Here is a 101,424-nt window from a genome sequence, read left to right on the forward strand (position 1 = left end):
AAATAAACAAATCGTTCCTAAAATTGAAATGTGCGACCCATATAATCTTATTTTGCAAGGAAAGGAAGCAAAATGTCATATTTATTTCAATAAATATTAATTAAAAAATATAAATATTTGACATATTTCGAATGCAAACAAAATTTTGATTATTTATTTTCGCACGTGTGAAGTTCGTTTTTATTTGGGAAGAGAATCAATAAGTAAATTGTGCAGCAAAAAAGGGTCAATCCAAGAAATACAGTGCACATAACTACAATAATCCGTTATGCATTTTAACAGATAGAATGCTGATTAAGTTTCATCAGCATTCTGCCTTTTTATTAAGTCAAAGGGATTTTGAGTATATTTGCGAAAAGATATATTCAACATAGCTTAGTCAGTTTTGTTGTAAAAAGTGCCTCATTTGAAGAAATATTAGCGGCATAATAATAAAATAGCAAAATTCATATTGCTCAGAGTTACTTGATAATGTTGGTAATACCAAAACAAGATGAGACAGATCTGTAGAAATCTATTATTATTATTATTATTATTATGAGAGTCCTTTTAATTATGAACTCTATAAAGATATACTTAATAAATTTGTATTTTTATGTTTTTAAATAAATAATCTACTTTCATTTTGTCACAGATGGTTTTTGCTGGACTTTTAGACTGTTGTTCTTATCAATTTTGTAAAAACTCGATTGTAGCTTAAATATTCCAAAGCACATTACATTGCTTTTTTACTTAGGTCAAGTCCCATAAGAATGTTGTAAAAAATAACCTTTTTTGTCTCTATATATTTTGTATTATTAGGTATTTTTGTAAATAGCCTTTTGGAAATTAACTGTATATACTTCTTTAATAAGAATATGTTAGAGTGTTAAAAACAAAGGCAACGTTTATTGCGGAGCTGTATGTAATAGATCTACACGGCGGCATTAGAAAGGTTGTTTATTAAATTTTGTGTATGAGAAAGGCTTACAAGCTCTGCACATAAACACCTCCGAAGTCAGTCAGAAAGGTTCAAACAACTTCCGATGGTCGGCAACTTGCAATCAAAAGAAGGCACAGAAGAGAACAAAGAGCGGGCCGAACTTGAAACTTAGATGAAAGAATCATGCCAAATTCTTCGGGGATTACAAACTTCGTGCGAGGTCTCAGAGAAGGCATAATAAAAGGGGACAGAGCCAAGCATATAGGGCTTCCCAGATCCAGAAGTTGCCAGAGAGTTGTCCCTCTCTGGCAATGTCTCCAGACATTGCCAGCTTCCTGGTTCGAGTCTTAAGAGAAGGCTTAGAGTTGCCGAAAGGAGATGTTCCAATCGCCAGAGAAAAGGCTTCCAGTCAAGAGAGGAATCCCAGTTGACAGTTGGCAGATTCGAGTTAGTCGAGGCAGCAGAAAAAGGAGGCAGTCGTGCAGGCATTTTTGGTGAGCCCAAGCAGATGAGAAAAGGTGAGACAAATTACCTGAAGTACCTTGGCTCGGAAGTTTTTCTTTTCGCCGGAGCTATATGAGTACCACAGGTCGCAGTTCACAGTCCGCTATTTTCCCGATGAGATATTTCTGAAGCCAGATTTCCTGAAGGAAGCTCAAGATCTGAAATGAGAGAATTGCCTTAGAACGTTTTGTGCAAGACCTTTGACTGAATGTGCGATACAGAGCTTTTGCAAGTTATATACCTTTGTACAATTCCTCTTATAATGTGTTTTAGTTGGACAATTAAGATTTAGAATAACAGTAACAAAAAGTGTCATTAAGAGAATCTATTGGCATATTTGAAGTTGATTTACAGTTTGTAAAAGTAACTTAATAAAGAGTTAGCTAACCTCTTGGCAAGTATACTAGAAGTTTAATAAGTGGAAATTGTAAACAGAGTAAATAAGATTTTGAGTTAAAGAAAGTTTTTGCGATCATTTTGAAACACGTTCCAGAGACAACAGAGTTTTTTTTGTGTGCTGATGCTATTTGTATTAATTAATTGGGTAAGAGCAGTTTCTATATCACATAAATAGTGCATTTGGATTTCAAGTTTATTATTATTTAAAAATTAAATTGATTTTTCAGTTCATTTTTTTGTGCATCAAGATTCTAGTCATTTCAGGTTAAAATGTCGAGTAAAAAAGTGGATGTTAGCGAGCATAGCAGGTTATCTTTACTATTTATTGCCTCTACGTTTTAACTAGAGGGAATTATTATGCTTATTACTGCAACTTAAAAAAAATCAAAACTGGAGTTGAATAAATCTTGTAATAAATAAATGTTGTAATTCCATAAATATGATGATTTTCGCTATAATTTTATTAACGTAAATTCAACATTTTTATTTTTAGTGTGAATAACTGAACTGTACAGTTCATGAAGTTCCAATTTTTATCTTGATTAGCAAGCTTAATTTGATTGCATTCAAATTCTTTTTTTTAAAAAAAAAAAACAAATTTATCCTTATACTAAATTATTATTATATCCTTTATTTTTTCGGTATTCAGAATTTTTGTAGCAACTATGATGCTTGTCAAACAAAATCAACGTTCTCAAAATCAATAATCAACACTGCAATTGAAATATTTCACAGAAAGATTTTAATTACATCTTTCTTTAAATTAATAATCATTCAATTACATGGAATATTTAAAAGTGTAAATAATATATTTAGAATTACATTAAAAGATTTTAAACTATTTAGAAAATTTAATATTAAATATAAAGTATCGTAGAAGTTGCATAATTATTTATAATCCATCGATATAAGTTAGTCATTTATTTTATTATTATTATTCCTGATACCTCCAAGGAGTCCGAAGACTCATCGCGGGAGGACATCTTCAACTATCTCTACACCTTACCTCTACTACGAATCAACGCCATCTACCGCCCACCTCCAACACCACCACAACTAGTAATTTTTTTTGTCTGTAAATTGCGTGTGTTCTGAAGGGCCGATTTGTATGTATGCGGGATGAAAAACCCTGCTACCTCCGCATGAGATCGGCTAACTCACCATCGATTGAAATCGACCAGATAAAGATTCCTCCCGTCGCGACGAGAATCGAACTTAGGCCTATTCCAATCGAAGGGCGCAATGTACCGTCGTTCTTCCAATTGCGCTACGGAGGCGCTTTATTTATATAAAATGATTTACAAGGTTGCTAGTTTAATATTGCCAAGATTTTTTTAATATTAATATATATTGTATATGTGAAATTCGTTTATATTTTTGGGAAGAGACACAATAAATAAATTGTGCACTAAAAAGGGTCAAATATCGTAGAACAGTGAAGGAAATTCCAAAAAACGGTAATTAAACTGATAGTTTAGTTATCGTTATTTGGCTAGTACTTGTAAAGCAGTATACCGTATACAAGTGTATATACCTAATTATATGGTTAAAGTAGTTGTCGCAATCGATAAGAATATATTATTCAATTAATTGTTATTCTTATTTTACTGTTACTCATTTATTTTAACAAAACTGAGATATTACTGTTTCTATTTTTGTATTTTTTAAGCTTATAACGTAATATTTATTTGATTTATATGTTTATTTTGGATTTAATAAATATTTATTTCGCTTTTGATAGATTAATACACATAATGGTACAAGAAAATTTGAATCCGGAGATAGTAAAAGAAAACGACTGAAAAACAGCTAAATAGTCAGAAGAGGGCAATTTTGTGTTTCATGCGTTCTGAAAATGAAGAATTTCGTAGAACTGAAGTTGTACTTCACAGTTCTCGGAATGAAAACGAAACATTAGTATCATTATCAGGAGTAGATGAAAGTGAAATGATGTGGAAAACATAGAAGGAGAGAAAGAAGTAAATGAAACAAATCAAGAGGATTCTGAAGAAATTTTTCAAAAGGAGTCTGTACTTACCAGCAAGCAAGCAATCTCTTATCCTACCGATATAGCAGTGTGGCCACTTACTATCAATGAACAGTTTATCGAGCATATTTTTACTGTAAAAAGGCGAATAGAACAAAGGAGAAACGAGAGTGGCTAATTTTTTCAGAAACCAGCAAAGCAATTTACTGCTTTGTTAGTATATTGTTTTCTAAGTCAAATAATTGCTTAATGAAGAGTTTTAATAACTGGAGAAATATAACACGAACCTTATGTGATCAAGAGCATTCTACTGAGCATATACGAGCGATGTGCACATATCGCAAAAGAAAATCAAGTTCTGTAAATAGTCGAATTGATTCTGAATTGATCAAACAAATACAATCTGAAGAAAATTATTGGAGAGAGGTTTTAAAAAGAATAAAAGCTACCATTAAGTTACTGAGTAAACTAGGGCTAGCATTTAGAGGAAATACAAATGATATATTTTCTGATTCTTGCGGAAATTATTTATCGTGCTTACCTTATTTAAGTGAATTTGATGATTTCAGATCAAATTATCTTTCTTACCATACTTGTGATGTGATGAATTCATAGCGTTAATAGCTAAAAAAACAAGAGAAATATTAATATTAGAAATTAAGGAAGCTGCTTATTTTGCAATAATACTCGATTCAACGCCATACATTGCCCACAATGACCAACTAGCTATGATTAGGTATGTTTCCGCAAATTCTTAAGAAACATTTATCGGGTTCATCAGAATTACACAACATAATTCCTTATATTTAGAAGAGATAGTATTAAAAAATTAGAAGAATTATCTTTGGATATAAAAAAATGTGCAGAGGGCAAAGCTATGATAACGCTGCCAATATGAAAGGTATCTATACAGGTTTACAAGCTAGGCTGAAAAAACGTAGTCCCTCTGCACATTATATACCGTGCTCTAGTCATTCCTTAAATTTAATTGGCAACTATGCCGCGGAATCTTGTCAGGAAGCAGCGCAACATTTTTGTTTTATTCAAAATGTATATATTTACTTTTCATCTTCAACAAGAAGATGGGGTATACTCCTTAAACATTTAGAAAAAATCTTTAACAGTTAAAAGACTAAGTGAAACGAGATAGTCCGCAAGAGCTGACGCTATATTGGCTTTGAAACGTGGATATAAACAAATTAAAGAGTACTTGAACTATCCATTTCTCCTCGTAAAAAAACCTATTTCTAAATTAGAGAGCTCATCGTTGGCTGAACATTTTGACAAACCAGAAACAGCAATTTTAACAGTTATGTGGGACAAAATTTTAATAAATTTTGTCCCACAACGAATAAATGCTACTAATAAATCTCTACAAGATCCCTATATGGATTTGTTTTTAGCTAATAATTTGTTACACTCTTTAGTTGGTTTTATTTTAGATATAAGAAATAGTTTTGCTGCTGTAAATGAAGAAGTGAATTTATTAACAGATGAGACAAAATTTAAAGATGAAAAGGAAAAAGTTAAAAAAAGGAAAAAAAAAATGAGTGACGAAGTTTCACAATCTAACAATGAGATTATTTTACACGGAAAAGAAAATTTCGCTGTGAACACTTTTAATGTCATTTGCGATAAACTAATTTTGGAAATTAATGAAAGAACAAAAAGCTATTTCGACATATTAGATATGTTTGACATTTTTTTGAAGGAAGATATAGACCAAGACAAGTACAAGACTAGTATTGATAAAATTTTACAAACTTATGGGACTGATATTGATCCAGAAAAATGTATTGGTGAAGTTAAGCAATTTTTAATAATGATAAAGGAAGAAAATTCTTCAATTAAAAATATGTACAAATTTATAAACGATGGGTTAAGGTCTACTCTTCCGAACGTAGAAACAATTTTAAAAATATTTTTGACGATGCCTATTTCAAATGCAAGTGCTGAACGCTCATTTTCAGTGTTGAAACGAATAAAAAATTATTTAAGAAGCAACTTGCAACTTGCAAAATAAAACAAGTGACCTATCGTTATTATGCATTGAATCAGATGTAATGGACTTGATCAATTATGATGACATTATAGATATATTTGCTAAAACCAAAGCCAGAAAAAACTTTTAGTTATTAATTTTTTTATTTAAATTTGAACTGATTTATTTCTATACTTTTTTAAAATGCAAATATATGTATACCAATGTTGTATTGTGTTATTAAAATGAGTTATTATGGAAATGTTGACTTTTATTTGCAATAAACTAAGAAAATGCTTATTTTTGAGGACCTCATAATGATGTTGCGCCTCGGGCCTCCAAAAGCATAAATGCGGCCCTGTCCCTTTGTTCATGCCTTCTGAACCATGCAGTGCAGCCACTGCAAGATTTTTATACCCACATACTTGGGAATTTCTGATTAAATATCTACTCCAGCTGCCTTTCCACATATCAGGCTTTTACCACTTCAAGTATGGATATGTATTGCATGCCTGTTAGGCGTTTTTTTTTTTTTTTTAACCACTGTGCTGTATCTGCTTGTTTCGTTTAGCAATTTTTCAAAGTAATTGCTCTATACATCAAGAATATCGTTTTTTTCTCTAGTTTTCATGTCACCTTTATCATCTCTAACTCCTTTTACAGCACACTTTCCTCCATTTCTAAGCTTCTTCAACAACCTTCAGAATATTTTGCCACCTTCTTGATATATACTTTCTATATTCTTGCCAAAGTCCTCCCATGACTTTTATTTAGCTAGTTTTACACAGTGTTTAGCTTTCTAACATTTGTCTCTGTATTCTCTAAGAGCACAAGCTGACTTATTTGCCAGGAACTTTTGATGTGCTTTCTTGTTTTTTTCTTTTCCTGTGTCCACCATGGAGTTCTGATTTTTCTATCCTTGCAGGCAACCTCCCCACATGCCTTTTTGGCCAAATCAATGAATGTTTTCTTCAGGATTTGTCATTGAATTTCCAAAGTTTAGTTTCTGTTCTCAAATTCTTTCATTTTTTTTTTTTCTGGAATAATGTTCAAGAAAAAAAATATAGCAATTTTTTAGTCTACAGTTCAGATGCGAACTGTAGACTAAAATATTAGTCTACAGTTCACATCTGAGAGCTGCTCAACTTTTATTAGCTTTAAAACTTTCTTACATGTTATTCTTTTCAATAATATGAAGATAATGTCTTCATATCATCAGAAGATATTATCCTTCTCAAGACTAAATGGTGGTCACTTCCAATTTCAAACCCTCTGTACACTCTAATGCAGAAGTTGGAAACCTTTTTAATATGAAGAGTGCAATATAAAATTTGAAAATTATAGAGGGCTCATGACACAGGCATTTTTTTCTCTCATTTCAGGCTTAAAGATTCATGATTAGTTATTTTTAAGAAAAAATAAGATTTCAAATGTTAACATTTCATTTTAACTCGCTTTTACAACATATTTTTGTCATACGTAAATGAATATAAAATACAATAAAAAATAAAATAAATGAATACAAAAAATATAAATTCAAGAGGATTTAATGAGAAACCTGGCCTTGTACGTCATCTGCTATTTTTTTTAATAATCAAGCATATAGTTTGAAGTAGCTGCTCTTAAACAATTATCCAAATGTGAGTGTAAGTTGAGATCGATATTTTGATTTCAAATATGCCATAATTGTAAACAGGGTCTCGCAGTTGTATGTAGTTGCGCAATATGAATACATTTTTATCGAGTATTTTCTCAGAATACGAAAAGTATTTCTGTCTACTAACTTCTAGAACATTTTGTCATCATGATGAGCTTTAAAATTATGTTGTTTTGTAAAATAATTATTTCCGTTTCCAAGTCTTCTGTATTATTTAGCTCGAAGTAATTGGGAGTTTTTGCAGGTATATCATCTTCAGTAACGTTAAACGGATTTAGGAAAAATCTAACAACAGATTCTAAAGTCGCAAAATCTTGAAAGAGGGAAGAAAACTCTTCTAATAGTGTGTCTATGATTTTTATATACGATGTAGCGCTAAATGTTTCATTATTCAAACTTTCATTGATATGTTTTACATTTGGAAAATGTGACAACGAATTTTTCATCACATAGGATTTCAATAATTCCAACTTACACTTGAAAGCATTGACTGCACTAATCCTATCAGCAATATGGGAATTTCCCCTTTTTAATTGTAGATTTAAATAATTAAACTTTGCCATTATATCTGTTAGAAATCCAAGATCTATTAACCAATTTTTATTTTCTAATTCTTCGTAAAAATCGCCTCTTGATGTAATAAATTATTTTATATGCGGAAAAAGAATAATAAGTCGCTCAAGTATTTTACCTCTGCTCAACACCTCACTTCAGTATGTAATAATAGGTCGTCATTTTCAACGATTTCATCTTTCAAAAGTAATTTAAGTAACCTGTGTCGAGTTGCTTTTTGATTTTATCGAATTATAACATTTCCTGATGAATAAGATAATGATATGCAATAAATTTAGGAAATAAAGAGTCCTGTCTGCACAAGACAATAAATCCATTTTCCTTACCAGTCATTGCTCGTGCGCCGTCAGTAGTAATTGAAGTTAATTTGTAAATTGGTAATTTTTTATAGTACAAAATCTTAAAAAAAGAAAAACGGAAAATATATGCTCTCCTCTAGTGTGCCCCTTCAATGGAAGAATTTCAGAAATTTTTTTGTAAAAAATCATCAAATATCATTTTCACTGAAATTGCTAATTGTGACTTATCTGTTATGTCTATCGATTCATCCAGCTGTAGCGAAAAGAAAACATTTTTCCATATCATTTGATAATTCTGTTTCTAAATAAACTGCAATTGATTCAATGCGAAATTTTAAAAGATGCGACTGTTGCAACGGTTTAGTAAAAAAAAAACAACTTTGCTGTTTAGTAATAAATAAAATCTTTTTTTTTTTCTTTTTCGGGTTTCACTGGATAGTCAAAATTAAAATTGGCATGAATGGTTTTGAAATGTCTTTCTATATTACTCTTTTTTTTTTTTTTTTTTTTGAAATAGCCGCACTATTATTGCATACATTTGCCATTAAGATTGATGAAGCTCTTCCTCCCAATCATCATTAAAATACAGTAATAAGTTCTTTTCCTTTGACGTTTATCCATTATAAAGAGTTAAAAACATTTTTGTAAACAAAGTAATTTATATTTACACTGAGAACGGGAGTGATTCAACGAACACACATACTAAAAAACAAAGGGTTCTAACAACGTTCAAAAGTTGTGTGAAGGTAGTGAGAACGGTCGCATTGATAACTAGTTCAGAGCTGCTTAAACTGCGGGTCGCATTCCCAAATGGGGTCGCAAAAAATTTGCCAACAGTAAAAGGTTTCTGAACGCGCAACGACCAATAATTAATTCAAATTCGAGGCTATTCTTTGTACTTCTTTATATAAATGGTAAATTATATGAATATCAAAGAATTGTTTTAAAATATATTTCTTTATGATTTATTATCAGTAAATGTTTGGTTTGTATACCGGGTCGCGTAAATATTTCTCGGGTGAAAAGGAGTCGCGAGAGGAAAAAGTTTAAGAAGCGTTGAACTAGATCACGTCAACAACTCAAACTACTTATGATCAGTAGTCTCTCGTCTTAATAGGCACAAATAAAGAAGTTACAATAATTTCTCTGAGGGCGCACTAAAACCACACTGCGGGCGCTACGTTGTCAACTCCTGCTCTAGTGTCCTGCACCAAGGAGAAAACATCACTATCAACAATAACAGTCAATGAGACTTTTCTTATTCCTTGCCTCTTCTTTCCATGTGAATTTGTGCACATTTCTATGTTGAAACATATTGTTAGTAATAACCAGTCCATGTCCTGAGCAGAAATCCAACAGGTATTTGCCATCATTATTAGCTTTGCTCTTTTCTCCAAATTTTCCCAAAATATTTTTCTGACAATCATTTCCCACTTTGCTATTTAGATCCCCAAAGGACCAACTTTTCCTTTTTCATTGTGTCAGTTGCTTTTTTCTAAAGCATCAAAAAATTCCTCCACTTCTACCTTAGTAGAACCTTCTGTGGGACCATAGGCACAAATAAGTCTCATTGTCCAGTTCCCCATTCTCATATTTGCCCACATCACTCTACTTGAGACTGTCTGCCATTCAAGAAGATTAGCCTCGTATTTTGTGTTGAATACTATGGCTACCCCTTCTTTTCCTTGATTGTCATTTCCTGAATATAACATTTTGTATTTATTGCTCAGAAAGATCTCACCAGTTTTTGTCATTTTTGTTTCAGTCACCCCTATTATGTCGATCTGGTACTTATCTAATTCCTCAGCTAGCTCCATTTCTTTGCCATTCAGGCTTCTTATGCTGATAGTACTGATCTTGAACTCTGTTACTGCAATGTTTTAGGATTTGTTCCAGTAGCTGACTTTTCGCTGTTCGCCCTGGTTCCCTGGCGAAAAGAACGGGGGCCCTGTTTAACCGCGATGTCCCAGCCGGTGAAATTCTTTCATGTTGTATCATTTTTTTGAGAGTCTCCATCACTCAGTCGGTACAGATGAAGCCCTTTGGTTGGAAATACCTGGGTTCGATTCCCGTTAGTGACGCGAGGAATCTTTATCAGGTCTCTTTTGACAAAAGGTGAGTTAGCCAGTCTCATATGGAGGTTTTTTTTTTCACCTGAAAACTCGGTTTTGTCCTTCCCCCAGAACAGGCAAACTGGCTCCATGAACACACACTTCTACAGACATTGGACACCTCCAGGAATAAGGAGTAACCAACCTATTCCGTAAGATTTACGTTCCAAATGCCTACATGGTAAAATAAGTCTACGCGTGAGCATAAATTAGGACCATCATTTCATATTGTGGTTTAAGCCAATAAGAATACAATTTGGTTGAGTAAATCCCAAATTGTCATCCTTGTTCATTCAGTATCCAGGTAGATATCTAATAGGCTGTGCCACGAGAACTGAGGATTGAACATTACTTTAGAAACCCTGGTCGGTTCTCTGCATTCCTTTAAAGGCTATGTGAAGGTCTCCTCTCAGTTATACAGCTTTGACGCTCAAGCTATAAAAATAAATAACTGATTCAATTTGATAAGAACCTAAGATTTATAATCTAGTCTTGGTTCCTACGGATTGATTAGCACAACTGTTGGGATATGCCTTAAGCAATACATGCTGTATATTGATGTTAATGTTCAGTTTTGTGAAAACTGGTACCCAGTTGTAGTTAATATCCCCTTTTTATGAAACTAGTTGGCAAGTCTAGTATTTGATCTGATGTTTTACTGTCTATCTTCTCTATAATTTCAAACAGTCATCATTGTTTGATCATGTTAAAATTTCGGTTCCAATATTCAGTCTTATTGAGTAAGCAATTGCTGATCCAGTTGATTTTGTATTATGTAAGGTGAGCCTCCAGTAATCCCGATTGCTGTAATGTAGCAATCTTTCTGGCTCTTCCTACTCATTTAACATCAAGGCTACCATTAAACAACAAAATTACATATTTTGTACTGAAAATAACAATACATCATCAGTGTGTAGAAACAACAAGCAAATCAAAGAACAGGAATATAAGGTATATACAATAAACAGTTTGCTAATTAAAAATGGTTGCTGTGTGATAAAAATTAATATTAATACTCATTTTGATGTTTACATAAAATGAGAATCTCCCAAACTTTTGTGAGAGAGAATTGTTCCAATTCAGGTTAGGCCAACGTAATATATTATTATTATTATTCGTGACATCTCCAAGGAGTCCAAAGACTCATCGCGGGAGGACACCTACTGTATAACTCTCCGTCTCCACCACTACCGAACTTCTACTACCACTCCACTATATCAGCGCCATCTACTGCCCACCACCACAAGTATTTTTTGTCTGTAAATTGCGCATGTTCTGAAGGGCCGATTTGTCTGTATGTGGGATGAAAAACCAGAGTTTCTGAGAGAAAAAAACTGCTACCTCCGTATGAGATCGGCTAACTCACCTTCAATTGAAAAAGTCCATATAAAGATTCCTCCCGTCATAACGGGAATCGAACTCAGGCTTTTTACAATTGAAGGGTGCAATGCACTGTCGTTCTTTATAATCATGCCACAGGTAACTTTAACGATCAGTTTTAAAAGAGGTATACAATGAGTAGACATATCGATACAAAATTAATAACGGAAAAAAAACACGTACAAAGATTATTTACTAGTATATTCTTGTAGACAGGCTTATACGTTGGTTATGCATTATTGAAACACTAAGGAATTGAACAACATAGTTAAGGATATAAATTAAATTATGCTTTAATAAATACTTTCCGATATTTCGGCAACGTCACGTTGCCATCTTCTAAAGGAACTTACAAAAAAAGGTACGTGCACGTAGGCACTACAACACAGTAACTGGAAATAAAGCTATTGTTCTCCTAAAAGTCCTGATGGTGCCCTCTAGCGGGCTAAGTAGGTGTTCTTGGCCGTTGGGCTGAAGGTCTGCTGATGTAAGCCTCCCAAATTTGGGGCAGTCGCATACAACCAAATTTGCTGAGGTTTGGAGAAATTCTTAGGGCTGAGGCTGATTCCATAAATAGTCTTTCTAATTTGTATTTGCTACGGTGTATTACTGTAGCTTTCTTCCACCGTATTCTGTGGCATGTATCCAGAGCATGGACAGCAAGCACAGAATGGCTGTACTTGTGAAAACGGATGTAGTCCTTGTGTTCAGAAATTCTGATATTCGCTGTCCTGCCTGTTTGGCCAAAGTAAGACAGTTTACAACTGCAAGGGACCTGGTATACACCAGGTAGGTCTAGGGGAAGTGGTTGGTCTTTAGTGGAGCGGATAAGGGATGCCAATTTTCTGTAAGGTTTGTAACAGGAGGTCAGGTCATGTTTTTTTAAGATTTTGGTAATCTTTTCCGACGTGCCTCGGATGTAGGGAATGGTGATGGATTTAGAGTAATCTTTGTTGTGGAGGGGATCTGTGGTTTGTAGGTTCTAATATTTTTTGGATTTTTTTGGGGTGGGTAGCCATTGGCTGAGAAAGTGTTGAGGATGTGATTTAGTTCAGTGTTTTAGGCTGGCGGGTGACTAGTGTGTCTAGGAAAGGGAGACTGTTGTTTTCCTCTTTTTTCAGGGTGAATTTGATTCTGGGGTGTTGGTTGTTTAAGTGTGTTAAGAAGGAGAGAAGTATTTCAGAGCCATGCGGCCAAATAGCGAATACATCATCAACGTAGCAAAGCCATATGGTTGGTTTTTGTGGGGCAGAGGCTAAGGCTTTTTCTTCAAAGGTCTCCATAAAAAAATTGGCCAAGGGTGGGGAGAGTGGTGAACCCGTGGCTGTCCCCTCTATTTGTTTGTAGAATTTTCCCTGCCAAACGAAATAGCCCGAGTTCATTGTGAACTGAAATAAGCCTGAGATATCGGGAGAAAATTTAGCTTGGATTAGCTCTAAAGTTTCCTTGAGTGGGACATTTGTAAATAAAGAGGAGACGTCAAAGCTGACCATTATGTCAGTACGTTGGAGTGTAAGGTTTTCTATGCTGGCTTTGAAATGGGCTGAGTTTTTTATGTGATGGTGTGTTGCCAGTATAGTGTGTGAGCTCTTTGGCCAAATGTTTAGCTAATTTGTATGTGGGGAAATCAAATTTTGTAAGTTCCTTTAGAAGATGGCAACGTGACATTGCCAAAATATCGGAAAGTATTTATTAAAGCATAATTTAATTTATATGCTTAACTACGTTGTTCAATTCCTTAAGTGTTTTAATAATTTAATAGTATAATTTTCACCTGTGTGTCACAGGCATCTTCAGTACATTAAGCTCAAATTAAAATTATTGTTTAATTTGAGCTTAATGTACTGAAAATGCCTGTGACACACAGGCAAAAATTATACTATTAAATAATCTTTGTATGTGAGTTTTTTCTGTTATTAATTTTGTATTTAAAGATCAGGGCCACCTAACCTCTTGGGTTTGCAGAAAACTTGGCTACATACATGTTGATTCACATCACCACCTTTCCAAACATTAGAAATCAACTTTAAAAAAGATACCAATTAAAAAGTTCTCATGAAGACTAACAGCCAAAAGACATTTAAAGCCATTATATACCATGACCAAATTTAAAATAACCCACAACTTGAAACTTTTGCAAATGCAAGAATAAAAACATCTAGTATAATTTATTAATGTAATTTAGCATATTTTGGCTAAATAAGTCATGCAACATGTAAACATATACCAGAACGTGAAGATGATATCAGGTTCCTACATTACAATGATTCATATTATCAGAAGACATTATATACTAACTATAAGATCACTATTGAAATAGTACCTACACCAGCCAAATCTTAACAAGAATGACCATCTGAATGATCTAGACAGCACTAGTCCATCACATCTAACCTAACAACTGATCCACCTCAAAAAAGTAGCTATTGGATAAGACTAATACAAATTTGCAGGAAAACAAACTGTTAAGCTGTTCAGCTAATATATAAATATCTGATGGCAACTTACATGAACCCACAAAAATATTACTACCTGTACCCCTCCCAGATGCACAGATTCCACTACTTGCACCACAACCCCAGATGCAGTAATTTTCATCCAATGTGGGATGAAACATGAATGTTTTCATCACATCAGATAAAATTTGATCAATGGTTCTTTCATTTTTTCAAAGCTATCCATAGTTTATTAAGGAAGGCTGACAACTTGTTAGTTCATTAGCTCAGTATCATAACTTATCTTCTTTTAGTTGTTCGATATTTGCTGCTCTTTCCTTCACCCTTTTATGCATCTGGCATTAATGAAGTTCACATGGTTGGTTGGTTTGATTATGTCAAACCAAGTGTGGCAAGAAGAAGAATGTAGCATATCTGTAAATTGCATGTGTTTTTAGATTGGCCTTGTCTGTTCTGAGGAAAGAAGGGAAAAAAAGTTACTGGAAGGAAAAGTCCACACACTGATGGAGTTGGTTAATTCTTTCCAACACACATGTGGCTCAACTGCAGTGGCGTATATGAGCAAAAAGTTTACCTTTTTAAAAGTTAAAAGGTAAAGTTAAATTAACTTTATAAAGAATTTAAAAATCGAAATTAACATTACATGAAAGATTTTCTCTCATAAAAATTCTTATAATAATTCAGAGTGAAAACCAACTTAAAATGAAACTGTACATTTCTTTGTAATAAAAGATGTTTCAAATAACTTAAAACTGCTCATTATGGCTGACAGGATGAAACACAAATTCAAATATGGCATCTAAGGATGTCATATGAATATGACATAATTAGGTGTCATGTTCAAATGACATGAATAAGGATGACACCAACACAAGTCCTGTATAAAGTCTCAAATTAATCAAAAGAAATTCCATCATTTTACCTTCAATCTACAGAACACTTTTTTTTTTTGTGAGTTCTCTGAATAGTTTGAAATTACTCCTAGCTTGCCTACAAATAAACAATCACAATAAAATATACAATAACAGCATATAGAAGAAAAGGAGACTGCAAACACTATAAAATAAATTAATCTACAACAAAAATGTAGCACTTCCCCTGAGAAACATTTGTCAACACTAATTTCAAACAACAGTGGCTATCTTGGAAGCACATAAAATCACTATTTCTTCTTAGAATGAGTTCTTATGCTCCCAAGACATCCAATTAAATAACTATAAACAAAGTTTCTCAGAAACCAGTAGTTGTTAAGATCTTGGAGAAATTAGTGAGGGACCATATACAGCATTGGACAGATGAGGGTAATGTTATCTGTGAGAGTCAACATGGATTTATGAAAGGGCACTCTTGTTTTAGCAATATGCTAGCCTTTTATAATAAAGTTACAAGAGCAGTAGATGAGGGAAAGGTGTATACTGCCATTTTCTTAGATTTAGCAAAGGCATTTGACAGGGTGCCACATGATAAGCTGATATTTAAGTTGCAGCACATGGATTTGGATCTCAGGTTGGTCGACTGGATTCAGGATTGGCTGTCCGATAGGTATCCGAGAGTTGTGTATGGTGGGGCCATTTCAAAGAGGCAGAAGGTTACAGTGTGGTCCCACAGGGCTCAGTACTGTGACCTATATTGTTTAACCTTTATATCAATGACATTGTCAGTAGATTGCAGGGGGATATTCAGTTGTCTGTGGATGATGTTAAGCTGGGAAGTATTATTATAATAGTGCAGATGTGGTAGCCCTGCAAGAGGATTTGAATAAACTAGATAGATGGGCAAATGAATGGGGAGTGTCGGTTTAATGCAGCAAAATATAAGGTCTCGAGGTTTGGGAAACATCGATGGGACACTTCATATTCTATTGGATGAGCTATACTGGAGGAGTAGGGGAGACAAGAGATCTGGGATTGATGATTGATAGAAACCTGAAATTCAGGGGACATATTGCAAAGGTCGTGAAGCTAACACAGAGGATTGTTGCAATTATGAGAAGGATGCTATTAATAGAATGCTATCGTATGATGCTTAAGAAAAATAAATAGAACAAGTTGGATAGAAAAGAAAACAAACATCACAGTCAGACAAGAACTCTTGAGCAGGATCTTCCAGTCTTCTCTATTCCTTCCTTATATGTTCTACATCCTGAGATGTTCTTTATTAATTTCAGCCAGGTAATTCTTGGTCTTCCAGGTCTTCTTTTTTCAGTTGGAAAAGTATTGATTAGGACATTAGGAAGTCTGTCTGCATCCATGCGTATAGTGTGTCCAAACCATCTCAGTTGTTGTTTTCTAATTTTTTCTATTATTGTCTTTTTATACAATAGTTCTTGTCTGACTGTGATGTTTGTTTTCTTTTCTATCCAACTTGTTCTATTTATTTTTCTTAAGCATTTCATTTCAAATGCCAGCAGTTTTTTCTCCTCTCTTTTTTTAACTGTCCACGCTTCTGCTCCATAGATGACTGTTGGTATAATTATTGCTTCATATAATTTGATTTTGGCTTGTTTAGATATCTTGTTTGTTTTCCAGATTTTCTGTAATTTTCCCATGGTGGTCCATCCTATCGCTATTCTGTGTTTGATTGTTTTGAGTTTATCTATTGTTTCTGTTAGTTTTGATCCAAGGTATATGAAGTTGTCTACTTGTTCTATTTGTTCTCCATTTAGGGTGGCTGAGATGGTAGTTTTGTTCCTCCCTATTTTCATCACTTTTGTCTTTTGTTTATTTATTGTCATGTCATATGTTTTACAGGTTTCGTTTAGCTTGTTGATCAGCTTTTGTAGTTCATTTGGGGTTCTTGCAAGAAGGACGAGATCATCTGCATATTTGATATTATTTATGTTTAAAACATTGACATTGATTCCAGGCTCATTGTCTATTGCTTTCTTTACAACTTCTTCTAGATATATGTTGAATAGGCATGGAGATAATGGGCATCCTTGCATTACTCCTTTTTGGATCTCTATGGGTTCTGTTGTGAGTGTGTCCTTTTTAATTATTGCATTTGTCTTAGAGTAATATTTTATCAGAAACTGTATTATATATTTGTCTATTGCTTTTTCTAGTAGAATTTTAAGAAAGATTTCTCTGTTGATGTTATCAAAAGCTTGTTTAAAGTCCACAAAACAACAATATAGTTCTTTATGGTCTTCCCAGCTGAGCTCTGCTAGTTGGTGCAATGTGAAAATTTGGTCTATTGTTGAATAGTTTCCTCGGAAATCAGCTTGTTCTATGCCTATCATTTCTTCGTAGGTGTTTTTTAATCTATTTTGTATAATTCTTATGAATATTTTATAGGTGTGAGGGAGTAAATTGATTGGTCTGTAATTTCTGCAGTCTCTTTTGTCTCCTTTCTTGTATATTGGGATGATTTTTCCAGTTCTCCAGTCATCTGGGATCTCTCCTGTTTGCAGTATTTTATTGAATAGGGTTGTTAAATATTCTATTGATATGCTGCCTCCATATGACCACAGTTCAGTAGGGATAGTATCAATGCCTGGTGCTTAATTGTTTTTCATCTGTTTTATTGCGTATCTAACTTCTTCTTGTAAAATTTTTGGGTGATCATTATTTTCTTCTATTGTTGGTATTGTAGTTTTGTTTCCTTGGTGGAAGATAGTCTTAAAATGGTTGGACCAGATTTTTCTTATATGTTCAATATTCCCAGTTTCAGTCATCTTGTTGTTTATCAATGTTACTGCTTTTGCTGAGAATTCCTTTGTAATTTCTCTTACAGTATCATGGAAGACTTTTAGGTTGTTTTGTTGGTATGCTTCTTGGCATTTCTTAGCTTTTGGCAATATGTCCTCTAAAATTTTAGATCCTTATCCACCCTATCACCTCAAGATCTATTATTTTGTCCACCTCCAAAAATATATCCCCAACAAGAGTCAAGTCTACATCCCATTTTTGTTTTACAAATTTTAAAACATTACATTTCATAACATTGAACTGGCATCCCCACTCATGTGCCTATTCACATCTTCTTCTATGAGCATCTGCTCTTCTCCTCATAGTTCATCCCCATTGCCTATCATCTACAAACAGCTGTATACCCCCATTCAAATCTTCCATAATATCATTAACATACAGGTTAAACAGCAATGGCCCTAAAACAGACATCTGAGGCATACCACTAGTGACTTTCTTCTTCTGGGATATTACTGCCCCATACACAACTTGTTGATACCTATTGGACAGCCAATCTGCAATCCAATGCATTAGTCTAATATCCAATCCCATTTGCTCTAGTTTGATTATCAACTTATAATGTAGTAATCTATCAAAAACATTTACAAAGTCTAAGTATACTACTGAGTATCCATCTCCAATGTCTAATGCTGCTGTCGCCTTAATGTAAATAAGTAAGTCGATTATCAAAACATGATCGCCCTTTAGCAAATCTGTGCTGTTCACCACAGATAGCACAATTAATGTGAAATTATCAACCTCTCTAACACTTTAATCACAACACCTCACAGTGGTACACCCAGAGGGGGAGAGGGGGCATGGTCCCCCTAAAGAAAAAGGAAAAACAACAGTAGAAAATTTTCCAAAAACCTTTTCCTAATTAAAATTAATTTATTTTATTTATGTTGTGTCGTGTCTTCTATTTCTATACTACTTATTAATTCGCGATCATTGCAGATTGATCACGAATTTACAGCATTATACATGTCCACAAGGAGATGTGTTTTGCATTATGGGAAAGTGATGAGAACTTAGTTCACCTTTGCCATGAGTTGCCCCAGTCCTGAAGATACTTCAGGTGCAAACTTTGTTTGCTTACACTTGGATAAAGGATTAAATTAATTAATGAAATAAAGAGCCAAAAGGCTTCACTTCGGCAATGTAAAAATTATTTAAATTAAGGGGATATTTAATCCCACATTATTTTAAAGCCAAATAAGAAACTCTAAGATAGAAATCAAAGAGTTTCATGCCGAATATAGCAAATTATAAAAGTTCAGCGAGCCCAAGCATAAGCAAACACCTGGTAATCCGGACTCGGAGTAAAAGTGGATAAAGCTACAATCACTGTTCTTAGTATTAGCCCTAATGTAAAACACATCCCCTAGGAGACGTATTTTGTTTACATTAAGGGATAGGTCACAAATCAGACCAGTTTCAACCTTTATTGAAGTCTCATCAGTAAGTAGGTAGACCAATAATACTAAGGTTGTAGTGATAATAGCTTTAATACTTTACAGAATGAATTGTTCGAAAGGTGCCCAAATAAATTAATGAAATAAAGAGCCAAAAGACCCTTAATGTTTTACATTAAGGGATAGGTCACAAATCAGACCAGTTTCAACCTTTATTGAAGTCTCATCAGTAAGTAGGTAGACCAATAATACTAAGGTTGTAGTGATAATAGCTTTAATACTTTACAGAATGAATTGTTCGAAAGGTGCCCAAATAAATTAATGAAATAAAGAGCCAAAAGGCTTCACTTCGGTGATGTAAAAATTATTTAAATTAAGAGGATATTTAATCCCACATTATTTCAAAGCCGAATAAGAAACTCTAAGATAGAAATCAAAGAGTTTCATGCCGAATATAGCAAACTATAAAAGTTCGGCGAGTCCAAGCGTAAGCAAACACCTGGTAATCCAATTTATTTGGGCACCTTTCAGACAACTCATTCTGTAAAGTATTAAAGCTATTATCACTACAATCTTGGTATTATTGGTCTACCTACTCACTGATGAGACCTCAATAAAGGTTGAAACTGGTCTGAGTAGTGACCTATCCCTTAATGTAAAACAACATACGTCTCCTAGGGGATGTGTTTTACATTAGGGCTAATACTAAGAACAGTGATTGTAGCTTTATCCACCTTTACTCCGAGTTGCCCAGTATTGGATTACCAGGTGTTTGCTTATGCTTGGACTCGCCGAACTTTTATAGTTTGCTATATTCGGCATGAAACTCTTTTGATTTCTATCTTAGAGTTTCTTATTCAGCTTTGAAATAATGTGGGATTAAACTAAATATATAATTTATAGTCTAACCAAGCGAAGAAAAAAAAAAAATCCCCAAATGCTTATTCCACTTTTCATGTCAATTTTTCGAATGATGCTGCCCAGAGTAGATGTGAAGAGATTAAGTGATAAGAAATCACCCTGACATACTCCTCTACTTAAGTTAATTTTAATTAGGTGATTGAAAAGAGTGATATTTGTTGTGCCTTCTTTGTAAATATCTTTTATGAGCTGGATATATGCTATTTTTACTCCTTGTTCTATTAAAGCTTGGAATACTGCGTTATGTTCAACAGTGTCAAATGCCTTTTTAAAATCTATAAAAAGAAAACAAAGCGGTGTCTGGTATTCTCTGCATCTTTCTGTTAGATTGAGTAATAGTTTGAATGTGGTCTACTATCGAAAAGATTTTTTTGAACCTGGCCTGTTCTTTTCAGCTATTTTCCTTGATGGAGGTTTGTATTCTGTTTAGAATGACTCTGGTGAATATTTTATATGTATGTAATAATAGACAGATGGGTCTGTAATTACTGATGTCATCTTTATTACCTTTTTTTAAAGCAGAATTATAGTCTTTGATGTTTTCCATTCAGTAGGTACTTTCCTTAATTGTATACACTGAGTACATCTTTCTGCTAGAGCTTCAAAGAGTACTTGTACACCCATTTTTAATTCATCAGATTTTATATCGTCAATTCCTGGTGATTGGTCAGTTTTCATATGGTGGATAGCCATATTTACTTCTTCAGGTAGCATAGATGGTTTTTCCAAATTTTCATCTAGTACTGGAGCCGTGACTACTTGTTTAGATGAATATAGGTACTCATAAAACAATTTTATTATTTTTTCCATTTTACCTCAGTTTATGTGCCTTTTTCCTAGATTGTCTATGAAGGCTGATGTTAGTGGTCGCTTTAGACTTATTTCTATTTCTACTTTTTTTTTAAACTGCTGTGGAGCCTAACTGCTTCTGCCAATTTTGTCATTCTATATATAATATAGTCATCTTTGATATCTTGCCTCAGTTGTTTACAGATAATTTTATATTCTAAATAGTCTTTTCCTGTATCTTTCAGTTTTCTTCTTTTCTTCAATAGTTCTATCGTTCTTGCTGATAGGCATTCCCTGGTCTTAAGAGGAAGTTCACAGGAGGCTCTTTCTTTGCTATTCAATAAATGAATTAAAATTTGTTAAATCTTCGTCAATGTCATTTTTTAATTTCCAGTCAGTTTCTTCCACATTTTTTGTAAATTGTTCTGAATTTATCTTTTTGAGCATTTTTTATGGTTGAACTATGCTCATTTGCATTCTTCATTTTTTCTAGTATTTTGAGTGTGGCAACATTTTTTACTATTCTTTTGCAATTTGTTAGAAAGAAATCAATTGCATTTCTTGCCTCTTTATTTGGAGATTGCCAAATCCATCTTTTTCCAGTTCTCTTTTTAAAAAAACTATTCATAAGTAAAGCCTTTCTGCTTCAACAAATTCTGCTAGGAGTTTGCCTCATTCCTTTAATTTCCCTTCCCCCCCATGGTCCAATGTATTTTTCTTCACTAGATCCTGTACCAATCTTTGCATTGAAATCTCCTATAGTGTATGTTGTTTTCTTCTGTAATGTTTCTTGTAGGTTTTCATAGAAGTTTTCTATTTCTTTTTTGTCAGCTGTTGAAGTAGATGCATGGACTACTATAATTTTTATTGTTACTGTTTCTCCTATTTTTAATTTTGGTGTTCCTAGAAAGAAATGGATTGTGCAAGAAATAATATTTTTAGTTAGCTTTTCATTTATGATGAAACCAACTCCTCCAACCCTTGAGCATTATCTGAAGATCCCAGGAAGATTTGGTTGCCAATGTTCCATTTTGCTGTTAATTCAGAGCTTCTTCAGGTTTCACAAATAGCAATGACATCAAACTTTACATTTACATTTTGCAGTTCTCGAAACAGGAAATCAATATGGAAGTCTGAAGACAGAGTTTGAGTGTTGAAAGAACTCTGTCTTCAGAGTTCTGAATAAATAAGGGTCTAATTTCCAGATGGTAGTCTACCTTCTTCTGCAAGATTCCTAACACTCCCTACTCTTGCAGATTCTTCACCACAACCTTGGTGGGACTGCAAAGAATCCTGCAGGACTAGGGGCCTTATTCTTCTTCTACTTGATGGCATCTTTGCAGTGGTCTACAGCACTTCCCCTGACCATGGTTCTGAAGTGTGCCTTTGGTCCATGGCTCCTTATTCATTATTCAGAGTGGCCCCACTTGTGATTCCCTCATCCAGCACCTGAGGGATGCTCTTGGCAGGGGTGAAGTCCTCCCCAATAGCACGCTTAATCTCTTCATTCATCCATTTCACCCTATCCTATTTAACCTTCTGACCTTTGGAATACATTTGCTTTCTCCAGATATTCTTTGATTATCCCCCATGCATTGTGAACATCCTTCTCTTGCAGATCTTTATGCCACAGTATTGCTTCAAGCTGCCTCCTAAGTGTTACTCACCAACCAGCCCTGTGGTTTCACATATATCCTTACCTCATTGAATAACTTAAGGAATTCACAATGTACAAAGGATATAAATTAAATTAAACTTTAATCTATATTTCCAATATTTCGGCAACATCACATTGCCATCTTCACAGGAACTTAAAATAAAGACATGTGCATGCAGGCACTAAACGCAGTAAATGAGGACGAAGCAGTCCTGATGGTGTCCCCTAGCAGACTAAGTAGGTATTCGTGGCTGTTGGCCTGAAGGTCTTCTGATGTAAGTCTCCCAAATTTGGGGCAGTCTCATGCAACCAAATTTGTTGAGGTTTGGCATGTTTCTTAGTGCTGAGGCTGATTCCATGAATAGCCTTTCAAATTTGAATTTACTATGGTGTATTACCATGGCTTTCTTCCACCGTATTCTGTGGCATGTATCCAGAGCATGCTCTGCAAGACCAGAGTAGCTGTACTGGTGAAACCAGATGTAGTCCTTGTGTTCTGATATTCACTGTCCTGCCTGTTTAGCCAAAGTAGGACAGCTTACAGCTGCAAGGGACCTGGTATACACCAGGTAGGTCTAGGGGAAGAAGTGGTTGGTCTTTAGAAAATGCCAATTTTTTATATGGTCTGTAACAAGAGGTCAAGTCATGTTTTTTTTAAGATTTTGGTAATTTTTTCCGAGGTGCCTCGGATGTAGGGAATGGTGATTGTTTTAGAGTAATCCTTGTTGTGAAATGGAGGAAGGGGATTGTGGTTAACTGGGTTCAATATTTTTTGGATTTTTTTTTTTTTTTGGGGGGAGGGGTAGCCATAGGCTGAGAAAGTGTTGAGGATGTGGTTTAGTTCTGTGGTTAGGGCACTGTCATTTGAACAGATAAGTTGGACCCTGTTGTGTAGTGTCTTAATGGCTCCACATTGTTGTGAGGGGGAGGGATTGTTGGTGAATGTATCTGCCTGTATGGGTGGGTTTTCTATAAACTGAAAAAACCAAGGACTACACCGGTTTCACCAGTACAGCCACTCTGGTCTTGCAGACCATGCTCTGGATACATGCCACAGTAATACACCGTAGTAAATTCAAATTTGAAAGGCTATTCATGGAATCAGCTTCAGCATTAAGAAACGTGACAAACCTCAACAAATTTGGTTGCATGAGACTGCCCCAAATTTGGGAGACTTACATCAGAAGACCTTCAGCCCAACGGTCAAGAATACCTACTTAGCCTGCTAGGGGCACCATCAGGACTTTTAGGAGACACAATAGCTTCCTGCTTCATCTTCATTGACTGTGTTTAGTGTCGGCATGCATGTGTCTTTATTTTAAGTTCCTGTGAAGATGGCAACGTGATTTTGCCGAAATATTGAAAATATATAAATTAAATTTAAATTTAATTTATATCCTTTGTATGTTGTGAATTCCTTAAGTTATTTAATAACATGTTTAACTAATGTCTAAGCCTTTCTACGAGAATTACTATCATACATGGAAATTCCATCGCACGCAAGGCCCACAATTATGGTAAAATGAAGCTGAAGCTATCAAGACAACTCAATCGTCTGACCTTCCTAAAACACTGCCGGGATAATCAGGTAATCCCAAATTGTGTTAAATCAAGCACCATTTCTTTTAGAAAAAGGCTCTCCGAATTTATGACTGTGCCAGCCAAGCTCTGCTACAAGAACAAATTGCCGCCACTCACATTCTCCTAGCTGACGCTAACTTAGTTATTCAGGTGCTTGAAGAAGAGCTTTCCAGCACTTTAAACCACGAGCTTTGGTCAATTTTGTACGACATCTTGTGCACTGCTGCGAATAAAGAATTTTAAAAAATACGAGGTCGACATATCAAGGAGCAATTAAAAAAGAACTCGACCTCCAAACCAAAACTTCCCACTGACACTGTAGTCAGCCTTTCTTCAGTTAATTTGAAGCCTGAAGCACTCAATGCTCTCTCACATGGCCAAACTTCGCCATTGCTCCCAGAAAAATAACAGCCAAGGATATAATGATCCAAATTGAATGCGGATCCACCACCTTCCATACCACATCGCCAACAATATTATACTGGATGTAGCTTGTGTTCTCACCAAAGCAAGACCACCAAAAACCAACATATCAAATAGGGAATATAAAACTCTGTTGAAAATGAAGAAAAACAAAGAAATAGTAATCACCAAAGTGGATAAAGGTAACGCCACAGTAGTACTTAACCAAATGGATTACACAGGTAAGCTTAATGCTCTATTATTAGATCGGGCTACTTACCTTCCTACTGAATACAATCCCACCAACTCACAAATAAGAAAACTTCACAGGCTCCTTAAGAAGGTCACTTCTTGGCCTGTAGAAGTCACTAACAAATTAACACCGTTTAACTCCACCCCCCCCCCCCTGTATATATGGACTCCCAAAAATACATAGAGAAAATTTGCCATTACATTCCATAGTGGATGGCATTGATTCCCCCACATACAAATTAGCTAAACATTTGGCCAACGCGCTTACACACACCATCACACATAAAAAACTCAGTCCACTTCAAAGCCAGCATAGAAAACCTTACACTCCAACATATTGACAATGGTCAGTTTTGATGTCTCCTCCTTATTCACAAATGTCCCACTACAAATAGAGGGGACAGCCATGGGTTCACCACTCTTCCCACCCTTAGCCAACTTCTTTATGAAGACTTTTGAAGAGAAAGCCTTAAACTCTGTCCCACAAAAACCAACCATATGGCTTCACTATGTTGATGATGTGTTTGCTATTTGGCGACATGGCTCTGATACACTCCTCTCCTTCCTAACACACTTAAACAACCAACATCCCAGAATCAAATTCACCCTGGAAAAAGCCTCCCTTTCTTAGACACACTAGTCGCCCACCAGCCTGATGGAACCTTGGTTTTCTCAGTTTATAGAAAACCCACCCATACAGGCAGATACATTCACCAACAATTCCCCCCCCACACACACACACAACAATATGCAGTCATTAAGACACTACACAACAGGGCTAACCTTATCTGTTCAAATGACAATGCCCTTACCACAGAACTAAACACATCCTCAACACTTTCTCAGCCAATTGTTACCCCCCCCCCCAAAAAAATCCAAAAAATATTGAAACCAGTAACCCCCCCCCTCACAACAAGGATTACTATAAAACCATCACCATTCCCTACATCCAAGGCACCTCGGAAAAAATTACCAAAATCTTAAAAAAAAAATAACTTGACCTCTTGTTACAGCCTATATAAAAAACTGGCATCCCTTATCTGCTCCACTAAAGACCAACCACTTCCCCGAGACCTACCTGGTGTATACCAGGTCCCTTGCAGCTATAAGCTGTCCTACTTTGGCCAAACAGGCAGGATAGCGAATATCAGAATTTCAGAACACAAGGACTACATCCGGTTTCACTAGTACAACCGCTCTGGTCTTGCAGACCATGCTCTGGATACATGCCACAGAATACAGTGGAAGAAAGCCACGGTAATACACCATAATAAATTCAAATTTGAATGGCTATTCATGGAATCAGCCTCAGCACTAAGAAACATGCCAAATCTCAACAAATTTGGTTGCATGAGACTGCCCCAAATTTGGGAGACTTACATCTTGTGTAGAGGCTTAAGTGCTGTGAGGACATTATGTTGGAGGTTTAATGGATTTTTTACAACACTCAAAAAGAATTAAAATAGAATTTAATACTTCCTATATTTCGTCCTAGTCACTAGGACATCTACGGGGATTACAAAGACAATTAATGTAACATGCACACAAAAACTTACAATACTAAGCCCAACCACGTAGGTGACAATAAAGTCCTATCTAGGTGGAGCGCCCTCTAAGGGCAGTTGTAGGTGGCCTGGAATGTAAGGTGGGACCTCTGGTGATGACTGTTTCCCAAATCTTCGGAAGCTTAATGCAACCGTATTTGTTAAGATTTGGTTGGTTTTTGAGAGCTGCTGCTGCTTCTAAGAAAAGTCTCTCTTTCTTGAATTTGCTGTGGTGGAGAATGATGGTTTTCTTCCATGATACTCTGTGGGTAGTGTCCAAAACATGGTCAGCCAAGCCTGAATGGCCATAGTTGTGTTTAACGATGTACGACTTGTGTTCCTCTAGGCGGATGGATGCTGATCTGCCTGTCTGTCCAAAGTACGCAAGCTTACAGGAACAGGGTACTTTGTAAACTCCAGGCAGAGAGAGAGGAGGGAGCTGATCTTTCATAGAACGGATAAGGGTAGCCAGTTTGCGGTAGGGCTTATATTCTGTGTGTAGGTTATACTTTTTTAGTATCTTGGCTATTTTTTCCGAAGTGCCACGGATGTAGGGTATGGTGATGGCATTTTTAAATTCTTGTTGATGAGAGGGACGGGGAATGGAGGGGGAATTGATTATTTTTTTGATGCTGTGTTCGCTGTAGCCATTGGAGAGGAAAGTTCTGTGTATGTGGTTAATCTCAGTAGTGAGGGCGGTTCCACTGGAACAAAGATTGTGGGCTCTCTTGGTAAGGGTTTTAATGATGCCATATTGTTGTGAGGGGTGGTGGTGGGAGAGTTTGTGAATGTATCTGCCTGTGTGTGTGGGTTTTCTGTATACAGTGAAGGCAAGTGTATCATTAGGCAGGCGCGTGACTAAGGTGTCTAGGAAGGGTAAACAATTGTTCTTTTCCTTTTCCATAGTAAACTGGATTCTTGGATGTAGGCTATTGAGATGACCAAGGAAGGAATCTAATGTGTCTGGGCCATGAGGCCAAATAGAGAACACATCATCTACATATCTTAGCCAGATAGAAGGTTTGAGTGAGGCTGAGTCTATGGCTCGTTTTTCGAAATCTTCCATATAGAAATTGGCAGGGGGGGTGAGAGGGGGGAGCCCATGGCGGTTCCCTCTATCTGCTTGTAGATTTTGTTATTCCAAGTGAAATACCCAGAGTTGATGGCAAAGGAAAAGAGATCTAAGATGTCAGAGGGAAAAACGTTTTCTAAGAGAGATAGAGTGTCAGTTAAGGGAATATTGGTAAACAAGGAGGAGATATCAAAGCTTAACTAATATGTCTGTATTATTCAAGGTTAAATTTTCTGTGAGGGCTTTAAAGTGGGTTGAGTTTTTTATATAGGAAGCTGAATTTCCGGTGAGGGGGGGACAGAGAGTTGGCCAGCTGTTTAGACAGTCTGTAACAAGGTGCATTGGTGGCATCTACTATAGGCCTGAGTGGGGAATTAGGTTTGTGGATTTTTGGTAAACCGTATATTCGGGGGGGGGGAAGGGAGCGGAAAGGTTTAAGTTTTTTCGTGACGTCGGGGGGCCAGGAGGTTACTTTTTTAAGTAAGATTTTTAATTTCTTAACTTGCGTTTTTGTGGGGTCGTGTTCTAGCGGGATGTAGGTAGCGCGATCGCGGAGGATGATGTTCATTTTACGATTGTATTCGCTGGTATTAAGGACAACTGTGGCATTACCTTTATCCGCTCTGGTGATGACGATACTTTTTTCTTTGCGTAGTTTCTGGAGAGCCATGCGTTGGGAATAAGATAAGTTACTTTTTGGAGGCGAAGAGTGAACGAGGATGTTGGCTACGTCGAGTCTGATGTTGTTGGCTACCTCCGACGGTAAGCGACCGATCCCCCGTTCGACGTTAACCATTACATCGAGCACCGGCACTTCTTTCGGGGCGACGGCAAAATTACGGCCGAGTCAAAGTTCGCTGACGGCATCATCGTTGAGCCTTTTGGACGAGAGGTTTATTACTGTCTGGAGCGGTTGAATTTGTGGTTGTGGTTTGTCTTTAACCAGGTTGTTGTATTTCTTGACGTGTTTGTTTTTTATTTTCTGAAATTCTCTCTGTGCGGAAGTTTCCGAAATGTCAGAGAGAATCGCCCAAAGTTCAGGGTTAAGAACGGTGGAGAGCTCCGCTTGTAAGGAGCCAATGGCGGCGTTCGTCACTGCGATGGCGGCACGAGTAGAGGCGATTTGCTCGCGTAGTAATGCTAAGCTGGCACGTTTGTATATCCGGAGTGCTCTTTTGGAATGGACTTTGGAAATAAATCCTTACAAGCGGAGCTCTCCACCATTATTAATAGGTGACTATTAATGATGTGCTATCATTTTCCTCCATATTCTATTTTTTGGTGTCTATTCATCAGCCACCCATTTATCCATATCACTCGGCTCATGCCTATCCATATTTGTTGCAGTTTGCATAATAGAGTTCCATGTGATATGTCAAATGCCTTAGCAAAATTCAGCAACATCATTGTGTAGCCATTCCTTTTATCGAACTCAGCTGTCCCTTTATTATAAAAGAGTCAGTAGATGACTAAGGCATGGTGCATCCTTCACTAAGCTATGCTGTCCAGTGTAGAGTATCATATTCTAATTCATCCATTAAATCTATTAAATGAAAGAAATTTTAAAATAGCAGTAATCACTGAAACAAAAAAAAAAAAATTAAAAGGAACTATGAAAACTGAAAATTTTAATGTGATATACAGTGGAGTTGATAGAGACCAAAGAGCACAAGCAGTAGTCATGATTCGGATCCATAACTCCCTTTCAAAACAGTTAAAATATTATAAATTATGGAACGAAAGAATAATAGAAGCCAGAATAAAAATAGATAGAGGCTATTAACAATAACTGGTTTATATGCCCCAGAAGAAGGAAGAGAACAGGATAATATTGATTTTTATAATCAGCTATAAAACATATATTCTTCTTCTTATTGTGCTATCTTCTATCGAAGGTCAGCGACCATCTTGGCGAACAAACTGCGATCTTGTGTTAATCTGAGCAGTTGTGCACTGCTCTTTCCTGTCCACGTCTTGATGTTGTCAAACCATGATATTCTTTTTCTTCCTCTAGTTCCTTTGCCATCAATTCTTCCTACCAAAATAGTTTGTAGAAGTTGGTATTTGCTGTTTCTCATGATGTGTCCAAGATATGATGTTTTTCGTTTCTTGATTATTTGTAAAAGATGTTTAGCTTTGCCAATGGATTTTAAGACATCTTCATTGGTAATTTTTTCTGTCCATGATATCTTTAGCATTCTTCTGTATAGCCACATCTCAAAGGCTTCGATTTTCTTGATGGTTGTCGCCTTCAATGTCCATGTTTCAACTCCATAGAGCAGAATAGACCACACGTAGCATTTCAGCATTCGGCATCTGACTTCCATGTTTAGGTCTTTATTGCAGAATAGTGTTCTCATTTTCATGAAGGACTGCCGTGCAACTTCAATCCTTGTCTTTATATCTATTTCTGGATCCCACCGTTCGTTATGCCAGCAACCAAGATATTTATATCTTGACACTTGATCAATATTTTTCCCATTGAGTGTCAGTTTCATTGATGAGACTGGATGTTTGCTGATGATCATGTATTTTGTCTTGTTGATGTTTATATTTATTCCCATTCTTTGGCTTTCTATGTATACTCTGTCAACGAGTTTTTGGAGATCCATAATGTTATCTGCAATTAGCACGGTGTCATCTGCATATCGTAGGTTGTTAACAATTTTTCCATTTATTGTGATTCCCTCTGTACATTCTTCCAATGCTTCCCCCCCCCCCCCACCCCCCCCCCCCCCCACCCCCCCCCCCCCCCACCCCCCCCCCCCCCCACCCCCCCCCCCCCCCACCCCCCCCCCCCCCCACCCCCCCCCCCCCCCACCCCCCCCCCCCCCCACCCCCCCCCCCCCCCACCCCCCCCCCCCCCCACCCCCCCCCCCCCCCACCCCCCCCCCCCCCCACCCCCCCCCCCCCCCACCCCCCCCCCCCCCCACCCCCCCCCCCCCCCACCCCCCCCCCCCCCCACCCCCCCCCCCCCCCACCCCCCCCCCCCCCCACCCCCCCCCCCCCCCACCCCCCCCCCCCCCCACCCCCCCCCCCCCCCACCCCCCCCCCCCCCCACCCCCCCCCCCCCCCACCCCCCCCCCCCCCCACCCCCCCCCCCCCCCACCCCCCCCCCCCCCCACCCCCCCCCCCCCCCACCCCCCCCCCCCCCCACCCCCCCCCCCCCCCACCCCCCCCCCCCCCCACCCCCCCCCCCCCCCACCCCCACTGATTTTTGCTGTAAGCTAAATGATAGAAAGACACTGGGAATTTGGAAAAACCCGTTTATGGTATTTCTTGATTTTGCAGCAAATTCAAATATGAAAGACTATTCATGGAATCAGCATCAGCCATAAGAAACATGCCAAACCTCAACAAATTTGGGAGACCTACATCAGGAGAACTTCAGCCCAATGGCCAAGAATACCCAATATAGCCTGCTAGGGGGCACCATCACAACTTTAGGAAAAACTGTAGCTTCCTCGCTTCGTCCTCATTTACTGTTTTTAGTGCCTGTGTGCACGTGTCTTTTCTTAAGTTCCCATGAAGATGGCAACGTGACGTTGCTGAAATATTAGAAATATATATTAAAGTTTAAATTAATTTATATTCTAGTATATGTTGTGAATTCCTTAAGTTATTTAATAATCATTTCTTGATTTGTAAAAGTCTTTGATTGGGTTCAATGGGGAAAAAGTCTAGATAAGTTTCAAATAGGTATGCATAGAAGAAGAAAAAATAGTGATAAAGAATATGTATGTTAAGCCTAAGAGCTGTGTGAAGACTAAATTTGGTAATTCAGAGTGGTTTGCATCACTAGAAAGTATGCCTTCTAGTGATGGAAGTTAAGACCAGGAGATAATTAGGAAGATTGCACTAGGTCAGACTTTTTTAATAGTGTAAGTAGTCTACTTTGGGACAGTGAGGTCCCACCTAGGTGCAAGCTTTTGGTTAACAAAAGGAGGGTGTGAGCAAGGGATTGAGAAGAAGGTTTTTTGCAAGGAGAGTTGTGACTGATTAGAATGCCTTATCTATGAGCATGATGTCTGCAGAGAATTTGAATATGTTTAAGGCAGAGCATTATGAGCTGTGTGTGTATGACAAAGGACCTCCTAGATGAGTCTTTGACTCCATGGAGTCTTAGGATCATAATAATAATAATAAAATGGACTACAACACGGAAGTGTGTTATCTCCATTGTTGCTGTTCATTGTAGTGATGAACAGTATCCTAGATGTGGTTAATGACCAGAAAGGAGAAACAGCTGCGTCTGCAGATGATGTAGTGATTTGGGCACATTCAGAACTACAGAAGAAACTGGACAAATGGAAAGTGTGAGAGAGAATTATGCATTACGTATTAACAGTAGGAAGAGTGAAATCAGGGTTTCAAATCCTAGTGGAAATGTAAACATTAATGATGTTAGAATCAATGAGAAATATTTTAAGAGTAGTGAAAACTTCAAATATCTGGGAAGTATATTTTCTAGTGATGTAAGTCTAGACAAGGAGATAATGAGAAGGATTTCACTAGCTCAAACGTTTTTTTAACAATGTAAGTATTCTACTTGCACTTAAGTGAGGTCCCACTTAAGTGCAAGCTTTTGATTAACAAAAGTTACTTTTTGCCCATTTTGGCATATGTAGCAGAGACATGGAGACTAACAAAAAGAGACATGAATAGAATACAAGCAATGGGAATGAAAGTTTTAAGGACAATGTTTGGCAAAAACAAGGAAAGATAGAATAAGAAATGTAGGCATTAGGAATAGTTTAGGGCTAAAAAATGTTGAATAAATGCTCATGAACTCTCGAGGTGATTTGGACATCTAATGAGAATGAACTTAAAATACCAAAAAAGAATGCATGAAATAAAATTTGAGGGCAGGAAGATCACAGAAAGGTGGAGAGAGAGACCAGATAAGAGAAGATCTAGAAAAGAGAAACTTGAACTGGTACAGTGTTCATGAAGGAAGAATTTGGAACGATAGAAAGAAATGGGAAGATTTGATCTGCCTGACCTGACAGTTTCTGTCAGAACAGTTGTTGCTAAAGAAGAAATCAATTAAATTTCAAAAATATAACTGTGATTTTTTGTTTAAGGGGAACCTATCCATTAAGGTTGGTCAAACTATTATGCTATTACTGTAGATAGGCAAAAAAATAAACTTGTTCACATTTATCTTGAATAGGTGTGGATTGTATTCCATGGAAACACATAAGATGGCAGACTGTTACAGAGGGCAGCTTTTTTGTGGGAAACAAGACAAAGTTGTGTTTTGGTAGAACTGAAATTGACAAGATTATCCAAATCCCACTCATGAATGTTTTGAAGATCTGTATTTAAGGTGGTAGTGATTAAGGCCGGGGAGATTTGTGTGCATTGTTGAGTTTGTCACATGAAAAGGAGGAATGCAATATGCTATTGTCAATAAAATTATGTATTGGGTTGGTAGTCTGCTGGAATAAATCATTTATATATAGAAGGAATAGGGTGGGTGAGAGAAGAGCATCTTGTGGGATCCTGCATTGGTTGTATACTTAAAACAGGCCTGCACAACTTGATTGTCTTTGAGGGCCAAACCTAACTTGGATCACATGACCAAGGGCCAGATCACTTCAGACCTAGAATCTTAGACTAGTCCACTGCAGCTAAACTTAAGTAAATTTGTTAGTGGGTCTACAGTAAATACTAATCAATATGCATATTTAAATTTTTTAGAGAGTTACAATTAAAATTATAATCAAAATTATTTACAAACAGATATAGCTGCAAAATTTCTCAATAAAAACCACTTAAACATAAACACAAAGTTTACTAATAATTTCACTGTAAATATCACACTTATTCTCAGTGAAATATCAATGACTGAATGTCACATTGTGACATTCAGAATGTCACAATGTAACACATTGCACTTCTCTGTTGCCACTATTTTTATCAAAGTTTGGTGTCATGTTTGAAGTGGCCGTTCTTAATATGGCCTCTAAATTGATATCACTTAAGAACGCTGTTTGGTTTTGTTCAAGTTTATGACCGAAAATGTTTGTTCACAAGTATATGTGTGCTCCAAACATACAAAATACCTGGTAGGCAGTATCCAACAAACTTTTAAATTTATCCTGAACCAGAATAGAATAAAACTCTTGTAAAGTACTCTCCCTATGCTTGACCCGAGATAGTTTTCAGAACACTGGAGATCAATAACTTCCATCTGGAGTTCGACAGGTAGATTTCCTGCTTCGACAGAAAATGGATCCTCAATTACTTTTATGCGGACTTTGTCTTCATTACTCAATGGCATTCTTTTCTGAAACTCCTCACTTAGAAGTGATATGTGCTTCTTACATTTTCCACCCACCATTAAATAATATTCTGATGGAATATTCTGTCATCGACAAGTTAAGAAATGTGACATATCCGCCTTAGCAAGTTGATTTTCAAACAAACTTAATTTCATTTTGAATGCCTTTATAAGAGACATTAACTGAAAAACAAACTTATTTTTTCCTTGAAGTTGTAAGTTAAGGTCATTCAAGTGACCCAAAATATCACACAAGAAAATAAATCTTGATTCCATTCTTCATCCACTATTTCTGGAAATTTTTCCATATCCTCTTGAGATTCCAAAAATTCAACTAGTTCATTTTTTAGAGCAACAAAGAGTGACAAAACTTTACCGTGGCTCAACCCAACTCAGATCCCCGTACTCAGCATCATTTTCTTCTAGAAACGCCTGAAACATTCTGTGTTTCAAACCCCAAGCTTGAATATAGTTGACCAGAGCAAATACTACTTTAATCACATGATCAAACTGCAAAACCTTTGAACATAACACCTGCTGATGAATTAGGCAGTGAAATTTTGTCAATGGTTTACCTGCATACTGTTCAATAAATGTTACAGCACCAATACTTTTTCCACACATAGATGAGGCACCATCAGTGCAAACTGCTACTAAATTCTTGAAATTTAAGGATATGTTTTCAGTTACACACATCTTTAATTTTCTGTGATCTCCTTTCCTGTTGTTCTTCCTTTCATTGAACACAAACCAGCAAGCTCCTCTGTCACCTCAAAATTCTTATTAACACCTCTTACATATATTAAAAGCTGTGCAGTATCTTTCATGTCAGTACTTTCATCCATAGCAAGCGAATAATAGACAAATTCACCAGCCGATTTTTGCAGGTTATCTTTAAGATCCTCGGCAATATCAGCCACCCTGTGCTGAACAGTCACATTGGACAAACTGATATTTTCAAAATTATTTTTCTTATCAGGACACAATTCGGAAACGGTAATCATCAGATGCGTTTTATCAACTCTCCCTCAGTAAATGATTTGCTAACACAAACTATTTCTTGTGATATTTTTAAGCTTACCTTTGTGGCAACTTCACTTGCAGATGTCACTTTTTTAAAGGCTTGTTGCTCACCGCTAAGGACTTTCAATAACTTTGCTGCTTTTATTTGCTTTTCACTTGCATCCAACTTGCCAAGGTTAGGATGTTTCGATTCAAAATGACGTCTCAAATTGTATTCTTTCAGCACAGCGATAGATTCCCAGCAAACAATACACACTATTTTGTCCTTAAACAATGTAAAAAAATATTTGTTTGTCCTCTCAGGGTTAAATGTTCGATGTTCCGAATCTATTTTACACTTTTTACTTAAGCTCATTGTATCAAGATTGACAATATTAATTACAAAAAACTAATGATGAAAAACTCACAATATATAATGCAGGTTACGATAACAGTTATGTAATGTGCTGCTCCAGCTACAGCCAACCACTACACTGCCAAAGCCAGTCAAGGCATGCCCAACTTTGTGTAATGCGATTCGTTCTTGTTCGTAGACATCAAGTCGTTATCACGGAGATGTAACTTTGAATTTCCCTGCAGAGACACCAGCTGCAGGGAAATTCAACATCACCTGAAGTGAGTGTCCCGTCAGAAAGATGGCAGTCCAACTGCACAATTCAGGGGGCAGACCAAATGATGGGAGCTTACTTAATGGGTCTGGCACAAAGGCCTGTTCGGTGTTTGGGACTCACCAAACTTTGGTGAGTCCCAAAAGCCTTAGAGATATCAACCACTTGGGACTCACCAACTTTTCCATGGTATTTGTCTAGGTATGGGTGACATAACTAAGTGGATCACCTGTTGACAGACAGTGATGGAATCCATACTGACAGTCATTTATTAGCTGAGGGTCTTCAAGATAGCATAGCTGTTGAATGTTGATATCTCTTTCCATTACTTTGGAAAGAACTGGAGTAAGAAAAATTGGATGGTAGTATAAGGGTATAGATTTGTCATTATTTTTTAGGGATATTGAATAATAGCTTAATTTCTAGACTGCAGGATATATCCAGTGAAATAAAAGAGAGAGAGAGAGAGAGTGTAAAAAGATGACACAGAATTGGAATCGACTCAGGGGCACAGACCTTTAGGGCAATTGAAAGAATGCCATCAGATACCTGGAAACTTTTGGGCATCCAATTTGAGCAAAATTTTCCTGATCTATTTTTGCTGAAAGGCCACACTACACATTGGGTGTAGAGTGTGTGGAATGGTTGGGGGAACATTTACCAAATCAGCAGAGCAGGAACTGGAGGAGAAGTAGGAAGCCAGGAGATTGGTTTTTTTCTGTGAGTGGTGATGCAACAGTAGTGGGAGCAGTGAACAGAAGTTGCAACCAATGGTTTTGGCTAGAGATCAGAATGCACTGCTGCAATTTGAATAGGATGAAAGTTATCCACTTTTAGCTCTCTCTCTTTCTCTCTCAAAGTCAGAGTTTGATGTGTTGATAATTTTCTTGCAGCTCTGGGCTTTGGTGTAAACAGCATAAGAGGATGAAGTTTTGGATACAAGCCAGTTATGCTTGATATGCTTGATTCTTCTCTTGTACACCTGTGGGAGAACCAGGGTTTAGATAGGGAAGAAATTTAGGGTGGAATGAGGAATAAATGTTTCCATGTTGATAAGAATTATTTCAGTGATGCTGTAATATTTCGTTATCTGTGCCATTGTTAAAATATTGTTTATTTATTTGTATCTTTCTTTCACTCTTCCTTTAATATTTATTTATTTTACCTTACTTACTTTTCTTATATTTTCTTATTTTTTCTTTACTTTCTTCACTGATATAATATACTAATATACTTCCTTAAGAGTGTCTTACTCAACCCTACTCAGGAATGCTTCCTTTTCGGACACTGGCAAATTTTTTTTTATTGCTGCGCCAGCCAGAGTCCTATAATATGAGCTTATTCAAACTTCAGGGAATATTCCTAGGTTAATTGGTATTCATTCTAATATACACTAAATAGATATTGGTACTAATTGCAATCGTGGCCAATAATCTATTACTCAAACACTTTCATTAAGTTCCCTCCCGCTATGGTTCTAAATTTTTGCAAGTGGTAATTTGAATTCTCGAAATCAGGCATGAGTCAAGCATATACAACAAAACATGTTTATTGGAACAAATTACACTTTACAACTATAATTGGAATAGGATACTAAGCTTTTCAAAATCTCTTGTTAAGTTAGTTACTCAATGCTAATTTAACAAAACACTCACAGATCAAATTGCTAATCACACACAAACTATAAAACATTAAAACTAGCTAACTATGTTATTCTAAATCAAACTCTTATTGCATGCTACATTTAAAGACATTTCACAACCTGTCACTATTCTGGTGTAGATCATCTACAAAATTACAAATTCACATATAACCTCAGTCACATGCAGCTAAAATTTCACTCCTGACATTCCTTTGTTCAGCTGAATTACTCTATCTCAAAATACAAATCCTTATTATAGTCCACTATGAATTGTCCACTTAATATAATCTAACATTAAATTCTGTCTCATTCAAACATATAGTAAAGGTCTTTACGTTACCCAATCTTTTTCCGAAGGTCTGTTAACGGCCACGTGTTATTCGAGTCCTCCTTCGATCGGTTGCTTCTGCAATAGGCTTATGACTGCGCCGTCCATTTTACATTCTTCCGGACTCAAACTTCTCACTGCCTCGATACAGTGTTGTCTCTGCTCCTACTTCAGTGGGACGTCCAGTGACTAGCACAATTTCTGCGTAGGCCGATGATTCGCGTGCTGCTTGTCATGGAATCTTGTTCAGCTTACTCAGAATGCCTGTCTGCTATCCGGCATTATGGGACCCTCTCGCTCGTCCCTACTCCGTCTACTAGTCAGGAATCCTCGAGGTGAAGTCAGGAACAACCAGAAAAAAAGCCTTGTATTATCGCGCGCATTGCCTTATATTTCATCCCCTCTTTTCCACATGACCCTTAATTTTCATGCCCTCAAGATGATCCTCAAAGTCCTAGCTGCCGTTAGGTGCTGTATTCTAGGAAATACTGCTTGCGTCATCGTATGCAGTACCCTGCGGCATTACGGCCGACACGTGCGTATGTAACTCGACCTTTGCACTCGTACTCTTAACTTCTTTGGTGACTTATTAAGTTTAAGACAGCTTAATGGGACAAGATTATACTACTATTTCCTTATTACAAATTAATTAATCCGATAATCCTTCAGTTTAGTTTTCAACTACAAGATTTTTCTAGTGCGATTTACATGAGAACCAAGAATATGGGTTCACTCTTAAAAATATGCCAATTAAATATAGAAGGCATAAGTAGGTCTAATTGCGATGTTCTTACTAATCAGAAACCTACTAATAAGAGGGAAAATACTGGATATAACATGATTAATAGTATAACCCATTCCAAATATGGTGTGGCAACATATATAAAAAATGACATTTCCAATTATAAGATCTGTGAATCAAGCATCAGCAAGGACATATATAGTGTGTCCATTATGATATCTGGTTATGCTATAACCAATGTGTATAAACCTCCCTTAGTTAAATGACCTGATCAAGTACTGTCCCAGCAACAATATCCAAGCATAATCTTGGGAGATTTTAATAGTCATCACTCCCTTTGGGGTTATAGAGAGGATGACCTAAATGGCACCTTACTAGTGAACTGGATGGAAAATCAGAATCTCTATCTGTTCTCTGATGGCAAAGATAAACCAAGCTTTCTCTCCTCTAGATGGGAAAGAGGATATAACCCTGATTTGTGTTTCTGTGCTGTGGATGATAATGGTGGCCATATCCCCATCTCTAGGAAAGTATTAGACAATTTTCCAAATAGCCAACATCAACCCATAATCTAGTAAGTAGGCCTAAATATTTCAATTATAAGAACAGTATTAAAATCTAGGTGGAACTTTCTCAAAGCTGACTGGGAATCTTTTAAGAAACAGTTTGATACTGTTATAAGATTCATAAAGCCTACTGTAAACAATTACAATAGATTTGTTGGCATTATTATTGGTGCTGCCAAACGAACTATTCCAAGAGGTTTTAGGAGAGATTATATTCCAGGCTGGAATAGTGACAGTGAAAGACTGTACAAAGAATTCTCTACTAATAATAACCCTACAATAGCCACTGAGCTGCTGAAGTCTCTCGACAATGCCAGAAAATACAAATGGATTAAGACAATGAACAATTTTAATTTTACTCATTCCAGCCGAAAAGCTTTGTACCTGATTAGGAAGCTTGACACTAATACAAGAACTTCTGGTAAACTGCTTGCCATAGATCCAAAATACATCACAAAGCATATAGTTTCAATGATTAAATATCCTCAAGATAAAGTAGCTACAAGAGAGGTGAAACAAAAACTAAAAAAATCTTAAAACAGATCTCCTACCATCATCACTATCTCAGGCTTTCACTTCCCAGGAACTTATCCAGGCAGTTGACTCATTGAGGACTGGGAAGGCAGCTGTATTCAATAACATCTACCCCAAATTCATTAAGAACTGTGGCCCCAAAACTATTAAATGGCTTACTACTATGTATAATAATATCCTGGACTCTAGCATGCTTCCATCAATTTTTAAAAGATCTAAAATGGGGGCTCTCCCATCTTAAAACCTGGCAGAGCCCCAACAATTGTTTCCAACTACCGTCCTATCTATCACCTTGCTGAGCATCTGCCTTAAACTTTTGGAAAGAATGAGATACAACAGAATTTCTCCAAGTATAGTTCGCCCACCGATTACAGATCCTTCGACACTTCTGCGCATCTCAGAAAAAGGAGAATCCATTCCGATAATAGGGTAATCAGTCCGTATAGTGGGATGAGTTGTTTATTATTACCGGTCGGAAAATTAACTTCTCTTTTAAGATTATTGTAGTTAACTATGTTGCTTGTATAACAGTTGGAAATTTTTACCTATAAAGCATGTGATTTCGCGTGTTGGTGACCAATTCGGACGTCCTTCATTTCTTTCTCCCCTTCAGCATGAATCGACTATTCTTGGAAAGACGCGAAGCAGGGACCTACAAACGGTGGGCGAACTATACACATAACAGAACTCCTCAGGAACAGGCTGGCTTCAAACCTGACAGAAGCTGTTATGATCAAGTACTGGCCTTGACAACCTTCATAGAGAATGGCTTTGAAAAATAATTGAAAACAATAGCAGTATTCATGGACCTCTCTGCTGCCTATGACACAGTGTGGAGAGAGGGTCTCATTTCAAAATTCTTAGAAACTATCCCATCACCAAAACTAGCTAACCTACTTAATCAAATCTAGCAGACAGATGGATATAAATATCTCTCAATGAATCCAAAAGTAAATTCTTTAAGATTAAAAATGACCTACCTCACTCCATTGCTTTTTAACTTATATGTTAGTGATATCCCAGTGATAACATTACGGAGATTCATGTATGCTGACGATATTGCCACTGCAACTCAACATTCTACATTCCAAAAAGCTGAAACATCTTAACTGAAGATCTGGCATACTTGATAAATACTTTAGACAATGGTGATTACAACCCAACCTGAACAAAACCAAAGTCGCATCCTTTCATTTAAGTAATATCCAGGCTAATTATATCCCAAAGTTTACTTCAGAGATAAACAGGTGAAATTTAACAATCATCCAAAATACCTAGGAGTTACCCTAGACAGAAGTTTGACATTTAAATATCATCTAGAAAATACTGCTGAAAAATTAAAAACTGTAATAATATAACACATAAACTTGTTGGTACTTCTTGGAGTGCTGATGCTAACACACTGCGCACTACCACACTGTCTTTGGTTTATTCTACTAGAGCATTGTGCTCCTATATGGCTGAACAGCACAAATGCTTCTTTAGTCGATGTCCAGCTGAATCAAACTATGAGGATAATCACTGGTGCTCTAAGATCTACTCCTGGCTACTGGCTCCCAACTCTCAGCAATATAGCCCCTCCCTCGCTTTGCAGGACCCAAGCTTTAAGCAAATTATGGACAAAAATAATTGGAAACAGTTCCTTCCCTATCCACCAAGACATTTCCTTCTATACCTCACAAAAACTGAAATCCAGGCACCCTGCCTGGAGGAGTGCAATACAAATGAACAACCGAACTTTAACTTATGCGAGTCATGGGGAGAGTATTGGCTTCAACATACCTCCAATCTTCCAATTCCCATTTTAAATCCAACATCTCGTCTGGAGGGCTTCGATCTCCTTAGACCTGTATTCCAACTTTAAATCGGATCAGAACATGACATGGGAGATGTAAACATCTCTTGCATAAATGGAACTGGTCCGATACTCCAAACTGTAAATGCGGAAATGGGATTCAGACCATCAATCACATTGTGCTTCAGTGTCCTATGTAATTTTTAATCATTTCAACCTATTGTACCCCTTTTAATATGATTTTTACAATTGTTTTTATGTTGTTTTATGTAATATGTATGACATATGTCATATATGTCTCACCATCTTCTGAGACCTGTATACATCATACACTAAATAGTAATAAAAGTACTGTTACTATCAGCATTATTATTACAACATGGTCTACATAAAATCAACTGACTAATCACAGACGTTCTAAGTATAGCTGTGCATACTATCAAGTATTAATGCTAATACATAAAAATTCAAAACTTGAGTCCCTATACTGTCCTTTACTTTAGTAACATAAAGGCTGCCCATTCCTTTAGTAACAAAATGGCTTACTTACCCACCAGAAAGATGAGCACTTCTACCACAAGAAAGACATCTATGAAAGTATATAAAAATTAGCTCTGACTGACTACTTGTTAATTTCAGTTTAACAATACATATATGGCAATATACTATAAACCTATAGAACATCTGGAGAGGTAAAAATTTTTCTGTCATGCAATAAAGCATAAGCGCAATAATATAATTAATATATATACTCCATGGAGGTCCTTTATTATTATTATTATTATTATTATTATTAAAAGAACTTCATGGAGTCATGAGACTACAGGAGATTCTCTATTTTAGTTTTAGATGCAACAAATTGTAATATCATATCACCATTTGAACTCGTGCACTGTCTGTACTCATACTGATATCTCAGGCAATACATTCTATGTATCTAACCTCCAGGAAAAAAAAATCTACTTCTCGCTCTCTCTTACGGCTCCCTTGAGCAACTTCCACATACAACTGTCTCCACTCTCAAGCTTCTTTTTTCTTTTTTATCCCTTTCAAATCATAAGAGCAAATCTGTTCACACCATGAATATGTGCTCTAATCAGGACAAGATACAATGAAACTATCACAACCTTATCAATGCTAGTCGTGGTCCTTCTCCACCACGCAGCAATAGTAGCAATATGGGTTGTCTTCACCATCTTCTGTGCAATGTTTCCCATCAACTTCAGCTTTCTATCCACCACTCTGCCAAGATTTCTTGCCTCTTCTACTTCCATCTGTGATGTTCAAAACCTACACTTAGCTACTATTACCACTCATTATTCACTTTTCTCCTTTCTTCAAATCTTCCTCAAGTGCTGCCACATTAATTCATTATTCCTAATAATCCTCCTTATCTCAGCATCATCTTCAAACAACTCCAACTCGATATCTCCTTGTAATCCATTTACAGTACTGTTGACATATAAGTTGAATAGTAATAATCTCAGTACTGAGCCAATTGGAATGCTGCTTGTAATCATTTTCCTTGATACTTTCCTCCACAAACAGAACACTTTGATATATGTCATATGGCCAATTGCCAATGGCAATCCAGTCGACTAGCTTGATACCTAAACCCATTCATTACAACTTAAATATCAAATTATCATGAAGCAACCTATTAAATACTTTTAAAAAATCCAGAAAAATTATAATATGTACAATCTCCTGAAACTTGTGTTAAGTTATTTTAAAAGTGATGAAACTATTGAAACAGGCTCATGCTTACAAATCCATGCTGACTTTCATAAATAGCATTATCCTTATTTATCCTGTTTGGTATATGATACTTTACTAAGCTCTCCAGAGTCTTGAAAACCACAATCTACTTTGCCACGAGCAGCACCATTATGCAATGACACTTTCTTACTCTCCTTTTACTCCTTAGGAATTTTTTAGCTACAAGACTTTCATTAAACAGCCCAGTCAAAGGCATTAATTCCTTAGCACATTCCCTTAAAACACATAACAAAATCTCACTCAATCTTGTTGACATCCAGATACTTATATATTTTAAATGCATAAATTTCATTCATTTCTCTTCCTTCAAATATGTCCATCTCTCTCTCTCTCTCTCTGTAGAAATTCTTTAGCATCTCTAGAATTCAGGGAGGATAGAGAGAAAATAATGGGGGAGGAGATTCAGGGAAGTAGTCAAAGGATATAACCAAATTCTCAGTCTCAGAAGAATAAACTGAGCGGGAACTAAATGGATAAATAATACTTTAAAGCAAGAACTGCATTAAAAAAAAATGTTGTGGATCCAGTACCAGGAGAAGGGTGATGACCAGTCCTAGAAAGAGTATGAAAAGAAAACAAGCTAGAAGATGATAATCATGATGAGGAAGGCAAAATCAGACTATGAAAAGAAGTTAGTCAAACAGTCCAAGAAAAAATCGAAGATTTTTTTTCACTAAGAAGAATGATGATCATGAAAAAATAACCTTGGTGAATTATGGATGGCAGGAAATGGTCGCATGCAATCTAAATAGTTGAGTGATCATTTTAATCCTGAGAAAAGCTAGGAACGAATATAGGATGAGTTAGAGATACTGAAATTGTTGCAAGAACTTGATTTGAACGTAGCAGTGGAAATGGATGGGATATGAGCACGAGTGAGAAATTAGCAACTCACCTGTCCTGGTTGTTCAACTTGAGCCTCAGCATGAGCAAGATTCCTAATGGATGAAAGGAAGGCAGGATAATTCCATTATACAAGGGTAGGGCTAGGACAGAGGCAACCAGTTATAGATCAATCAGAATCTTATCTCTGGAGAGAGAGAGAGAGATCATTAAGATATTGGAGAGGTAGCTAAGAGCATGCATTCTGAAGTGGATAGATAGTACTTTGATTCTCTATACAGAAGTACAAGCATGTCTTTGTTAAAGATAGGTCTTGCTGAAGCAATATGCTCACATCCTATAATAGAATGATAGCAAAGTTGGATGGAGGGGAATGGATTTGCCAAGATACTTGACAGAATTCCACATGAGATATACAAACAAGTATCAGGAAGTGATGCATAGAGGTGTTAAACCTAATAGAAGAAATGTGAACAGTGGGGCACCTCAAAGTTGTGGACTTAAGTCACTGTTTTTTAACTTGTGTATTAATGATACTGAGAATTTGCTGATGACATAAAGTTGGGGAGAGTAATATAGACTCTCTGCAGGATGATTTGAAAAGAATGGCTCTATGGACAAATGATAATGAATGTCAATTCAATGTAGTCAAGCATAAAGTTATGCATTTTGGACTGAGGACACTGAAGAAGGTACAGTATTATATCAATGGGAATTTGCTGCAAGTGTTTAATGAAGCCAGAGACTTAGGGCTAATGGTGGACAGAGTATTGAAAGGTCACATTGCTAAGGCAATTAAGTCATTACATTGTATAATTGCAATGCTGAAGAGAATACTGATATGAAGGAATAAGGAAGCTCAATTTATGACTATGATAAGACCACACCTGGTCAGATGGGGTTATCTGAGTTCCATAGAGATGGAGAAATAGTCAAAAAGATCCGGTGGAAAGTAAACAAGATGACATCTGGGCTATGGAATTGTACATACTAAAAAAAAAAAAAAAAAGCCAGAAACATGATGTGGTCTTCAAAGTTTGAGAGAGGGAGAAGAGATATGATAGTGATGTAGTACAGGTTGGTAAAGGAATCCTATAAGTATAGATACAAGTGTGATTTTGCAGTGTGGGTGGAGGGGAAATTGGAATCATCCCTGAAAGTTGGGTAAAGGTTGATTAGGAAGCATGTAAAGTCCAGGTCCAAGTTCTTCACATGGCATGTAGTATGCAAACTGAGCTATCATTTGATGTTTTCAGTGCATCTTCAGAAAATGTAAATTAAAGATGCCAAGAGATTATATTCTTGGTTTAATCCTTTATCCAAGTGTAAGCAAACAAAGTTTGCACTTGAAGTAATTTCAGGACTGGGCAACTTGTATATACAGGCTAACGACTTCACATTATGAGAAGGGTCACTACCCAGATCGGTTTCGACCTTTATTGAGGTCTGAGACCTCGATAAAGTCCTCAATACCAACTTCAGTAAATGTGTTCAAGGGGAGACATGATAAGGGAGTGATAGAAATATAGACTTTGACACAGAAATAAATAGGGGACATAGAAGGAGCACTCCCTTGATGAGTTCTTACATTCTCTGATAATAATAATAAATATTTCTTAAAATAGCCTTTATTTTTTAATGTCACATTCACATCTAAAAAGAAAAGATGAAGCTGAGTGCTTAAGACAAACAAGAAGTGAAATGAGAATTCAATCTCTCTCTTTCTCTTATTATCAGTTTTCATACCATACTTTACAAGCAGATATCACATATCGATTTCATTGCTTTCAAAATTGGATTGCATTACTGTCTCCTTGCTCAAAAATTGGACATCATTAAAATCTTGACCAAATACCCATAGAATTAACTAAATAATTTCATGAATATTTCTATTACCAATGTCTAGTAATAACCTTTTGAGAGAAAAAACGCTTCCTCCTAGTTAATCATGGTTAGCCATACAATCCAATGAATCTGAACCTAATATCTGTGTCATGATCCCATATATCTAAGGGACACTTGAAACAACTGCAAGATTATTAATGTTTTCCATCACTGCTGCCTATAAACACATCAATTTCTTTTATTCAACTCCTACAAGGACAGATAATCTCCTTTTGCACATCCCTTACATTAGCAAATTCTGACTTGTTTCACATCTTAAAACAGCAAATGGGCCACAAAAATACAATACCTACATCTAATTCATCAAAAACTCTAAATCAGGCCCATCTGATTACACTCTGGAGAAAAACAAAGTACTGCATAGTTCTGATTTAAGTAAAAAAAAAATACTTTTCAACAAAGATATTTCAAAGAATCTGATGAAGTGAAAAAAGAAAACAAAAAAGCCTACCTGAAATCAAAATAATTGCAGGAGCTTAGTGATTTTGGAAACCTTTTTAAAATAAGAAAGTTAGCCAATGGTGCACTGTGTCGTAGCAACCATAACTTGAACTCAAAATGTATCTGCATATGTTTGATACTTGTCACTTTTTAATGTGACATTTTACATAATTAAGTTGTTACGTAACTCCATTTTATGTTAGCTCATCTATAAAGATGTCAAAGCAACACCAATGAAACATAAAAGTTTTATTAAAATATATTAAATATTTCAAATAATAATGCCTTTATCCATACATAACAACTATAATGAATAATATACAGGAACTAAATGTTTCATAATGTATCGATATAGAATATTTCTGACTTACTTTGTAATCATAAAAGCTACTGGATATAAACTCTTATTAACAATTTCCTTCAACTTCTTCAGATTTATCATACGTACTTGGATATGGTTCTTAATTGAGACCTGTAGAGTTTCAAATTCAAGACGAACCAATTTAGTCTCTAGTTCAGCTATTAGTTCTCTTACTGCTTTTTGTAATGCTCTTTCCTAAAAGATAAAAATATGCATACACATATACAATTCACAATATATATATTTACATTAATCCTACCGAAAAAGATTTTATAGCTATCAATATCAATAGCTATCAGACGGGAGGAATCTTTATCTGGTCGATTTCAATCGAAGGTGAGTTAGCCGATCTCATACGGAGAGGTAGCAGGGTTTTTTCTCCCGGAAACTCGGGTTTTTCATCCCGCATACATACAAATCGGCCTTTCAGAACACACGCAATTTACAGACAAAAATTACTAGTTGTAGTGGTGTTGGAGTTGGGCGGTAGATGGCGTAGATGGAGATGATTCATAGTAGAGGTTAGGTGTAGAGACAGTTGTAGATGTTCTCCCACGATGAGTCTTTGGACTCCTTGGAGGTATTAGGAATAATAATAATAATATTATTATTACCCCAAGACCTGCATGGAGTCAAAGACTCATTGCGGGAGGTCCCTCTGTCATACACTCATCATATCATGTCTTAAATATATTAAAATTCTCTGCAGACACCATGTTCTCAGGCATTCCAATCATTCACAACTCTACATGCAAAAAACCTACTTCTCAATTCCTTGCTCACATCTTCCTTATACAGCTTCCAGGGATGACCTTTTGTTCTGACCCCATCTCCCACCATTTTATGCAAAACTTCATTAATGTTAATTCCATAGCAATTTCTTACCAAATTGTACATCTCTATCATATCACCCTCTTCTTCCTATTCACTAGACTCTGCAAAAACTGCATAATCTCAACCTTTCTTCATATTCAACATTCCAGAGATCAGAAACTATTTTGGTCAATGATCTCTGGTCCCTCTCTAACATCTCTTCATCCTTTTGAAAACTAGTAATAAATATAATTTATTACTCCAATATATTTTGCTCAATACATGAGCTTCTTTCAGGAAGAAGACAGAAAAACTGGTAACAACATTTAAATTTTGAATACAAGAATGAGTCATATTATATTATGCTGTATGACTTGTATTCAGAACTTTTTGAAATCTTCAAAAAGTGAATCTGCAGCTTCTAATTAAATAATTAAATCTCCATCTATAAATGGCTTTTTCTTCTTGGAACAGTTTAGTAAAAAAAACTTTGCTGTTTAGTAATGGATGATTTCAAAGATAAAATCTATTTTTTTTTCTTATTTTGGATTTCACTGGATAGTCAAAATTAAAATTGGCATGAATAGTTTTGAAATGTCTTTCTATATTACTTTTTTTTTTTTTAGAAATAGCCACACTATTATTGCATCATTTGCCAGCAAAAGTTGGTAGAGACTCAGCTACTAATGGCTCAGCAAAACGTTAAGCAAGTTTGAGTGTGGTTAGTAGTTGTTGGAAGGGGTTTAATCGTTCGATGATGTTGGCACACTCTCCCTCGATGAGTCTTTGGACTTCCTGGAGGTGTCACATAATAATAATAACATACAAATACATTTGTCATTAAGATTGATAAAGCAATACTCTTCCTTCCAATCATCATTAAAATAGTATACGTTCTTTTCCTTTCACGTTTATCCATTATAAAGGGTTAAAAATATCTTTGTAAACAAAATATTTTATATTTGCACTGATAGCGGGAGTGAATCAACAAACACACGTACTAAAAAACAAAGGGTTCTAACAACGTTTAGAAGTGGTGCGAAGGGTAGTGAGAGCAGTCGCATTGATAACTAGATGACATCAACAACTCAAACTACTTATAATCAGTGGTCTCTCATCTTAATAGGCACAAATAAAGCAGTTTACAATAATTTCTCTGAGGACGCATTAAAAATTCACTGCAGGCACTATGATGCTTGCGTTGCTGACTCCTGCATTACAGTTTGCAACATTGAACTAGTATCTGAACTTCCGTGCCCATTCACTCAATTTATTTATGTCTTCTTGTAAGGCCACGACATCTGCTCTACTCCTCACAGTTAGTCCCAACTTTGCATTATCTACAATCAACTGAATATCCCCATCCAAATCTTCCCCAATTTCATTAACATACTGGCTAAACAGCAATGGTCCTAAAACAGACTCCTGAGGTATGCCACCAATGACTTTCCTCTTCTGGGATATTGCTTCCCCAATAAGCAACTTACTGATACCTACTCGTTAGACAATTTCCAATCCAATGCACTAGACTAATATCCAACCTCATCCTCTCTAGTTTGACTATCAACTTATCATGTGGTAATCTAACAAAAGACTGCAAAATCTAAGTATACTATGCATCCATCTCTTTTGTCCTTATTGTAATAAGTAAGTAGTTTGTAATTAAAATGAAAAACCAAAAGGCTAGTTTTCTGGCAATTTAATAGTTATTAAATGGATAAGAATCCTATATTTTTATATATATAGCCAGTAAGTGAAACTCAAGATCGAGAACTACGATCTAAGAGTTTCAATGCCGAAAAACTAGTTTTTCGGTATTGAAACTCTTAGATGGTATTATTAAATGGATAAGAATCCATTTAATAATAAGTAAGTAGTTTACTAAAACATGACCCTTTAGCAAATTCATGCTGTCCATCAAAGTAATACCACTGCTGTTAACCCAGTTCTGGATCCTGTTTCTCACAAGCCTCTCTAACACTTTCACCACAACAACTGACACACAGTTAGATGCTTCAGTTCTATCACCTCCCTTATGAAGCAGCACGATCTTGCCTTATTCAACTCCTTTGGAATGTGACCCAGTGCAAGACTCATATGTGAAGCCAGATGCCTACTCCCTGGCATATTCCTTCAAAATACATGGTCATATATTATCAAGTCCCACAGCCATATTAACATCAAGTTTCCTCAATTACCCATACTCATCTTATTCACTTACAATTAGTCTCTCCTCCTCATCATCAACTGCTCTCGAACTCTACATGATGTCACATTCACAAGAATTACAGACCTTTATAAATTACTCATTAAATAACTCAACTATATCCTCAGCAGCAGCAGCTATTCTTATACTATTTTCTCCAATCAATGCCATCAGTGGCATTGCTATAGCTTTTGCCGCCAGGGGCAGTCCCTGAGTTTGCCACCCTTCTCAATACACACCCAAAATACTATAAAAAGTCAAAACGATGTATAGGGTAAGGTTCAAAGTGCCAACCGGGGCAGACACACCCCCCAGCTATGCCACTGAATGCCATCCTTCCATAATAATCCATTTTTTGCTAGCTACATATCGAAAAAACTCCCTATGATTCGTTCTGGCTTCATTAGCCAACTAGTGCTCGTATTCTATGTAATCCTCATGGAATTGATTATTACCACTCCTTGTATGTTTCCTCCATAATACCATTTTCCTCCGTATTGCATGCTTAACTGTTCATTCATACATTTCACACCTACCTTACATAATCTTCTGACCTTTGGAATACATTTAGACATTGCTTCTACCAGATAGTTCTTCAATATCACCCAAGCAGCATTGATCTCCTTTCTAGCTAACTCCTCATTGTATGTTACACTCAAGTTGTCTCCTGAGTTTCTCATAATCACCAGACTGGTAGTTCTACATATACCCTTTCATCACAGATGTCCTCACACTGCTGACAACCACCCAGGTAATCACTTCATGGTCACTATCACCAACTGGAGGGTGATTTGACCTCATTTATAACATTCTCTGATGAGATGATCAAATCCAAAACGATCAATCCTCCTTTGCCATCTGTTACATACTGCCTGAGGTGGTTTTCCTTAAAAAATTGGAGAAACTCATTTTCTTTATTTCGAGTTTCTATCTCATCATCCCAGTCTATATTGGCATAATTAAAATTGCCCATAATGATCACCCCTTTTTCATTTGTTTGGTTAATTTGATTCTACATTTCATGGTCACTACCATTCACATTACCAGGTCTATAACAACATCTATATATCAACTAAGTATTGCATTCCATTCACCTCTCTCTCATACCATACTGCCTCAAAATTACTGCCACTATTTCCCTCTTGCATCTTTATCCTTTCAAGACATCTCTATTTTGAATTGATGATTCAATATCAATCCCCCACTCCCTTTTTGACCCTTTCTATCTTCGTAACTGGTGATATATATGCAGCAGTTTGCAAATAATGGAAAATTGGAGATAGCAATGCAGAGTCAAGCAGACGTTATCACCTTACAGGAGGACTTGAACAGACTGCATGAATGGGCAAGTAATTGGAACTGTCAGTTCAATGTTGCAAAGTGGAAGGTTTTTGAAATTTTGTAAACAACAATGGGATGTAGTTTCCCTGCTTTGTGAGGAAACTTTAAAGGAGGTAGAGGAGATGAGATATCTGGGAGCTGTGGGGGACAAGGACTGAAATTCAGGGGCCACATTGCACAAGTTATGATTATATGTCAAATCATATAATGACAATGATATGAAGCAACTTGACGAAATAAAGAGGTTATGATACCGTTGTATAAAGCCTTGATCAAGCTGTACATCAAAAATAAATTAGTGGAGTATTGTGCACAGATTTGGTCACCGGGTTTTCATGAGGATGAGAATATGTTAGAAACGACCCAGAGAAGATTCACAAAGGTGGTCTTTGGAATGTGTAGTATAAGAACAGATTGAGAGAATGTAAATTTCAATCCATCGTGAAAAGGAGAAGAAAGAGTAGGAGGAGATATGATTGAGACATATAAGCTAGCCAGGGGTTATTATGTTGACATGGAAGAGATTTTTCATAGAATGGGAAAGGGGTAGAACAAGAGGCCGTAAATTTCAATCCATCTTGAAAAGGAAACGAAAGAGTAGGAGGAGATATGACTGAGACATATAAGCTAGTCAGGTATTATTATGTTGACATGGAAGAGATTTTTCATAGAATGGGAGGGGGGGGGGGGCTCTTGTTCTACATGAGGAAACTTTATCTGGTCTCTTTTGACTAAAGGTGAGTTAGTCGATTTCATATGGAAGTATGTGTGGGGGGTAATCAGGATGCTTGGATTTTTCTCAGTGTGGGAAGGAGTTAAGAAACTGGAAAACGAACAAAATAGTTCTGTTGTAAGACTCAGATATAGGTAGAAAATTAAAGACCAATCAGTATCTTAGGATGGTGGTTAAGATACCAGTTTGGCAATAGGCAGAATTATAGAATGTGAACTACACAGGATTATGTTACTCTGTGTGTGTGTGGGGGGGGGGGGCTGATTTTTTTTTATATCATTATTATTATTATTATTTTTGGGCTACTCCAGGGAATCCTTAGACTCATCGATGGAGGCCCTAAACATCATGTCCACACAACTATACGACATTCTCACAGTATCTATCATACCGTGCCTTGATTATTCCGCTCATTTACCACTCTAAAAGTAAAGAACCCAGCTCTAACACTACTGCTAACCACACTCTTGCCCAGCTTCCATAGTGTCCCCTAGTTCTCCCACCACAGTCCTGATCTCAAAAATATCCTCTGAATTAATCTTATAGAATCCTTTTAGCAATTTGAATGTCTTAATCATATCTCCCCTCCTCTGCCTATCAACCAGTCTCTGCAACCCACAAATCTTCAACCTGTTCTCATATGGTTCATTCCATAGACCTGCTATCATCTTAGTCACTCGCCTCTGGATCCTCTCCACCTCCTCCCCATCAAGAAGGAACCGAGGTGACCAAATCTAGGCACAGTAGTCAAGATGAGGTCTTATCAAGGCTTGGTACAGAGGTACAATAACTTGCTTGTCTCTGCTCGTTAAGGTATTTTTCAACAACCAAGTGAGTTGATGAGCTGATTTAGCTACTTTTGCAATGTGCCCCCTAAACTTCATCTCCCTATCCACCAACACTCCCTGGCCTCATCAATCTCTTGGAGTACAGTTCCACCCATGTGGTATACTGCTGCTAATCTTTTCACCCCAAAATGCATAACCTTACATTTTGTCACATTAAATTCACATCCATTCTCCTTAGCCCAGAACTCCAATCTATCCAAGACATCCTGCAAGACTTTGACATCTTCTGCATTCACTATCGCCCTCTCCAACTTTGCATCATCAGCGAACAAACGAACTGTTCCACTTAGATCCTCCCCTATATCGTTAATGAACAGATTAAACAGCAGTGGTCCAAGAACAGAACCCTGCGGCACCCCACTAGTCACAGGCCGTCTTTTGGACTCCACTCCTGAATAAACCACTCTTTGATATCTCTCCATCAACCACCCACCTATCCATCTCACCAACCCTATATCCATTCCCATATGTTGTAGTTTACAGATTAGAATTCCACGTGGTATCCTGTCAAATGCCTTTGCCAGGTCCAGCAGTATCACTGTAAACCCATTTCCCTTATCCAGTTCAGCCATCACCTTGTTATAAAACTTGAAGCAAGTTACTCAAGCATGATCTACCCTTTACAAAACCATGCTGTCCCCTGTACAGTATCTCATTTTCATCAATCCATTCCTGTATTTTTCTCTTGACTACTTTCTCCAAGACCTTGACAACAACTCCTGATATGATCATCAGTCGGTAATTTGCAACCATAGTCTTGGATCCTCTTATGCAGTGAAACTATTTTCCCCTCCTTCCACGCCTTCGGGACTACACCAGACCCGAGATTCAGATTAAACAACATGGTCAAGGGCACTGATAATTCCTTAGCCGCTTCATGCAAGACCCGTGCCGGTATACCATCCAATCCCACAGATGTATTCACATTAAGGTTCTGTAATAGACTATTCACCTCCACTTCATTCATCACAATTCCCGTATAAACTAATGGCTCCTTCATTTTTTCAATGTCACCACCTGGATGATATACTTTTGCAAAGTGCGCGCTCAGTAACTCCACTATATTGACTGGTTCAGTGGCCTCCTTACCACCGTCATTCCTTAAAATCATTTTGCCATGTACAGTTTTTTTCTTGCTTGCAGCATATTGAAAGAACTGTTTGGGATTCTCTTTTGCTTGCATAGCTAGTTTCCTTTCATAATCGGCTTTTGCTGTTTTTACCACACTCGTTACCCTTCTGGCCTGCACTTTATACCGTTCATATGCCTGCAGGTCACCCCTTTCTTTAAATTCCCTCCACAGTTGTTTCTTTTTTTGCAGCTCAAGCTTAATGGTGTTATTCATCCATTTAACCCCTACTTGTTTTACTATTCGGACCCTAGGTATACAATCAGCCATAACCTCCTGTAAATGCTCCTTGACCACTTCCCATGCTCTATCGACGTCCAGCCCTTGCAGTTGTACATGCCATGGCACTGATCCAAGCAATCTCCTTTGTGAACAGTGGGTCTTGCATTAATAATCTGTTCACTTTAATAATAAAATGACAATTCAGTTGGATAATAAAATGGCTAAACAATGATAATGCTAGACTTTGCAATAGTATTCGACAAAATGTCAAGTGGAACTCTGCGACATAAATTGGAGCAAATGGATTTGAATAGAATGTAGTAATATTGATAAGGTGATGGACAAAGTGGTTGATAGACAGACATCAAAGAGTAGTACATGTAGAAACTGCATCAGGAGAAGGCAAGTAACTTGTGGTGCCTCACAAGAATATATATGGGCTGCTGCTATTTAACTTGTATGTCAGTGGTATGTGAAATGATTTAAGGAGAAATGTCCAGTTGCTTGCCAATTATGCAAAATCAGAAAGAGCAATAGCAAATTAAGATGAAATAGAGATCCAGCAGGATGACTTAAACAGGCTGGTAGTAAGAACAATGGATGACAGCTATCAGTTTAATATGATGAACTGTTAGGTTATGTACTTTGGAAAGAAAAGATCGCAAGCTGGCTGCATACTGCACTGATGCTTGATGAAATTGGTCTACAGGAAATTGATGATGCTAAAGATGTCAGAGTGACCATGGAGAGAGAGTTGAATTTTAGAAAGCATATGGCAAAGATGACCAAACCAGCTCATCAGGTTATTTGGATATTGAAGAAAACTGATAAGCAGAGACTGGAAGTTTATTATTCTCCTTTATAAGGCTTTAATAAATCTGCATCTGTATTGCTGCACACAGATCTGACCACCTGAGTTTCTTGGGAGAAGAGAAGTGGTAAATCCAAAGACAAGTGACAAAGATCTGTGACAGGTCTATGGAATGTTCCCTATGAGAATACATTGACTATAGGTTACAAAGTATAGCTGACAAGCAGAACAGAAAGGATATGATATTGATGTATCATATGAGTATGGTTACTAAGGGTGCGAGGACTTGACGTTTTGCTTGGCAGGTGATAGATGGGGGGGAAACACACACACTAAGTCAGGATTAGGCCAATGAGTGCTGAAAACAAATATACTGGAGCTATACTACCATTAATATCTTATGCTGCATCTGCCTGGAAACATTCACTAAAATCAAAGAATAATCGACAAAAGCTAAACAGAGTTCAACGGCTTATAGCCATACGTATAATTAAAGGATACAGGCAATATCTTTCAAGGTAGCTTGCATTATTGCAGCTCTAACACCGATCTGCCTGAAAATACAAGAATTATTTCTAATATATGAAGTCACTTCTGGAAGATATAACGGAAATTCCAACATTGATCCAAACTGCTACGAACATCAGCTTCACTCAGCAAAGAAAACAAATATTAAGGAGAAGAAAAGCTCTGAAAGTGACGAATTCCATATATATATATATACATATATATACATACATACATATATATATACATACACACACACACACTGATGGAAGCAAAACCGGAGGGAATGTCGGCTGTTCTTTCATTGCATATAACAGGCAGTCCATTATACAAGAACGCTGCTTTAGACTGCAAACTTTCTGTTCCAACAACCAAGCAGAACAACTTGCTATAGTTCATTTACTTACATATCTCTAGGAATTAGAAGTCAACACCTCTCATCAAAAGACAGCAACAATTTACAGTGACAGTAGAAGCACTATAGATGGCATAAAAACCCAGAACAACCATATAGCGTTAATAGAACAGACAAGAAGGCTGGTTTGGAATCTCACTCTATCAGGATGAGAAATCAAGTTCTGCTGGGTGAATGCGCATACTGGGGTAGCAGGAAATGAGAGAGCAGATCAGTTGGCTAAAGAAGTGGCTAGAAATGAATGGCTAGAAACAAGTTACCAAAAGTACTCAAAATCTGCTATAAAAACACTTGCAGAAACCTAGACTTGTGGGAAGAAGAATGGAAAACATCAAAAAATGGATCATCAACAAAAGAATTCTTTCCTAGCATCAGAAGCAGACTCTGGCTGAAAAAACATGCCATTTCTCAAAGTTTAACCACACTACTAATGGGACATGGAAAACTAAGACACTACTTACACAGATTCCATAGCCTGGAATCACCATCATATATTTGTAGTTCACACCTTCAACAGACTGTTGATCACATATTTTACGACTGTCAGCTACTAGACTCCATCTAGATGCCCTTAATGCAACACATCATTACTTCTGGATACAAGTGGCCAGTGTCAAAACAGAGACTTATCAAAAAGAAGTATTACTCAGAACTAATTAAATTTGTCAATAAGATCAACTACCAATCATTGTTAAGTAACATAAATTACTGATATTGTATGAATTACCTAGTGTAAACATATGTATATATAAAAATATAAATATGGATATAAAGGTCAGAATATCTACATACAGATGTAAAAATATAAATGTAATATGAATATTGATACAAAATTGGAAATGTAAATATTATTCAGTACTTGGAAGCTACATGTAATATATGCATTGTATGCAATGAAGCATGTAGGAATAAATTACCTCCTGGTAGGTTTATTATTAGGAGCAGTGGCAGCTCGTGGCTTGAAATCGTGGGGGTGCTGCAACTTTCGAAATATACATATACACTGTAAATACAGTGTACATGTTTGGATAAAATATTAAAATTATGGTAAAAATTTTTAAAAAAATTAAACATGAAAAAATATTATTATCGATAAAATTATAGTTTAGTATAATTCAAAATTACTTAAAAATAAGATCCATTATCATAACCCCAATAATGTTCTAAAATAAAAACTATAACAAATGTTATGTCTTTAATTGTAATGTCCAAATATTTAAAGAGATGGAGTAAACACGATAAGCACTACGAACACTCTACTACTGGTGCAAACTGCATATAAACAACAGTGGAATGCGTGAAGAACAGTACCGCATTACGCTAATAGCACGCATCTCACTATGACATGCATATGCTTGCGCGTGTAGCAATATGACACTGTGGTAAACACAGTGCTGCTAGCGTCCTTCGCCCTCCTAAGTGCTACAAGATGGATTTTTATTATCTATTATTTAAAATTTAATTTTATACAAAATAAGAGAATTGTATAGGATTGTTGATGATAAAATTAAATCATCATCATCGTCATCATGAGTATCAAGGATTTAGTCCTAGCATGGCCTGTTCCGGCCTTAGAAGTCATCGTTGAATCACTAAGAGGACGTCTTGGTTTTCTTTTTCCTAATGGCTTGTACTTTAAGGCTTGTTTTGGTAATCTTTGTTTTCATTCTTTGAATGTGTTCCATCCATTTATGTTTATATTTTTTAATTTTTTCTATTACTGGCTCTTGGTTTAATTCTTTCATAATATCTTCATTTCTTTTGTGATCAAATAGGGTATACTTTGCAGTTTTTCTCATAAACTTCATTTCTGCTGTTGTTAATCTTTGTTTGTCTTTTTGTTTTATTGTCCAGATTTCGCTACAATACATTAGACCTACCAGTCTTAATGTATGGAGGTTTGGTTTGGTTTAAATATAGAGTTAATTACACCTGTTATTTTTAAATATTTTGCAATTTTTACGTTTATATCTTTTTCATTTTCATATGTGATCATACATCCTAGGTAGTTAAATGAATTCACCTGTTCTAAGATCTTGTTACTTATTACTATTTTAGTTCTTGCTGGATCTTGTCCTTTAAAGGCCATAGTTTTTGATTTTTCTGTTGATGTTATCATACCATAATCTTTGGATATCTCATTTAGATCTAAAATAGCTTTCTGTAAGTTATCTTCAGAATTTGTAATTATTATTTGGTCATCGGCAAAGAGGAGAGTGTTTAAGTTAACTGTAGGAGAAAGTATAATTCCTTGATGTAAATTATTATTCCATTTTGTTATTATTTCATTTAAGTAGATATTAAAAAGAGTTGCTGAGAGGGAACATCCCTGTCGGACCGTTTGGTTTATCTCTCTCGTATATGATAGCTCATGATTTAATCTTATTTGTATTTGATTATTTTCATATATACTTGTGATAGCTTTTAGGATATTATTTGGTATTTGTCTTTCTTTTAATATGTTAAATAATATGTTTCTCTTTGTCAAATGCTTTTTCAAAGTCAATAAATGCAATATGTGTTTCTAAATTATATTCTCTTCTTTTCTCTATTATTAATTTTAAGCAAAAGGCTGGGTCTATACATGATCGTCCTTTTCTAAATCCATTCTGTACTTCTAGAATAAAGTTTTCGGAATATTTCATTAGTTTGTTATTTAAGATTCTGCTATATATATATTTTGTAACAGGAATTCAGTATACTGATACCTCTATAGTTTTTAGGGTCATCTCTATTACCTTTCTTAAAGATAGGAATCACAATTGCTTTTTTCCATTCTATTGGGGGGGGGATACCAGTTGAGTAAATTTTACTTAAAAATAATAAGAGTCTTCCTTTGAATCTTGTTCCTGCATATTTATATAGTTCTGAACATAGCTTATCTTCTCCAAGTGATTTTCCGTTTCTTGTTTCTTTCAGGCTGATTTCTAATTCTTCTTCAGTTATTTCCTTTTCATTTTTGTTAATTGTTTGCCAGTTGTCTTTTTTAAAATATTTGTCTATCCACAATCCTGTGTAGTATTTAGAAATTCTTCTAATTTCAATTCGGTGTTTAATTTTATGTTTTCTTTGGTATCTGTATTTAAGTGTTTCAAAATCTTATAAACATTGGGTCTTATTTTATATAAATAATGTTCTAAATTAGAAACAAATTTATTCCATGATTCTCTACGTCTTTTTCTGACTTCTCTTTTAGCTATGGCTCTTATTCTTTTATATTCTATTTCATCTTCTAATCTTTTACTGCTTAACCATTTGTGATAGGTTTCTTTTTTCTATTTGATTATTTCTTTGATTGTATCATCCCAGATCTTCAGTTTTTTTCTTTTATTGAATTTTTTGGTCTTTCCTAAGCTTTCATTTGCTGCTGCATTTAGTATCGTTTTTATATTAAGCCATTCTATTTCTATTTCTTCATTTTGTTTTATTTTATCTAGATATTGGTTAATTCTTTGTTCATATAGCCATTGCACATTTGTGTCATTCAATAGTCTAGTTTTATAAACAAGTGTTTCAATTTTTCTTTCTGTTCTTGTTACTTGTAGCCATTTAGGTGGTAATCTTAATTTCATTTTAACAAGGAAGTGGTCACTGCTTATTTCATATCCTCTGTGAACTCTAACGTCTAGTGAAAATTTTGATGCCTTTTCATTTAATATGAAGTAATCTAATTTTGATTTCCATCCTCTTGCTGCCCAAGTATATTTATCTAAGTCTTTATGTTTATAGAAGGAATTTATTATTTTTAGGTTATTATATAAAGTCAATCAATTTTTTACCATTTATGTTTTCAGTGTGTGTTCTCCATGTATTCCTATATTATTATTAATTTTCGTGTTTCCAATTCTTGCATTTAAGTCTCCTGCTAAAATTATGTAATCATTTTTATTTATTTTATTATATGTGTTTTGTAGCTGATTATAAAAATCAATATTATCCTGTTCTCTTCCTTCTTCTGGGGCATATAAACCAATTATTGTTACATAGCCTCTATCTATTTTTATTCTAGCTTCTATTATTCTTTCATTCCATAATTTATAACGTTTTTACTGTTTTGAAAGGGAGTTATGAATCCAAATCATGACTCCTGCTTGTGCTCTTGGGTCTCTGTCGACTTCACTGTATATCACATTAAAGTGTTCAGTTATCATAGTTCCTTTTAATTTCTTTTTTGTTTCAGTGATTACTGCTATTTTCAAATTTCTTTCATTTAATAACTGGTCTAATTCTATTTTTTTATATGCTATCCCTCTTCCATGCCAGTTTGCTATGTGTATTATATTTTGTCGTTTCCCATAGATTCAATCCGATTATCTTTTTCTGTCAGCTTACAAGTAGGATTATGTTCTCCATGTCAGGGGACTAGCCTGACGATGGAATAGTTCAGTGGTAGGGCTGCTACCTTCGGAAGAAGGCTAGTTCTGAACTAGCCTTCTTCCGAATTTAAACCCATAGGAGGAATAGGGTATACTGAAGGGGAAAGAGTAGATTATAGAAGAATTATAGTAAGGTTTATAGAGAGGGCATAGTTGTAAGGCCAGAAATGAAAAGACCCCATGGTCCTCGAGTACTCTAATAGCATAGGGGTCATAAAATAAGAAGAGTTGACTGATAAGGCCTTATAGGAAAGATTAAAGTAAGTGGATCTTCCACAAAGTAGAAGGAGGAGAGGATAGGTCCAGCTAGGGGTCCATGGGAGTGCCGCTTCCCTTACAATCAAGATGATTGCCCCTTATGGCTCTGTTGGTCCACGAGTCCTTATTCAGTATATTCGGACCATCCCACCATATATATACACACACACGCAAGCACATGCATGCATGCACGCACACACATGGTGGGCTCCCCTATCTGCCACCCAGGGGATGCACTCTCTAGGGGTTACAGGGTCCCCCTGAGAGGATAAAATTAAATATTACAAGCAAATATAAATAAATTAATAAATATATTTATGTATCGAGAAAAACTGGGGTGCTGCAGTTCCGCAGTGCCTATGCATGAGCCGCCAATGACTAGGAGGAAAACGCACACACGCGCTCACACACACACAATAATACAGTATATGTGTATATAATTAAAGAATAAGAAAAAAATGTGCATACTTATCAAGGAAGCTTGAGAACTTTTTTTGCAAACATGCTTTTCAGTTATTTATAGAAATGCTTCTAAGATACTCTATTCTATTTATTTAAGCAAAAATAGCAAGAAAAAATGTAAGCTTCACATTGTTAGCCAATTACAGAAGTATGTCCTGAATGGCATCTGCTGTTTCATCAACATACTTTTCAAAAATGGTCTGATTAAGCTTCAGTTCCATTTGTACAATATCAGCTTTCTATTAAAAGAAAATAAAAAGTCCATAAAAATAAACTTTTAAAAACCATTTAAATCTCACTGCCTTTCTAGATATCTCCATTTATCAAAATTCATTATTATGAAATAGTATGATGACTAATTTATATATAAAAATCAAATTTATACATAAGAATCAAAATAATTTGTACTCCACTGAAGGAAATTTGACCTAAACAACATACAGCAGAAAGAACATTAGGATTTTGCACTAAAAATTTGTAAATCTGTGGAGTGAATTTGAAGGGAAGTTGGAATGGTATAAAACTGACGAATTATATTTGAATGGGTTTGGTGTTGGGCATTTAGAAAGTCTATTGTTTTCTAAGAAGGCACAGAGTCAAGAAGCTAATGTAGCAAATGATCAGAGTCTACATGTGAAGAAGGATAGCACAAATCAATAGATTTCTGGCAGGAATGGATATGAGGTTGGAGATATGGTTGCAGCAGCATAAGATAATGAAATACATAAAGCTACGAGAATGTGATGTCAGGAATAGAATTTGAAGAATATATAATTTTCCAGAAGGATAGAAATATGAAAAGAAGAGGGGGAATGCTATTAATGATTGCAGAGGAATTGTGTCTGTAAGGTGCAGAAGTTGATAGTGCATGCACAGATTTTCATCTGTGTGGTGTGAAGTTGAAATAAACAGATTAGTATATCTGATAGGATGCTGGTACGAGGATGATCTGAAAAGTTCTTGGCCTAACAATGAAAAAACGAATTCATAATATCAAAATTATTTTTATTTTTCAACATAATCTCCCTTGAGACTAATAAATTTATTCCAGAGATGCCCAGCACCGTTATCCAATCACTATAGAGGTTCTCAGTAAGATCTGTTATTATGTCTGTTATATATGTGTATGTATATCTGTTATATATGTTATTAAAAATATATGGAGAGCGAATTACATTGCATCTAACAATCTCGGGACTAGGTTTGGAAACTTGAATTACCGAATGTAAAAAGAAAAAAAAAAGATCAAATGCAGAATTATCATTACTTACTACATGATTTATATATGCAGCAAATGCAACATAATTAACAATTGTTATAGATTCATTCCTGTTTTATAATTTAGTTATAGTTATTTACTAAATAAAGAGCCAAAAGACTTCAGTTTGGCAATGCAAAAATTATAAAAATCAAATGGATATTAGATGCAGCATTATTTCAAAGTTGAATCTAGAAATGTTGAAAGTTTCGTAAAAATAAGTTGACCAGAGAGCTTACGGGAGCAAACACCTGCTAGCATTTACAAGTCGTCCTAGCACGGCCCACTTTAAAGTGGGCCGTGCTAGGACGACTTGTAAATATATGGATGCCTGTGAATATATGTGAATATAAGTGAATATATGGATGCCTGGGCAGTGTGCAGGTTTTTTAAACCTGCACACTGCCCAGGCATCCATATATTCACTTTCTAATTTGGTCCATTTTTTTTTAAGGTTTCACTGGCCTGACAGCTGTTTTGAACTGCTTGATTCTCATCAGAGACTAGACGGACCCGACATTTCAAGTTCCTTAGTATCGAAAGAGAGTTTTTGCTCTCTTATGGTTTCTGCCTGGTCTCTGATGAGAACCAACCAGTTTGAAACAGGCTGTCAGGCCATTGAAACCTTAAAAAAATGGATCAAATTAGAAAGAAAATATATGTACTCCTGGGCAGTGTGCATATTTTCTAAAGTGGTGTGTGCTAGGGCAACTTGTAAATGACCGCGGGCATATTCCTGTAAGCTCTCTGGTCAACTTATTTTTTACAAAACTTTCATAGTTTCTGCATTCGGCTTTGAAATAATGCTGGATCTAATATCCATTTGATTTTTATAATTAGTTATAGTTAATTATCTGTATATTAAAAAAAAAAAAGGCAGTGCATTTCAGGGTAAACAGAGTAACATAGTAATGCAATATGTTTAGGGAAATCACTGCACAGTTTATTGTATCACAATTGGTTTCATTTAGATCTGAAGTTTCACGATTGATTATTATTATTATTATTTGACACCTCCAGGGAGTCCAAGGACTCATCGAGAGAGCACCTGCTCTACAACTCCTTCACCACCATTCAATCGCCAACTGACCCCAACTACACCAACACCATCTACCGTTGACCACCACTGGTATTTCCACAGACAATCACAAGCATCCATACCCACAGCGGGATTTGAACCCTCAGCCTTTTGGCTGGAGAGTGGATATGGTATCCACTCAGCCAACCAGGCTGGCTAAAAAAAAATATTATTACGTGACATCTCCAGGGAGTCTCCTAAAGACTCATCAAGGGAGGGCAATTACTCTACAACACTCTGTCTCCACCACTCAATCCACCAACTACAATGAACTGCAACTACCATCGTCATCAACTACACCAACGCCATCTACCACCCATCATCACCACATTACCAGAAGCAGATTGATCATCTCCCCTATATTTTGTTTTTCATGTATATTAAAAATATATGGAGAGCGAGTTGCATTACATCCAACAAACTCGGGACTAGGTTTGGAAACTGGAATTACCAGATGTAAAAAAGATCAAAGCCAGAATTACCATTATAATTTATAAAAATAATAAATTATTTCTTTATATATTAAAATTAAATACTATTGCAATTACTTAAGGTTATCAGTAATGATTATTATCACACCAACCTCCATGGAGTCAGTAGACTAATCATGAGAGGTTCATTCAACTGATAACGTATTTATCATATTGAACCTTAAATCCTTAACATTCCCTACATTCATAACGCATTCTGGTAATGTGATCCATGTTGCAAAGTCTAAGGTTTTGAGATTTGGTAAGCAATGATGGAATGCAAAGCACACACTTAACGAGGAAACTTTAAAAGAAGTAGAGGATATGAGAGATCTGGGAGTGGTAGCGAACAAGGACCTGAAATTCATGGGCCACATTGCACAAGTTGTGAAGACATGACATTGGATAATGGTAATGATGTGGAGCACCCTGACATGCAGAAATAAAGAGATTATGATGGCATCAGGCCTCATGTGGATTATTATGCACAGATTTAGTCACTAGGTTTTCATGGTGAAGTGATATGTTAGAAAGGGTCCTGAGAAGATTCACGAAGGTGGTTGGTGGTCATTGGAATGCGGAATATGAGGACAAATTGAGAGAATGTAAATTGCAAAGCCTCGGGAATGGGAGGAGGGAGATATGATGAGACATACAAGCTGGTCAGGGGTTGTTATCAGGTTGGCATGGAAAATATTTTTCACAGAATGAGAAGGGGGGGGGGGGGCTAGAACAAGAGGTCATCACTGGAAACAGTATAGGAAGGGCATGAGCTGAGGAATGATGAGCAGGTTTATTGCATGGAGAGTGGAATGCATGGCCTGAGTGGGTTGTGAATGTACAGACATTGAATCAGTTTAAGGTATGGCTGGATGAGCTTTGTGCGATAGTGTGTGTACTTTCCATGATGAGTCTCTGACTACATGGGGTCAGATGTTAATAATAAATAGGTATTTTTTTATGTGACCTCTGCCCTTGAAGGGTTGTAATCCTATTGCACATTAGTACCAAGAATGGGCTAAAGAATTTTTTTTTCATTTTTATTAATTTTATGCAGTTTGTATATTCTTTATTTATGTTTCTTACATATTCTGGAAACTCTACTTTAGAGATCAAACATAAATCTTTTTCAAGCTGTTTCAGGCCTCTGATAAGTAAATGGGTATGATGAATATGTTTAAGCTATGAGAGAAGCCTGATTAGAACAGAGGATCTGCCATTGTACTGTTGGAAGGGAGGGAAATAATTAGGAAGTGTGAATGTATCTTCCTATATGAGTTGGTTTTCAGTTAGTTTAACTGTACACTTTCTTTCACAGTTTACTGTGAAAATAAATAAATATTTACAGTGAAAGTAACATTAAAAAGTACTGAATGATGTGGAGTACCCTGGCATATATTTTGATATCCCATACAGCGATACCAGCTTTATTGGCAAGAAGCTTATTTAAACTGAAACACTTCATATTCATGAACTATAAATCTCTCCTCTTCAATTGTATTCAATGCCTCTAATCCTAAACATGTGTCACTTATTTACCATCTTGAGCAAACAAAGTTAATTTTCCACACACACACACACACACACATTTGATAAATTGAAAGAAAAAAAAAAGCATATTTTGTCATCAGATTCTTCTTGATAATAAGCAATGTAGATGACAATGGTAAATATTGTCTGTGAATGAACTTGGGTGCCATTGATTTATTTAGTGAATTTTTTTTGATGAATTAGGCTTGTGACTCCATGGGAGTCAGAGGGAAAAAAAAGAAAAATTATTATTATTTGACACCTCCAGGGAGTCCAAAGACTCATTGAGGGAGAGTGTGCCAACAGCATTGAACGATTGGTCCTCTTCCAACTACTAACCACGCTCAAACTTGCTTAATGTTTTGTGAGCCATTAGTAGCAGAGGCTCTCGACCAACCTTCCCTAAAGTCTACTGTGCTAACAACAATCAAATTCATCCTTGCACGTTAAGTATATTGAAAAATATAAGGCAATTTAAACCGAAGCATATTTTTTCTTTTTTTTTCTTTTTTTTTTTTTTTGATATTTCCTTTATTCTTAATTCTTTTTGAAGTTTTGTTCTGAAGGCAAACTAATGTGTTAAGCTAGGTTCAAGTTTTTAAATGCCATCATGTTCATCAAAATCACAGAGGTTTTAAGATCTAGTATACTAAAATTTAAATGCACTTATTTAATTTACGGAACAGATGAGATTGGAATGAATAATCTTATACTAGCATCTCCATCTTGCAGAAGGACTCCTGGCGATCATGTGGAGAAAGCATCTTTCATCAGGTATTGCAAACCTTAATAAGCAAAATTAAAATTGAATTTATGTACAATATTCTGAGTGCAAAAAAATTTTAATTTAGCAATGTTCAACAAAAATTTCAAGAGTTTGTACTAATTATTCTTACTAGTTTCATTTACTGAAATTATATTTATAATAGCTTGGATGATACGGTGGCCTTGCAGAGAAATATTTTGAGCTAATTCAAGAAACATCTTAGTCTTAATATTTTTTCTTCCAATTTATTTCAATGTCTAAATTTTGTGATAAGTAGTAATTAAGTGTGATTAAATATATGACTAAAATATAAAACCAGATTTTTTTTTATGTGACTCTCACCAATGAAAGGTTGTAAACTTATAGTACATTACTATCATAGGTGGACTGAGAATTTTTTTATACTGTTACTAATTTTATATATTTTTTTCATAATCTGAAATCCTGCTCTAGAGACCAAACATGGAACTTTTTCAAGCCACTTCATATCTCCAATAAGCTAGGCAACAGTCTCACACTGGGCAGTGAAATTCATCTCCCACCTAAAGACAATTACAAACATCCATACTTATGACAGGATTTAAACCTTCCGCTTGTTGGCTAGAGAGCAGAAATGCTAATCACTTGGCCAACCCGATCATCAGTTTTAATCATGATCAAAAACACATTCAGCAGGTACAGTCCAAATTTGAATCTGGCAGCATGAACACTGCATACATTTTTCAACTTTGTAAGCAGAAGTGTGATGATGTGGGGAGGACATGTTTTGTGACATCGAATTGGCTGATTTCTATCAAAACTACCAGGAGAGATATGTTTGCAATGTTTTGGATAATACTGCACTTCCAGCACCTGTGACATTCTGTCACTGCCAGAACTCAAGATAGTCCTGCAAGAAGAATAGAAGTTAATTTCTTGAGAAACTTTTTGAGATATACGGGAAGGTTTAGCTTGTAGACTAAATGTTGCAATACATGTCAAAGGTAGGCTTACACCTTATTAAAAAAAAGATGAATATTTTTATCATTGTACTTCTTGGATATTCCAATACTTTTTTAGCAACATAGTGTAGATTAGAAATAGAAAAGTGTAGAATGGAAATTTACAAAGTTCTGAGAGAGAATTATTTTAAGAACATGATGGAAAGGACTTGTCCTTTCCATCATGATAATTTGGTAACAACCTGAGGATTGAGGATGTGTCCAAAAAAAAAAAAAAAAAAATGGAATAGTCATCTTGTTTCCAGCTGGAAAGAGTGATCATGAAGTACTGAACAGGAAAGTGACTAGATGTGGAAGGGTCAGTTAAAAAATTAATACATGTGAAACTTATGATAAACTTAGAAATCAATTGTAAATGATGCCATGGAATAAGAAATTGCTGAGAATTGAGAGTGCAAGAAGCAGTCCAGAGATGTCTGAAGAAACTATACTACACTGCATCCTCCGAATTATAAAAGATAAACCACAAGTTGAGTTAAACAGATAAGCACAATTATACAGTAAGATTTGCATATATTGAGAATGTTGGGAGAGGAATATTAGAAATGTATGATAAGTATTTCCATAAGTAATATATGGTGCAGATCACAAACTTGACAGCCATGTGTAAGGAAACAGAATAAGATTATAAAAAGAAGGCTGAAGAGGCCAAAAGGATCTTAGAGAGTATTTTTCCTATGTCACAAGTATGATGGGAGAATAATCTTAGTAAATACAGATAGAAAGAAAGTGGAGGCAACAGAAATAGTAGAATTACTGATGGTCATTTTGCCAGAATATAGATTCTGAGCTAAAAAGAATGTGGTTCTGAATACTTTTTAGGGATGCAGTGAAAGAATAGAGATGTTTGAGCTCAATGCAAAATATATTGGTGGGTTAAATGGGATGGCAGCATCTTATGGAGATGTGCAAGCAAATTTGTATGATCTGGTTGGGTTTCAAAATAAGCATGATTCCAAAAGAGTAGAAAGTAGTTCCCTGTACAGGTTGTGCTAGAGTAGATATGACCTGATTATAGACCAAACAGTGTCTCTGGGGGTCCCTAACCAACACCTTAATTAGGGACCCATATAAGGAAATGAGTGAATGTAGTATAACTAGTACAGAGGACAGCATGGCTTTGATAAGAATAGCAGCTTTAGCAATCTGGTTACATTTTATGATAAAGTGATAACTCAGTTACACAAAGAAAATAGAAATACATATCACTGGACTGTGTAAAGGAATTTAACATAATATAATAATACTGTTGCATAAACTGAAGTAAATGTTTATAAATATAAGATGATGGCACGAATTTAGAGAGGAACAGAGTCTCAGAGAATGAGGATGGCCAGTGAGGTTGACCTGTCCTTGGGATACAGCTCATGTATTAATGATATTGGAGATAGTGACCCATCTGTGTAGTATATAATTTTCTCTCTCTGGTACTATGAATTTATCCATATCTTTAGTTCATTCTCTATTATTTCAAAAATGGAGGAAACGGTTGAGTAATAGAATCAAAGTGCAACCTTCAGAACAGCTATAGATGTTGTTGTTGTTGTCTTGTCCTTTGAAGAGTCTTAGATGTTTCCATGTGTTCCTTGAACTGCTTTGGCTATGTTGATGATTTTCTTTGTATAGAGCTGTTGTTCAGGATTAGGATCTATTCCTTGCAAGGCTGCTGTAATTGCTGGACAGGTAAACATCATTTGTCCAGTACACATCATACTAGTATTTCATTCCTGGGGATGAAAGAATCAGAGGTGGATAAGGTGTTGCTAAGTTAGGTGTTAATAAGACTATGGGAATGGATGACAGATAGTGGAAACTGGCTAAGAATAGAATACAAGATGGTGGATTCAATAATGATCAGCATACCATAGTTTTGTAAATATGTATCACTACATATTTTTAGAGAATGTAAAAAAAAATTGATTGTGATCTGTTTGCTTAATGAGTCTTGCAGTAGGAAGGATCCACAATGAATGAAAATGGGCCAAAAAAAGTTCAATTCCATAATGATGGTGGATCTGTATTTGGAAACATGTTTATAATTACAGAATGTATATGTGCAATTGTGGTTAAGATAGTGGAAACTAAAAATAGAATACAAGATGTTGGATTCAATAATTATCAGCATACCATAGTTTTGTAAAAGAAGGAGTCTTACTTTGTCATCTACTTGCATTTTATGATAAAATGCTAAATGTGTGTTGAACAAAGGAGACGTATACAGTATTTCTGGACTTTGCAAAAGCATGTGCAACATTCCGTGTAAGTCAGGGAAGCAGATGCACAAGTGAGGATGCCTTCTGAGCATCAAATAGGTTGGCTTGGGCAACCCTGGTCTCCTGGAAAAGGACTTCATTTTAAAAAAAAGTTTCAAATAATTCATTTAATCACAATAAAAATTAACACTTCCTACAGTTTCTTAATGTCATCACAATTTTCTTGCACAGACATCTTGTGGGGGGGGGGGACTTGAAACTTTACAAATCACATACTGCTGCATTACTACTATGATAACAAAAACACACATTTTGTTATTGAGTCATCTTTGACAGTAAGCCTTGTGTGCAGTGTGTGTGTGATGGCAACTGTATGGTTGCACATGGGCACATCTTAGAAGGAACATTGGGCATTTGATAGATTATCAGATAGGAAGATGCCATTCAAGTTGGGGAAAATGGAAATTGATAACAGGACAGTGATAATGATTGGCCAGATGAATAGGAAATTGGCTGTCTGAAAAATGGCAGCAACCTGCATATGAAGTAAGGGGATAGTTTGCTGAAAAGATAAGTGGGAATAACTTGATGTTTGAAATATCCTGATAAAAATGAATTATTACACAACTGTGATCAAGCATTATCAAACGTGATAATGATATATATGCTTTGGATTCAGAGTTTATGATTGTGTCTGTGGTCAGAAAAGAAAAAGCTGCCAAACTGGGCCAAGCAGATTTAAATATAAGAAAAAGCCAGAAGGTAACTTATCATGTCTATACACAAATGCCAGAAGCATCAGAAACAAAGGGAAAAAGTTTGTTGCCTTGGTGAATATGTTTTGGCCTAAGATTATTGGCATTAGTAAAACCTGGCTTTCGGAGTAAGATGTAACTGGAATCAAATGTAAAGGGTATAGTATTTTTAGGAAGGGCAGAAGAGATAGAAGGGAGGGGGAGTGGTACTATTAATGATATTAAATAATTTATGTACAGTTAGGACAGAAACTCATGAAAGCAATAATAGTAAATATGTCTCATGCAGCAGTGAGTTTGAGGCTATCTGGTGCAAAGTTGAGGCTAACAGGATAAAATATTGGTGAGGTGTTGCTAAACACCTCTCAGGTAACTCAGCTGTTGAGAATGATGAAATGCATCAGCAAATTACCTTCATGGGTACTAAACAAGTAACCATTATGGTGACTTAAATCATTCACACATAGAAGAGAAATCTCATGATGAGAATAAAGGAGAATTTATTAAGCTGGTACAAGACAACTTTCTGAAGTAACATCTGAAAAAAGGAACTTGAGGTTGAAGCATATTAGATTTGATCATAGCATCAAAAGAAGTTAATATGTAACTGTTTTGCCACCAGTTGGTGACAGTGATCATGTTGTACTGTCCTGAGAGCAGTTAACTATATGGATGTTCAATTAGGTCAGATTACATGCTGAATTACAGTGCTGGAAATTATGACAAACTCAGAATACTATCTTTAGTCCAATGGTATCAGTTACTGAACGTGAAAGATATGAACAGTATGCATGGAAAGCTTTAAAAATATGTTTAATCAGAATGTGTCTGTAAGTTCAAAGAACAAACAAGATGGGAGTGAAATGGATGTGCATCCTCGTTAAGCAAGAGATCCATAAGAAGAAGATGATGTGGAAGGAATATCATGAGAATAAGAGTGAGAGAAGTTATGAAATATTTATGTGAAGCACAGGCTAGAAAAGTTACAAGTATTGTACAGAAAGTTAAATTGGAGAATGGGAAAAAAATAAGAAAAAGCTGGCTTACATGCTAAAGTCTATGCCAAAAAATTTTATCACTATGATGCAAGTAAAAGAAAAAATAAATGTGGAACAATAATGTTAGTGAATACCGATGGTACCCTTATATCAGAAGCAGACAAGATCTTGCAAATCATGAGTATTTACTATGCTAAGATCTATCAACCAGGCGTATGTAACATGATGCACTGCTGCCACTACACTGGATGAAGAGATTAAGGTGCAGCTAAATAAGAATGAGATTAAACAGCACTGCATAATCTGCATATTAATTCAACAATAACATCGGATGGGATATTAGGAATGTTTAGCCGAAATGGCTTGGTCTTTGACATGTTTGTAGTATCAGCTCAGAAAAGATTCCACAGGAATGGAAAGCATATACAATAGTTCTGTGGTACAAGGGTGATGCTAAAACTGATCTGTCTAATTATCAACTATCAGTATCTCTGGAAAAGTGGTGATGAATATTTTAGAAAAGTTGGTAAGAACTGGCATACAGAAATGGGTTAGATAAGCTATGCTTTGCAAAGAACACCATGGGTTTACTAAAGGGAGGTTATGTTTCAGCAATTTGCTGATATTAAATAATAATGCTACCGTTGAATTGGGTAAAGGGAATTGATACACTATGATACTGTTAGATATTGTTAAGGCATTTGATAGGATACCACATGAAAGGCTGTTGCATAAACTAGAGAATATGGGATTGGAATATAAACTCTTGACTTGGATAAGTGGGTGGCTAATGGGTAGGTATCAGAAAGTGGTATGTGGAGGGTGCAATTTTGACAGATTTAAGATGGTATCTTATGATACTGTTAGATATTGCAGAAAACAGACTTCAGTCCTTGGACTGAGGTCTGTTAATGATACTGAGAAGGATATGATAGGAGATGTTCATTGTTTGTTGATGATGCAAAGGCAGGCAGGCAGAGCATTCAGTGATGCTATTGATGTACAGTACGTACTTGCAGAATGATTTGAGTAAGCTGGAATACTGAGTAAATGATAATGGCTATCTATTCAATGTTAGTAAGTGTCAAGTTATGCACTTTGGTGTGATGTCCAGCATATTATACTAGCCAGATTTGATATAAGAAACTGATGACACTAGGGATCTCAGAGTTATGGTGGATAGAAATTGAAATTTAAATGTCACATATGAACTTTGTACCTCTGAGTTGTACTTGCAATGTACAACTTTACAAGTACAACTCAGATGATAATCAATGTCAAAACAAACATTGACATTTAAAGATAAGGAAGTCATTTTGCCTCTTTATAAGGTTTTGATATGACTGTATCTGGACTACTGTGTACAGATTTGGTCTCCTGGGTTCAGAGGAGATAAAGAAGACGTAGAAAGGATGCAAAAATAATAACAAAGCTTATATCAAGATTATGGAATGTAGATTACAAGGACAGATTGAAAGTATGGAGACTGCAGTCACTGGTAAATAATAGAAAGAGGGGTCACTGAAATAAAGAGCCACAAGGCTTCACTTCGGCGATGCAAAATTATTCAAATTAAGTGGATATTAATTCAATATCCACTTAATTTGAATAAGAAATAGGGGTGATATGAAAGAGATTTATAAACTATCAAAAGGGTGTTATAGATTATTAACTAATGAAATTTTTCATTATATGGAAGGTGGGGAGAGGACAAGGGGGGGGGGTATCTGTGAAGGTTAAGTTTGTGTGCGGTTAAGAAAGGGATGAGAGATAGATTTTTCTCTCACAAAACAGAGCAGTGGGCAAGGGGAATAATTCACCAGTTGAAGTAGTGAGTGCATCCAGTGCAAATGAGCTGAAGAGAATGCATGAAAGTTGGTGTGAGTAATCTTCGACTTCCCTCAATGAGTCTACTCCCTGGAGGTCTCAGATACTACCACCACTCCTATTATTAATAATAATAATAATAAAGGAAGGCAACCAATTGTTGCTGTAGGATTCTGTTCTTAGGTCCTTCCTGTTTAACTTATTCATTAATGATCTTTCATGTAGATTGAAAAAAGGATATTTTGCTTAAGGGTATAACTCTTCCCAAATATGTATTACTATACATTTGGGGAGAGTTATGAGTGAAGCTGATGTTGAGTTCCTTCAAGAAAAGTAAATCATACTTTTAGGTTGGATGAAGTAGGACTGAAATCTTCTTGCACTCCAAAGTGCAAAAGGTATAGGACTATGTACTGTATTAGTGAAACTGTGTTTCATGAGGTGGATAAAATTAGATATGGGGGTGATTATGATGATCTGAAGTTTGGAGAGCACATGGCATTTATATTTACACTAGGAATGCTAGGAGTGTGAATAAGTTTAAGACTTACTCCACTAGATATGTTGATGGTTAAGTAAGACTTCTAATGATTAGTTTGTTGACTCTGGTGAAGATTCTTTATTAACAGAATAGGAGGAAGACAAACGAACAGTAAAATGAGGCACAAAGTATGAGAGAAGAGGAAAAAGAAGTACAAGACAGTTGGTAATGATCGCATGCATGAGAAGCTATATTGCATTTCAATATATGCCATTATTCAACTAGCCTGACCTCTAGTGGAAAAGAAATAAAAAACTACATCAAAGCTGTATCCTATTTATAATATCAGAGAACAAATTCATATAAATACTTTTAAATACATCAAAATTTAAAAATTATTCATACAAATTTGTTCTCTGATGATGTTATAAACAGGATATAGCATTGATGTAGTTTCTTTTTTTTTTTTTTTTTAAACTGGGCCAGTAGAATAACAGCTGATCAAATCATTGTTATGTTGGCATATACTGAAATGCAATATATGCTTGTCTTTGTGTGTGTATGTGTATTTATATGTGATCATAGGCTTCAACTCGGTTGTTGTGATACATTTTTAAAAAATAGATTTAATGACTTAAAACCGAGATAACTTATTAAGATTTTAATGAGAATAATACAACTAGTTTCGGCTTATAACAGCCTTCATCAGGTATTCATTAAAGGTAGAGAATAGTAATAAATATTGGAGTATCTAAAAAACTGGGAATTACAGGTAAAAATTGCAACACATAATTGATACATAAAAAACGCTGTGAACGTTTTTTATGTATCAAAAACCCTTCACATTCTATCCTTGTAACTACATCATCTGCTGTTAGCCAAGTCTCACTAACGCCTATAATCTTTGGCAAGGTTGCACTAACCAATGCAAAAAAACTCCTCCCGATTGTTCCTGACATTTCTGGCATTTGTGTATAGAAACTGCAGCATCCCTTTAGGACCACACCCACCACTGCTTCCTGAATTGACTTCCCTAGTCAATATTTTTGCTTGAGAGACTAGAAACTCACCTGCTTCCACCCTAATTGCTTAAGTTTTCCTGAATTTGCATTCTGCATGCACAGTAAACAAACTCTTTCTAGACACCTAACACCAAAACCATTTAGATGCAGTCCATCAGTATTATGTAAATCATTCTTTCCATCAAACACAGAGCACAGATTCACAAATTTACATCATTCCTTTTGCACAACCTATGTATTGATTCATTAGCTATAAATGTCATCCTTCTCAGTTCACTTCTATCATAGTGTGTCAGGAGACGTACAATTTTCACCTTCTTGCTCTTCAGTTTTTGCCTCTTCACATTCTCTCTCATAGAATGCTTCTTTGCTTCTCAAATCATTTGTGCCAGTTTCTTTTTTTTCAAGACGATCAGTTCCTTTGCCTTACCTTTCTGCATGATTAATATAGCGAATTTCTGAATGAATTTATTTATGAATAAATACAGCATCATTAAAGCCTAGAAAACTATTCATTTTTCATTACTGTATTCAAGGCTAAAGAACAAAAATTACCCAGTTTATTTCCAGTTTTCAGTTATCTAATTAAAAAAAAAAAAGTCAATAATACTTAACACAGGATATTATTAGGCGTCAATTATTTTTTTCTCATTCAATGAATACTGAAATAGAGCCAAAACAGGCATCTGGTCTCCATGAAATCTGACCATGAAATTTTATTATTATTATGTGACACCTCCAGGGAGTCCAAAGACTCATCAAGGGAGAGTGTACCAACAGCATCGAATGATTGATCCCCTAACAACTATTAACCTCACTCAAACTTGCTTAACTTTTTGCGAGCCATTAGTAGCAGAGGCTCTACCAATCGACCAACCTTTGCTGGCAAAATATAAGCAAATGGGAAACAGGATCATTATAGTCAATTTTAATAATGGCAGTATGGATTGGGATGACGAACTAGTAACTGAAAGTAAAGAAAATGAGTTTTTGAGGAACAACTACCTCAAGCAGTATGTAACAGAGGGCACACAAAGATTGAGAATCTTGGATTTCATCATCTCATCAGAGGATGTTATTATAAATGAGGTGTCAAATCTCCCTGCAGTTAGTGAGAGTGACTATGAAGTAATTACTTGGGTGGTTGGCAATCATGTGAGGACTTTCATGGGGAAAGGATATATGTGGAACTACAAGGCTGGTGATTATGAAAAACTAAGGGACAACTTGTAGCTATAGCATGGAATGAGGAGTTAGGTGGAAAGGAGATCAATGCAGCTATTCATGAGCTATCTGGTAGAAGCAATCTCTAAATGTATTCCAAAGGCCAGAAGTTTAAATAAGGTAGGTGTGAAATGGATGAATGAAGAGATTAAGCATGCGATATTGAGAAAGAAGGCATTATGGAGGCAACATAAAAGAAGTGGTAATAAACAATTCCACGAGGAATACAAAGAACAGGCAAAAGGGATGACTCGGTTGGGAAGGGTAGCAAAAGTTCAGTATGAGCAACAGTTAGCTATTGAAGAAAAAAAAAAATCCCAGGGTGTTCTTTTGATATGTAGCCAGCAAAAGAAAGAATGATTACAGTAAGGTGGCATTGATTAGAGAAAATAGTATAATGACCACTGCTGCAGAGGATATAGTAAAGATATTTAATGAGCAGTTCATAAAGGTCTTTCATTCTTGTAAATCTTGTGACATCATGGCAAGTTTAAGAACAGTGGATGATGAGAAGGAGAGACTGAATGTAAGTGAGGTATTATGGGGAATTGAGCAAACTTGATGTTAATAAGGCTGTGAGGCTTGATGATATAACACCACATATTTTCAAGGAATTTGCCAGGGAGTTGACATCTGCCCTGACATTAAACAAACATGTCAAGGCAGATGTCAACTCCCTGGCAAATTCCTTGAAAATATGTGGTGTTATATCATCAAGCTTCACAGCCTTATTAACATCAAGTTTGCTCAATTCCCCATAATACCTCTTGCTCACTTACATTGGGTCAAATTTCAAATAAGTGGAAAGAAGAAAAGATTGTACCACTTCATAAAGGAGGTGACAAAATTCTAGCATCAAATTATAGGCCAATCTGTGTGTCACATGTCGTGGTTAAAGTGTTGAAAAGCCTTGTAGAATCAGGATCCAGAATTGGGTTGACAACAAAGGTAATCAACATGATAAGTTGATAGTCAAACTAGAGCAAATGGGATTGAATATTAGAGTAGTGCATTGGATTGGAGATTGGCTGTCTGATAAGTATCAGCAAGCTATGTATGGGGGGGGGGAATATCCAAGAAGAGGAAAGTCTAGTGGTGTGCTGCAAAAGTGTTTCAGGACCATTGATGACCTGTATGTTGCCAGCCTGGTTGGCTAGGTGGTTAATGTATCCACTTTCCAGCCAAAAGGCTGCGGGTTTGAATCCTGCCATGGGCATGCATGTTTGTGATTGTGAAAAATACTAGTAGTGGTGGTCGGCAGAAGATGGCATTGGTGTAGATGATGAATGTAGTTAAGTGGTGGAGATGGAGAGTTGTGTAATAGGTGCCCTCTCTCGATGAGTCCTTAGACTCCCTGGAGGTGCTATGTAATAATAATAATAATAATATCGAGAAAGGTTTTAATGGCAGTTGTTTGAAGATGATACAAAGTTGGGAAGGACTATGAGAAGAAGAAAAGCATTTTGTGACTTTAAACGAGAAATTGAATATACTGAGTGAATGGACACAGGAGTGGAGTTGCCAGTTCACTGTTGCAAAGTGTAAGGTTTTAAAATTACAATGGAGTAATTTTAAAGAACTAGATGTAGCATATATATATATATATATATATATATATATATATATATATGGGAGTGGTCTGAAAAGTTCTCAGCCTAACAATGAAAAAATAATTTATAATTTCAAAATTGTTTTTATTTTTCAACATAATCTCCCTTAAGACTAACACATTTATTCCAGCAATGCTCCAGCACCATTATCCTGTCCCTGTAGTGATTCTCATTAAGATCTGCAAAAACCCCTCTACAGCCGCAATCACCTCTTGATTCAAAGAAAAATGCTGACCAGCAAGGAAGAGTTTTAGTTTTGGGAAGAGATAGAAGCCAGCCAGAGTAGAGGTGTAGCTGGGGGGGAGACAGTCCGCCCCAGCGGCACTTTGAACCTTTCTGAACTTTTGCAGTTAATTCTAAAATACAGTCTCGAGAACTCATTTCCAAATATTGTAATACTACTGCGAATGTTCCTCATAATTGCTGTAAGTGTTGCTAGTTGTAAGAGAAGTTTTTCTAAATAAAATTGATTAAAAATTACCTATATTACTATAAAATAGACTTTGCAAATGTCATCGACAATTTTGCTAACAGAAAAGCAAAAAAAATAACATTTTGGAATGTTGTAATTGAAGTTTTACTTCAAAAATAAACATCGTGTTTTAATTTATTTCCGTATACGTCATTTTGACTTTATGTAGTATTTCTTGTTTGCCGCCCAATAATTCGGCGGCAAACTCAGGGACCACCTTGGGTGGCAAAAGCTCTAGCTACACCACTGAGTCAGAGTGAGCCAAATCTGGGGGGGGGGGGGGGATGTTCCAACAATTCATAGTGCAGATCCCTTAATTTTCCCATTGCCAAAACACCTTTGTGGGCAGCTGCATTGTATTGATGAAAGATGATTTTTTTTTTCCTTCTGCAAACTGGATCTTTTCTCACGAATTTTTTCATCTAGTCTGATTAAAAGAATGGAATAATATTCCCCGGTTATTGTTTTATCCTTTTCAAGATAATTAATAAAAAAAATGCCTTTAGCATCCCAAAACACTGATGTCGTGACCTTTCCTGCTGATGGAACCGACCTTGTCTTCTTTGGCGCTGAACAACTCACTTCTCTGTACTGTTTTGACTGCTGTTTGGATTCTGGTGTGCAATGGTGAATCCAAGTCTCATCCATAGTAATAAATCAAAGCACAAAATAAATTAATTTTATCCTTGTTAAAATGCTCCAAGCACTTCAGAGATTTTCATGCGAGTGCATTTTTGATCTGCTGCGAGCAAGGGCAGCTCCCATATTTTTTCATACGCAAATTCTTCATGCAAAATATATCCTACACATTCTTTTGAAATGCCTATAGTCTCAGCAATTCACGCACTTCGACTTGCCAGTCATCCAATACCATATCGTTCACTTCATCAATGATTTCTGGTGTTGTTACATGTTTTGGACGTCCTTCACATGGATCATCTTCAAGGCTGGTACGGCCACGTTTAAACTCGGCAGCCCATTTCTTAATTGTCAGAAATGAAGGAGAAGAGTGCCCATAAACTTTTATGAACTTCAAATGAATTTCTTTTGGCATTAAACCTTCTTTTACAAAAACCACACAATACTCAATTTTATCCATTTCAAGGGATACAGACAACACTTTTGCTTCAGACAGCAGTATAAAACAATTTGACATGGATGCTTAGGACTGATGTACCAACTTAGAAAAAAAAAATCTCTTGCCAATACTGTTGTCATCTATGGTCGAGGCCGTGAACTTTTTCAGACCACCCTCGTATATATTTGTGGGGATATATTGAAGGAGGTGGAGGAAGTAAAAGATCTAGGTGCCATGGTGGATAGGATCTAAAATTTAGAGGACACATTGCTAAAATTGTGATTTTAGCAATACAGAATTGTGAATCGTCATTGATATGGTTTTAAAATGGATAGAGGTTTTTATATAGGAAGTAGTATAACAAGTGGGGGGTAAGAGTGTTTGCTGTGTTGATAATTTACAGCATGGGGAATCTGTAGCATCTAATGTAGGTCTTAGGAAGGGGAGAGGGGAATTGGAAATGAAGACTTATATAAGCTGACTGTGCATAAATGCATCATCAATGAAATAAAAAAAAATAAGGATTGAGCAGGTGGAAATGGATTGGATACATACTGAGAATGGACAACAGAGAGATTCCCAGAGTGTTTTGACATAGATCTCAGAAAGAAAATGGAAAAGGGAAAGACCTAAATTAACTTGGCAGAGAATAACAGAAAAGGAATGAAGAGTGGCCGGCTGGAAGAGTTGGAGAGAAGCCAAACTGGTGGCTCAGGACAGAGGTATCTGGAAAAAATGGATCTTGGCCATATGTGCCATGAGGAGAAAATGTAAGTATATATCTGGAGGAGGAGGGGGGGGGGAAAGAAGGTGATGAGTAAGTGTAAGAAATGAGTTTTTTGAATGGAGAGTGGTAGGAGCATGGAATGCATTGCAGTTCTCATTCTCATGTGATAACCTTTATATGTGCAAATCACCAAAACATTTAGAATATCTACTTCTCTACTCTAAACTCTGATGTCAAACCATTCTTCAATGGAGTTTTGACAGTTTTGTTAACTTTATTACTTTCAGAAATTCTCTTCTGTTTAGATGTTGTTTTACTGCTTGTGTTTTCTACGGATATTTTTATAGTTGCTGTTAATTAGAATTGGTATTGGTAATTCTGTCACTCTCCTCCAAATCTGATGAAACACATAAAACCCATGTTTGGGGCATACAGCTATTCAACACCTCTTCATGAAGAGGTGTATGAGAGAGCAAAATAAAGAAGGATAAGAAGAGAGGGTATGGAAACTCCATGTTAAGAGAAGTATACTTGAGATTGACAAAATTGTGATTCACTGGAAACAATGGTTAAGGAATTTAGCAATTCTGTCAGAGAGAGTGTAGAGAGGAAAAGTGAAAGAGATGATTATTTTGGTAGGCACAAATGATCTTGAAGGTTACAAATGCTGTATATGTGAAATGATACGAAAGAGTTTCTAGAGTGAATAAGAAGAATGAGAGTAGATTTAACGAGTCTACTGCCATAAATGATACAGGTGATCTCAGAAGAATGGCTTTGATTGATAATTAGCTAAGGCATAGATTTGTGCAAAAGGAAAGGTGTAGTGCCTGTGGATATGTGGATTGAAGTCACTGACAAAGGCACTTATATACAACTGATGGCCTGTATTTGAATGGATTCAAAATTAGGTATCTTGTGAAAGTATTGTTCAGTGAGAGTTTGGAAGTGCAGCATCAGGAAAACTTAGAGCATTTAAGGGAGACACAGACAGGTATCTTAGACTTGAGTGAGTGTGAGAATGATCACATAATGTTGTATGTAGCTTCTCAGGTTTATAGCTGCCCTGGTGTTGTACTACCAAGAGTTGTCTTGGTGTTGCACCACCTCCAGACAGGACCGGTCTTCTCTATAAAGGGGCCCGGGTGCAAGAAACCTGTTGGGGCCCTAAAATATTTTTCAAAGGTAAAAATTGAAGGATTCGAAATAAACGTATTGTAAAACCTCTTACCTGCAAATGATTTTGGCACAAGAAAAAAAAAAAAAAACATTATAAATATAATACGTTTCCGCAAATGTGTACCGACTATGCATACTCGATCGTGGGGCCCGGGTGCATTGCACTCACTACAACCCCGAGATGGCTGGCCCTGCCTCCAGACTTCAACTACGTTCAGGCGCAAACTTGACATAGAACTTTTGATATTCCGATGCCGAAATTAAATTGTGATTATTACAAATGAGAAAATTTTGTATATTTTGTCATTTATATTATTTCCTGATAATTATAAATCATTAAATTATATGATATTGGGAAAATTAATGTTTAAAAAACAGTGTCATCGTACAAAAGCAATATCAGAATAAAATGTTTCGACAGGGGCGCGCCAAAGGTATTTGTCGCCCCTAATACTGCATTGTATAATCCAAATTAGATATTAGCTACATAAATAAAATGTCGCCCTGTCAATGTCGCCCCCCCCTTGCACCCTCGGGTTGGCGCGACCCTGCATATGCGCCTTTTCTTATTGTAAAAAATATTCGTATTGGAATGTAATTTCGTTTTGAGTACATGTAATTACTTTGAAGGAGAATAAAAATATTATTATTATTACGGGCAACTCCAGGGAGTCAGACTCATCGAGGGAGGCCCCAAACATCATGTCCATCACAACTATTCGACATTCACACAGTTACCTAAACGTTATGAAATATATACATTATGCCATTTCTGTGAGAAATATTAAAAAGTGAAAATATAGTGATATAAAATTATCGTACATGTGTTTAGTACAGAATTGTAAAGTTTCAATGTAGATCAAAGATGCGTATAACTTTTGTGACTATAAATATATTCCGTTTTCTGTGATTTTCCAGTTTAGTTATCATAAACTTCGTATTTGATATAACCAGAACAATAATGCATGCACAAGTTACGCGGTGGTAGCGCATGAACAATGACTGACGAATTGTTCGATTGTTTAAAACTAAACTGTTAATTAAACAGAATACAATTGACAAAAACAGTCGCATAACATTTTCTAGTGCGATTTTATCGTTTTGAGGGAAAATCAAATTCTTCAGGGTCTTCAGCAGTCAGCAAGATGGCCTCACAAAACATCTCAGACGTTCCAGAGTTTGAGCTGCCACCCTCTTCAGCAGTCAGCAAGATGGCCTCACAAAACATCTCAGACGTTCCAGAGTTTGAGCTGCCACCCTCTTCAGCAGTCAGCAAGATGTCCTCACAAAACATCTCAGACGTTCCAGAGTTTGAGCTGCCACCCTCTTCAGCAGTCAGCAAGATGTCCTCACAAAACATCTCAGACGTTCCAGAGTTTGAGCTGCCACCCTCTTCAGCAGTCAGCAAGATGTCCTCACAAAACATCTCAGACGTTCCAGAGTTTGAGCTGCCACCCTCTTCAGCAGTCAGCAAGATGTCCTCACAAAACATCTTAGACGTTCCAGAGTTTGAGCTGCCACCCTCTTCAGCAGTCAGCAAGATGTCCTCACAAAACATCTTAGACGTTCCAGAGTTTCAGCTGCCACCTTCAATGGGTTCAGAATCAAATGCACTACCTGCAATAAAAGATCTTCTTGTTTTGGCTATAAAAACAGGCAAAGGAGAAAAACTGAAACATATCGATGAATTAGTTTGTTCTCAAGTTAATATGGACCCAAAAACTGTTAAAGAAACCATCAGAAAGAATTTGAAAAAAGCAAGAAGCCAAGGCACTATCAGCTATACGAAAAATGGATATGTTCTGCAGGATAAGGAAGTCACTCCACCAAAAAAGATAAAACTTGAACAGCGCATAAGAAATATTGTCTCCGAAATTTCAGTTACATTAATAGAAGCAGCTGCTGAGGAAGCAAAAGAGAAAATTACAAAAAAAAAAAAAAAGTAAACTGATGCATGTAAACTCAAAAATTTTTTGATGCAGATATAATTAGTAACACTAGGATTTTCATTAATGAAAATAAAAATTATTACTAAAAATTATTGTTATTATCATTTATAAATTCAAATCTTCTAATAAGGTGATAGCGCTAGATTTCCTGAAAGCCGTATTGTGATATAATGTACTTTTTCTAAATAGTTCTGTAGTCTAGTGTGTGTATTTTTCAAGAATTTTTGAGATAACTGGTAGGTTAGCTATCGGTGTGTAGTTCTGTGCAGTAGCGCACTCAGAATTTAATCTTGGGGGGGGGGGGATTTGAATAGAGATTTCAGAATACACGTTACGCATTGCATACGACCTATGACAGCATCTGAAATGATCGCTAATTCATAAGTAGTATAGAAGAGATACGACACAACATAAATTTAAAAAAAAAAAAAGAATTTTAATTAGGAAAAGATTTTTGGAAAATTTTATAGTTTTTTCCCTTTTTCTTTTTTTTTTTTTTTGGAGGGGGGGAGCAGTCATATTTTATTTATTGTAATTAAAAATAATTAAAAAGTTATAGTACTATAACCTTCTGTGAGCAGGAGTTACATAAAAAAAAACCTAAATCACTCTTATTTTGAAAATGAGTTTATTTTACTAATATTCCTTGAGCATTTCTGGTTGAATATCATCTGCTCCAGCAGCCTTTCCACATATCATGCAATCAGGAATACATATCCATACTTGAAGTAGAAAAAGCCATCAAAAACCTGATATGTGAAAAGACAGCTGGAGCAGATGATATTCAACCAGAAATGCTCACGTACAGAGGTATCAAAGTTTTAGAGGCTGCACTGCATAATTCAGAAGGCTTGATTAGATGGCCTAATTCCAGATGATTAGAATAGAGCTCTTATAGTACCAATCTATAAGAAGGAAAAAAAGAAAACTGAATATGTGAGAATTATAGGTTTCCCTATTCAGTATTCTTGATAAGGCTTATGCAATTATGCAGTACAGTAACAAGAGTATGAAGCACCTGTGGCAAGTGTCTAACTTGCACTCCCCCCAAACCCAAAAATGACAAAAAATTTGAAAAATTTTAATGTAACAAGTTAAGTTTTACTAAATGCAATATGATAAATACTTACTATTTATCATATTGTATCATTTATCAATTACACCTTTATGGCATTCGTATAGTGAAGGTATGTAAGTTCTTTTCTCTAAGCTTTGATATCTTCCAGGTCTACCTACTCACTGATGAGACCTCAAAAAAGGTTGAAACCGGTCTGGGTAGCGACCTCTCCTCATAATGTAATGACAGTATTACATCTCCTAGGAGCTGTGTTTTACATTATGAGAGAATATCAAGAATAGTGAGGGAGCTTGCTCCACCTTTACTTCGAATTGCCTTCGCCGATAGTTTTTTGACATGAAACTTATAGATAATAGCTATCGATCTTTAGTTTCGCTTACTGGCTATAAAACAACAAAGGATGTTTATCCCCTTATTTTCTATATTAAGGTGCCAGAAAACTAGCCATTTGGCTTTTTATCTTTACTGAATTGCAGTGTGTTGCAGAATGTGTGCGTCTAAAGCGGCTTATTGCCGAAATTTAAAAATGCAATATAAAATAGCAGACTTTTATATCTACTTATTTTTATGTTTTGCACTCCATACCACGGGCGCCTCTTTCGCCATGCCCTCGTTACGGCACTGCAATTATACTTGAAAAATGGCTAAGAAGGATTGTGAAAGGGAAGCTTGGTGGAGAACAAGCTAGATTCAGACTAAATAAAAGCTGCCAGGATCAGTTTAAGACAAATAGATGAGAAATCATGGAAATAGAACAAGGATTTGTATTTATGTTTTGTTGATCTGGAAAAGGCATATGACAAGGTGTCAAGAAGAGAGTTCAGAATGGTACAGATATATGGTGTCAATGGGGCATTATATCAAGCAATACAAAAGTCTCTATTTAAGCTGAAAGTCAGTAGTTAGAATTGAAGGATGTAACATTATCTTCACTGTTATTCATCATCTATATGAATCACATTATGAAGGAAAGCAGTATTACACCTGATGTGGGAGTGATGGTCAACAGTAGACTGAAGTTTGGACGGCATATTGCAAGTGTTGCAAAGACAGCACATTGTAGTGCTAATATGATAAGAAGTACTCTAAACATGTAGAAATAAGGAAGTAGTTGTGCCACTGTATAAAGTAAACAAGACCACACTTGGACTACTGTACTCAAATTTGGTCAACTGGTTTTCAGTGTGATATAGAAACACTGGACAGGGTACACAGATGAGTGACTAAGGCAATACCATGACTTTGGAATGCTGGCTATGAAGAGAGTTTGAAGGGTGGATTGCAGAGTTTGATGAATAGGAGAAAAAGAGGTGATATGATAGACATTTAAGTTAGTGAGAGGATTTATTGGATTAACCCAGATTTGATGATAAAAAGCGTAAAAAGCAAGAGGAGGTAAAAACCAAAGGCCATCCCTGGAAGTTATATAAGAATGTGGTGAAGAGGGGTATGAGGAGTAGGTTTTTTACATGGAGAATTGTTAGTGAATGGAATGCATTACCAGAAAGTGTTCTTAATGAAAAGGAGTGTTAAGAATTTTAAGATTCGGCATGATAAATATGTTGTCAGTTGAATGAACCTCCCATGATGGGTCTGCCAACTCCATGGAGGTTGCAGTAATAATAATATCAAAATTGGCAATGTTAATCTTAGCTCTTTGCTTTACGCAGATGATGTTATACTTCTGAATAAATCCAGTGATTACACGATTCCCTGACTAAATGCTGTCCTGGTTGGCCGAGTGGTTAGCGTATCCGTTTTCCAGCCAAAAGGCTGCAGGTTCAAATTCCATCATGAGCATGGATGTTTGTGATTGTCTTTGAAAATACTAGGGGTAGTGGGCAGTAGATGGCATTGGTGTAGTTGCAGTTCATTGTAGTTGGTGAAGAAAGAGTTGTAGGGTAGGTGTACTCCTTTGAAGAGTCTTATGTGACACTTCCAGGCGTCACATAATAATAATAAATTAAATAACTGTGGTAATAAATTGCGTATGAAAATCAGCAATAAAAAAAGACGATGAAAATAGACAGAAATATTGAAAACCTGAACTTTATCTTAAATGATGAACCTATAGAACAAGTAAAACATCTCAGCAATTTAGGCATAATTTTTAGTGAAAATAGTAAATTGAATACAGTACGGGAAATACAGACAACAGAATTAATACAGCTGATATGATAGGAAGTCAGCTGAATAAATTCATATGGAATAAGAAAGAAATTAGTCAAAACGGTGTTCAAACCAATTTTAACTTATGGATCTGAGAGCTGGGTTAGAAATAAAACACTTGACCAAAGACTGGAGGCCACCGATGTGAGAGTTCCAAGAAAGATTAAGGGAGTGAACAGATAACATCAATGGCAATATCACTTTCTTAGGAAAAAGGAGTAAATAGGTGGCAATTTCCTTAGGATATTAGGAAAGAACTTGACATTGTTATCATTTAGAAATGTGTTAACAGAACTAATCTCTGGTGTATGGTCATTTAAACAGAATGGAAGAGGAAAGATAGCAAAACAAGTGTTCTTTGCTAGGAAAAAGACCCATAGGAAGACCAAAATTTACGTGGATTGATAAACTAAAAAGTACCTTAAAAGAGAAATATAAGATCTGATAATGTCGGAGTCTTGACAGATAACAGATTAATTTGGAGAAAAATTGTTGATAGGAAATTAGTAATGATGTAACTTTTCATGTAGTACTATTATAATATCCTGTACACCCCATATGGGTACATGTCAGGAATTTGATGATGATGGAATCAATTTTAATGCATTGGCTATAAAGCATACCATGTAGCTACTTGCATCTCCAAGTACAATTTTCTAGGAATGTGATTACCAGATGAAATAAATGTGTTTCTCAAGAGATGCTGGTCACGTTAATCAGGATTCTAATCCTGTTTGATCTTATCTGGGGCTTAACATTGCATGTGGACTTTTATTTCTTCAGCTCATTGCTAACTATGGACTTTAGAATGTGCAACAGTATGGACAGATAACTTTTCCAAATAACAGCCAATTGTTATTTGGACAAATAGAGAAAGAGATGTAGAGGTGTTTGTTGTGGTAAATTAGCTATAAAAATGTATTTAATGCCACAAAGTTCACTCTACAGTTATGTTTCACCAGAACAGATAGCACTATGCATGTGTGGAGTTTTTTTATGATTTGTAAAAATTTACAGTTAAAGAGTAGTTGTGAATAATTCTGTTGAAGTATTTATTTCTGCAAGTAGGTTTCTTGAAGATAGTAAAAGTGATCCTTCTGTTGGTCTAGATCAGCGGTCGACAACCAGCGGCTCCGAAGTCGCATGCGATTGTTTTCATTATTAAACAATCTATTTTTGAATAATGCAAAATGAATGTTATTTATTAAATTAGAAACTAAAAACCATAAATATAGCATTTGCAATAAATTAAAGACATTTTACATTTAATCAAAGATATTTTACAACTGAAAATAGCATACATGCGATGCTTAAAAATTTAATACTTTCATGTTTGAACTCGTACACGATAATCCTTCTTTACATTCGTCTTGGATTATCATGGATAATGCAAGAATTCATAAACCCACTGATTTGGCAAATATTTGTTTTAATTATTCATGCCAATTAAAATTACTTTCACCATATTCGTACATGCTTAATCCCATAGAAAACATTTTTTCGAAGATAAAATCTTATGTGAGAGAGCGTTTGTCTTCAGGAATGGAACGAAATAATCTTCCTGATTTGATTCATGATGCAGTAGTAAGAATTACTACGATGAACTGTGTTAATTATTTTATGAATATGATGAGAAATATAACACTTGCAATACAAAATCATGAGTTTTAATTAAATAATTAAACTTAAGTTATGTTTTTTGTTGTTTTAATTTATTAAACCAAATGCATCCGCATGCAGCCCCCAGACCACTGGTCGCTCATCATTGCGCGTGGCTCCCTAAATTTTTTTTTTAACAGATATAATTTTAAAAATGGCTCTTCACTCCAAAAAGGTTGCCGACCACTGGCCTAGATGTATGGTAATCTCTGAACTAACACTGTATTACTGTTTTAATTTCAGTGAACTGAATTGTAGGTTTTTTTTTTTTTCCCCATCATTTTTTCTGTCAGTGAATCTAAATCCCACTGTGGATGGGATTTAGATTCACTGACAAAGTATATACTTTGTCCAAGATAATTGGCATCAGACTCAAACAGCAAAGATTTCACTAAACTGTTTTGGTCTATTCAAAGTTTCGTCTACCTACTTCTGTTTCTTATTCTCTTATTATTCCCAATAGGACTACTAACATGTAACATAACATAGTGGTGAACTATAAGGGGCTTGCACAAGCCCTTTGTTAAATTTTTCTCAAATTTGCAAGCCCCTTGTTCTTCTTGTTTAATAATCTTGTAGAACTAGAAAATACCACTGCGGAATGTATACATGCTATTATAATTGCTACTTTAAATTCATGTGGATTTTCTGATAACTATTTAAAAAATCATCTCATTTCATTTTGTTCTGATGGAGCTAGTGTAATGTTAGGAAACAAATCAAGTGTTGCTCTCAAGCTTGTACAAACATTTCCCAACATTGTGATTTGGCATTGCATCGCTCATCATTTACAATTAGCATTAGACGATTCGATAAAAAAAACATTAAAGAAATAAATCATTTGGAAATATTTATGGATAAATTATATGCTTTTTATCACCAATCACCAAAAAATCAATGAGAATTAAATATGATTGCAAAAGTTGGTATCAAAATTTTAAAGATCGGCCGTGTGTTTGGACCACGATGGGCAGCTTGCAATTTACGAACGGCTCTTGCTGTGTGGAGAAATTACCAGCTTTATGCAAGCATTTTGCACTGAACGATAAATATAAGGGCTTTTTAAACTGACTTCTCACTTTGGAATTTTTAAAAGATCTAGCATTAATGATTGATATTCTACAGGAATTATCATATCTGGCAGAAGCTCTGCAAAGTCGCAATATAAGTATTATAAGGGCTAAGTTGCTAACTTATCCTCCCCCCTTTTTTTTTGCTCGATCATGCGAGCCCTTTGTTAAAATTTCCATAGCTCACCAATTGAACATAAGCCTCTTCCAACCTCATGTTGGAGGCTTAATGGATTGTATATAGCACTGGGAAAGGATTAAAACAGAATTTAATTCTTCCTATATTTCGTCTCAGTCACTGAGACATCTTCAGGGATTACAAAAAAACTAATGTAACATGTACACAAATCACATACAATACTAGGTCCAACCACATGGGTGACACTAAAGTCCTAACTAGGTGGAGCGCCCTTTAAGAGCGGTTGTAGGTGGCCTGGAATGTTGCATTAAGCTTCCTAAGATTTGGGAAACACTTATCATTTAGAGGTCCCACCTTACATTCCAGGCCACCTACAACTGCCCTTAGAGGACACTCCACCTAGTTAGGACTTAGTATTGTATGCGATTTGTTTACATGTTACATTAGTTTTTTTTGTAATCCCTGAAGATATCTCAGTGACTGAGATGAAATATAGGAAGAATTAAATTCTGTTTTAATCCTTTCCGAGTGCTTCCAACATGATGTCCTCACAGCACTTAAGCCTCTACACACCTTTTCCAACCAAATGTCAATCCCTCCATGATGCAGCCTGGAAAAAATTTTGCTCTGACAATTGAGTACTGGCAGTATAACCATAACATCCAGAATGGAGGAAATACCACTCCCAATGCAAGCCTTGGAGGGATATTCATGTTAATGCAGTCAGACTGATAATTTGGCTGGTTGAGTCCTGATTGCACCTCCAGTCTCCAAGGTTGTGGGTATGATTCCCAAAGTGGTAGAGATATCTGCGATTCCTAAATATTTTCTTTCTCTGATGCAAGACTGCCACCCTGCTTGCAGAAAGCTTGAACTATCTTGAAAAAGAGTATTATGTTTGGCCTCAAGAGCATAGAAGCCATATTATCCAACCCTTAGCTTGTCAATGGTATTAAACATATAGGTTTACAACATTTTATGGATGTTGTAAACCTATCTGTTTACAAATAGTCAAAAAAATTATCATAAAAAATATGATAGATTTCAATCTAACCGAATTTAATGATTTTTGGCTGAAAAATCATTCACCATAATTTCCAAGATGTTAACCACAATCACAACAAGATCTCTTATGTAACTTAGGACTTGTACACATAACATTTAAAGTATTTGTAGATTGTGTATTTATTCCTGCACAGAATTAATATTCCATGCAATTAAATTTTTTTTTTAATTACATGGAACTTTGTTTGACAAAGGAAGACTTAAAAAAAACCTAAATCTGTAGGATAATAATGCAAATGTATTTAAAATATTATGCAAGTAATAAATTGTAAACAAAAAAAGAAAAATCTGCTATGCATGTATTTTGATCTCATTTTCATACCAAGGCAAAATGGTATGAAGTCATTAGCCTCTATATACCAGTAAACAGCTGTGAACTGACTTCATGCACAAACTTTGTTTGCTTACACTTGGATAAAGGACGAAACCAAGAATATAATTTCTTGGCATCGTTAATTTATAGTTAAACCAAGTGGGAAAACTTTCAACATCTCTAATCCAGAGTATTTTAGTAATAAGTTGTGACACCTTTTGACTACTTGTATATGGAAATATGACTTCTGCATTACTTCAACTTTACGATCACTTGAGGGGAGGGAGGATTCTGCTTTTGACTTTTGATGAGAATAGATGTACTATTTTAGAGTGAGCCTGATTGGTTTCATACAAGGTTTTTCAGGAATTTCACACTGCACTGGCACAGTTTGATTCCTACTGTCTCCTCCTCTGCATGAAACATGCAAGAGGTTCAATGGCCAGCAGGCCCCACCCACTATGAGGACCAGTGGTGGATTTATGGTATATTAGGGAGGTAGGATTTCAATCTTTGGCCAAGTGAGTTCTTGACACTCCTTTCCTTATTTAGAAAGACGCTAAAAGTTTAAAATTTTGATGGTAGACCACTGTGGTCTACAGGATTTTTTTTTTTTTTTGTTGGCAGGCCCCTAACCCTGCGGGATTATATTAGTAAGCCAACAGGCATACTTCACTCTGAAGTCTTCCACCAGGAGACCCCACCCTGATATGGAGAACAAAAGGAGCAGATCCAGATCCTTGATAAGCAGCAATCCCTAGATGTACTAAAGCTCATAATGGACAAGCTTGAATCTGATTGGCTGGGTTTTATAAAGTAGTACATTCAAACTAATGACCAGGATGGAGAGGAGGAGATATCACAAGGAGAATTCGTTACTGTTCTGTCACCAAAATCCCCCAGTCAAAACAACTCACAGGGGGAGCACTCTAATAAAAGACGAGACACAGAACTGCAGAGGACCAGATGGATGAAGACTCACCAACACCAGATGTTCCGAGGAATACAGAAAAGGTTCCACCTGTTATATTAAGGGACAAGAACAAATGGACTTCTGTCTCATCAGCCCTTAGGGAACAAAAAATCTCATATGCCTGGGCTAAAAACCAAGATGGAGTCAAAATCCAGCCAGCCTCAGTTACTGACTGTAGACAAATGAGAAAGCTAATGGATAACAAAAGTCTTCCTTTTTTTTTATTCCCTTAATTCTAAAAGTCTTCCTTATCACACATTTGCTTTACCCAGTGAAAAGAATCTCAAGGTGGTATTTCGTGGGGTAACCGAAGGTGTCACCTCTGAAGAAATCACTGCTGACCTTTTGAGTCAGGGCCTGACCCCAGTCAAAGTGAGCAGGATGCTCAGGTCAGATAAGTAGCCAATGCCACTAGTGCTGATAGAGATTGACAAGACACAGAAAAATATATATGAACATAATATATATAAATATATTATGAAAAAATATATATATTCTGAGGCCACTATCTGTGGCCTCAGAATCTCCACTGAGCTAAGGAAAAAGTCATCAGCTGGGCAGTGCCAAAGGTTTGGCCATGCCCAAAAACTTTGCAAGGCCAACTTCAGGTGTTTAAAATGCGGCGAGGGCCACCAGACCATCATTTGCACCAAGCCAAGATCCAAGAAGCCAGCTAAATGTGCCAACTGTGGAGGACCTCACCCTGCAAACAACAAGGGATGCATTGCACACCCAAATAACTCTACAGCAATGCTCAAGGCAGCCATGCAGATTGCACCCCGGTCCAAACAATCTCCAATTCGACAACTCGGGAAAGCAAACAAGCTGCAGCAATGACCAAAACTTATGCCACAGCCGCACGAACTAAGGCTATTCCATCCCATGATCAAACAAGCTCTAATCTAACTTCAGTATTAACAGCCTCATTAGCTACCATGTTACAAGAATTCAGTATGACAAATCCTTCACCATCCTCCACAAAAAGATTCCTACTAGGTACCCACTCAATTTTGACAGCCCTTAATAATGAATAAAAGAAAATACCAGCCTAACTCCCTCATGATCACTGCATGGAATGCCAATGGACTGAGCAACAAAATTCTGGAATTGCAGCTCACTCAGAGACACAATCATGATATTGTATTAGTAAATGCAACACATCTCAGGCCAGCTAACAACCCTAAATTACGGAGCTACATAATGTACAAAACAGACACTCACCACCAGTGGAGGAGGTACAGCAGTTTACATTAAAAACTACCTAAGCCACACTGTCCTGACCAATCCACAAACCAAGAATCTAGAGATAACAGACATTGAAGTTCATACTAACAATGCTGGCAGTATCAAAATCTATGATGTATACAATCCACCCAGCATCCCTTTACTGGTATCTGACTTGGATTCCATTCTCGGCGCCACAGACTCCATCATCATGGCTGGTGACTTTAACGTCAAGCATACAGCTTGGTATAGTTCCACAATCAATGATAAAGGTCGTACCCTAAACCATTACTCAACACAAAATTCTATTGTCATAGCTGGACCCACAGATCCCACCCATCACAGCCCAACTGGAAGCTCAGATGTACTTGACATTGTCATCCTCGGAACCATTGGATACGAGTATTAATTGGAAACATTAAATGAACTCTCTTTCGACCACGACCCCATTATGCTTAAACTCTGTTCACAAGAGCAATTCTCTCCTCCACACTCTTTCATATCTTGGGACAAGCTCTCGAGAATTCTCCCAGAGCACATTGGCCTAGTCCCTATTATTCGTAATAAAGAGGAGATAGACCTTGCTGTAAACAATCTAACCAGTCAAATCAAAAATGCAATATCATCAGTCATGCAAAGCACGGTCTTTCACCTTAGCAGTCGGATCCCTGAAGAAATCATGGACCTAATCAGGTTAAAAAACAAAGCGAGAAAGAGGTACCATAATATGAGAGCTCCTCAAGATAAAACAACTCTAAATAATTTAAACAAACAAGTTCATGAAGCCCTGTGAAAACATCGTAACCAGGATTGGGAAACTAAGCTGACGAGCTTAAACACATAGGACAAATCCATCTGGAAATTCTTCATAGCTCTATCCACCAAAAGGCAAAATATACCTCCAATTCAGACTAATAAGGGAGTATACCTCCAATTGAAAAAGCAGAAGCTCTAGCAGACAGCCTGGAAACTCAATGTAATCCCTCTTACGAAAACCTGAATATCAATCTTCTCTACATGAATCACTGCCAAGTCAAGCAGGTGTTAAAACAAAAGGATAACTCAGAACCCATCACACCCACCTCTCCAGCAGAAATTATAAACATCATAACCCATCTGAACAATAACAAGGCCCAGATGGCATCACAAACAGAATAATCAAACTACTCCCCAGAAGAACCATTGTCCAGCTAGTCAACATAATCAATGCCATTCTCAGACTTAAGCATTTTCCTAGAGGTTGGGAAAACGGCAGACATCATGCCAATAAAAAAGACTGGAAAGGACTCTAAACTCCCTGAAAGCTACAGACCTATCAGTGTTCTATCCAGCCTTGGAAAGGTGGCAGAAAAAGTCATCCTCACAAGGCTTCAAACAGCAACAGATAAGCTAGGAATTATTCCAGACGAGCAGTTCGGTTTCATAACAAATACACCGACTGGTGGAACACATTACAAAAGGTTTCAGCTGGAACCTCCACACAACTGCAGTCTTTATAGATGCTGCGAAGGCTTTTGACAAGGTGTGGCATCAGGGTCTCTCTACAAACTCATCAAATTCAATGTGCCATTTAACCTTGTAAAAATAACTAACATATCTGAAAGATAGATTCATACAAGTCAAAATAAATGAAACTCTATCAACCAGATGCAGGATCTTGGCAGGAGTGCCACAGGGCTCACTTCTGGTCCCCCCTGCTGTTTTCTATCTAGATGGCTGATATCCCCAAAAACCCTAATTCAACAATCACTGCGTTGTATGCAGATGATACTGCATTATTAGCAAGATCTCTCAGCCCCAAACGAGCTATCAGAAGACTTCAAAGCAGTATTCATACATTGGAGAAATGGCTGATGGACTGGAGGATCCAAGCAAACTCACAGAAGAGTTCAGCCATACTGTTCACTAGGAAGAAGTTTCAGACCAATGAAGACATACATCTGCTAGGAGTCAAGATTCCATGGCAGAGCGAAGTCAAATATCTCTGTGTGATGCTTGACAAAAAACTTCAGTTCACCAGTCACATAAAACACATGAGTTCAAAAAAATCGAAAGTAATCACACAACTCTACCTCATGATCAACAGAAGAAGCAAACTGGATACTCTGAACAAACTACTCATATACAAGATGGTAATATGCCCGGTCATCACTTATGCATCTCCTGCATGGAGCCACACCTCGCATACAAATATTCAAAAACTGCAGAGGATACAGAATAAATGCCTGAGAATGATTCTGGATGCCTCATGGTTCATTAGAAACACTCAGATTCACAGAGAAGTCAACATTCCCTATATCACATCCTTCCTTCATGATCTAGCAGAAAAGTTCTTCGCCAAGACAAGCAATCATCCAAGCCTGCTGATCAGGCAAGCTTCAGATTACAATGAAGCAGAATTCTGCAAATACAAAAGACCCAAGTCAATTCTATGCTCAGCTAATCTCACTGATCATCCAGGGTGAGCTTATTGCTCAATAACTCTCCACTCAAAGAACTTCCCTCTCAGACAAAGGGGAATATGAAAAGCATATATGCTTCACCCATCAAGCCAGTAACGTTCTGTGTTTACGAATCACTTCTGGATCTAGATCTCACTGATGGTACATCAATAAAAATTGAAATTGATCTGGATAGTGGCCTTTCCCATAATGCACAGTGTTATACTGTCTGTAAGGACATGCACCTTGCATTACGAGATACTAAGACAAATGATGTGAAGTCATTAGCCTCTACATGCAAGTGGTCCAGTCATGAAGTTACTTCATTTGCAAATTTTTTATTTGCTTACACAATAAAGGAAAAAACCAAGAATATAATTTCTTGGCATCTTTAATTTATGATATTTTCATTATAAAAAGGTACTATATAATAAGCATATTCATTGGATTTCCTTGAAATATATACAATTTATGAAATGTGCTTTATGTATCCAACTTCTTGGGATATCAAGAAGTAAAAAAAAAAACAATAAATTAATAAATAAAAAAAAAAAACAGTGAAAATTATAGAAATCTTTTAGACCTTTGGATTTTGAAGTGGATCTCAATTTAAAAATTGAGATCCACTTGAATGTCACCTAATGAAGGAGGGCATGATTTTATCCGTTTATAATTTTACCAAATACGCCATTTCAACTTTGTCATGAACTGTTATTCAATTTAGGGTGGCAAAAGTATGAGCTATAAATTGTCAAATCCTGTTATGTACCAAATTAAATATAGTACTACAGAAAAGCATACTACTTAATAATAATAATAATAAAACTATATTTCCATCTTTTACAGAGGTATGGAGGTGCATCTTTATCTGGCACTTTGTTTTTGGGTATTCAAAGTGATTCCTTCTGATATTAACAAAAGACGCTTGAAAGGCCAATAAGCAATGAACAGCAATTGACTGAACAAAACTGCTCTGTTAAAAAAAAATTTCTCAGGACAAGGTGGGCGTCTTCTGTAGGTCAAAGTGAAAACTATTATACATTTTCCTACTCAAAGTAAAGATAGGTAAATTAGGTAAGTGTGAATATTAAAAAAAAAACATGAGTATCAGCAGGATGATGGAGCCCATATCGTTCCTTATCTATAAATAAGATGCCACTCTGTTTTCAATGGGATATTCCCTACAGGACAAATTGAACAAAGCAGACATACAGTGGATGTTATGGCACATCTTACAGATCCCAAATAAACTCCACAAATTCCAAGTTAGGGCACTGGATCTCTGTTTGTTCTGTAACATCCCAGGTACCTTGGAACATACCTATCCAACCAGTCCTGTCAATAAAGGGATCATCATGTGAATAATATGAACTGCCTCTAGCACCTGTAACCAGTGGTGAGCTATAAGGGGCTCGCCCAAGCCCTTTGTTAAATTTTTTTTCAAATTTGTGAGCCCCATGTTCTTCTTGTTTACTTTTTTATTTTTTCAAAAAAAAAAAAAAAAAAAAAAAAACCCCTCCCAAAACACAATTTTTTGAAATATATTAAGCGACAAACTCATACGGTAACCTGACAAAGTGATTTTATTAAATAAATATTATAGTTACTGTTACTACCATTTTACAAAAAAGAATTCATTTTTGATAATCGCATGATGCCCCTTGATTGGTACCATTGATTATCACTTGAAGTATAAAAACAAAGAGAAATATACCGTACTTCAATATTATTGTGTTTAGATAGTATTTATTTATTATTTATAGTTTGTCATAAAAACTTCTATCGCAAACAAAAGAAATTTATTTTGTTTATAAAAAAATATGTGCGATTACAAAAGATTTTATTCTTATTACATTTTGATAGTAAAAAATGTTTTTCTTATGTAAGATAATTTAATACAGATGATTGTGTGCAAATATTTCATGTTTAGATCATAAAATATTGGTTTAAAAATGATAGCCTTTACAGGTTGTCCCTTCATACTTTTTGATTGGCATTTGTACACAAGCTGTATTAATAAACGTTTCTGTGTGAAATATACTTTTTTTTGCTCGACAATGTGAGCCCTTTGTTAAAATTTCCATAGCTCACCACTGCCTGTAACCACCCACACAGCCATGAAAACTATTGATACCTACTCCACACAGAACAGAGAAGATACATAATATGCAACTTTCTTTTCATTGCAGCAAAAGCTATCATATACAGTTTTTATCTAAGGAACAAAAAGGAAAGCCAGAATCTCTCAGCTGCTGAATCTGAGCAACATCTCATGTGCAGTCTATGCAGGAAGCTAAACAGCTGCTTGCTACTGGAATATCATCACCACTGAGAACAAGGAATTCTAAACCAATTCAATGCAGACTGGAACCCAAATGATACCCTTAGGCTGACTGGAGATGATACAATCCTCCTTATGGAGAAGAAAAACTGCAGTGTGCATGGACCATAAAAAATTACGTACCATACACCCACAGATGCAAGACCCTTCAACACTTGTTAGAAGAAGGAGAATCCATTCCGATATTAGGGTAATCAATGCGTTTCATGGAATGAGTGTTTATTATTATGTCAGAAAATTAGCTTTTCTTTTATGAAAATTCTAGTTCTTAAAGTGGTAACTATTTTGCTTGTACAACAGTTGGAAAATTTATGTATAAAGCATGTGATTCGCATGTTAGTGACCAATTCGTACATCCTTTATTTCTTTATCCCCTTCAACATCAATTGACTATTCTTGGTACGTTGCCAAGCTCAGTTCTATGAAGTGTTGGTGTACAACAGTTGCAGACACGAGAACTACAGTGCCTCTTCCACTTTCAAAACTGTACCACCTTCTATGATAATGTGAAAATGCTTATCCTTCTGTCTTGTGCCTGTTGCTTATGTTTTTGTATGTAAATGACACAATGAATTTTGCATAACTACTAAATTACCTGACAGAAAAATGTGGATTCAAAATTTATTGGCTGAATGGGTCCAAAAATTATTGGCAGTCCAGTCTTTTATCAAACAGTAAATAAAGTTAATCTTAATAAAAAAACCAGTTCCTATCAATTAACAACTGATTTATATGAATGCAAATTATATATATATATATATATATATATATATATATATATATAAATTATTATAAAAAATTTTTAATTAAGCATTTTAGTTTTGAAGAAACCAAAAATTAACTTTACATCAGTATTTCTTTTATAATAAAAGTCAACAAAACATGCATCCAAGTCTGAGTGTATGTGGTCATACACCTGTTTGGTAACCAAAATAACCACAATCAACTTATAAATATAATAAACCATCGCTACTAGCATCCAGTTTTAACAGAAAACAGTTATTTCAGAATCAGTTAACAATTAAATAAGCTAAACATATAAAATGTTAAATATATTAATGTTCATTTCAGAGTTGTGCTTTATTTTACAATGCAAAATATTAATATCACTATCTCTTCATATTAAAAAAAGTTACAATTAATGTTTCTTATTATAATGGATAATAGGAAATTGATAACCTCAGTATAACAACTGAACATGCAATTTCTTTCTACAAAATATAGTGCATGTACTATCATAAATATTATGCAGTTATAATGGAGCCATTTAATATTATAAATAATTTTATTAATGGTATCTCTGCTATCATTCTATGAAATTGTTGTCATTGCACATGAACTTGATTACAAATTACCTAAACACTCACTTCTGTGATTTAAATATAAAGGTCTCTGCTAGAAGAAAAAAAAAATTAAATGCCAATTTATATCAAGTGAATTACCCTACTTGTGTGCAAAAAATGTTAAGATAATATTGTGTAACATACTAAAATAATATATTAATACTGTTAAAACATTTTGTGTATGTTAAAGAAGCAACTGGTATATATATATATATATATATATATATATATATATATATATGACTAAATGGTATAATTTAAAAATGCTTCAACTCATCAAAACAAAAAAGGAGAAAAGTAGGTACTAGGTATAAGTTCTGTAATACATTTCTTCCCGCCCCAATATACACATATAGATCAAAAGTTTGCTTTTGAAACTAGCAATTACTGCCGATAATTGTGGTATATAATAGCATAAAGTAATACTGCTGTTGCCAGAGCTGCCGATAATGACCATTTTGATTTTGGCACTAACGTCATAACTAATCCAACCATTACTGACATGATTTCACTACACCGCCTGCGAACTGTTCTTGGCCTTCCAATTCTAACTTGATATGGTATTTCTTTCTGCAGTTGGGCTGGAGGACAGGATTCAAACAAATGCCGACTGTTTGTCACCAATGTCTCAAGAGGCAAATCATCAGGCATATTGGACAACAGATAGTGTATACTTGCCATATCACATTCTTCTTGAAAAATATCCTGTTCACGATACAAAACTAATGCTGCTGCTGTATACATAGGCATCCATGAATGACTAATTAGGAAAAAATCAAACAGTCGAACCACATCGCTGTATTTATTTAACACATGGCCAAACCATGTGATTAGCCAACTAAGGCAAAACATTACACCAACTTCTGAATTCATTAAAAAATGATACAGTCTTGGGTTTTCCCTGCGTATTAGGGGGTATAAGTAACTTAATATCTCTGTTGAGGGTACCATAGTTTCATGCATAAAGTCTTTAAGATGTGTTGTTGAAAGTTTATCAACTACTGTAAACGCAATTTCTTCTCCTAGTACAAGTAGGAATGTCACACATATATCATGATATCCTTGATAGTAATGAAGCGTGGAGTGTTTCATTAAAACTCGCATTATAAGCAATATTAATTGATCTTGCATTGCAAGACGCTGCTTTTCTTCGATGCTAGGAGGAAATCTTTTAAGCGATCTATTAACATCTAATACTACTTGGGTGTAGTAAGGGTGACTCTCAACTTCCTTCATAGTGGGCCTTGGAGATGTTTCGAATATGCTAATACCAACCAATTTTGGCCAAACTTTCTTTCTAGTGACATCATTCACTAAGCCCCATTTTTCCCAAACTGCTTCTCTAAGCAACTCATAATCATCGAGTTTTAAAGCTTCATGTATCATCTTAATTTTCTGTTGCTTTAACATGCGTTCCTCTCTTTCCGATTCAACATCCACACAATTCATGTTGACTTTTATTTTGCTTTACGAAACAGCGGAATGAATTTTTTTCTATATCGCATGAATTCGAGACTTGCTTTATTTGTGAATTCTTAGTATGTGAATATGTTTTTAAAATATACTTGTCAATATCCAATAGGAATTCCCACAGTTACTCACATTTTGCAGATGCAGTGAAATCCATAAAACGTTACGGTATCACGTGTTCCAAATATCGTTATCATTTCTGCAACCACAAACTGTTTACACAATTATGAAACACTATCGCTTAACCAATAAGAAACTTTAAATTACATTTCACATATATATCCGAAACACCAAAGTTCGGCTAACGCACTTCCAATTGCTCCACACTACACTGCTCTGATCTCGTTTTATTTTTGATCAATACTACTCCAGCGCCATTTAGCATTTTAGAAAATCAGAACTATTTCTCTGTAAACATTTTGTGAGACACCATTTTATTATTAAAATATACATGCGCATCAAAATATAATGAATTAATTTTAATAACCTAATATTTAATAACATAAAACATGAATAAACAGGCATCTTCAGTAACGTTATGCCTGACAAAGCAACAACAGTAGATATTTTTAATCACTGAACAACAGAGAAAACAAAGAAAATAACAAAAGAAACAACATAACAAAAGAAACAACGCAATTTACAGACAAAAATTACTAGTTGTGGTGGTGTTGGAGGTGGGCAGTAGATGGCGTAGATTCGTAGTATAGGCAAGGTGTAGAGACAGTTGAAGATGTCCTCCCGCGATGAGTCTTCGGACTCCTTGGAGGTATCAGGAATAATAATAATAATAATAATAATAATAATAATAATAATAATAATAATAATAATAACCATGATGAAAGGTTCTTTCTGTCTTTATTTATTTATTGTAACAAAATTCACTCACGAAAATTTGCATATCTATGGACTTTTTCAAATGAAGGTGAGTTAGCCGATCTCCTATGGTGATAGCAAAGTATTTTTTTTTTCCTCACGAAACTCGGGTTTTTCATCTCGCGTACAAGCAAATCCGACATGAGAACACACGCCTTTACAGACAAAAAATACTGTTGTTGGTGGTGATGGGCGGTAGATGACAGTAGTGTTGTTGTGTATTGTGAGAATTAAGAACAAATTTGTTCTCTTTTTTTTATTCTTCTTATTTCTTAATTTTATTGGAGAATTAAGTAGTAGGGAAGACTGTGAGATGTGTGTAGCAGAGTACAATAGCGTACCCTACTTCTGTCTTGGAGCCTCCCTTATGCAGTGGATTTTTTCCCCTCTTTCCACTCTGTTGGTAATTTACCAGAACTGAGGCTTAAATTAAACAGCTTGATCTGGGGTGCTGCTAATTCTCTTGCATATTTTCATAACACATGGACCGACATGCCATCTAATTTTATGGAAATGTTAGCAGTATGGTTCTGTAATATACTAAGCACCTCTATTTCGTCTATCTCTAGACTCTCGTCAGGATGGTACACTTTTGCAAAATGATCACTAAGCAACCCAACTATTTGATTTACTTCTGTAATTTCCTTACTATCAACAGTTTTTAAAGTAATCTTTCCGTGGTTATTCTTCCTTTTACTTGTCACATAGCGAAAGAACACCTTAGGATTTCTTTTGATCTCATCAGCTAGCTTCCTGTCATAATTAGCTTTGGCTTTTCTTAGCATACAGGTCACTCTCTTGTCTGTACTTTGTACTGCTCATGTGTATACTGATCACCTTTTCTTTATACTTCCTCCACACCCTTTTCTTTACCTACAACTACTGCTTAATAATAAGCACTATTTATTCATCCATCTTACTACTACTTGATTTCTCTTCCTGACTCTGGGAATACAGTGTGATACTGTTTTCTTTAAGCACTCTTTGACAATCTCCCACGCACCATCATCCCTCCCTATCAAATTCTCATGTCATAGCACTGCTGAAAGTGGTCTTCTCA

General features: G+C 36.0%; 1 protein-coding gene and 1 long non-coding RNA gene across 2 annotated transcripts; both read right to left on the reverse strand.

Annotated features, from left to right (window-relative positions):
* Positions 1 to 1,192: 1,192 nt before the first annotated feature.
* On the reverse strand, positions 1,193 to 99,812 carry LOC150095788 (uncharacterized). The gene is made up of 3 exons (XR_016550031.1): positions 99,621 to 99,812; positions 41,666 to 41,704; positions 1,193 to 1,584 (listed from the first exon to the last, which is right to left on the reverse strand). It is a non-coding gene; the product is annotated as an uncharacterized LOC150095788 (long non-coding RNA).
* LOC150095789 (TBC1 domain family member 20) lies at positions 97,505 to 99,630 on the reverse strand. Its single transcript, XM_090409815.1, has one exon. It carries the CDS (start codon positions 99,465 to 99,467, stop codon positions 98,403 to 98,405), a length of 1,065 nt encoding a protein of 354 aa, XP_090265941.1. The 5' UTR covers positions 99,468 to 99,630; the 3' UTR covers positions 97,505 to 98,402.
* Positions 99,813 to 101,424: the final 1,612 nt, after the last annotated feature.

The sequence above is a fragment of the Typopeltis vanoorti genome, chromosome 20 (assembly GCF_054136105.1).
Source record: "Typopeltis vanoorti isolate ZY-2024b chromosome 20, IOZ_Tvanoo_1.0, whole genome shotgun sequence".
In the NCBI taxonomy this organism is placed as follows: Eukaryota; Metazoa; Arthropoda; class Arachnida; order Uropygi; family Thelyphonidae; genus Typopeltis; species Typopeltis vanoorti.

Coding starts and splice junctions, on each gene's coding strand:
- LOC150095789 (XM_090409815.1), bottom strand. CDS start 99,467: ATGAATTGTGTGGATGTTGAATCGGAAAGAGAGGAACGCATGTTAAAG.